The sequence below is a fragment of the Miniopterus natalensis genome, chromosome 9 (assembly GCF_054644295.1).
Source record: "Miniopterus natalensis isolate mMinNat1 chromosome 9, mMinNat1.hap1, whole genome shotgun sequence".
NCBI classification, from domain to species: domain Eukaryota; kingdom Metazoa; phylum Chordata; class Mammalia; order Chiroptera; family Miniopteridae; genus Miniopterus; species Miniopterus natalensis.
This window is the reverse complement of record NC_142089.1, coordinates 60,153,178-60,297,356: the sequence shown is the minus strand read 5'-3', so window position 1 is coordinate 60,297,356 and position 144,179 is coordinate 60,153,178. Positions and strand designations below refer to the sequence as shown.

The 144,179-nt window shown below is 39.6% G+C and overlaps 2 protein-coding genes, 1 long non-coding RNA gene and 1 pseudogene across 3 annotated transcripts; 2 read left to right on the top strand and 2 right to left on the bottom strand.

Moving 5' to 3' along the window:
• Positions 1 to 1,819: 1,819 nt before the first annotated feature.
• On the bottom strand, positions 1,820 to 29,462 carry LOC107534674 (uncharacterized). Its single transcript, XR_001602958.2, has 5 exons — positions 29,403 to 29,462; positions 27,722 to 27,756; positions 9,036 to 9,264; positions 8,790 to 8,873; positions 1,820 to 4,704 (listed from the first exon to the last, which is right to left on the bottom strand). It is a non-coding gene; the product is annotated as an uncharacterized LOC107534674 (long non-coding RNA).
• F3 (coagulation factor III, tissue factor) lies at positions 29,345 to 39,837 on the top strand. Its single transcript, XM_016209835.2, has 6 exons — positions 29,345 to 29,444; positions 30,569 to 30,671; positions 34,427 to 34,617; positions 36,531 to 36,709; positions 37,265 to 37,424; positions 38,677 to 39,837. The coding sequence occupies exons 1-6, from the start codon at positions 29,345 to 29,347 to the stop codon at positions 38,811 to 38,813; spliced, it is 870 nt and encodes a 289-aa protein (XP_016065321.2). The 3' UTR covers positions 38,814 to 39,837.
• A 13,739-nt stretch (positions 39,838 to 53,576) lies between these two features.
• ABCD3 (ATP binding cassette subfamily D member 3) lies at positions 53,577 to 121,730 on the bottom strand. The gene is made up of 23 exons (XM_087820612.1): positions 121,597 to 121,730; positions 99,786 to 99,822; positions 96,100 to 96,198; positions 92,277 to 92,365; positions 86,410 to 86,479; positions 85,036 to 85,133; positions 84,557 to 84,680; positions 81,681 to 81,737; positions 79,612 to 79,754; positions 76,912 to 76,981; positions 74,623 to 74,692; positions 74,441 to 74,538; positions 74,236 to 74,327; positions 72,405 to 72,496; positions 72,241 to 72,313; positions 72,048 to 72,111; positions 66,361 to 66,438; positions 66,193 to 66,258; positions 66,006 to 66,095; positions 65,145 to 65,264; positions 59,087 to 59,191; positions 57,554 to 57,610; positions 53,577 to 55,334 (listed from the first exon to the last, which is right to left on the bottom strand). The coding sequence occupies exons 1-23, from the start codon at positions 121,704 to 121,706 to the stop codon at positions 55,257 to 55,259; spliced, it is 1,980 nt and encodes a 659-aa protein (XP_087676738.1). The 5' UTR covers positions 121,707 to 121,730; the 3' UTR covers positions 53,577 to 55,256.
• A 19,009-nt stretch (positions 121,731 to 140,739) lies between these two features.
• LOC107534668 (homeobox protein NANOG-like) lies at positions 140,740 to 141,745 on the top strand (annotated as a pseudogene).
• Positions 141,746 to 144,179: the final 2,434 nt, after the last annotated feature.

Below are 144,179 nucleotides of genomic sequence, written 5' to 3'. Positions count from 1 at the left end.
AGAATAGTTTAGCTGACAGCGCACATGACCCCAGCAAGAGTACCTTGAAAAGTTTGTAGTAACTTGTCTGTCAAAAGTGTCCTACTGGGTGGCTCAGTAGGTTAGAGCACTGTCCCAATACACCAAGGTTGTCGATCCCTAGTCAAGGCATATACAAGAATCAACCAATGAATGCATTAAAAAATGGAACAACAAATCGATGTTTCTCTCTCTCTCCCTTCCTATCTCTCTAAAATCAATAAAGATAAAATTTAAAATAAAAGTATCCAAAATCTCTGATACAGAAAGCTGTAAATCATTAGGTTTCCAAGAATCACAAACACTGATGGTGTTTACCAGGGATGCCATCATGGAAAATTTTGAAAGGTCTTAAAAGGCTTTCTCCGGATCTAGGTTGTAAATGCAGAAAGGACCAAAACCTAAATGAGGGTGTCCAACTGAAATCAGAAAAGATTGTGACCAATGATTAAGATTGTTGCTTTTCATATACCATGTTTTTAAAAGAGGTTTTTTAATCAAATAAAATATACAGAGGGGCTACATATTATTACTAGTGTACAAGTTAATAAAATTTTACAAAGAACACAGCTGTGTAACCTTCACTCAAAACAAACAAATACCCAGAATATCACCAGAAGACCTTTTAATACCTCTTCTGCAAAGGGAACTACCTGACTAATTTGCTTGTTTCTTTGTTTTATATCAAAGGAAGCATATAGTGTGCATCCTCTAGCTCCCTTCACTCAACATCATGTTTATGAGAGTCACCATGGGGTTTCATTAGCAGTAGGCTGTTCCTTCGAACTGTTGCAATGCATTCCACTGTGTTGAATACAGCTCAGATTATTCATTCTATTCCTGATGGATCTGGTCCATATGTAGTTAACCAAAGGTTATTGTCTGGTTTGGGAAGTTGTTAAAAAAACACCACAATTGCATATTTGAGAAGGACACTCAGAGGATTTTTATGCTAACCTGGATGAAGGAAATAGAAGGGTCATTTCACTTGCTAAGATAGACTGCAAACTTTGTTCTGTTCTGGTTCGCAACCCTGCTCTTCAGACTCAGGGAAAATTGTGTTCTGCTTATGAGAGCTTAAGTGTCACAAGGACCGTGAGATTTGGAGACCCAGAACATGAGGGAGAACCTTCGGTCTGCCAGTGAAGACACAGGAATTTGCACGTGTGTGTAAACTTCAGAGACTCCTCTGGTCACTGGAACATCCTCTGTACATATCTCAGAGATGACTCACTCAATCCCAAGTTATTGTGACTTCAGTCTCTAGCAACTCAACAAGTGCAGCTATCCAGCCACTTCTCGAGAAAACTTCCTATTTTCAATATAACTATGGTTGAAACCTTCTCCAACACATAGCTCATAATGTTTCCCTCTCCAAGGACAGTGACTCTGCTTAACATCTCTTTTTGGGACTCTAAAACACCAGCTGCTCACTAGGTTTCCAATAACTGAGACAAAGCTAGCTTATTTCTAAACACTCTCTGTTTATCTGGGTGTAATGGTTTAAAATATTCCTAAATACTTTAGAGATTAAACTCTTGAAATTTTACTCTCTGATGACCAGTACATAAATTCAAAGTGCCTTTGGGATCTAAAGAAAACAAGAGTGCTCACTTGGAGGAGGGAGGCTGAGAAAAGAGCAGGAAGTGTTGTGTTTAGACTCATTGGTTTGGAAAGTCTTTTCAAATATTTATATCAGTATCAAGAACTTATTTATGTTTTATTTTTGGCGTGGCTTTGAAGAAATTACATGTATATCCTCAAAAACTTTGGGTATTGGTATTATTTTATAAAGAATATACTACTACTAATAAACACAAATACAAGATGAATATAAACTTTTTTTTAAAGAATTGAAGCTTTTAATTAAATTTTTTCTCTTTCCTGCCTCTTTTTTACTACAAATACCTTTTTGTTTTTACAAAAGCACACAAATGATGTAAGATGGTGGTTTCTAGAAGCACATCTGGAAGACTAGTTAATGACCTGTTTGGTGGTTCAAGAGCATTCCAGTCTCCTGATGAAGTTCATAAAGAGGCTCAAAACACAAAAATATGATAGTATTTACAATAATTATAATATTAAAATATTCTAAAAATATGATAATAATTATAGTGCATTATGTAGATCCTGGAGAAGAAAAAAAAGAAATAGAGAATTCTCCTTCCTGCCCATGACATTGGTTCTTCAAGCCAACATCTTCTTTGCTTTTAACTTTCATGCCAGTCTCTGTGTACCTTAACTAATGCATTTTCAAAATTAATCTTCACAGTGACTATGAGGTGGGCCACAGTATTCTCCCCATTTTACAGATAAGGAAACTGGGCTTAGAGAGGTTAGCACCTTGCCAAAGATAGAAGGTTGTGAGTGATGGAGCAGGAACTTGGACCCAGCTATGGCCTGCAGCCCGGGCCTTCCGGACATGCAAGCTGCCCATGACGACTGGCGCCAAGGCCGAGTTAGCCAGACACAGAGGCACCGCCAGGCCCAGGAGAGCCAGAGGCTTAAATTGCTAACTCCAAAGGCAAGGACAACTTCCACTGGATTTATTGAAAATAATGAAATCTAGTTCAACAATTTAGGGGACAATGTCATTCTTAAGATTTGGATTTGGCTTTGCCTCATTTTTTAGGCAGGTGACATGAAGGTGATTTCACTTCGAGAATAGGGACTGTTAGATCCATTGAGTGTCTGCTCTGTGCTTCTAGGTGCCAGGAAGAAGGAAGATAGCAAAATGTGGTTCCCACATCAGAGCTCAGAAACATGTGACTACTACATCCGTGACACTGGGCAGATGAGAGTTTTGCCCTTGAGTCTGCAGTTAAGGTGATCATGTGGTTGGTCTCCTTAGGGGTCCCCTCACAGTGGACCCCTCTTTGACTAAAATGCTAAAGTGAGTTTTTTCCTACCATATGTGAGGTACTCATGAATAACACCATCAGAGGACAGTGTAAGAATGCAAATATTTGGTCCCTTGAAAGGTTCATTTCCACTTTTTTCTGAGTGAACTGTAAGGTTAACTTTTCCTCCAAAACTTTTACCACTCCTCCCATCTTTCCAGCTAGAGCAGCCTATGTTGAAATCAAGCTCGAAAATACAGATTTGTTTTTAGGCAGGATCCACACTCCACTCCCAGTAAAATAGGATTCTAGAAGGTGAGAGCCAAAGTGGTAGAACTAACCAAATAGAACACCTGATTCATCTCTTCTTTTAAAAATGGAATAACTGAGACAGAGAAGCTAAGTGGCTTGACTATGGTCAAAAAGAAATAAACAATAAATCCAAGACTTAGACATTTTTCCACAACCCTATAGTTCATGAGAAGTCCAATCCAAGGGTCAGAAAAGCCCATGATGTGAGCTCTGGTCATCACAATGCTGAAACAAGGCAGATTCTCAGTGAAAGTTAATTAAGTAAACACTTGAGGGAACCCCCAGCTTCTGGTGTACCTCGAGTTACCTCCCCACTAGTCTTCTCCTACATTGCACCTTCCTTTTCTTCCTGGAGTCAATTACCCAGTCATGGTACACCACTCATGCCTGAGCAACAACAGCATCGCCAGAGATGCAGACATTACCTAGCAGAGCTGGAGACCACCCAGCTATTTCATTAGTGCGTTTACTGGGATGTATTTTACTAGTTGGCCCCTACACATGCCACGCAGAGGCTGAGGCGAGATTGTTTTAGTAGTAGGAGTTGGTGACAAATCCAGGGTCTAGAGCAGAGAGAAGTGAAAGAGAATTGGGTACAATCTGGAGACAACAGGTGAGTTAACTGGTTTGCTCAAGGTCACCCAGATGCTTGGTACCAGAGTGGGCATCTGAACTCCGGCGTCAAGGTCAGTCCGGCAGCTCCGCACAGTGATGCTCTCCCCATAGGCCAAGAGCCATAGTGCTGTTCTGGGAGGTGCTTACAGAGGGTAAATGCTGGAGCAGAGCATCAAGGGCAAGGGACAAGGAGGACGCTTATCCTCAACGTAAATGTTTATGATGAACCTACTCAGTGTGTGTTAGACTCACTGTGTGGGGCCCTAATACAAGAGAACTGGAGTTTTCATAATAGGAAGAAGCAATGGGAGCAGGTCTGCTCAGTGGAAAAGCCACGTGAGGACAGAAGAGGGTGGGCAGCTATCCACCAGCCAAGGAGAGAAGCCACAGGAGAAACCAAACCTGCTGGCGCCTTGATCTTGGACTTCAAACCTCCAAAACTGTTGAGAGAATACATTTTTTAAAATCCTCACCTGAGGATATTTTTTCATTGAATTTTAGAGAGAGTGGAAGGGAGAGGGGGAGAGAGAGAGAGAGAGAAACATCAATGTGAGAGAGACACATCGACTGTTTGCCTCCAGCATGTGGTGGCCCGAGCAGGGCCAGGATTGAACCTGAAACCCAAGTATGTGCCCTTGACTGGGAATCGAATCCACGACCTTTCAGTGTGTGGGCCAACACTCTAACCACTGAGGCGCACCATCCAGGGCAAGAAAATGTATTTCTTTGATTTAAGCCTCCCATTCTCTGGTGCTTCGTATGGCAGCCCGAGCCTACAGAGAGGCCGACAGTGAGGGGCTGCTGAGGACCTCTGTCTCCATCGCATTCGGCTGCAGGCTTGCTGGGCCCAGGGAGGAGACGGGGAGCTGAGGAGCAGAGTCGGGCCTTAAGCAGGCATTTTCAAGTCAATCAGGTTGTGCTGAAACAAACAAGCAAAAAGAGATAAATAGTGATGGGAGTTGCAGACAGACATGAACAATTTTTTTTGTGGCTTACCTGTTTTAATCGCCTTGTTTCCTTGGTGGTTGATTTTATATGAGCAAACTTTTGTCTCAGAAAACTCACTTCTTGAAAATGTATAACCTAAACTATTTGGGGCTTCAGATTGTCAATGTTTAGAAACTAATAGTTTATGTCAAGGAAAGGGGGGATGTCAGGAAAAACGGAACAGTCAGGACCTCTGAAAATCTCCATTAAAGCAGTGGGAATGCTGGCAAAACTAGTCAGAGTCCATTTTTTCAGAATCTGAAAACTGGTCAAAGGCTTGTAGCAATCTGAGGAGAGTTTGTTCAAGAAAAAAAGGCTGAATCTCAGCAAGAGCAGTAAGATGGGTGACATTTTAACTTGCTCCCTCTGTTTCCCTCCCCAGCTGAGCAGCAGCCTGATAACCACAAGCCCAGGGGAAACCAGCAGCCCGGCAGCCACTGGAGGTGAGGCCTGGGGTTGGCGTTCCTTCACAGACTGTTCCCAGAGGACTGTCATCATTGGCTGTCCCTGGTGGTTCTTGGAAGAGCCCACTCACAAAGCTGTCTTTATTTGAACTGACTTGGTGCTTAACCACTGCTAAGAGCCTCTTCCTGGGGCACGAGTTAAAAGCCTCACAGCTGCCTAACGTGGTGGTATTAGCTGGTCCAACAGTAGGCTAACCAAAAAGCTTAAACAAAAAGCTGGGGAATGAAGTGTCTATAGGGAGCTTTGAAAAGCTTTGACATATTTCTGGGAATCTAGAAGGCTGCGTGCATGCCCGGGGCTATACAAATGCTCAGGAAAGACCTGAAAAAGCCCCAGATGCTCACCTCTGGTTGACCTTGAGATTCTGCACAAGCAGGAAGTAAAGGCTAAGACAAAAGTGAAAGCTGCCCGCCAAATGCTGCAAGTGTGTCCAAAGACTCACGGAGTTCCTCAGCAAAGGCCGTGAGACTTACCGGTACCAAGTTTTAATGACATTTCTGCCCAATTATCAGCTGACCACTAAGCTAAATGAGCAGAGACTTCCATGACCCACAGCCAAAGTATACAGACTCTACAGAAAAATCACTAAATAAAAAGCAACAAATCCTGGCCGTGAAGATAATCCAATTCCCAGAGTTACCGCATTATATTTTTTTAAATGTCTGATTTTCAACAAAAGCTTATGAAACATGCAGAGAAACAAAAAGGTATGGCCCATACTCAGGGGAAGAAAATCAGTCACTAAAAATTGTCCCTGAGGAAGCCTATATGTGGGACTTGCTAGGCAAAGGCTTTAAATTGGCTGTTTTAAACAGGTTTAAAGAACTAAAGAAAATCATGTCTAAAGAACTAAAGGAAAGATGTCTTATCAAATAAATAGAAATTAATTTTTAAAAAGAACCAGCCATAGCTGGGGTGGCTCAGTTGGTTGGAGCATTGCCCCATGCACCAAAGGCTCACAGGTTTGATTCCCTGTCAGGGCACATACCTAGGCTGTGGGTTTGATCCCTGATTCAGGAGCATATGGGAGGCAACCGACTGATGTTTCTCTCTCCCTCCCTCTCTCCCTCTCTCTCCCGCTTCCTCCCTCTCTAAAATCAATTTAAAAATAAATAAACAATAAAAAGCACCAAATAGAAATTCTGGAGTTGAAAAGTATAATAACTGAAATGAAAAACTCACTAGAGGAGTCATTAAAATCTCTGAAGAAAGGAAATTCTTCGTTGAGGATGTTATTTTATTAATTTCTCAATGCACAGTAACCAGAAGAGCAAACAAGGTGTCTGTGTTTCCTAATGACATCGATCCCTCTGAGCAGTTCCAAGCAGTTCGCTTTAGATTCATGGAGGGCCTATTATGTGGCAGGCACTGTTTGATGCTACAAAATAGAGGAACAGAGGTTTGGCTGAATCTGTCTTCATGAAAAGCTGCCCTCAGTGGACCTGTAACTTCTAGCAACTTCTCTCTCCCTGTCATTTTAATTTCCTGATGACGCAGGTCTCTCTTGACAGTCTCTCTCACTAACCATCTTCACACCTAATCTAATCTATTTATTCATTCAGCAAACATGTGCTGTGCCATCCATTGGAGATACAGTGGTGAACAAAGCAGGTGCAGCTCCTGCCCTCCTGGCCTCAGGGGACTGGCGTGTGGTATAGATAATGCCACGTCGCAGGTGAGTGTCTAAGGAAGAAAAATGAAACCAGGCTGGAAGGCGGGGTGCTTTTAGATAATGTAGCCAGGAAAGAATTCTCTAAGAAGGTGACACATGAGCAGAAACCTAAATAAAATGCAAAGGTCGGAGGAAGGAGAGTCCCAGGAAGAGGGGACAAAGAACTACAAAAGCTTGGGTGGGAGTGAGCTGGGCCTGCGGGGATTCATCAGGAGGCCAGTGTGAGTGCAGACTCTTCTTTCAACATGTATCTTGGATTCGACCTGCTCTTCTGTGCTTTCCACCACAACTCATATCTTACCTATAGCACTCACATTTACCTTATTTCAGAAATAATCTTTGTTCTTCTTGCCCCAAGTCTGTGTCCCACACAATTCATCCTAAACCCCACCCCTGGGATAACTTGTCCAGAACCATTTCATCACGTCACCTCACAATCAAGATGTTCCAGTGGCTCCTTACTGCAGCTGAGCCCTTGGGGTCCTCCACAAGCATTTACTGGACTCCTGTTATGTCTCAGACACTTTTCTCAGAGCTGTGTATACACAAATGCATAGCAAAGACCAGGTTCCTGCTCTCACAGAACTTATGTTCTTGAGGAATCAGACAGGCACTAAACAAGTAAACAGCAATTGTCAACATAAGTTCATATAATGGTAAATGCCAAGGAGAAAACAAATAGAGAAAATGGTGACAGTGGTGGGAAGGCAACCTAAGGTGGTCTAGAAAATCTGGGACCAGGGTCTGTTCCAGGAATGGGACTAGCAGATGCCAAGGCCCTAACATGGGGCTCTTCAAAGGCTGGCTCCACAGCATCCCTTTGGGAAGTCTCCCCAGCACACCAGGGAAATAGGCCACCTTTCCTCTGAGTGACTAAAGCAGGATCCGTACTTTTATTTGAGTGCTTGCCAAATGGTCAAGTTTGTCTTCCTCCAACAGATTATGAGTCTGCTGAGTACAAGAACCCAATCTAATTCATATTAGGCTACCTGGAGTACCGTAAATCAGGGGTAACCATCTGAGGAACTGAACTGAGTGAAGCCTAGTGTCCTAATCTGGAAGGTAGAGTCACCCACTGTTAAGCTCTAATCCAACCTTGACTCGCATTCCTGGTTTTGTTAAGTCAGGGTCATTGCTGCTCCTGTCTTCTTTGGGTAAAATTTGGCAAAGTTTACAAACTTTAATAAATCAATATCACATGACTATAAAATTCTGGAACACAAATTATTGTTTGCCTAGTTAGAATAACTTTCAATAATTAACATGTTTTAACTTCTAGATTAAAATTGTCAATAGTTCAAAGTTTTGAAATCGATATTGAGATTACAGTGACTTGTGAAAAACTCTTTATCTTGATTTAGTAGTTTTATTTTAAAATGTTTGTTGAAAGATTGTCACTGATCTAGTCATTCAATTAATATTATTAATAATTAATATTTTAAGGACTTGTATGTACAGTACCTATTCCTGAGTATACAAGAGTAAATAAAATATACACATTCTTTTACCCTTGTGAAGTTTACAGTCTTGTCAGGATACAGGTAAGAAACAAGAAAACAAACAAATGTATAATTACTGATTACCATACTTAGGGCTGGAGAAACAAACAGCATACAGGATACAAAATAACAGAGAGAATTTTGCCTAATGTGGTCAGGGGACACATTCAAACCTTGACTCTGCTGTGCAAAAAAGGAACGGATCTCACAGCCTTTAATAAATCTAAATGATTTGCTTAATTCTGAAAGGTGGTTTCCAATGCCCTGCGGCCATTTTATTTTTCTATGTTTTTATGAAAAAGTCTTTAGCTTTGTTCTCCAATTAATCAGAGTTCACTGTGTTTATCGTATATCATGTCATTGTAAAGTAAACATACTTACCAAGGAGATGACACTCTGTTCTTTATCTCCCTGGAGCATATTCTTTTTTTGGTCAATCCTCACCTAAGGATATTTTTTCCATTACTTTTTCAGAGAGAGTGGAAGGGAAGGAGGGAGAAAAGGGGAGAGAGAGAGAGAAACATTGATGAGAGAGCCACACTGACTGGTTGCCTCCTGCACGTGCCATAATCAGCGGCAAAGAGCGAACCTACAACCCAGGTACTTGCCCTTGACCAGGAATCGAACCTGAGACTCTTCGATGCTCCAGCCAATGCTCTAACCACTGAGCAACACCAGCCAGGGCTGGAGCATATTCTTTATCGTTCCTTTAACTGGCTGAGTGACAGCATTTGCAGTTGTGTTTCCTGATGACATTGATCCTTTTGAGCAGTTCCAGGCATGCGGGTGGCTGCAGGCTCACAGTGGTCCAGTCCCACAGTCACACATCAGAAGCCCTTCAGGTCATGCAGTTCACCTGGTTAGAAGAACATGATGTCCATGGAATGTCTGGGGGATGTTCAGGGTGGAGCCTGGTGACCATGTCAGCCCCCCAGCCACAGGCCTCATTCTACCCCTGACCCACAGGCTTGTGCTGTAGGTCCTGTGGGAGACCACGGCAACATGTAGATTAATCAGGGCAGGTTCTTCACAACCTCACAGAGGTGATAAAGGAGGGTGCTACGAGTTCAGTGCAATGGTTCATTCTGAAGCAGCCACCCCAGTCCTCTCAGAAGAAAGACAGAGAAAACACAGGAGCGTAAGGATCACAAAGCAGTCACTAGTGGCTGTGTCTGTGCACACCCAACCCAGACAGGGAAATTACTGTGAATTCCAGTGACCTAAAAACAAATATGGGGCATCCCTCCCTGCGTTCCTGAGGGAATGTGTAAATACTAATAAAGAGCAGGACAATCAGATAGTCCCGGGTCAGGAGTTCTTTATAGAGACTGCTGATCTAGTTGTAAGCAATTTGAGGTGCTAGGAGCCACTAGCAAAGAAACACATCTAGGACTGGTGGACAACTATTAATTTGTGATTTATCAAATAAAAACAGTGTGCCTCATGTGAGCCTAGCAGGTGAGAAATGATAAGAAAAGTAATAAGGGAGTCAGGCAGAGAGACCCCAAGTGGGACTGAGTGTCTTGGATGAGTGGCCATTGCATTTCTGTTCAGACAAGTTATTTACCACTGGGAAAAACACCCACTCAGTTCTAAGAGTAAACTCAAAGTAGGCCTTAGACATAAATCTTTCATTGTTATGAGAGCCTGTAATTTCCATAAGCATTTCTCACCATGGTTGGATTTTTTCCCTTTATTTATTCACCAAAATTTGTTGAGCACCTACTATGGGCCAGCTACTATTGCTGGTGGAAGGAAATACAAGGTCACGCATTTACAAAGCACATATTGTGTGACTAACAGGGTACTGGGTCCAAAGGAAATAGAGAAAGTCCCTCATAGACCTCACATTCCATTGGTTGGGGAAGGAGGGTCTGGGAAAGAGAGAAAATAAACTAATAAACAAGCAAGTGCTATGAAAAACAATGAAGTAGGTAACAGGGGGTGAGGGTGCGGGGTGATGAGAAGGGAATCTTAAGAAAAACCATCTTTACCCGCTACTATATACAGTGACCAAGGAAGGCCCCTCTGATAAGTGACACTAGTGCAGAAAATGCAGGGAAGGTGTGGGAGAGAGGGTTACAGGCAGAAGGGGGAAAGCAAGTGCAAAGTCCCTGGGGCAGGCGTGTGCTTGGCACAGTCAAGGAATAGCAACAAGATCATGTGGCTGCACAAATGAGGGAGAGAATAGTAGGAAATGAGACCAGGCATGAAGGCAGAGGCCAGATCATGTGGGGTCTTGTAGGCTACAAAAGGACCATGATGGGAGCTGTGGAAAGGCTCCTAGCAGAGAAGTGATAGTATCTAACTTAGACTTTGAAGGGATCACTCTGGCTGTGTGTGCAGAGTGGAAGCAGGAATACCCCAGGGCAGAGACGAGGGGGGTAGACCATTAGTACGTTATTAACATGAGCCTCATTGTCCATACCAGGAAGCCCAGGCCAAGCTGACTTAATAAGGAGTTCCTTGAGTCAGATTTCAAACCATAGAATTTCAGTTAATCAGAAAGGTTGTGGGATGAAGCAGTCTTATGATTGCACTGTTCAATGGAGTAGCCATGAGCCACATGTGTCTCTTGAGAACTTGGAATGCAGCAAGTTGGAACTGAGATGTTCTATAAGCATAAATTACACTGAGTTTCAAAGACACGGTACTAAAAAAGAAGAAAAAAACACACAACAAAAACCAGAATGTGAAATATCTCATGAATAATTTTATACTGATTATATACTGAAATGATAATGCATTGATGCATTGCTCTGTTCTTTTTGTCTCCTTAGATCTTTTCTTACATATAGAGAGCTGTGTGCATTTTATTAGATATTGTGTTGTTTTCTAGCAAAAGCCTAACTTCAATAAAATGACCAGGGCTTGCATTTCTTTCTTTATATATTACAGGACCCAGTACCCTGTTAGTGACACAATATGTGCTTTGTAAATGCTTGACCTTGTATTGAAAAGAAGGTCTTGAATGCCAAGCTGTTGGCTAGCTGCTTGCAGAATTATCGAGATCCAGTTCGCCTTAACACGGTCATTCATGGAGAAACCAATAGACCAGTTGCTATAAAAAGAACATGGCCTCTCCTCTCAAAGGAATTCATTTGGCAAAGTAATGCTAAAGGAAAGTAATCTCACTTTTAAGATAGGATCACATTTTCCAAATGAAGTCAAAAGCTTTGGTCACAGGCTACCTCTGGACCCCGGCCTGCCCATCACATTCCTTGTGGCAGAGTTCAGTCCTGTCTGTGATGGATGGAAACAAGATTTGTCTGAGGCTCGTGGAATCCAGACATTGGGACAAAGGTCTACCTTCACAACAGGGAGGAGGCGAGTCCTCATCAGGACTGGACAAACATACACTTGAAATTAATGTCACCTGTTTCTTTTCACTTTTTTCCCTCACATTTCATATTTTACCAGAACATGAAAAAAGTGGAGAGTAAAATTTGCTTACTTTTTACTTTTTTAAATGTGGCTACTAGAAAATTTAAAATCACATATGCAGCTCACACTTGTGGTTCACACTGTATTTCTATTAAACAGCACTGGTATTATATAAATTGAATCACACAAAGAAATCCTTTGTCATTTCAAGACTTAATGAAAATTTTTCTAAAATGTATTGTCTATCCTCTGATTTGAGTAAACAAAGTTATGCAAAGCATAGCTAATGTAATTGAATTCGACTAATATGTGTCCGTGATTCTGCATCACTAAAGCTTCGTTCTAAACATTTCTCGGTAGCCCCGTGGTCGTGAAGATTGTAAGTGTGGCTCTTCCATGCTGGTTCTGTCCTTGGAGCGGCCCCTGGCCTGGGATCCTCAGCTTCACAGGTTCAGAACATGAACTTGATCGATCAATTTCCTGGCTGAGACCTTAGGGACACATCGCTCACGAGTTGGTGTGAGAGCAGTGAATTTCCAGAAGAACAGGCTTTTCTGGGTCATTCTGTCTGGCCTCTTGCTGATTCATATTTTCGCCTCCCAAAGGTGTACATGTCTTGGGTTGGGCCCCAAACCCAGGCAGGGCAATGAAAGCTGCAGGGTGGATCCAATGCACAGGGGCGCGGAGGTTCTAAAGGTGATGGATTTATGCAAGCAAGGCTGTCATGTGGAAATGCAGGGAGTTCCCACTGAGACCCTCCCTAAAGTGAATTTACCTCAGGCAGCACCTCTCCCAATCCTAAGGTAACTTTCCAACATCTTATTTCTCAGAAATGATCAAACTCTTTGGGAGCATATTGAATTGTTCAAGTTCACGAGAGGTGGCTGTACACATTTAACAACTTACCAATTTATAGGAGGAGACAAATGGTTATGGCTCGTATGTTTGGGTCATGGAGTCCCTTTGCTCTGCTCTCTGTGGGAGAGGCTGCTCAGGAGAGCAATCCTTCAGAAGCTGCAGGCTGCTCGACAGGCAAAGGCAGTGAATAAGGGGTTGGAGATGGAGAGAAATACCCTGGCTTCTCCCTTCCTCTTGCCCTCCAGTCTTGTACCAGTTCCTACCAATAACTGAATTTAGAGGCTGAAGGGCCAGGGAGCCTGGGAAATGTATTTCCCTACCATATAGGGCTGGACAAAGAAGGATCAGTCTTGAATCTAAGGGCAAATTCGCACTATGCAGAAGTCAACAATGCGGTGGTGATTAGGCTGCCCAGGTGGTGATGGGTGGGATGGGATGGGGAAAGGAGAGATGGAAAGTATTGCTGCAGGCCCCTGATTAAAGAGGGGTAAGTAGCATGCAAAGACTTTCTTCTGCTCATCTCTCAAAAAAGTGATTATCAAACATATTAAAGCACTGGAAGGTGAGGAAAGTGAGGAAGAAGCCATAAAAATGAGCTAAAATCCAGGAAGCATAAACTCCAAGGACGTATTAAAGAATAATGCATGCTTGGCTTGCAAAATAGAAGACTTAGAAGCAGCACAGAGCTAACTTCTTGTAGATACAAGTCATTGTAATAAAGCTGGTCTAGAAGGAAGCAGACTGAAAGCAGCAGCTGATGGAGAAGGAGCCGCCGAAGCAGGAGAGAGTGAGCCCCAGCTCTGGTGGAGGGAGGAAGGCTGTACATCTGGATCTCATGCGTCTAAGTCCAGGTTTGCGGAAGGCACTGCCCAGGCTGCAGCTATGCAAGGCCCTCCTGTCCCTGGAGTGAGTAGCCATCATGTATTCATTCATTTCACAGAAATTCATTGAACCCCCACAATGAACCAAGCACTATTCTAAACACTACAGATAAAAAACAGACAAATAATAGGAACACACAGCCCTTTGTGTGAGCCAAAGCAAACAGTCCATCCCATCTGGAGGAGAGGGAGAAAAGGAGTGTCCTGGCAAGGGTATTGGTACAGCGAATTCTCAACCTTATTCAAGCTATGGTAGACACATTGATGGCAGTTAAACATGCAATAGGAACATAACTGCTTCGTTAATAGAGATATTACTATAAAGAACATAGATATTTCCCCCTAGTTCAACTCAACAAATATTTATTGTGTGCTCATTCAATGCCTTGAACTGGAGCTACAGCAATAAACATTTTCCTTAAAAAGCGTTGCCCCTGCCCTCAGCATAGTAGAAATGGCCAATTCATGCAATATCTAATCTGGAAGTTGCTGCCAGAGACCTGCATCCTCCAGAGTTTGTGCAGAGGGTGGAGAATAGTTTCCTCTCCAGGGCAGAGTAGTGGTGATGCTGGTCAGGGCCAAGGAAGACAACCTGAGCCAGCTTTGCAGCCCTCCAGTGACAGGGCTCAGGGCTAACTTGCAACAGAGAAACGCCTTTTTGATTTTGCCTCATATAAAGAGGTTTAGTGTTCTCTTTGGCAGCACACATACTAGACCAATAGGAAGATTAGCGTGAAGTGTTGTCATATTTCTGTGAATAGGGCTCTGTATCATACCCTAATGATGGATATATGTCATTATACAGTGCCTAAACCCGCAGAATGTACAACACCAGGGGTGAACTGTAATGTAAACTATGGACTTTGGGTCATTGTTGAGACAGGCCAGCAAGCCAGGACAAGTGGAAGGGAAACTGAGACAGCTGAACAAACTGACAGAGCAATTTACAGCAGAGACAGAAGGTCCGCTCCCTAGAAATAACATCTAGGCCTCGGTTGTATTTCAGCTCCAGACCCAGAAAAGGAGCACCACCAGGACCAGCTGCAGTGACTGACGACCCCCTGCCCTAGCACCGACCCATCAGTGAAGACCATGGCCCTGGAGGAGCACACCTAAAAAACGGATTCATATTCTGCTGAAACCCTCCCCTAAGATTCCTGCCTGTGAGAAAGAGAAAGAGATAAAGCCTCAAAGGGCCCAGGGTGTCCTTTGGGGAGCACTTCCTGCCATTCCCTTTGCTCTCTTCTTTCCCCACAGGCGGCCATCTCCGAAACTCTAAAGGACCCCATGAGGCTGGCAACCAGGGGAGCAATGGGCAGCAGCAGCTCGTCCCAGGTTAACCCCTGAACCCGATGCCAAGGCCCCCTTTTCTCTGCTTCCCAGAGAGCTAGGGCAGCCCAGTTTAGGATCTCCTGCTGCTGCTTCTGTGCTAAGCCCTTTCTTGTTTTACGTGCCCAGCTTTAATAAATGTTCCTTCATAGTCATCTGGACTCGTGTTGTGAAATTTTTCATGCACAAAGTCAAGAGCCCTTACATTCCTGACTGGCGCTAGGCAGACCTGCCAAAGGCCAGGTCCCCTTTCCGGTAACAACGATGTGTCATTGCAGTTTCAACTATTGCACCCCTCAGGGGCAGGACGTTGATAACGGGAAGGCTGTGCATGTGTGGGGCAGGCAGCATATGGGAAATCTTTGTACCTTCCACTCTATTAAATAAAGTCTTAATTTTAAAAGAATGACTAAAAAAGAAGAAGATGTTTAGTCAGGATAGCAGCTGAGTAAACACCTTAGAAAAGACAGACAGACAGGAGACAGGCCCTTGAGCCACTCTGCAGGGGCTCAAGGCAATCCCACAGGGAAGCCTCACAGTCTATCTCTCCCCATCTGGCAGGGGCAGGATTGGACACCAGTATATTTTAGTCTAATTTTCTCCTTTATATTAAAGATTTGCAAAAATCACCTAAGTAATTTAACTAGTCCAGTACCATAATTTACCTTTTGACTTGTTAATAATTAGGGGGAAAGATACATCTGATCTGAACTAATTTCTTACATTGTAAACCTTGCATTTTTTCATGTTTCCCTCGGGCTCATAAGGAAAAATAAGATTTGTTTTTCAAGATATTCGCCCTCCTGCTGTTATGCCCAGAATTGCATTCCTGGGATGGTACTGCTGTGTCTTAAAAGTTAAGATACATTTCTGTTGCGCAACAGAAACTAAATCACATCCAAGCCTGGATATACTTCGTGCAGAATCTTTGCTCCCTTTGTTTGCTTTGGAAAAATTAATTTTTAAGCATCATGAGGGCCTTGGTTAGTCAAGGGTGCCTGTTTACTCAATCACAGGATGCTGGGTATCATGTAGCAATTTGTGCAGAGCTCTCAATCTGTTTGTGTTTTCCAGAAAAGATAAGTTTGCTGGAGTCCTACTGGGCTTTCCCACCCTCCACACCAGCCAGGTTTGCAGCCTGCAGCCCAGAGGGATTGCCCAGGAAGTAGCGCTGCTCATCCATTCTGGCCCACCTCACTCCCTGGCTTCCTGTTGCCTCATTTTAAGTGAATTTGTCTGGAAAAAAAAGTTCACCTACCCAGATTTGTTATAAATCAGCATTTTGATCATAACACTTGTCTAAGGATTTTCGTTGCTTTTGTTGAAAAGAAACAACAGGCCCAAAATGGAATCACTTATATTGCCCCGCATCAGCAAACCGAGATTTACTACCTACCCTAAGCACCGTTTCAGCTTCTCCCGGGAATGTAATGTTACCCAGTCCATCCGGAATTCCCTGGCCAGCAGTGGTGGGATAATCTGCCTAATTCCCAAAGACAGGTGACCTTGCCCCAAATGACCCTCTCCCTTGTTTATGACTTTCTTGTCCTACCCCATTTCTGCCTTAAAAACCCTTTTCTCTTCTGCAGCTCTTTGGAGTTCCTTTCTATTTCCTAGATGGGATGCAGCCTGATTCACGAATCATTGAATAAAGCGAATTAAATACTCAAATTTACTCAGTTGAATTTTGTCTCTTAACCGCTTCAGCACCTGGAGACATCAGTGAAGTTTTAGGCTTTTTCCACAAGATCAAAGCAGCATCGCTACTGTCATTGGCTAGGGCAACCAAGTCAGAACACTTCACAGAAATCCAGCAACCGCCCGGGGTTGAACTTGGTTGGGCAGGTTTTTGTTTTGTTTGCTTCTCTGGCTTGTTGATTAAAGCAAGTGGAGTAGTTTAACAGGTATGGGAGGCAGGACCTGCCCTCCTCAGCCTTAATTTAAAAAGATGTTAGATCAAGGTTAATGCCACAGGAGTTAATCAAGTTAGCTGTTAGAGCAAGTTGAATTCACCCTTGGAGAGAATAAGAGAATAGATGATACAAGAAAAAACAAAAATGGACAGGAGGGCATCCAAATATTCCTGCCTACCTCTTACCATGCAGCACAGACAAGAAATAGACTCTGGGAACAGACGGATAGTTGCGAGAGGGGAGGGGAGTTGTAGGACTGGGTGAAAAGGGTGAAGGGATTAAGAAGAACAAATTGGAAGCTGCAAAATAGTCACAGGGATGTAAAGTACAGCATAGAGAATATAGTTGATAATATTGTAATAATAATATTATTACATACGTATGGTGCCAGGGGGATACTTGAAATACCAGGGGAACACTTTGTAAAGTATATGATTAGACAACCCATTATGCTGTACACTTGGAACTAACGCAAAATAATATTGAATGTAAACTAATTGAAAAAAAATTTTTTTTTAATGAAAAGAAAGTAGGCTCTGGAATTTTATTTAAAGCCATACAACCATTTTATTGTTTTGTTTTGTTTTTTGTAAAGGCATTTTTCTAGTTTTTAAAGTCTGGGTTGTCATTTTAACATACAATAATTCAAGTTAGCCAGATGAGATTGAAAAGATAAAATAGCCCTGGCTGGGTAACTCAGCTGGGTAGGGCGTCGTCCCCATACACCAAGGTTTCAGGTTCGATCAACAGTCAGGGCCCACAAGAAACAACCAATGAATGTATCAATAAGTGGAACAACAAATCGATGTGTGTGTTTTCTCTCTCACTCTCCCCCGCTCTCCTTTCTTCTCTCTCTCTAAAATCAATAAATTTAGAAACAAAAAATTTTTTAAAGAAAAGATAAACAAGTTCCCCACCCAGAAATGATGACTCTTTTCTCTGGCCTCTGCAGCACTTTGTTCTACTTGAGTCACAGATTTAGCACAGTGTCTTCTATATTAGAGCACATACTTCCGCCTTCCCTGCCCTAACCCCCTTGAAGGCATCGGTGTTATCGGAAAGGGGACCTGGCCCTGAGCGGGGCTGCCTAGGGCTGGCCTACAGTGTGTAAGTTCTTGGCTTCATGCAGGACTGGTGATTTCATAACACCAGTCCAGGCGATTCTGAGAGGACATTTCCTAAAGCTGGGGACAGTGAAACAAGGATGGGCCTAGGATAGAAGAAGCTAGAGGAGAAAGCCTAGGTGGGGCTGCTGTCAGCTCACTGGAAAGTCAGAGAAATGGAGCCTTGGAGACAGGTTCAGAGGGTTAACCCAGGATGAGCTGCTGCTGCCCACTGCTTCGTTGGTTGCAAGTCTCATGGGGTCCCTTAGAGTTTAAGAGATGCATCCCTCAGGGGGAAGAAGAGGGGGAGAGGAAAGGCGCAGTGTACTCCCTGGAGGGAAAGACAAGCTGGGTCCTTTGTTTTGAGGGTTTTTAAAGGCTGGGAGTTTAGGGGAGGTGTTCAGGAAAAGATCTCAGTAGAATACTCACAAGCTTTTCTAGGTGTGCGCTTTTAGGGTCGTAATCTCCACTGATTGGTCAGCACCGGGGCAGGGGGTCATTAGTCATTACAGCAGGTCCTGGTGTCACCCACCTGGTTTTGCTGCTTTTCTGGGTCAGGAGCTGAACTACAACTGAGGCTTAGATGTTATCTCTAGGGAGGTGACTTTCTGTATCTGGCTGTAAATTGCTTGGCCCGTTTGTTCAGCTCTCTGTCTCAGTTTCCCCATTCCACTTGCCAAGGAATTTCCCTAGCTTCTTACTCTCCTGCCTCAGCAGGAACATCTTGATCTTTCTGGTGCCCTGCAGGACCTCACCCTGAGCTGACGCATATCGAGTGCTCAGGGTGAGGTGCTGGTCAGGTGTACATGCTCTGGAACCAAACAACCTACTTCGAGCCACAGCTCTGCCACATCCCAGTGTGTGATCTTGAGCAAGTTACTTTAGATGCTAAAATTGTTTTCTCAAGGGGCAAATTATAGCATTTGCTTCCCAGGAATTTCACGAGAAGTAAATTATATCATCTTAGTACATGGTAAGCACTCAAAACATGCGGGATGTTATTAGTGACCAAATCACAATGATCTAGGCAGAAATGTTTATCAATGCTGTTAAAACGATTACCATTGAAGTAGTATTGGCAAAGAGAAACCTACTCATTTAGGCTGGCACTTAGAGGAGATGCGAATGTTAGGAAGTGGGTACTGGGGGGAAACCATGGTAACTTGTTCAGTATCATCAAGAAGGCTTTGAAGAATTGAGGTTTCAGAATCTCTTGGTTGAAGGGAGAATCTGGTGAATTTACTTGGAAGAGTCTCATAGGCAAATAGGAGAGTCCCAGAAAATTGCTCTGTGCCTTACTCTCTGAGATGTCCCTCTCAAGTTCTCTCCTTCCCACGGCACTGCCCAGAATAGTACATCCCTGCTGAACTCGGAAAGGAATGGACACTGAGCAGCAGGTGCAGAGCCTGTCACACAACCAGCTGCCACCTTGCCTTCCCCTAGGACATCACCCGCCCTGTCCCCTCTGTGTGATGTGCCCTATAGGTGTACCTGCTTAAGTTCTTCTGCTCTGAGAGCAGTGCGTTCATTGTGTGCCGACTGCATGGCTGGGTCTCAGTAATCATGGGCAGTGTTATGGCTACAGTAACCATAATTATTGCATGTGCTAAGGCGGAAATAAAATAAACAGACTTACAAGCAAATGGCCCCTAATATCTGAGTTAATTCCAGTGACCAAGAAATGATAGGTCTGAATTTGGTCTCAAACTCTCATAACCAGTTTATATCTGGAAACATTTGATGCTTTGAACTAAGTCAATTTAGAAAGCATGTTCACAGAAACTAGGAACTATAATCCATAGAAGATAACTGTCAAGTAAAAAATTTCATAAGAAATTTGGAAATATTAACTATTCAATGTGAGTATATATCAACCATGAAAATAAGTTTTGGCCCCCATGTCCAAGTCTCTAAGATAGCAAAATCTAGAAGATGAGCTCTGGACCACTGTTTCATTGTGCCCATTTCATCCTCAGAGGAACTGAAACCCTGAGACATCAGATGGCTTACACACGTGTGCACACTGTACACACATACAACATATAAATGTGGAAGGAGAGCATACCACATTTCCATGACCACTCAGGATTTCAAGGCTTGGCTATTCATAAGGCCTCAAAACCCAGTGTGCTTTTCTCTGGGATTAACTGAACTATTTGAATTAAAGGCTTAACTTGTCCTTAATCCCCTTGAAATGCTGACTTAGAGAATAAGTGCCCTGCCCAACAGGTCACAGGCACAGAGGGAAGGAGAGAGCCAGCATGCACGCTGCCTTAGCAACAGAAAGTGCTCGGGTCAGAGATCCAGGGACCCGATCTTCTCGCCGGTGTCAGAGACAACATACCATGGTTAGAGATCAAAGCAGAGACAAGGGTAAGTGCAGGGGTGAGATAACTGTCAAGTGAAAAATTTCATAAGAAATTTGCAAATATTAACTATTCAATATGAGTATATATCAGCCATGAAAATAAGTTTTGGTTCCCGTGGGGAGATACCACATACTAGGAGAAAGAACACAATGGCCAGAGCTGAGGCTGCAATGTAGGGAGCATTTCTCTCGGGAAACTTAAAGTGGGTGGAACTCTCTGTGACAGAGGACCTCGGAGATGAGACCTTGTTATTGTTACCCATCACTGCACGAGGTTATGGTAAACATTCCTACCCCCGGGCTAAAAAGCAGCTGGGAATCAGAATCTCTAAGTACCGCCTGGTAGAACTGAGTTAGAGGGTGACCTTTCGGCCCTGTGTCGGTGGAGGCAATGTGACTTTCTCAGGCACGGGGACAAGGTGCTCCTTTCTCTCTTGGGATATTCAGAGGCAGCGGGTAAGAACTTGTAGTTCGTATCCATACAATCAGTTCCAAGCTCCTCTCCGTTATAAAAATAAAGCTCTCTGCATTTCCCCCCACAGCTCCCTAGCATCACACACACTAACTCAACTGCTGCCCCCATGGGATTCTTCTCTCATGGCCGCCCTAATGTTTATTGGAACCTGACTGCCAAGTGACAAAGATGTTTCTGATGGGAGGGAGGAAAAGTGCCCAGGTGATTTTCCCTGGGACCAACCTCAGTCATGAGTTCTCAGACACCAGCAACATTTTCCTAAGATGCTCTGAATGCGATGTGGCAATGGCTCCGCACTCTGTGCACAAAGGCAGTGACTGGCTGTTCAACAAGTTCCATCATGAGCCCAGACATTTGTATCATGGTAACAAGTGTGACACAACCTTTTAAGGGAGAAAAGGCATGTGGAAGACCGATGGATAGGTGGAGGTGATTATGGGTCAAACTGGCTCATCAGCTCAGTTGTGCCATGAACTGGAAGTGAAACAGAAAGACCCTTCTAACCTAACTCTGGTTTATTCATGGTAACCACGGCCCCTATTTCTTAGCGAATGATAGAAGTGCTGAGGAGGATCTATTTCATGTTGTCAGGGCGAAAAAAAAGCCATGTTCAGGTAGAATCTTCTTTTTTATTTTTTCTGCTCTCGAGAGGGAAAAATCTGGATGTGGAAAAACATTAAAGACTGCATGAGTTAGAAACAAAGCAAAAGAAGGAGCCCTTTATTCTCAAATAAGACTAGGTTTGGGCTTGGCTTTCTTTTGGAAAGTCCTCTTATTTTGAAGCCTCGAACTTCAGAGAGGGCCAGCTTCACAAGGCAAGGAACATTAGGGAAAAGGGACTTGAATCCAGGGGGTGGCTACCACTGGTAGTTAGGGAGGCGCACCTCGGAGCTCAACTGCCTGCTGTCAAATCCCAGCTCTGTCACTTCCCAGCTGTGTAACTTTGGGCAAGTTACTTAGCCTCTCTGGGCTTTGGGTTAAGTCATGTATATAAAATTCTACCTACCTCTCATATGGTTGTCCTGAGGATTAACTAAGTTACTACCTAGAGGATGCTAGAATAGTAGTTTATGGCCATTTTTACTGCTTGTAAATAATAGAAATAGGTTGCTCCTGAGGGCCACTGAATATTTCCAAAATATCATTTGCTTTTCTACTGGCATCATGACATCAGCTAAAAGGAAATAAAAGAGGCTAGTAGACAGGACAAAGCTACTCTGCAGATTTCTTGGATTCTCTCAAAGTTACATCATGTCAGGGCTATGCTTAGTTTACCACCCATTCTCTTGGAAAATATTTGATGGTAGCATCTAAGCATTAGAGGTACTGGTGTTCAGTGTAGGAACAAAGCAAACACATCCCCACCTGCATGATGCTTAGGCCAGAGTTGAAGAAAACGACATCAGAAGTAAACTCCATTCAGGAAAATGAATGTGATAAGAGGGTAAGTGCAGGCTTCTGGCTGTTGTTCAGTTGGAGGGTTGCACCTTCAACAGCCCTGTATCCCCCAGGTGCCCAGCACAGGTCAGGCACATAGTGGATGCTCAATAAACATTCATGGAATTAGGGATACAGCACTTACTGTGCTGTGTTGTATGTTTCATGTTCTTTATCCCATAACCTTCAGAGCAAGAAGGCCTTCATTTCTATGTTTCCTAGCACCTAACACCACGCCTAGCACATAGAGTAGGGGTCCATAATTATTTACTGAAATATCTGAATGACTGATAAAACCTAATGTATCTCTCCCCTATTCAACTGTAGAGGCCAATCTTGCTTTAACCCAAAGAAGTGAGAAACTTAACAAGATTAGTAACCCAGTTATTTTTAGGAATTAGGTCTTTTAGTACTCATTAAGATTATACATGTAACTGGTTTTCTGCTCAGTCTCAGCCTCAGCTCCCAAGACCTTGTCTTTTTTACTAAAAGTCTCCTCCTTTAGTGTTTGACCTTTAGGATCCCATCCTGTCCACCCCCATCTGTTTGGACATTCCTCCGTATTTTTCCGTGGGCTATCTTCGTCTTTTAGCAGCATAACATGGTCATGTCCCAGCCTCAGTCCTAGGCTTAGTGGTATCTATTGCTTTCTGTCAAGCCACTAACTTTATCAACCTGCTCCTTCCAGTAGCAAACCCACCCCCTGGCCCCAGAAGTGGACACACAACCAGGCCTAGACACATGAACCAGACCCAGGAGTGAGCATGTGCCCCAAGCAGGGACAATCAATGTCATTCTCTGGCACTGATGTCTGGACTCTGGTGCGATGAAGCTGAGAGCATGCGGCTCTGGGGCTGTTGGCAGCATCTGGCCCTACTACACGGAGTTCATCTGCAGAATAAAATGGAGATCAGCTGAAATAAGAGATGCGAGAGAGCAGGCAAGGGCGAGAGACCCGGTTTCAAAGGCCCTCACTTCGGAAGCCCTTTCATTGGGCTGTGAGCTTCCCAGGCTCATACCCTATGCATTCCCCTTGAATTTGAGGTAGGCTAAGCAGGTCGCTGTTGCTTGCTAAGGGATTTGTTGTCACTATAGACCCTCCCATGGAAACACTGTTCACATTTACATCTTTGAGCAAACCTCTAGGCAAAAGGTCCTCAATCCCTATCCTCAGCCTCAATTTCTTCCCAAGCCTTGGCACCCCACTGCGAACTCTCTGTGCTGGGCATTTTCCCTGGAAGTCCACTGCCCTTTGACTGCAACATGCCTAGAACTCATCATTATTGAGCTGCCAGCCTTCTCTTCCAGGCTCTAACGGGACCTGTGTGGCCACCTTTCTCTGTCCCAAGACCTCATTTCCTCTCTCCTTCTGCCTCACTCATGCTCAGACACTAAGTCCTACTGCTCCTTCCTTCACACTGCTCCCTACAGCTATCCTTCCTTTCTACGCCTCAGCCACCATGTGGGGCAGAGGCTTAGCTTCTTGATGTGTCCCCCTGACTCAATTCTTCTGATATACCTTGACCAGAAAAATAAGCTTCTTAAGGTACTGTCTGCTGAATCAAGTTCAGACCTCTTAGTGGAGCCCACGAAGCTGGCCACAAGCATCTTTCCAGCTTCTAGCCACAATTCTCACCTACAAGACCCCTACTCTCTAAACCCATTACACACGGCCGCTCTCTGCTCACCCCTCAGCCTTTGGCCCACCTCTTCCCCCTGTGTTCCCCTGCAATCCAGCTCAGACATTGCTTTCCTCAAGGGAACCTTCTTTCATCACCCTACTGAAAAGTAAACTCTCCCCTTGGAGGTCCCAAGTACCTTTTAGATCTTTAAACAAAGCTTTATGGATATAGAGGACCTACTATGTGCCAGGCACTGTGCCGGGCAGTCTCTGGGCAACATGTCCCACTTCATTTACACTGCCTTCTCCCCTGGAGCTGTCCCTGACTAGTTTCCAAGATGTTTTAGAAAAGGAACTCATAAAATAGTTCCTGGAGCATTGCTTTGCACATAGTAATCTCTCAATAAATATTTATTAACCTGTATAAGGCAGGATCTTGGTTAACAAATCCATAAAGGATAGGAGCTCTAAAACAAATATTATTCTTAAGATTAAGGTCTAGGCTTAAGACCAATCCTTTCTATTTGGTCATTTTAACAGCTGTCTATGAAGTTTACCAAATTCTGAAAATCCAGTCACTGTCACGGTAACACAAGCACTCTCTATAGTATATCTCCTTTTACTTCCCTTATGATAGAGAATATGAGTCATTTTATGATTTGTTTGTAGCTGATTTAGAACTTTGAGTTGCTATAATGTCATAGCTTAAAGGGTAATGGTTTAGGATGGCAATTACAACTAGCCAAACATTATTCACATGCTTCCAGTGTGGAAATAACTTCCTTTATCCAGGAATTACTTCCTGGCTTGAAAGTTCTGATAGAGGAGTTGGTGTAATAGGATGGAATATTGTCCATTAAAGGCAGCAAGTGACTGAATGGGTATAACACTTTGGAGCATCTGCAAATTATGCTATATTATGTCAACAAATAAATTATGTAAAAAAGATTGAAGCCTCACATACGAAGCTTTAAAATTGGTTATTTCACTAATGTTTTAATTCTTTATCTGAGGAATTCCATGCTTAGTTATATTTTTTGTTAGACTTGCCTTTTTATAGCATCATTTTTCTGTATTAGGATTTACTGTTTCTTTCCATGTGCAAAACTTTGCGAGTTCATCAATACATTCAAATTGATGAAGTCCATGTACTTCAAGCTCACAGATAATTTTCTGAGTTAAAGATACTTGTTTGATGGACTAACCAAGACACGCCTAAATCTTACTTTGTTTGTATGGAATAAAATTTATTAATAAATTTTATTGTTAAAATTGTTTTATATAGAACCCAGAATACTGACAGAAAATCATTCAAACCATTAAAGTTGAGACAGTAAATAGGAGTGATGATATGTCTCATAGGAAAAGGACTCTGTTTTATTCTGTATAGTCAGAATCTAGCAGAGAACTCAGCATCAAGTAGATATTCAAGTATTTATTGAGTGAACCAATTTCTGTTCATCAAATTAGTACATATGCCAAGTATAAGGAGTTTTGGAAATGGAGAATTAAGAGATGCTTACATAAAATGATACCATATAAAAACTTTCAAATCATATGTGTTATATTAATAAAAACATAAGTTAAATATTTTCATTTTAAATGACTTTTTGTTACTAAAACAATACACACAAATTATATTTATGTTTTTATTTATTTTGTCACTATTGTATGTAGGGAATAAAAATAATGCTCACTGTTAATCAAAGTGAAAGTGACAAGTAGTTTGAAAAGCCTTAGATTTATAAAGATAGTTGTATGCTGAAAATACTAATCCTTGCCTAACATTTCAACTGGAAGCCTTTTCTCTAAAATTATACTTTTCAGTATATGGGTGCTATGTGATCACTTATTTGTCAAAGCTTTCTTTAAACTTTAATAGAAGGATTTTGAATGACCAGGATAATAGATTACACTGTATGGGCTTTCAACTATTTAATCTTGGCCTTAATGTTAGCTGTTGGACTAGCTATAATTATTTTTACAAAATGCATAATCATGACTGCCAAATTTCTCATGACTAACTATACCCTGCCAGATGTGTTTTAGGTTCTGCTGAGTCACTTTTTTTCCCTCAGAACTCTGTGTTCCCACTCTTAATTCCCTCTGGTCTTTTCTCATATTTTCCCTTTTACCTGAATTTGGGATAGAATGGCTTCATAGCTCTTTTTGCTATTTCATATGCATGTAATAGTTTTACATGAACTACTCTCAATTGCACCTGCTATCACCCTTTCCTGAGGAGATATATATTTTGTACAATTCATTCTGAAAAGTCATTAAGCCTTGCTATTCAAGGAGAGCTCTCAATGGCTTCATCATGTGGCTGAAAATTCTCCTGACTCACCCTAGAGTCCAGTCTTTTGCAAAAATGCTAACCAGTTCCCAAATGTCTACATTTGTTTTCTGCTCTTCAGCTACCTCTCCTGCTGATTAGATTTTCTGGCTGTAGCAAGGATCAGTAATCACTAGTTAGACAGCTGGAGCTTGCTGTCAAGTGATGCCTTGAAACCCACAATGGATTTATATTTTCTAACCAATCTGAGCATTGGACACTCACTGACCAGCCCTGAGACAGAAACATTTCAATGACAAATTTCATCTCTAGAATACTAATGAAAATATTTGGCTGCATGCAAGGTTCCAAAAGTATTCTTTGATTCAAAGTGTACTAAAAGCTTACCATGCGCTGGTCATTGTGCAAAGGGTTGAGAAATATAAAGAAAAAAAAACACACCTCCTTATTTCCCCCAAGGAGCTGTAGGGGGGAAGACAGACAACAAATATAGTCAAGATCAAGTGAAGCACGCAATAAAATCAAGTCAGTGAAACCGGTGGGAAGTACTGTAAAAGCACAGAGGAAGGGCTGCAACATCGCCCCAGTCATCTTTCGGCTCCTCATCAACCACATTTCATCACTGGTTGTGCAAAGGCAACGAACGCAGCCTCTCCTACACGTCTCCCTGCATGCGTGTTTCAAGGAACCACCATCAGGATATTTCTGCTGGACAACAGCGAGTTCCCCAAACTGCAAGTTTGTTCCACGCCAACTGCACAGCACTGCTAAGTGCTTATAGATGACTAAATAAATACAATAAGCCTGGGCTTAGGGCCCAGTCGTACTTGCGTGCATTGGGAATAGAAGAAAGCATGGCAGTTGAAAGAAATCTCCTGAGGTCAGATAGACCTGACTCCAGGTTAGGCAAGCTGGTTCACTCAGGCCAGGTGGCCTCAGGATTCTCATCCGTAAAAGGATATCTGTGAGGTCCCCTCCAGCCCTCCGACATTCTAATATCTAATCATAAAGGGATTGGTCAGGCCAGCCTGGTTGTCATTATAGTTCAGGAATTTTTCAAACTCCTCAGAGTCTCCAAGATGTATCATATAGGAGGGAACATTGGTAACTGCTAAGCTTGACTTTACTGAAGGGGGTTAAAAAATTGTGTAAGGTCAGTGAAATTTTTTAACAATCAGTTTGTTCCTGTACAATCAATACCAACCATGAAATTTTAGAAATGTACTTTTAACAGTGCTGAGCATCTGGCCACAGTCTGATCAACCAGGAAAATACTTTGCTATGAGATGTTATTTATCATGGCAAATTTTCTTCCTCTTCTTCTTGAAGATAGTAATAATTTTTAGCGTTTTAGTAAATATTCTATATTTACTCCAAAATCCATGCAAACACCCAAGAAATTCCTCTCTTCTCTGCCCGATACTTTTAGTGAGTGTGCAAAATAAATATTTATCAACCTTTAAGGTACCTTTTGCATCACAATCTAATGTAAAACATTTTTCTTATCAAATTGCTGATCTTGACATGGTTTAAAGCCCTTTCTGATTTCAGGACAGTTGGTGGCTCCAGATGGAACCTGTAGACAGAGTGATAATTCCTTGGGTCTTCTGACACACTTGATTAAAATGTAACATTTTCTCCTACTTACCTTCAGCTCCAGAGGACAAAAAGATCATATTCCATCTGGATAAAGATCTGTTAAGGAAAAGGACTCAGGCAGATACTGCAACAAGGAGGATCACGTGCTTAGTTTGCAAATAAAAACTTTGTGGGTTTTAGAGCTGGAAGAGAGCTCAAAGAGGAAATCAGCAAGTGCAGCTTCCAGCTTCCAGCTTCCAGGACGGAAGGACTGCAAGAGCTAAACCTGGATGTGCTATTTCAGTTCAGGCAAAGGGAGAAACTAAAACTTTTTACAAAGTTTTGCTTCTTTTGAAAATGAGGGTAATGCTATGGCTCAGCAGGCTACATGGAAATGTGTGTGCAGCATGCACTAAAATGCAAGGCTGGTTTCCCTAGGGAAAAAAAGTGGGGGAGAAGGCGAGAAAGAAAAGACCACTGTCCCTGGGAAAACTCTCCAGTCTGTCTTGGAGGCAACTACAGAGTAATAACGAATGCTGGGAAGTACTTGGACAAGCCTGTGTACAACGCCACTCACTAGAATAAGGGGACATTCTCTTGCCTAACCGTGTCACAGCAGAGCCCAGAAGAAGAAGCCAGAAACTAATTCAGAAAACCCCAAATTTAGGACTAGCGGCACGACAATCTGATTGCATCATTTAATTTCATTTTTTGTTTCTCTGCACTTGAGCGGAACTCAGTTCCACAGATGTCTTCTTCAATGTGAGAACAATCCTTTCTGGAACCACAGGGCTGCAGATGTCACCCTGGAACTCTCCCACAGGCAAAATGCCAGGTCTGGGGCTGCTTTTCCAGGGTCACTACCCTGAGTCACTCAGGGGCTAACTGACCTTCGGACCTGTGGGCAGACACCTGCCCCTGCACCACCTTTATGGATCCACGCTAAGGGCCCTGTGGGGTAGCTCGGCCAGGCATCATTGCTTTCGGGGTGCAAGACCCTGCTCATCGCCGCGCGATTCCTGGGCTGCAGATTCCAAGGCTCAGCCCCAACGTGGGCCAAGGGCGGGGAGGGGAAATGCCCTCGATGACCGAGGGGAGCCTAGGCCCCTAGTTGCTATTAAACTAGGTAAACGCTGCCGCTCGCCCGGCCGGGACAACACAGTGTCCCCGAATGGAAGGAAGAAGCCCTCTCCTGCACCCCAAGAACTCCCTCCAACGCTCCTTCTCCGTCGTCCCCCCACAGACCTGCTGTCCACTCAGGCTGCGCGGCCGTGTCGCCGGCCTCGATGGCTTGGGGCCAGGGGGCTGGAGGGTCAGGGGACCTGGAGGGGCGGGAGCCCTGGTTCCCCTCGGCGCCTGGAGCCTCCTGCGACCGAGGGGCAACTTAGAGCTCGGCGGCGCGTTTGAATCACGGGTGAATCACTCCTTGCAGGGTCCCGGAGTTTCCTACCGGGCGGAGCCGGGGCAGGGGTGTGGATTCTTCGGGGCCGCCCACCGCGGCCGGAGGGGCGGGGAGTCGGGAGCGCCGAGGCGCGGGCGTCCGCGCGGCCCTTTATAGCGCCCCGCACGGGCTCCCCCAGACTCGCGCTCCCCGCGTCCCTTCCCGCGCTCTGGCCGAGCGCGCCTTCAGCCCATCCTCCCCAGCCTCCGGGGCGCAGCCGAATCCTCCCGACCTCACCACCCACTCTTGGTCATGGCGACCCTCACCGGACCCCGGGCGCCCTGGCCCGAGGCCACCGTCTCTAGGATACTCCTCCTCGGCTGGGTCCTCGTCCGGGCGGCCGGAGCGTCAGGTGAGTGGCATCCGCCTCCCTGAAGTCGTGGGGCGCTCTGCCTGAAGGAGAGGGGGAGAGTCCCGGCCGACAGGGGGCGCACTTTCTGCCTGGAGGTGCCCCCCGCGCCCGCGGAGCTCGGTCGCGCTCCCCGACCCGCGTTTGAATGAACCGGGGCCTGGGCGAGTTGGAGGGTAGGTGGCTCGCGCCGGGGGTTCCTCCCGCATCTGTAGGGATGCTCGCTGGGAGGCAGGTCGCTGCATAAGTGAATCTGTGGCTCCAGCTTTAAGTTTAGGGAAAGCGCTTCCCAGTGACCTTGAGGGTGGCGCGTGGGTCCGCGCCTGCAGCGGTTTGGACACCACCCTTAATGAAGCGCGCGCTTCACTTAATAAAGAGTGAAGTGCGCACTCCGTCTGGTCTTGACAGCCCTTGTTTTAGACTGTGAGAGACAATCCTACTGCAAAATGTCGCTTGGATGGAAATAGTACATTGTCCGTGCCCCAATATGCCTGTTTGTGTGCGAGGCAGGCCGGAGGCTGAGCTGCCGAGCATTGGCAAAGCAGACCTTAATAATGAAGCATCCTAACCAGTGCACATGCCCCCGCGTGACAGGAGCGCATGTGCCCGGGTGTCTGTGGAAGTTTCAGTATAGGGACATTTTAGAAAAAAATGGAAAAGGTCAGGATTGGGCTATTTCATTATATGGGCCCCAACTCCTCTCACACACTGGGGAGCTGCCCTTTTCCATAACTTATGCAAGACCCTTCCCGGCCGCCTTCCCGGCCAGAGTTCAGCCTTAGAATCCTGTGCTCCCCCAGCTGGGCCATGGAGGCCCGGGCACTGAGGACCCCTGAGCTGGGCTTCCAGGTCAGGTTATCACAAGGAGACCCCCATGAGTGATTCCAAACAATAACTTTAAGGCCCTTTCCTGAGATCCTACCACGAGGAAATTCCGGGTTAGGGGAAATTTTGAAGATTTTTTTTTTCTCTTGATAATTCAGGAATGAAGCTTTTGTAGTTGGAAAAAAATTACTGGGAGGTTTATCGTGATGTTTGGGGAGTAAGGTGTTTTATACCTTCAGCATGAAATCGTGTGCTAAGAAGTTGATGGAATAAGAGCTGTTTCTCTTTTGTTTACGCTACAGGTGTCATGGTAGCATATAATTTAACTTGGAAATCAACTAATTTCAAGACTATTTTGGAGTGGGAACCCAAACCTATCAATCACGTCTACACTGTTCAGATCAGGTAAGCTAGATATAAAGAAAGAAAAATATGGTTTTTGATGTTTCTTCTTTCCTATGCTGAATACAAATGTTTTTAAAGCTGATTGATGGGTGAGAATATTTAATAGAGGACGTGGTAATTTGCTGACCAGGGCCATACTCTGTTAAGCCTGCAACATTTCCGGACCTTAACCTGATAAAACATTTTAATTGTTTTTGGAGGTGATGGGAAATTCCTAAGTGGAGTGGGAGCTGTGGAGAGGTGAACCTTCCTGAGCAGGCCACGCTGGCACCGACAGATGTGCTGCTGGAGACACAGTCTCACCTAAGCGCATGCAACTTTTTGTGTAGCCTAGACTGTGAGCCTGCTCAAACACGCTAGGGAAGAGATGGGCAGGAGTGCGGATATGTACATCGCCCGAAGCAATGTTTGATGTGTTCATTCTTGGACTTATAATTCAAAATTCGGTTGCATACAGGATATCGTAGGAGGTCAATTTGGTGACTCACCCCTCGGGAAAGGGCTGCCCTGCTCATTTAACCTGGTCTCTGATTGACAGCTCTCCCCAAGGGTCCATAATTCAGTATATTCAGTCTTAATGTTGACGTGTCTTCCTTGATGGCTTTCACCATATTCTTGCGAGTTTCTGGTTTCTGAAAGGTTCTAGGAGGCTTGGTGGAGATCTTATTAATTAGAGGAGAGCAGCTGTGGAAATTATTTTAACACTAATTGTATAAAGACACAGAAGTTTCACTGTCTAAAATGAAAAGTGTTTTGCTTTCTGTTTTGTTTTGTTTAGCTTGTGTCGAGCCTTTTGTAGCATTAGGAATGCAACTCCTTCGTATGGAGGGGGTCTTTTAGGGGAATGTTCTTGCTTTTCAAAATGAACTTCACGACCAGCAAAGAAGAGGATTTGTGTGCGTGCGCACAAATGCGTGTATAGATAGAGGGAGGGAGGGAGAAAGAGAAAGGAATTTCATAACCTGAGGTCATAATTATGATTATGGTCAAATTTGTCAGTTCAGATTCCACTAGTCAAGAATACAGAGCTGACATTTACTTTAGTAGACACTTTTCTTCCAGAGACTGAAAATAGCATTCTAGGAGGGATGCTTACCTCCTAAATGAATTCAGCCTTATGTTTAGTGAACATGTGGAAACCTATTTATGATTTACCTGATTTTTAAACATAAGCCTTTGTTAACTCTCAGCTCTTGGATTTCCCAAGGCTGTTATTTAAAGTGAATGGGGCCCCTAATGTGCAGACATCTTAGTGCAGAGCTGCCGCTTAAGAGCGTCCACGGACACAGGGTTCTTGTTGCCCTGGGAAGGTGAGGGATTTCTTCATGAGTGCATTGATGGTGAACATCCAGCCAGGTCTGGAACCAAGGTCTCCCCAGGATGCCACCACCACCACCTTCTCTGGTGGGTCTGCCACAGTTGATGTGAGCCCCCATAGCTGGGAGAGGAAGGAGGGTTGGTGCCAAAGCACCGAGTGTCTCCTTACTCCTCAGGCTGCTCTGTGAGGCTCTGTCTCCTCAGTGGGCTGCCTCCCCTCCCAGTTTTTTTCTGTAGAAAAAACATCTTAGCCTGCCCTCCTCTTTATCTGCTGCTCCTCTGCACCCACTACGGGCCTGTCCCCAGCAGGGGGCGCCACTGCTGGGCCTGGAGCCCCTACTTGGAGCTCCAGTTGTATTTTTCCCATTTGGAAACAGTTTCAGTGAGGGGTGCACAGTGTTATTGGCTCGAACAGTGCAACATCACCTGTAACATGGATTCCATGGGAATGTTTGAATTCTAAAACAGATCTTCCAAAGCTTCTAGAAAACAACCTGCTCCTCCATTGATGAGTCTTGATTCTGTTAGAATTTTTAAGTAATGAAAGCAGGACTTTTATTATTTCCAAATCAGGAGATTTTGTAATAAATACCTAGAGAACCCTCAAAGGCTTTTAAAGTGTTAATGCTGGTGAGAGTGTTCAGAGGAACCTACTACAGAATTGCCCCTTCATTACCTCTTCACACAACTTCACCAACTTTACTAGTTTTGGTGATATGGTGCTTGTCCTAAATTTTGCCCTAGAGTACTAACCTGCTAAATGCATTTTGCTCACTCTGGAGTTAAGACAGCCTCTCTACTTCTATCACAGAAAATTAGAGGAATCAAAGAAATCAGAATCTTTCTGTATCAATGTTAGTTTGCGAATTTTAGGGCAAAGAGTGTGTTCACCCATACCTTAATCTGGTTATTTAGTTCAGATTTTTGAAAAATACGTATTTATGGATCTTATGCATAGATTTGGACTATTTAATTCAGCTTGTTTTCTCCCTGATTTAACCTGCTAATGCAAACCATCTAATACTCAACAAGGCCTGGCTGTGTGTAAGCCTTACAGCCTTGCTATTTAACAGCAAACACAGAGGCATGGACCCTTGGTACCAAGCAGACCGTGTTCAACATTAATTTCTTAATGAAGATATCAGTGTTAGGGGACAACAAGGAAGGGAGAGATCAAATCTGAGCAAGGAGATCTGGAAATTCCTGGGAAAAGTGTGATTGGAACATAGTCTTAAATGGTGGACGGGGCTGTGGCCGTCGATGATGCTGAAGAGAAGGGAAGAGCAGTGTGGCTGTCCACTTACAGGGGACAGAAGTGTGTGGGTCAAGTTGCAATGACATTTATTTATGAATTGTTTGGGTCCTTTAAAATAATTTTATATTTATAGAAGTTCTTTAAATCATTTCCTCTTCGATGAGGTCTTAAACAGAAAGCTCTTTTAGCCTCTTAGTCTTTCAGACTTTATTAGAGAGGTACTACCTGCATTGATATTCTATTATCTTTAATGGGATGTATTCACATCTTGTAAAAGTGAGGGAGGCATATAGTAGAATGAGAGGAAAAGACCCAGTTCTCACTTCGTTAGTTATGTGACCTTGTAGTTACTTAGCATATCTGAGCTTCAGTATCCTTGTGTGTAAAAAAGACCCAGTACCTCCTTGGAAGGATTGCATTAAATGAAGTAACATGGCCTGGCCCGGCGTGGCTCAGCGGTTGAGCATCGACGTAGGAGCCAGGAGATTGTGGTTTGATTCCCAGTCGGGGCACATGCCCGGGTTGCGGGCTTGATCCCCAGTCGGGGGCGTGCAGGAGGCAGCCGATCAATGACTCTCTCATCATTGATGTTTCTATCTCTCTCTTTCCCTCTCCCTTCCTCTCTCTGAAATCAATAAAAATATATATTTTTTAAATGAATAACATGTGCAAAGGGCCTAGTACAGTAGTTGGCATGTAGTTAATTCAATAATTGTTAAATAACCACACCAATAATTGTCATGATAAAATGTAACATATAGAACATACTATATAGGCTTCATTCTTACTGCATGGACTATATTCTACAGAGAATATAAAGTGTGATATAATAAATAGAATATATTAAGTAATAAATAATTGGGCCTTAATAAAAAACCATCTACATTTTAAGAAAGATATTTAATAAAATGGTTAAGAGCACAGACCCAACAAACTGCTGTCTCGCTTTAAGTCTAGGTGTGTGACTTTGAGCTGGTCACCTAATCTCATTTTGCCTGTTACCCTACCTATGAAAACAGAGATGATTACAGAGCCACTCGAGGTTACTGTGAGGACTCAAGTGCATAGGAGTGCCTGCTCACGAGTGGTTGTGGATGCTATTATTGTAACAGCACAACAGCCAGAAAGCCATCTGTCTTGTTGGATACAAATCACAATGTTCCATTTCTCTTCCTTCCTTCAGCCGTATATTAGGAAATTGGAAGAGCAAATGCTACTCCACAACAAACACGGAGTGTGACCTCACCGATGAGATTGTAAAAGACGTGAAGCAGACCTACACAGCACGGGTCCTTTCCACGGCTGCAAATGCCACCAGTTACACTGGGGAGCTGGTGTACAGGAACTCCCCAGAGTTCACACCTTACTTAGAGAGTAAGTAGTTAGGTTTCATTCTTGTTGCTATAAGCTCCTGAATCTTCTTGTGAGCTTATGACCCCTAGGTGCCATTAGATAAAAAAGTATTTCTCCATAACCACATCTATTTTCTTAGAAACCAGAAAGTGCCCCAGCCCTCTTCACTTATTTGGGTGTGGTAGGAGGTTCACAGAGCGTGAACTTTGGAGTTCATAAGTGTCAAGTAACTTTCTCCACTGGCCTATCCCCAGACCGTACCAGTAACAGTCTGGATGGGGCGGGGAGACTAGGAAATCCACCAAGGCTGGGTTTCAGTGTTTCTCCATATATATTTCAGAGATTATATTGACATCTGTATATATGAGATTTTATATATATAAATATATATTACATATATTATATACACACATAGTATCCTAAAAATTCTGTCCTATCATCAGACCAGAAGGCCTGGTTTATGGTTTTTCATAGTCACAAATGTAGAGGGAAAGTCCAGTTTCCCTCTGATCGCAGAATCAGGCTTGCTGGCCTTTTTCAACCAGTTGTCCATGCTTCAAGTCCCGTGCTGTGACCACGCTTGCCCAGCCAGCTCCCAGTCTGCCTCCGTTGTGCTGGTTTTTAAAAGTGCAGAGTGCTTTCCTCTTTAGTTTTTGCTCCAGTAAGCTGACCTTAGTATCTCCTAAGGGAATGCGCAGGACTCCTGCCAAGTTGGAGATTACATTTTTTTGTCATGACTGTGGTTCTGAACTAGGTGTTTTAAATAAACATGTAGCACAGTGGGAAGGGTGAAATCTTTTAAGGTCTTTTTAAGGTCTTTAAATTTTCAAAGATCTTTTAAGAAGACCTAGAACGAAAGGTCAAAATGAAAGTGTGATGCTATTGACGCTTTTATACCTCTCTCTCTGACCACCCAGTGAGAGAATAGTTTCTCCAGGCAGGGAGGGTGAGAAGGGACAGAGGGACAGTCAACCAATCTTTCCCCTCTAGTATCTACTCTGAGGGTCGAAATAGAAGGTAGCCTTAGCCCAGGTGAATCTGGCTGCCTTCCCTGAGCCCTTGTTTGCCAAAATCTGTCTTCAGACTCTTTTACTGCCTTTCACTTGTATGTCTGTCAGGGCCCCCAGGGGTTTAAACACCGCATCCATAGCTACCTCGGGGAACCCCGCTGGGTCATGGACTGCCCTTCTCCTTCCATTGACAGCATCCTCTGCATTTTCTGTTACAGTCTTTGAGTTTCTTGTAAGCCATTTCAAATCCATTTTTGGTACAAGATAGAATATATTTTACATACTTATTTTGCACATGTTCACGCATAACTTGGCTCTCGTTTGAATTAAATTATTGGGATTGGTTTTACTGTCATTCAACCAAAACACGTGAAATCACTGAACCCTCCAGAGTCCCAAGGATTAAATGGGTTCCTCGAGGTACCAAGGACATTTCCTGGGCTTTCCCACAGCCCCTAAGTCATTGTACCTAAAATATGGAATCTTGTGCAACTGTGTTGTTTAATACAATAGCCACTAATTGCATGTGGCTGTTGAGCACTAGAAATATGGCTAGTGATGTAAGAGTAAAAATACACACTAGATTTTGAAAAATATCTCCAAAAGTTTTTAGATTGATTACATGCTAAAATGATATTTTCCTATATTGGGTTAAATAAAATATATTATTGAAATTAGCTTCACCTGTTCCTTTTCACATTTTCTGATGTGACTACAAGGAAATGTAAAATGACATTGGGCAGCCCTGCTGTAGAAGGTCTCAGGGCCCAGTTCTGGTGCCTCCTCGCTCACTATCGCCGGGGAGCTGGTTTTCTGCAGGTGTTTTATGAGGGATGACCAAGGTGTTATGAACTGTGGTCGCTAAATGGGATTCTAGTTCATAGAGAGTTCTTTGGTTCCAACAATGTTTATCTTCTGTTTTAGCAAACCTTGGACGGCCAACAATTCAGAGTTTTGAGCAAGTTGGAACAAAACTGAATGTGACCGTACAGGATGCACAGACCTTAGTGAGAAGGAATGGCACATTCCTGAGCCTCCGGGATGTCTTTGGCAAGGACTTAAGTTACACGCTTTATTATTGGAAAGCTTCAAGTACAGGAAAGGTGAGGATTCTTTCATTTGTTTTTATGACTTGCTTTAAATCACGGGACCTTGATTTTACAACCCACTTCTTCCCCAATTCAAAAATAGCAGAACAGGGTGGTTGAGAGGGCAGTGTGGTGGAGTGGGAGGGGGTTCCTACTGTCCTGGTTCTACCTGTGACTTTCAGCGACCTTGTGACATTGGGCAGGGCCCCCTCGGATACTCAGGTTCCTCAGCCAAGAGGCTGGACCAGAAAATCCCTAAAGTTCCTGTCAGGTCTCACATTTCTTTCTCTGTTGAGGATCACAGAGGCAAAATTCATTTTCCATTCAATAATTAATATATCATGCGTTTTTTCCTTACTGCAAACATCTTCTGAAGGTGCTAAATTGGATAGCTCTAGTCTTGGAGAAACCATCTTCAGCAGTTATCACGGGGAACTGTTTAGCCGAGCCACTTCTAATCCTGTGCATGTCAGATGTGTCCATGTGGGCTTTTACCTCCACAGTGACTGAGTAAAGGAGAAAACTCACTTGAGGCCCAGATGAATTAAGAACTCTTTTATCTTTTAACAGAAAACAGCCAAGACAGACACTAACGAGTTTTTGATTGATGTGGAAAAAGGAGAAGACTATTGTTTCAATGTTCAAGCAGTGATTCCATCACGAAAAGCTAACCAGAAGAGCCCAGAAAGTGCCATTGAGTGCACTAGCCCTGAGAAAGGTGTGTTCAAAGGTGAGTGTCAGGGATGCACAGACGCCTTCCAGAGGACCAGCTGCACCCTCAGAACCAGGATGTACTTTTGTTCAGAGAGAAACTGTCTTGGTTTTTCTTGGTTTTGTGCTTTGGAAGTTACTCATAATTTTAGGCATTTAGAACTGTTTTTGTGTTGTTCCCTTATAGTAACAAGTATTTTCTTCAACACCTACTATGTCCTAAGCTCTCTGCTGAGCACTGGGCACACGGTCATGTTTGAGGTTTAGCATCAATCACAGATTTCTCTGGGCATGTTTTCATACTTAAATTCTAATCTTCGGGGTTTGAGGGGAGCATCTGCACCAGCTGTGAACACCCACAATGGGCTGTTCCCACCCACAGAGGATATAAGGTCTAACCCATGAAGGGCAGGGAGCAGTTCTCTCACATATGCTCATGTACATGTGTCCATGCATGTGCACACACCGGGGCCCACACATGGTGAGGAGTGGTTCCTAACTGGAACTTCTGTGAGTGTTCAGACATGTACATGAGGCTGAAAGCCTGTGAGTCTCCCTGAGTACTTTCAGGGATGAAAAGTCCAAGGATAGTAATGATGACCTAGCTCCTTGCTAAGAAGAGATGTGAAAATTTAAAAAATGCTTTAAAGTAAATTCTCTTCCATTTATTGACACTGACAGAAGGAAAGGATTCTCCTTCTCTCTGGTCCTGCACCCACAGCCCTCACATCCATCTTCCTAAAGCCAGCTCGAGTCCTGCTGCCCCTGTCTGCGTGCACATCCCGGGCACTGCTTCCCAGGTCTCTTCTCTGTCTGCTGACATGTGTCCTTTGAGAACCACCAGGAAGCCTTCTTATTGTCCCAGCCAGTTACCATCTCTCTTCACCTGAATTCTGGTAGCACTCTGGGTGTCTCTTGGCACTGAGTGTTCATGTTCTGTAATCATTGCCACGAAAGTCAGCATTATTTTTAGCCACTTGTTTCTGACAGCTGCTCTTACTTCAACCTCCGTGTACCTTCTCTAGACTATGAACTTTATTCAGTTTACTAAATGGCCCACTTAATGCTTTTGTCAATTGCCCTAAAACATCTAGGGTTTGGCAAATTCTTTCCTAACCCAAATGCATTGTGGTGGAAAGAGTGGAGGAAAGAAATTTCAAATTACGCAAAAGTGGGGTGGTGTAATTTGGAGTTAAGCCCTTAGTTCTGTCCACTGATAAATGGAATACGAGCTCTCTCCCCACAATGACTTGGTGCCTTTTATTTTTCAGACACGTTCTTCATCGTCGGAGCAGTGGTGTTGGTGGTCATCATCTTCGTCATCACCCTGGCCCTGTGTCTGTACAAGTGCAGGAAGGACAGAGCAAGGCGAGCTGGCAAGGAGAACTCCCCCCTCAGAGCTGCATAAAGCAAGCGGCGCTGGAGCTGCCAACTTCTGCAGAGTTTATATTGCACTGTGACCAAGAACTTTTAAGAGAACAGAATATATGAAAACAAAACTGAATATTTTGGAGCATGGAGACCCTTGGGCCCAAAGAAAGTTCTTTATCTGACTGTTCTCACGATAGGCATTCTGGTTTTGCCACCAGTGCTAGTCACTTTGGAGTGTAATGAACGGTACGACCAATTCCAAGTTTTTAAATTTCTTTTTTTTAACACTATGGCGCCTTTTGCACAGATCATGCTTTAAACTGTATGTTCTACACTCAAGACGAAACCAGGTCATCTAAGCAAAAACAAATGAACAAATGCCTTAAAAATCCTGGGTGGAATTTTTGAGAACTTTCCAGAGGCTGACTTCAAACCATGTGGGTGCATAAAGTGGAAATTGGGTGGGCTCTTCTATCATATGTCTATCCTTTTTAAATGTGGTGTTTAGGTTCTTTTTTTTAAGAGATTTTTGGGAGGTTTAAAACAATCAGCAAACTTTTACATGAATGTGTTATATGCAGAAGACGTCTCCTTTGGGCACGTTCCCAGTATGCATTACAGTTTAGCACTTTAACTGACTTAAATGCTGTTGATTAAACACTTGATAGCTAACTATATTTTTATAAGACTACTATACAAACCAACTACATAAAGTTTATGATTTAAGGTACTTCAAGTTATATGGTCAACATTGTGTATATTTATATAATTTTTTAAAGGTTTTATATATGGGGATTTTCTATTTATAGAGGTAATATTGTTCTGTTTGTATATGTTGAGATAATTTATTTAATATACTTTTATATAAATAAAGGGACTTGGAATTGTGACTGTTGCATTTATTATATCTTCCATTTATTGTTTTTGATTTGATCTTTGTATTCGTTGGCTTGGCTGCAGTAACAAAGGACCCTAAAATTTTCAATGGCTTATAACAGCATTATTTTTATATTATTTTTATTTCTCACTTACATTAGTTTGGTGGCTGTGGGTTGACTGCAGCTATTTTATTTTTATTATTATTACTACTATTATTATTTTAATCTTCACCCAAGGATATGTTTTTACTGATTTTAGAGAGAGAGGAAGGGACAGGGAGAGAGAGAAGCATTGATCAGTTGCCCTTCCTCCCTCATATGCGCCCCATCCAAGGATTGAACTCACAACTTAGTCATGTACCCTGACCGGGAATCACACCCATGACCCATGTGAGATAACGTTCCAACCAACTGAGCCACGCGGGCCAGGGCTCCAGGGCTGCAGCTCTTCTTAATGTCCTTTCATTCTAATACCCAAACTGAAACGAAGCCCATATTTGGATCAGGGCAGAAGAAAGGCAAGAAAAAGCTGGTAGAAATAGGCAGCCATGTCTTCAAGGTTTATGCCGCCTCTTAAAACTTGTGCTCCAAACTGGCCCACTGTCACTTCTGCTCCTGTGACACTGGCCCAAGTAAGACATATGACCAAGCCTGACAACACTGCCACAATGAGGCACCACAAGTCACACGACAGTGGCCATAGATGTGTACTGTTACAGGGGAGGTAGGACTTATGCAATCTACTGCGGACTTAGAGGTAGAGATTTCTTGCCATAGGCATTAGTTTGAATTGTAGATGAAGGTTGGAGAGGAGAAAGGAAAAAAAAAATCTCCAGGTTATTGTCTTGAAAGAAAATTGGATATAGGGAGAAAGAGAGAAGTAGAACGGAGCCTCCAGAATTAATTAAAACTCTTTGCGGGCAGGACTGGGTCTAGCTCATGTTTACTGCTCCTTTATGGTGACCATGCCAATGGGCCTCTTAGTCATAGTGGAGTCGGGTTCCTTGTCTCCCTCTAGAATGTAGAAACACCGAGTGAGTCCTCTATTCAAACACAAATAAAATATAGCAGAGCAGTCTTGTTTTCTCAACTGTATTGAAAGGATGCTAACTAGAGATGAAAATGAGGTCCTGGCACCTGCTTGGGCCACAATCACATTTGCTTCCTGCTGTGGGTGGCTGGGCCAGTAGAGTCCAGGAAAAGCATCCAGATGGCACACCTGCCTGGACGTGGTCCCATGCAAGACGCCGAGCAAGCATTGACATGAGCACAGACTCGGTTCACAGTCCAGCCATTCATAAGTTTTAAATCCATGTTGTTTCCTTGCTCAAAAGAACTAAGTAAGAATTGGCAACAAAACTCCAAACATGAAATGTTTGATATAACATTGTGTTCTAAGGAAGAATAGGCAAAGGAAAACATTCTTTGATGTTCCCTAAAAGTGGTAGCAGAAAAGAGAAGAGGAGAGGGGAGGGGAGGGGAGGGGAGGGGAGGGGAGGGGAGGGGAGGGGAGGGGAGGGGAGGGGAGGGGAGGGGAGGGGAGGGGAGGGGAGGGGAGGGGAGAAGAGAAGAGAAGAGAAGAGAAGAGAAGAGAAGAGAAGAGAAGAGAAGAGAAGAGAAGAGAAGAGAAGAGAAGAGAAGAGAAGAGAAGAGAAGAGAAGAAAGAGAAGAAGAAGAAAAAGGTAGACGTTTTGGAGAAGTTAAGGGAAGCAGACCAGCGGTTGTTTGATCGAGCTGGTTTTGTGGGCTGGTTTGCCGTACTCGATCCTTGTTGATGCTGGAGGGGATGAGTCGGTACACGGTGTGTTGTGTTGTGCCGGAAAAGGGGGGCTGCTTTTGCAGCAGAATCAATGGAAGAGAGGGTGTCTCCTGAAAGAAGTGTGCTTTGGCCGTTATCTTGAATTCCTGCTCACGTGGCAAAGAGCCGAGCGCCGCAGGAGGGCAGGACAAGCCCCCAGAGCTGGCGTCTGACCTGGCTTTTCCAGCGGGCTGCGTTTTCCCGGCCAGGAATCAGTGCAGCGTTATGCAACCCCGAGGCCTCATAATCTAAGGAATTTTAATGGTCCCACTAAAGAAAGTACTGGCAGAGTGAGAGCAGGTCTGAGGAGCAGTGAGCGGTGCCTGCTGTTCCTAGGGAAGGAGCCCTTTGCAGACGGGAATGAGGCCGCGCCGAGGGCGCAGGAGGCTCCCACACTCACGTCAAGTCTGCCTGGGCTGCCGCGCCCTCCACCCCAGGCGAGACGGCTCTGCCGACACCCACAGCGCACCTTCAATCGTTGGCTGCTACCCAGAAACCGCCGCCCTCTGGCCCTTGAATGATCCCACAGATCTAATTGTTACCAAACTGTCATGCTTTAAAGAGATTTTTTTTACCATCTTAAATTATTGGCCAAGTCTGACTTATGTATAAGAAACTAATACTTATGGAAACCAAAGACACTTTACCTTAGTTCAGCTCATGGCCTATAATCTAAGTACTTGTCTCTTCAATAAACAGAGGAGCAATGATCTCTATCCATCTAATAGTAAATAAACTCATTCCCAAATGCAGTTTTTACCTGTTTTAGGACATGTGCATTTAGCATGTGTTTTTCTTCCCCAGTAGTTGTCTGAGAAGGTTTACTGCTCTTACAACATGACCTTCATTTAGATGTAGAGTGGAGGCTAGTTCTCCTTTCGCATAGCCCATGCTTTTCAGCTGGGCGTCTGGCGTTGCCATTCAGCAGATTCCTTTCTTGAGGCTGCAGAAATTGGTTTAGGGGTGGGCACATGACCTAACCTGGTCTAGGAAGAGTGAATCTCAGGGCTTTTCTGGGAACATTGGAATACTCTCTTCATGAGCATAATGAAGAAATGTAGCCCCAAGAGCTTCTGGTAGTTATCTTGAGACCATAAAGGGAACAACCTTAACTGGAGCTGACACATTGGAGAGCAATGCAGAGCTATGGAAAGAAACTAAGTCACCAAGCTGCTGGATCAAGCCTTGCCTGATGTTATCACTACCCCTGGACTTTTCAGAGGATATAAGCCTATTAATTGTTTACACAAGCTTGACTCGGGCTTTCTTGACTTTTTTGACTTGCAGTCAAAAGCACCCTAAGGCTATGTAGGCATTGACCATGGAATATAAACATAGAGGAAGAAGGTGCCTGTAGTGTCAACTTATAACATAAAGAACTTTTAGTGTAAAATAAGATTCCATTCTCAACTACTAAAAGACTACACTGAAATTATCCCCTTTCCAGCACTACCAGATTCTTCTTTCCTATTTGATCACTCCTACAGAGCACAAACATAATGTATTATTTTCCCTCTTTAAAAAGTAATCTTCCTTTGACCTTATAAAAGCCCTCATCCAGATTTCCCCCTCACTCTCTACTCCTTGGATACCAGCCTCTTCTTTCTGACTTCTAAATGCTGGATTACCTTAGTGCTCCAACCTATTCTCTATCAATAATCACTCTCTAGGTGACATATCCAAGCGCAGCTCTATCATCCAGCTTTATTATGCTACATGTCCATACCATCTATATTCTAATGACTCCCAAATGTGTATCTCAGCCCCCAGCCTCTTTCCTACACTCCAGAATTGCACTGTAGATCCAATGATTTACACAACATTTTATGAGGATGTCTAAGAGGCATCTCAATTTTAATATGGCCAAAGAGAATCTATTCCTCCCATTCCCAAAACCTGTTTCTCCCCCAATCTTTCCCATTTCAAGAAATGTTACCACCATTGGCTTAGGCCAGAATGCTTGGTGTCATCACTGACCTCTTTTCTTCTCCCGTGCCACATTCAGCCTATCAGCACAGCCTGTCAGTTCTACTTTTAAAACATACCCTAGTTCCAAAGGTCACCCCCTTCTCTGCCATTCCTCTCATCCAAGCCACTCTCATCTCCTACTGAATTATTGCAGTAGCGTCCCATATTTGTTTCGGGTGTAAGCACCGTGGTTAGAAAATTACATAATTTATAAAGTGATCCCCTGATAATTCTAGCACCCGCCTGGCCTCCTACATAGTTATTAAAATATTATTGATTGTATTTCCTATGCTGTACTTTACATCCCATGACTATTTTCTAACTACCAATTTGTGTTTCTTAATCCCTTTACCTCTTTCACCCAGCTCACCAACCCTCCTTCCCTCTGGCAACCTTCAATTTTAGCCCTGTATCCATGAGTTTGTTTCTGTTTTGTCTGTTCATTTATTTTGTTCTTTAGATTCCACATTTAAGTGAAATTATACGGTATTTGTTTTTCTCTATCTGACTTATTTCACTTAGCATAATACCTTCTAGGTAAACCTGCTACATTCCGCAGTCTTGGTAAGGTGGCCTTACGTAGTAGGTGTCCTGTGGGACCCAGTGGCACAGTCTCCCTGATCACCTGACTCAGTGCTCCAGGAGTGTCCCCTGTGTGGGTTATGTGTGCCCTCTTGTTGTAGTTGAGCCTTGATTGTTGTTTGCATGTCAGTGGATGAGATTAACCCTCAGGCTGACTTACTGTGGCCACAATCACAGTGTATGTGCTGCTATGGAGGAGCTGACACCGGGACTGGCCCCAGTGTCATCTGTTGCCTGCTGAGATCTCCCTTTGGGTGTGCCACTGGTGGAGTTAATTGGGTGGTGTTCTGTTGTGGTCTGAAGCTGGCCATTGAGTGTATTGTTTCCGGGGCCTCTTGAGAGGAACTCTGATTCAGATCAATGTCAGGCACTGCCTGTGACCAGCCCGGGGCTACCAGTTAGAGGCTGTCAGTGACCAGTGGCTGGTAGCTGCCTGTGCCGGGCCTTGGTGTGTGTGGAAGGGGCCATACTGTAAACTGAGGTCAGCTGCCACCAGCACCCAGCCTAGGGCAGGTCAGTAAAAGGCCCAAGACACCTGAGACCTGCCACCACCTGCCAGCTGCTCAGAAGGCTCAGTCACTAAACAATCCTTTCGGGAAATGCAAGCTGTGTAAGGCAGGGTGTCAGGGAACCCCCAGGGTAGAGCTAATGGAGTTCACCAGGGTAATACAGGATTTGGTTTGGCTGTGCGAGGAGATGGCTCAACGCAGAGACAATGGTGGCTGTCCTTCCAGCCCTCATCCTGAAGCCACACAATTCAGTTTTTCCCTTTATGTTTCTGGCACCCCCCAAAGTTTGATCAGAGTTTTTAAAGAAACTGTAATGCAGCCCCAGGCTGGTTGCCCCCAAAAGAGCCTTGAGCTATGAACGAGCCGGGTGGGGTGGGGTCTCAGGGGTTCATTAGGGTGGAGCTAGTGAAATTCACCAGGCTGATGCTGGTTCAAATTTGGCCCCTGAGGGGGAGGCCTCAACACAGGAAAAATGGTGCCCTTCAGCCACGCTGAGAGAGGGTTCAACACAGGGACAGCAGCAGCCAGCCCTCCAGCCCCTACCCATAGTCGCACAACTCAGCCATTCCCTGCAGGTCTCCAGCACTCTCAAGAATGTCTCCAGTTTTTTAAGAAAGACTGCAATATGAGCCCAGGCTGATTGCCACCACCGGTAAGTCGGGTGGGGCAGTGTCTCAGGGAGTCATCAAGGCGGAGAAAGCAGAGTTCAGCAGGTTACTGTACATTCAGATTTGGCCGGGGGGGGCATGACACACATACGGAAGATGGCACCTGTCGGCCGAAGGGGAGGACGGGTCGACACAGGCACAGTGGCAGCCATGGCTTCAGCCCTTGCACTGAAGCCGCATAACTCAGTCTCTCCCTGTGTGTCTCTGGTGCTCCCCTCCCACCCGAGCCACTGTCCCTCCTCCAGAGCCCAAGGTAAGTAAGTACGTGTGAGGGAGAGTTTGTGCACTGGCCTTTTAAGAAGATGCCTGGGTTTCCAGCAGCCTCCTGTCTCACAGGGACAGACAGAGAAATCCCTGTTGATTTTCACAGCCAGATGTTACGCGAGCTTCTTCTCCTGGGACTGGTGTTCCAGGCCGGGGAGCCTCGTGGGGGGCTGAGACCTCTCCCTTCTCACCGGGGCCTCTGCAGCTGAGATATCCCTCTGGATTTTCAACCTCACAAGTGGGCGTGGGGCCAGCCCATTTCCTATCTCTGCCCCTCTTACCAGTCTCAACATGACTTCTTCTTTATATCCTTAGTTATAGGACTTCTGTTCAGCTAGTCTCCAGGTAAGTTATCCAGGTTGATTGTTCCATAATTTAGTTGTAATTTTGGTGGGGGGTGGGGGGAAGGTGAGTACAGCATCCACCTATTCTAACATCTTGACTGGAACCTCCATAAATATTTTTTCACCATGTTCTCTCTCTTCTTTTTTTATCCTTACCTGAGGATATTCTTTCCATTGCTTTTCAGAGAGAGTGGAAGGGAGAGAGAGAGAAAGAAACATTGATTGGTTGCCTCCCACAAGTGCCCTGACTAGGGGCTGGGGATCGAGCCTGCATACGCCCTTTTCTGGAATCAAACCCAGGACCCTTCGGTCTGCAGGCTGGTGCTCCAACTGCTGAGCCAAACCAGAGCACCGTGCTTTCTTTTAAGTCTGTTAAGCACTTTTCTCTGCTTTCACCTGCCGTATCTCTTCCTGAAACAATGATCACAGAACTGCCACTGACTAAATTAGATGGGTCAAGTGTAAAAGAACGTAACAGGTAAAAAAGCATAGATTGATATTATAAAGGACATCATTCCACCATTTCAACTAAAGAAAGGATTTAAAAATCACTCACATTAAAATGTCAATGGCTCATAATAGTATTTTACCAAGAGACATGATCTTCAAATAGAAAGAGTGAGAGAGTGGTGGTGGAATTTCACTTGTCGGCTGTTGTGAGGGGGTTTGGTGGGAAGGCAGAAAGGAGCCTTCTCTTTCCTAAATCTGCCCACATGCCCCAGGCCTTCCTGACATCCCCCACCTCTCCCGATTAAACTTCCTGCCAAGCTTGGGTTCCCACTTGTCCACATTTTTTTATATCCTCTTATATTCCCTCTATGAACAGCTAAGCAATGCTATTTTCTTTTAAAGGGAAGCTGTCTACGTGGTGGCAGAGACTAAATCTTGTGTGCATATCCGATCCCTGAAGAAATGTGCTCCTTGCCCTGGACACTTCCACACCATTGCTTTGTTACATTATTAGCTTAATCCAAGGTGAAGGGATTAATAAATACAAATTGGTAGTTACAGAATAGTCACAGAGATGTAAAGCATAGCGTAGGAAGTATAGTCAATAATATCATAGTAACTGTGTATGGTGCCAGGTGGGTACTAGAAATATTGGGGGGATCACTTTGTAAAGTATGATTGTCTAACCACTATGCTGTACACCTGAAATCAATACAAAATAATATTGAATGTAAACTGTAATTAAAAACTAAAATTTGAAGTTCTTTTTTAAAAAATAGGATCTAAAAAAGCTTTTAAAAATGTTTCTTGACATAACAATCTTTTTCCAGTCTGATTTTCAAAAACCACCAAATAAACATGCTCCACCTGCAAAGTAACGTGTCTCCTCTGAGCACACATGAGGCCAGAGAAAGGAGGTGTAACATTCAGCAGGGCAGGACAGTGGCTTTCCCTTGCTGCTTAACTTCTGGGCCGCCAAGTGTTCTTTATAACTAAGACTGGGGTGCCATCTTCAGTTCCTGCTGAGGATCAGCAACTTGACCAGAATGCTTAGCCTGGATTACAAAAGTGGAAGAATCGTATTAAACAAACAACCAAAAAACCTGTAAATGATTAAGAATCGAGGAACATGGGTGTGTGTGTGGGGGGGAGTGGCCCGAATCACTGAACCGCAGAACCTTCTCCAGGCTGCTGCAACTCAACCAGTGACCGTGTCTTTAGTCCCCAGCTAGAACCCCCACCCCGGATCCTGCTCCCTAAGAAGTGTGGTCTGGGGACAGCAGCTTTGGCATGACGGGAGCTAGTTAGAGATGGAAATTCTCCGGCCCTGCCAAGACCCTTTGGAGAAGAATCTGCCTTTGCCAGCGGCTGTGTGCGCTGCTCTCGGTGCTTTCCCAGGCCCGGAGCCCAATGTTCCTGCTTCACAAGAGCCGGGTAGGCATGCGGAGGGAGAAGGAACGGACACCGATGGGTAGGACTACACAGCCTTGACGAGAAGGTGCCGTTTATTAGACTGACTCTCAGCAGGTTAATAATCCATGACAAAGCTAAAGCGGAGCCAAGACCATTTTGTAAATACTACACATTTCCCAAAAACATACTTTGAGAGCTTCTCCCTCAATCCACAGCTTTCTAAAGACCCCAGGCTTTGCTGCCTCAGTTCTGCTGATCCGTGCGCCCTGCTTCCACCTACCCATCCTTCAAGACTGTTCACATGCCGCCTGGGCCTCACCCAGAAGCATTGTGCTCCCGGGCTCCCGATGCCTCTTCCTGCATCCTCACAGCTCCTTCTTGCGACCCTAAATATTGTGCAGAATAGTTCTTTACCCGTCGTGGTCCCTTTACTGGATCATAATTTCCTTGGCACAAACAGTGCTTATGCATTTGGATTCACTCACTTATTAATTCTAATACTAAGCACGTAGTATGTGCCGGACAACATGGGTTTGATTAAAATACAACAGGCATAGTCCTCGCTCTCTATATGAGCTCATGTGTCTGCAGGGTAAAATGGTAAACAAGTAATGATAATAGAAGATAAATGCGATGCCAGAGAAAGTATCGGGTGTTTCGGGGAACTCGCGTAGGGCCATCTAGCTTGGACTTGGGAGGGCGATCTAAAATCCCAGCGAATGGACACAGAGTTCATCGGGCAGAGGGCGAAGGAAGAGAAAGTACGGGAAGTGCTCAGGAAGCGGGAATGCTCGCATCACTGAACTCACATCCTGGCCACGGGAGAACGGCGAGAGCACGTGCTTGACTAAGTCTGGCGTTTTGTGCTGTCTCAGGCATCCAAAAGGCCAAGCTATTTGGCAAAATGTCTTTGGCTAGAGAGACAGCTGGGCCAATTAATTTATCTAATGTGAAATTTTACACACACACACACACACACACATATATATATGTATATATATGAACTTCAAATAGCCTATATGGGGGGAAAAAGCCTATATGGACTTCCAGTCAAAGATGAAGCACGTGTTTCTCCTCTCCTTCCCAAGACCCCACTCATATAACACTAAATAAACCTAAAAGGTTTCAGTCCATAGAGACAAAAAGGAAGGAGGAAATTAATGAACCAGAGATTTCAGTAAGTGATGGATGAAGAAATAGAAATTTGTACATGGAAAAGGAAGCCATAGTCTGTGTGCAGAGGAGGAGAGGAGAGGAGGAAAGTTAATTTGGCTTCCTGGAGATCAAGGAGCAGCCCGATATGACAGAGGAGATACTGAGAGAGGCTGGAGAAAGCGGCAGTCCTGTGCAGAGGAACAGGAAACATTACTGAACTCACAACAGCAAACTGGATGTAAGAAAGCAAATAGAACAGGCAAAGGACAATAAAGAAATTAAAGGGATAATGACCTTCAGCTTAAATTCAGCATTCCAGCTGACCTCCCCACCAAGTATAACAGAACAAGGATATTTTCAGACATAAAGAACTTCCCTGCCATGCACCCTTCCCCAGGAAGCTACTGTAGGACATGTTCCACTGAATAAAGGAGTGAGCCCGAGCAGAGGAAGCCGTGGGATCCGACGCAGCTCAGCGTCAGGCCGACAGCGCACCTACAGAACCAGAGTGGAGGAGGGCAGAAGGCCCAGGAAGGACATCTCTGGAAAGAAATGGAACATGGATATGACGCCAAAATGGGAAATTAAGGACTGTTATCTGTTATGAGAATTATGGCAGATAGAGTAACGTTTAAAAAAGGCAGGCAATCAGAGACTAAAGGTTTTGAAAAGACATTAAGAACGGAACACACTTCTCTACTTGGCTGTGTCGTCAACAATATTATATAAGAGCCCCCTCTTATCTGCAGGGGACACCTTCCAGGATCCCCCAGTGGATGCCTGAAACTATGGATAGTACCAAATCCTGTGCAGTACACGCTGGCTTTCCCTACACATAATACCTTTTCACTTAAAGGACGCACTTGATGGCTTCCCATTGTTACACCTGAATTGCCAGCATCACTGCTCTTGAGCTGTGGGGCCATTATTAAGTAAAATAAGGGTGACTTGAACACAAGCACTGTGGTGCCTCCACAATCGATCTGATAACTCAGATGGCTGCTCAGTGACTAAAGGTCGTGTAGAGTTTAGAGTGTAAAGATGCCGGACAAAGGGATGATTCAGTCCTGGGTGGGATGGAGCAGGATGGTGCAAAGTTTTATCACCATACTCAGAATGACACACAACTCAAAACTTACAAATTATTTATTTCTGGAACGTTCCATTTAATATTTTTGGACTGCAGGTGACAGCAGTAACTGATACAGGGATAAGGGGGAGCTAGTGTACATTCATCAAAAAGCAAACAGTGATTATTAATTTAAAATGATCTAACTAGAACTTCCGCTATTGGTTGCAGAAGTATCCTACAGATGGCCCAGAGAGGGCCTCTCTGCATTAGCCTGTAATGGCCCATGACCATCAGCCCAAAGCCTGCCAGTGTCAAACCCAAATCCTCACACACCCACTGCTTTATGGTCCAAAAATCATATTTTTAGTCAGTTACAATCTTCCTGCTTTACATACCTCACAAAACTGAATTGAACTTCTGCTAACGGCAGACGGCCGCAGCTGCCCTCCGGAACAACTGCAGCTGAGTGACGTTACCTAGACACATGAGCCCCTGGATTTCTCTTCCTCCTGGGAGTCCCCTTGTCCTATTCCCCTATGGGTAGTGTCCCACTCCGTCATCTCTGAAGCTGTTTCCTTAGTTCTGTCTGTTTTTGTGTTCTGAGCCGATGTTACTGGGAGGCACTTCCCCTCTCATGCAATCCTGTCCAAATACCACCCAAATAAAGTTTGTGTGTTACTACCTCTCATGATCCCATCTCATCCTTGATCAACCCCCAGATCTCTGAACTAACAAGAAATTACAGGGGTTGCAGGTTCAAGGGGAGGAAACGCAGGCCTCCCCTCCCCAAGGAGGATGTTGATATCGCACCGTAAAGAGCATGTGGGATGGGCTATCTATTCATGGGACTGTCCTTGGCAAACACTGTCACAAAGGTCAACATAAAAAATTAACTGCATTTCTGTTCAGTAGCAACCATTAGAAAATGAAATGTTAGATACAGTTTACCCTAGAATCAACATCAAATGCCTAGCAATAAAGCTAATGAAAGATGTGTAAGACCTCTACACAGAACACTACAAAATGTTGACAAATTAAAGTCTTAACTAAATGGAGGGACCTATCACGTTCAGGGATTGAAGTCTGCAGTTGCAGGGCACTTGTTAATTAAGTCAAGTTGGTTACTGTGAAAGTATTTTATGTGGGTTTTTGCTTTTGTGTAATTGTTGGATAGGTCTTTTTTATCACTGCCTTAAAGTCTACCTTGTCTGACTTTAGAACATTTATATAATAAAGCATTTGTATGCAGAATATATAAAAATGTTGGTGACATCATGGGTCAATTTATAAAAGGGGGCCCAGAGATTTAAATGGTCACTTCAAAAAAGAGGGTATGCAAATGACCAATAAACATGAAATAAGTTCAAGCTCATTACTGATCAGGGAATGCAAAATAAAACCAAATGATTTACTGTTGATGGTTAAAAATACATAAGTAAAAATAAAATTTTAAAAAACACACACTCACAATACTAAGTATTGGAAAGGACTGGGAAAACAAATTCTCATACATTCATGGTAGGAGTATAAAAATGGTACTACTCGGAGAACAATTGGGCAATATGTAACGAAGCTGAGCACGCATTCCAAAAATGCGTATGTGCCCACCAGGAGACATGCACATGAATGTTTACATGGGCTACTTATAATAGCTCCGAACAGAAACCCAATGCCAGTCCAATGAATCAAGTATGGCCTACCCATATAATTATATCTGATACAGCAATAAAAGTGAAGGAACTCTTGCCACATCTACCATGGTCAGTCTCAATAAATTAAGAGAAAGAAACTGTACACAAAAGGATGTCTAATACACATGAAGTTCAAAAACAGGCAAACTAATTTACGTGATAAAAGTCAGAATGATGCCTTTAGGGGCTAATAATTGGGAGACGGCAAAAAGGGGGCTTTTGAGGTGTGTTTGATTTCTTGATTTGGGGGATGGTAATAAGCATGCACACTTTCTAAAAACTTATAGTGCAATAGTGTTTGCAGATTTAAAAAATGATTTAACTGTATGTGGGGGATAAGGCAGAAATACGGGCAGTAGGAATATCTAAACTGATAAATCAAGAAATAGCTATATAGCATATTGTTTAAAAGTAAAAATTACCACAAAACAAAAGTTAAGAATGGTGGGGAGAGGGACTCGGGAGGGGGAGGGGATAGGTGGAACAGGTCATTGGGGAGAAAAAGGGACATCTGTAGTATTTTAAACAAAAATAAAATTAAAAAATTAAAAAAAAAAAATGATTGTCCCTAAGAAATTTTGGTACTAGATATTTTTTAAGTGACATCCATATAATATGTTTATAGGTCAAAACATTTTAATTATTTACATAGGGAAAATTACTGATGTAGGTAAAAATGTCAAGTTTCCTACAACTAATGATGCTAAAGTTTGTCTGATAGAAGAAAAATTACTGCTTTTAGGTAAATTACAGGTTTAAAAACCAAGTTTAAAAGTTAAAAAATTATATAAGAAAATGATAGGTGCTATAATAACAGTTTGAAGCCAAATGCTAATCATTAAGAAAGGGGGAAAGAGGTGATGGGTGGCAGAATATGTCACCCCAAAATATGCCATTTTGGCATAAGGACTATTTTGAGCTAAAGGCACTCAAAATAAAATTTTAAAAATAGCAGGCAAAAGAACGGCACTCTGACTCTCCTATTTCTCTTCCTGAAAACAGGAGATAAAACCCCATATGGAAGATGTCCTCCCTGAACCAGAAGGAAAGTAACGTTCTTAACATCAAGGACAGGATGGTGACACTCGAGAATTCTACACAAACTGGATTAAAAGAATTCTTACCTTCCTTGAGCCTCCTCACATAGTTTACTTTTCCACAATTGCCTCTCTTTGTTCAACCTAGTATAAAAGCCTTTAGGTTCTGCCACTGCTTTGGGTCTTCATAAGGATGAGGGCTCCAGTGTCACATAAAACTTAAACTTTTATGATTTTCTCCTGTTAATCTGTCTTACGTCAACTTAATTCTCAGGCCCAGCCAAAAACCCTACAAGGAGAAGTAAACTTTTACCTCCCCTGCAGAGGCAAACCCTAGGTACATTTTATTCATGTTTGCTAATGTATAGCAAACAACCTTAGTTGTTTACATCCCTATTTTCTCAGTATATAAAACGTAGAAGCTTGGTATGCAACAGAATGATACACTTCATATGCAAGTGTGTTGCTCATGGAAATTCTTATTCTTTAGTTTATTCTTCAGATTAAACTTCCAGTTCCCAGTGCAATGTATACCAGATGCTCATAGGAATTATGGAGATGTTCTGTGGTCAATCGTGTTTTAGAAACTCGCGGGCCTTCTCAGAAACACCCATCTGTTATGTGCACTGTGACTCTCCAGGAGGCTCCTCCTCCGTGACTCAGGTGTGAGGTACTTTAATATTTGTTAAATTTAAAAAGAAAACAATTCTAATGGTAAGAATCCATTATAGAAGGAATTGGGAAGCAGCTATTAGAAAGGTTAGGGTAATCCAGAAATCTGACAATCTCAAACTTTCCCCAGGCCTTAAAATCTTTCCCAGGACCAGTAATATATTTTAAGGTTTCCTGGCTATTTGGTAGCATCTATGAGGTACAATAAAGTTTTAACTGGCTTTTCTAAAAGAGAAATTCATTTCATTAAATCCACATTTGTCACAACTTTTCAAAAAAGAGACATTGGGTACAAAAAGAGCTTTCTGAATGTTAATTTATTTTTGTGTTTTTCAAGTCAAGACCGTATGAATTGCCCATTGTTTAGATACCAGAATAAAAAGAACAAGCAAAGGGTGTACAGAATATCTGGTTTTAAAAAAAATCTGAACAGAAATTAAGTATACAGGTTTGTTAAAGAGAGTGGTAAAAACTGAATGTTATGTATTATGGAATCAGTACATCAAGTTTTGCTTTAGTAGCTGATAATTCTTATAACTAATTCTGTAACAAAACAAAACCAGTTTTGCAGAAACAAGAATAAAGAATGTCCCTTTCTGAACCCCCATTTGATAAGACTGATTTCACATCGAGGTTATTGATAATATTCCGTTTCAGTTCTCACTGTGCAAATAATACATGTGGTCATTAATGGTGGTATGGTGAGGTGAAATCGATTTCTTAGGATAGTTCAACATAATAACCCAAATATTAAAAAGTTATTAAAGATTCATGGAGATGAACCAGTACCTAGGGAACATAATTCACCCATGTGCATAATAGTTTTGTAAAATTTTTAAACATGAAATCACAAAGACAGTGATAATGTTGCATACTCAGTGCATTCGTTCATACAGTGCATTCCTATGGCTCATTGGGAGTTTACACCATGTAACCACCACACTTCTATGAATGGGCTCTTATGTACACAAACCCATCCAGTTCTTTAAAAACATCTAAACATCTTTTCAGACCTTGAACTTGACATTTAAGGACTTTGTGTTTCAATATCCCAAACATTGGGAAGATTAGGTGTGAAACATAGTAACTGCCCCATGAGCAGGACTGGGTATACTTTTGTAAGAACCCTCAAAACAACTCAATACTGCAGGCTGAGAGGGACACATTTATTATTTGGCCACAGAAAATTCAAATGGCTTTCCTGGAGTCAAATGTACCCCAAGACATATACAAGGAATGAGCATAATTGTGGCAGCTAAAGAAATCTGCCGCTGTGTAATAAACGCTATTATGCAAAGATGCTGTACGCTTTGATAACACACTATGATTTGTTTGCTTCCCACCATCATGGGGCACAAGAAAATGAAACTCAAGACTATCTTGTTAGAACAGGACACATGATGACCCGTTTTAAACAGGGTTCTTCATTTAAGGCAGGGGTGGGGAACCTTTTTTCTGCCAAGGGCCATTTGGATATTTATAACATCATTCACAGGTCATACAAAATTATCAACTTAAAAATTAGCTATGAAAAAAGCTCCTAATTTTATTAAATTTCGAGTTCCACCTGCAGTTGACTTGGCAGGGCCACATCAAATGATTTTGTGGGCCAGATGTTCCCCACCCCTGATTTAAGGAAAAGACAGATCCACAGGAGTCAGATTAGCTGACTCCCAATGGTTTACATCCCAGGATGAATCAGGTTACACCGATGTAAGCCCAATTTAATTTAGGCAGTTTTTCAACCACAAGAATAACATCATTCTTAGTACATATTAATAATTAAACCAACATATACACAATTAGCAATATTCTATATAATATTAAATGTTTTAACAACTTGTTCTCGATTATTTTATATTTAGTTAGTTTGTTGCTTGGTTTAAAAAAAAAAAGCCCAACTTTATTTTACAATGTACTTTGCATTTCTAAGTGTATCCTGTAATTATTTCATCGAAGCAGGTACCGTTCTCCAGATTCTAAGAGCCAAACTCAACTGTATCTTCTGTTATCTGTTTAAATTCATAATTGCCTCTGCCATCCATATGCAGGTAGAACTATAGGAAAGAAGGGGGGAAAGTCAATGACTAAGAGAATTTCCTTCTTGTCAGGAATTTCTGTAGAAATTATTATACAAGAAAATGATTAGAAATTATTACTTTAAGACACTAAAACTTTTAAAAAAGTTTGTACACAGAAATGCATACAGCTCTCCAAGGTAAAACTAACTAAAGAAGTCTGTTCTTTTTAAAAAGAGCAACAATGCAACTCTGGAATTAAAACACTAGACTCCCTTGCTATTTTAAAGGAACCAAATCTATAAGCATCCCACAAATTAAGAGTGTTTCTGTAATTCCACAACCAAGGACCTGAGCTACCACAAGTGAAATTGCACCAAGTGCAAGTCTGTTCAGTCAGGCAGTCTTTAATGCTTCTGTGATGTTTCCTAGGTCAGCTTGGAACCTCTAACTAAAGACTTTCTGTTTGTTTGTTTTTGGATTTGGCAGAGGAGGAAAGGAGCTATATAGTGTGCCTATATTTCCCATCTGATGAACACACTCAGGACAGTGGTTAATAAAGCTTTCTGTTCAGTGGCTTTCTCTCTGCAGAAAAAACTTGTTTTCCCATTTTCCATATTGTTATTTCTTAGCTATTCTGGCCTCTAACTTTGTTGTTCTTCCTGTTACCCTCTTTCACATGATCACTGGCCTGATGGTTATTTTGCTACTTGTCTACATGTATCTCCAGAAGAAGAGAAGAGGTAGAATCCAAGACCTCTCACTGTCCTGTGGCTGCTAAGTTTACAAACTTCTAAGAAAACACAAAGGCTTGCCCTGGCAGGGTGGCTCATTTGATTGGAGCATCTCCCGTACACCAGAAGGTTGTGGGTTCAGTTCCTGATCAGGGCACAGACCTAGGCTTCCGGTTTGATCCCCAGGTGGGGTGAGCAAGAGAGGCAACTGATTGATGCTTCTCTCTCACATCTCTCTCTCTTCCTCGCTCTCTCGAATCAATAAACAAATGCTCAGGTGAGGATAAAAACAAAACAAAACACACAAAGGCTTGGATATATTTTAAATTGCTCTGACTTCTAGTTATTCAGTCTCTCAATCAATTCATGAAAATATTGGGAAATTATAATGTCATAAGATAATAAAAACTATCTTTTTTGTTGTTGTTAATCCTCACATGAGGATTTTTTTCCCATTGATTTTTTAGAGAGTGGGAAAGGTTGGGGGGGAGAGAGCAGGAGGGGGAGGGAGATAGAGAAAGAGAGAAGGGAACATCAGTGCGAGAGAGTCACATTGATTGGTTGACTCCTGCATGACCCCAACCTGGGCCAGGGATCGAACCTGCAACCCAGGTGTGTGCCCTTGATCAGGAATCAAACCCAGGACCCTTCAGAGTGCGGGCTGACGCTCTAACCACTGAATTACACCAACCAGGGTAAAATAGCCTTTAAAAGCCACAGCATAAACCTCACTAGAATGTCTTTGTAAATTACAGTGACTACCTAAAGAATTCTACTTTATCATGGTGTAATGATCAACAGAGCTGACCTCACTCAGTTTCCTTGTCCCCCTGATCGACACTAAAAATGTCCCTAGACTTTTTGGGATCTAATCCTTCCTAAGACTCTTTTCCCTTCTGTCAATAGTGGATGGTAAGAAAAAGTTTACTTAGCCACAGTTGTGATAAAATTATGCAAATTTTAGTCAGTTATTATATAACAGTGATTTATAAAACTGGAGAACCACTAACTGGTTCTCTAATATTTATCATATATAACAAGTGATTGTTTATATATAATATAGCTTTCAAAACCGTCAACTACAAAAATATTTAAGAAAATCATTTTTCACTTTATATAAAACTGAAACAGAATCACCCTTTTCCCTTAAGGTATATGTATAAAAGGGAACACACACCAGGAAATCACAAACCTCCCTAACCGGTGTGGCTCAGTGTTAGAGCGTCGGCCCTCACACTGAAGGATCTCGGGTTCGATTCCTGGTCAAAGGCACGTACCTGGCTTGCAGGTTCAATCCCTGGCCTGGGTCCAGGAGTGTGTGGAGGCAACCAACTGACGTGTCTCTCTCACATCGGTGTTTCTTTCTCTCTGTCTCTCCCCCTCCCTCCCTTCCACTCTCTCTAAAAATCAATGAAAAAATATAGCGTGATAAAAAAAAAAGAAATCTCAAACCATAATCACTCGAATTCACATATTTAAATGAAATACACTTCCACTGTATCCTTCAATGTAAGAAATACAAACCTCATGGTGTTTCCAAAGAGACTTCCTATGGGACACAGTGAAGAGAGTAATGCCAACCTAATACAAAAACAACGATTTAGGTTTATATCAATAACACAGAGTACAATTTAAACTACTCTAGATATTTTAAACTATTAAGATGACAAGCTTCAGTAGCTATAGTTAAAAAATCAATGTCAAAGAGAAAAAATTACAACTAACGCCAAATGTTCAAGGTGATACAAAGCACAGGCCATCAACTACATAATGAAGACTAACAGGTATCAAGAAAGTTGTTTAAGGGAAAAAAAACCTGAACTAATAGGTACTAGCATTGTGTATTATTTTGTTTTCATGATTCTACAATAATTGGATTAGATCTTGACTTAGTGAGGCATTCTTTATAAGAGAATTACTAAAGTCAAGATACATAACAGGAGAACTACAGCTTACCTGGGGACTTAGAGCCTATAGCTAGACATAAAAGGAAATCACATGACCAAAATTATGAGCAAAGAGTCTCTACGTCACTGATCAAATGCAGACTACCTGGTTTTACGTGTAAGAGAATACTGCAAACACCTCTAATATCTATGAACCTGAAAATCTGTATGGACAAATGCATAAAAAATTATAAACAGCCCAAACTGATTCAAGAATAGAAATCATTAAAGAAACAATACCAGCACAACAGTTAAAATCTTCCCACGAAGATGAATGTACCAAATTTACTTTTCATCAGTGATGTCAACGCTTCTCAAACTTTAATGTACATTTGAATCATCTGGACATTTTGTTAAAATGCAGACTCTGATTTAGAACAGTGTGAAATTCTCCATTTCTAACAGGCCCACGCCCACAGGTGATGTTGATGCTGCTGACCCCTGACCACTCCTGGAGCAGCAGGAATTCATAGTTTATGTGCTACATGGCCTTTTATATTTATTGCAAGCTCCCAAAGAACAGTTACAAAATGTTAAAAGACTCCTGTACTTCATTTACTTTCATACATTGTTATTGGATTTTGCTCAACATTTTGTAGATGGTAGTGACAATCACACACACACACACTGAGACTACTGAATAATTACTTAAAGAATGGAACCAATATAGACAGCCCCCGAAAAGGTTACTAAAAGCAGCTTTGGTAAAATATTGCCCAGGCCAGAGGAAAAATGGATAAATTGAAGCTGCCAAATGATTACTGTTGCGTTTTCTTGATTAAAAAATCAAGTTATATTTAGATAAAGTTAATGGACCAAATTAAGAAAATACCAGTTTATTAACTCTGAGGTAAAAGGCAAATAAATTTAAATATATTATTTATTTCACATCTAAGATGTGGCTAAAGAGAATTATATAGAGAATTCATTTACTTTTTCTTTCGCTCACATCTATTATCAGTTTAAAATCTTTGCTAAAGCAAGATATCATCCTTTGATAGTAATTTTGTTACTATAACTCAGAATCTTCTCTTTGGATAGCTATCTGGTTGGACACAGAGTAAACCAGGAGGGGTACATGGACCCTCACACTGCGAACCTGCACACTTACCTCTCGACAGTGACTGTAGATGAAGCCTTCCACATCCACACTCACTGCGCTTGTGCACTCATCCAAAATAGCAAACTGGGGTTTATGATAAAATAATCTTGCCATCTGAAGCACAAAAAAGAAATATTTTGTATAATCACATGCAGAAGTTAATAAGCTAAAATAGATTTACTTTAAACTAAGTATGCATTTACAGTCTTGTAAATCAATTATGAAAATCATTCTAACTCAAGAAATCTATTTCCCAGAAATAAAAATAATATAAATAAACCTATTTTTTTTTGTCTTCCTGAACAAAGAGAGAAATGTAATTCATGGGAAATATTGTTCAGAGTAAAACAAAACTTTTAGGATTGATATGAGGTGAAGTTGAGTTTTAAACTAATAGTAAAGCAAGTTCTCTACACAAGGTTAAAAGGTACTTATTTTAACCAAATCTTAGAATTCAGACTTATAAATAGCTCAGGTGCAAAAATGTGTCTACCTTTAAATATTTTGTTGCTTAAGTAATGCCCATTAACATTAAGCTACCAATTAATATTCCCACCAATAATTTTTGAGTGCACCTGTTTTATCCGCTTGCTCATTTTTTAAAGCCTCTGCTAATTTATAAGTAACAATTAACATCAAGATTGTGATGGCTTATATTTCTTTGATTAGCAGGAATGATGAACATTTTCTCACGTTTACTTTCCATATGTGTTTTATTTTCTGGGAATTATTTATTCAGATCCTTTATCTAACAAATATTCCAATTTGTCATCTGCCCCTAACAATGATCTCCAGGTTGAAAGACCAATGGATACTTTTCCATCCTTCCCCAATTTATCTTCTCTCTTCTCTGCAAAGGTCAACTCATGTGACCACACCCTCCTTCTGGAGAAAGTGACAGTGAAAACATGGTCTTAAGCTTCTTCCCCCTTCTTAGGCTGCTTTCTCAGTTTCTTTTCCAGCATTTCCTCTCCCACTTAACCATTAAATGTCAGGGGTCCTCAGAGCTAACTCTCTTTTTCCTATATTGTATCTCTCCAAGTGATCTCATCAAATATATTTATATTCAAATATTATTTACATTTGTAGACTCCCAATACATATCTCTCATTCACACTTCATCTTCTAATTTCCAGATTGATATATAAAAATTCCTATTTGATCTTTCTACTTGGATATCTCACAGGACTCTCAGATTTTAAAAATCTAAAACTCATATGGATTTTCTAGATTTTCCCATTAAAATCCATTCATCCATCACTCCCAATCTTAAACATTTCAGAAAATGACACTATCAAATAGTTGCTCAAGCCAGAAAGCCCTGAGTCCTTGATCTTTCTCTGTGCCTCCTCTCTTTCACGCCCCATGCCCCTCATTTTTAGTCTATTTGAGTAAGTCCTGTTGCATAGAGCCCACTCACTCTTCCCACCTCCACAATCATGCCTTTAGTCCAGAACACAATCATCTACCCGGATGACCACCAATAGCCTCCTATGTCCTCTTTTGCTCTTCTCCAATCCATTCTCCATGTCACCCAGAGAGGGTCTCAGACATGTAAACTGCAGACTTTCACTCTTCCAATTAAAACCCCTGAACAACTTCCCGTTTCACTTAAAACGCAACTCAAATTCCTTACCGTGGCCCACAAGGCCCTGCACAATCTTATACCTACTCACTCTGGAACCTCCACATTCTAGCCAGCATCAACTCCTCTTGACTATCAGGACACAAGGTCTAGTCTTAGGCATTAGAGGCTCAGCACATTTTCCTTATGTCTCAAACAACTTACTCTGCTCTTTGCATCCTTCAAATTTCTGCTAATGTCACCTCCTCTGACAACGTACCTTGACACCTCTGTCAATCCAAATGGGTCCCTCTATAGCATCTCTGCAGCACTTCATATGCTGTGCCTTGTATTTGTCTGTGTCTTTGTCTACTTCCCTAGGCTACAATATTCACATAAGCAGAGACCCCATTTTAATCAGTACTGTACAACCAATACTTTACATGTAAGAAACTGATAAATAAATGACTAAAACATACAAAACAGATTTCTTGGGGTTTATACCTATTTGTATGAGGTGAGGAAGGGGAAGCAGCCAGTATATACCATCAAAAAGTACAGCTGTGCAGAGAAAGAAAGGTATGGGCTACTTGGTTAAGGCCAAGTTTACTCTTTAGATCAGAAAGATCTGAAAATTTCTTTTTGAAAGAGAAAGACTAGAAGAGATTAAATATAGAGTGTGTGTGTGTGTGTGTGTATACATGCCAGTATAACTAAAGGAAAGGGATGTGATAAAGTCAGAGAAGAAAGGGTCCAAAAACAAAGATAAAGGCATTTTGCTTTTTTCAAGACAAAGGATGGCATACCCTTCATAGACAGTGGAAGTAGGGAGGTCAGGACAGCCAGTGAAAAGCTAATTAAGAGGAGTGATTATCTGAAGACATTCCACAAATGCCCCTCCTCTGTGTTCCCACGGAACTCTTTGCATTCTTTCACCACCACATTGTGTGGAAATTTTCTCATGTGTGTCTCTCTCTACTATGCTGTCAGCTACTTGATACCACAATATAAGATTGCAAAGTGAATACGTACAGGGTGGACCAAAAGTTTACAGTTGCGAGCACGTAAAACACAGAGTTTATTCTTGTATTATTTATTATTTTCCAAACTGCAAACCTACTTTTGCCCCACCCTTACAAACACTGCAGTCACGCTGCTACCTGATCTTGACAAGCCACCCTCCGCCCACCCACACAACTTTAATTTTTATTAGCTGTCTTTGCTTGACAAGCTACATAATTACACTATAGTTCAATTTCTTCTGTAAAATGGGACACTCAGAGTTGTTACCTTACAGGACTTGATGTGGAAATTAAATGAGATAACCTGTGTAAAGTGCTTAGCATGCCGCCTCCCATCTATTAAGCACTCAATAAAAGTCAGCTGTCATTTCACCGAGCAGCTTCTCTTTTCTTCTTTAAGCAGGAAGCAAGTTATTTTGCTGAGAGTGATGGAGTAAGGTAATGGGGTAGAAAGCCTTTGGTAGTTTTTAAACAATTATCATGAAAAATGAAAGGAGGGGGCAAAAATAAGTAAAATGATGCTGAGCCACGCTGTGAGCCTCTGGAAGCCTGGAAACCATGGAAGTGTGGCAGCACCAACTCATATTCTAATTTTCAGCTGGGCTCAGAAGCCTGTGCACAGAAATGCCAAGGGAGCCAACTGCTCTTGGATTGGGGTTCAGGTAACATGAGAAAACAAAAAGTGAGGAAGGAAGTTAAGGGGAAGAGATCACTTGTGTATTCCTTTAAGAAACACCTCCTGAATACCTATGTGCCAGGACCCATGCTAGGCCCTGGATTATTAGGTCTGTACTAGACAGAAAAAGAGGCAGAGTCAGAAGAGAACAGATCAACTGTAAGGGAGTGGTCAATATTCAAGAAATAGCAGAGAGTTTGAAGGAGGATAGTTTACAATTAGGTAAAAGAAAATTTTTTGTAATTAAATGGATTGAAAACCACTAAAACTTTTATGGCAGTGGTACTGCTAGTAAGGGGGTTTTGGCCCCTCTATAATTTTATAAATATTCCAAGTTTTCTATCATATATATTTTTTCATAATTCACAAGAAAACCTATTACTAAATTGAAAGAGCAAAAACAGTGGAGTGGGAAAGATAGCTATCAATCAGAGAAATAAGATCTACCAACTTATGATATTAGGTGGAGCAACCCTGGCTGATGATGGGTGGGCCCAAATGGGTGCAATGAAAGGAAATGTCACTTGAGACATCAAGGGACAATGAGAGTAGAGAACTGGACAGGCGGCCCACCTGCACATTGAAGGCTATAACGTTCTGGTTAAGAGCAAGTGTGCTGATGTCAGAGTCACCTGGCCCTGAATCTCAGTTCTGCCGCTCTGGAGCTGTACGGCTGCTTAAGCTGGCCAAGTCTTACCCTTGCCTGGACCTTACTTCACAGGGCTGCCAGGAGAATTAAACAGGACCTGCCATTCAAAATCAATTTCTCCTCATCATTATCCCGGTGCACTTTTTTGGTAGCTATAGGACTGTCTTGTATTACAGTTAATTGAGAATATCTGGATCTAGATTATTAAGGGCAGACACCTGGCTAATACTGAACTCTGTGGAAACTACACCACAATTAAATTATGCTGTATACTGTTATAATAATGGAATAATAATTTTATTTCCCCACATTTATACTAAAGGAAGTTTAAGAATTTGTCACCAGACCTCCCTTTATTCAATAGTATTATTCCATTCCCTCAAATTCAAATCCTGACTCTTCTCACCCAAAAGTTCCTTTGGTTCATTTGTTTTACACAAACCTTAACTCTTATAAATTCACTATTTTGGGTGGTTAAACCTTTCAAGTCTGTTTTTCCTAAAAATTATAATTTTCATAATTTATAAACATAAATTTTTATAACTTATAAAAACTGTCTTGTCTTCCCTCAACGTTTTACTTTGAAAATTTTTAAGCCTACCAAAAAAAATGAAAGACTAGTAAAATGAATACACACATTGTTCACCTGACTTCATCCATGTTAATATTTGTCACATTTGCCTTTCCTCTCTCCCCAGAAACCCTCTGAAAACAGTAAAACAATGTGCTGTCTTACAAACTTCCTGTTCGATTCTCCAGACACTGGCCCACACAGAACACAACGTCAATGGCCTGGTGACGCAGCAGTGTCACGGGTAAGCTTTGTCCCTTTTCCAGACAACTCTATCACCGTCCATCTTTTCTCACAGGATTACTTCCCCACTCCCTTACTCTTCAAGGTATCTTCTCACTCCTGTAGGCCTTGACTTTCTCATCTTCAAATAAAAACTGCCCCTTCTGTACCTTTAGACCGCACACAGAGTTTATTAATTATGCATTCATCTTTCTTTCCCTGAGTTTCCATTGCGTCCATTTTATGAATCTTGACTATCCTTCCATTTTTTTTGCATAGCACAGAAATTTAAATTTGTTCTTTTGACTTGCAGCTATTCCTACAGCCATCCTCTAAACTGATTCAAGGAATGCCCAAACACCTCAAATTCTCACTCCTTCAGCCTTTATTTTGAGTATGGTTGGCATCTCTCCTTTCTTTTGTTTATGGTTCATTCTTCACTCTAAATTAATCTCATATTACAGCACTCGCCAAACAAATCACAATATTAGGTTGATATTAAATTCCACAGGATGGGCATGATTTTGGAAATAACAACATGCAAAGTCAGGAAGTAGGAGGCAACAATAAGGTAGAATATAACCTGAAGATAATGAATAAGAATTTCTGCAATAAGCCATTTCTTTTGCTGTCTTTCCTTAGCTGCAGTTTTTCCTAATTTCCACAAGATTAACATTCTGGAAAGAAAAATTTCTCTGGATCTGCTCACACTATGGTATGTACAGTTAGAAAAAGACTCTTTAAAAAGTTATCACTCTTAACAGAGTACTCAAAGTATCACTCTTAATATGTAGTGTTCTATAGTCATGTTTGACTAAGTTTAGTTAAACATAAAATTAAAACAGTTCCTCTCCAATGTTTTTCTATAGTAAGAAAATTTTAAAAATCTAAATAACTTTAGGTACCAGATACTGAGCCCTGAAACAAGGATACATATAATGGCAGAGGAAGGGGCAAGAACAGAATAAAGAATAAAATGATAAAATTAGTGCTGATCATCTACTTCAGAGAGAACAGCCTGAGTAAGACAAAGAGATGTCTATAGGGAAAAGATATTGCACGAGATCTCATAACCCAACCAGAATTACCATATGTCCCAGGATCAATGTGGTACTAAATTTCCTCAATTTTTATAAAAATGGATTAGTGGTATATAATTGGACCTGCAGCCTTTCCTTTCATAGGAAAATTCAAAAATTTTTCAGAATTCCAAATTTACATGCAAGTTACTTTCAAGCACCTTTTATTATCATTTAAATGAAACTACACTAAAATAATTGCTCATTGAAAAGTCTAAAGTAAAACTGTGCCTTGATTAATCAACCAGTTGCATTGTTGTGCAATGTCTTCAGAGTATACTTACTGCCATTCTTTGCTTCTCTCCACCACTGAGTACATCCATCCAATCCTGAACACTGTCCCAGCCTCCTTCACGTTCAAGGATATGACCCAACTGGACATTATCTAAGTAATCCTTCAGTACCTTTCAGCAAAATGATTAAAGATGAAATCAAGCTTATTATGAACCAACATTCTCTATCTTGCTTTATTTTTTAAACAAAAATCACTAAAATTCTATTGCATCATTTAAAGAGGCACATTTCACACAAAACTGTGGCACAAAGGTTGCCCTGAACCCTTGACTTCCTATCTATACTAATTATGACAAAATAGATCTAACAGCTTAAGGAGAAACTACTGTACATAATTAAAGGGCAAGGGTAGTGAGAAAGCAAACAATATTGTAAACAAGGTTAAACATTCAAGAAGTCATATTTAAGCAAAGTGGTGAACATCTTACCACAATTTGGAAATTATAACTACTGTCAAGGCTTTAGAAGGCTTTACCATTTAGGATAAACTAACTGGCATTAAAAATATTTAACTGCCCTGGCCACCATGGTTCAGTGGTTAGAGCACCGGCTTTCGCACCAGACGGTTTCAGGCTCAATTCCTAATCAAGCGCACGTATCTAGGTTGCAGGTTCAATCTCTGCCCCCAGCTGGGCGCATACAGGAGGCAACCAATCAATGTCTCTCTCACATCAATGTTTCTCTCTCTCCCTCCATTCCTTCCACTCTCTCTCTAAAAAAATTAAAATAAATTAAAAATATCCTCACTCCTTGGGTGAGGATTTTAAAAAAACACAGAAACTTAACTGATTAAGGAAAAGAATCTGAAAGAGTATTTTCAGCGGGTTTGGGATAGGTAAGCCTTTACTTACGAGGTCAGATATCCCCTTCCTTTTCTGGTCTTCTCTTCCATCTGGATATATCACTTGGTCTCGAAGTGTTCCAAGGGTCATATAAGGCCTCTGATAATAGTAGAGCAAATATCATTAGAAGCCAATTTTTAAACAATAAATAAAAGTATCTTTAAATCAAAGATTATAGAATAACTCAAGGGCTTACCTGAGGAACATAAAATAACTTTCCCCTCTCAGGTTTAGTCAGACGTCCTCCAAAGAGAGGCCATAACTATAAAAGGAAAGAAGTGGGGAGGAGCAGTTGTAAATTTCACAATGTGATAGATCATATGGCAAAATAAAACGGAAAATTTTGAGGCCACCTTGTACTTACTTCACCAAGAACACGGAAAAGTGAACTCTTCCCACAGCCATTTGGGCCACAAATTAGAACATTGGCCCCAGATCGAACCTGAAAGAAAATTATGAATTAATAAATAATTTAAATAGATTTAATCAAATGAATTAAACAGATTAGAGTGACTCTATAAACAATGAACATTTCCTCAGAGTCCAACTGTTCTTCGTTAATGATAAGCTTTCTGTTTTGTCTATAAATGTGATATTAAATAGACACAGTGGAGGGTATGGTTGAAGGGACCCTTCATTTTTGTTTACTTTTAAAATTTACTCACGCTTTTTAATTTAAAAATCATTAGTAATATTATCAAATTAATCTCAGAGTACAAAGGGCTAAAGCTTAAAAATTTGAGAATTCTTGAAAACAACCAATATGTATGTATATGAATATTTTTTAATTTTTCTTTTTCAATTACAGTTCACATTCAATATTATTTTGTATTTGTGTCAGGTATACAGCATAGTAGTCAGATAATCATGTACTTTTTACAATGTGATTCCCCCAATATTTCCAGTACTCACCTAGCACCATACATAGTTATTACAATATTACTGACTATATTTCCCATGCTATCCAATTTCTTTTTAATAATAGAATCATACTTTATATATGTTCCACATTTGTTATTATTTAACAATATATTATATATATTCTGCTAGGTGAGTATATTCAGAGTCCTCCCATTCTTTTTTTTAATGCTCGCAGTATATTCCATAGTAAGAATGCGCCATAATTTATTTAAATATTTAGGTTGTCTGCACTTTGTTTTGCTCTTTTAGATAATAGTACAATGAACCTCCAAAACAGTAAGCAAATTAATGCACTAGTGAGAAATGTTTCTATATATCAGATTCTTAGAAATAAGTGTTGGATCAAAGTACATACGCATTATAAATATTTATAAGTGCCACCAAATTGCTCTCCAACAACATAAAGTTAAATGAGAAAATGTACAAAATACTGGTTAAGTTCTAAGCGTACAGTCTTGTAAATGTTAATCAACCCTATGAAGATTCAGAAAACCTGGGTTATAACATTCCATAGCAACGTATACAGCAGGAAGGAAGACAACGAAAAGATATCTGTTACTGGAGCTGTGGAATTTACCTTAGACAATCTTTTTTAACTGTTGAGCTTCAGGTTCCTATTATTTAATTCAATAAATGTTTACTAAATTCTCAGTGTCAGGCTCTGTTCTAGGCAAAGGAGCTACATTTTTTTAAAAAAAGAGAAAGACCAAAAACTACCCCCAAAACCCCAAAAAAGCTCCAAACCCTCTAGTGAGAGAGACATACAATAAGTATGCCTAATAAATGAGCTAATTAAATAATATATATGTTAGAAAATAAGTGCTAGGAAGAAAAAAAAGATCATAAGGAAACTTGGGAGTGGTGAGGAAGGTTGCATGTTTAAGAGGGTCAGGCCAGGCAACTGGGCAAAAACTGAAAGAAGGGATGAATTAGGAATTTATCTGGAGGAAGACTATTCCAGGCCCAGTCCTACTACAAAAAGCTGATGCAAAGTCACTAAGGCAGGAATGTAGCTGTTCTACTCAAAAAGCAGAAGGAAGGCTGATGTGACTGAAGAAAAATGAGCATCAGGGAAGAGTAGTAGGAAATGAGCTCAGAGAGGTAAGAAGGTGGTAGGGGCAGGAGAATGGCAGGCAAATCCTACAGGGCACTGTAAGCCACTGAAGGATTTGGAGGCTTTGCGCTGATGAAACGGAGAGCCATTTGCATTATTCACAAGAGCAAAAAAAGTGAAAGTGACCTAAGAGAACGAAAGAACAAAATGTGGCACATACATAACAATAAAATATTATTCAGCCTTAAAAAGGAATGGGATTCTCAAACATGCTTACAACTTGGATGAACCCTGAAAACATTATGCTACGTGAAATAAATCAGACACAAAAGGATCAATATTGAATGATTCCACTTATATTAAGTACCTAGAGTAGTCTTATCCAGAGACAGAAAGTAGAGCAAAGGCTACCAGGAGCTGGGGGAAGGAGGAAAATGAGGAGCTAGTGTTTAATGGGTACACAGTTTCTGTTTGTCATGATGAAAAAGTTCAGGAGATAGTGGTAATGGTTTAGTCCAACATTAGATGTACTGACTTATATACTGAAATATGGTTTAAAAATATGGTTAAAATAGTTAAATTTTATGTTATGTATATTTTACCACAATAAAAACAGAGAAAGAATGAGCTTCTAAAAAAAGGTTGAGAATTACTGGCCTACCACATGGCTGACCACATCTTATGCAATCAGTGTTAGAGAATAAACTATTCTGAATGACTTTTCCAGAGGAATGAACTGAGAAATTATTTTAAAGTATCATTTTTATGGACTTCTTTATGTGCAATTACTATTTTCCTTTCCTGTAAAATGGAATATAATGAATATTCCTGATAGTACAAGGTTATTATATATAATAATTTTATTCTACTAGAACAGTGATGTCCTTAGAGTTCCCACAGTTCAGAGAGCTGTCACTTAAATGGTTCCCTACACTACGCTTTGAGTAATGTCATATCTTTTTTCTGCTACTCACTGTTCATTATGACCTTCACTGGTATCTAATACTTCTCTATACTATTTGCTTCAATATGCTAGGAAACCCTAAAACCACATTTGTAATGTTTACAAATAATAACTAGACTTACAGACATTCTTCCACACAGTCTTATGCTCAAATGTCTCAGATTCAGCATTAACTTTTCTTTATTCCATGGCTTTTGGTAAGGCTGGACAAAACTTCCCATTATGACATTAGTCATGGTTAGCCAGTGGTCATTTTTCCATATTAAAGATTTATGAAAATATCATCAGTCATGGTAAGCCAGTGGTCATTTTTCCATATTAAAGCTTTATAAAAATATATTTTTTTCTTGGGTTGAATTACGACAAAAAGCCACCCTGGCTGGTGTGGCTCAGTGGTGAGGATGCTGGCCTGGACCCCAAAGGGTAGAGGGTTCGATTCCCATTCAAGGGCACATATGTGGGTTGCTGGTTCGATCCCAGCCCCGCTCTGGGTGGGTGTGGGAGGCAACCAATCGATGCGTCTGTCTCACATAGATGTTTCTCTTTCTTTCTCTCTCTCTCTCTCTCAAAATCAATGGAAAAAATATATATCTTCGGGTGAAGATTAACAACAACAAAAAACGACTAAAAGCCAAGGATACTTTTCACTGAAAACTGAATTCATAATAACACTTTATTATTGAGGGTACTGGATTGATTTAATGGAGCAACAAATGCTTTGAATATTTTATTAAATATTCCCTGAGAAATAATGCTTGTTCATAAATCCTATTTTCTATTAATTTACCATAATAAATCATGAAAAAAATCTACCCATAAATACGATTTAGGTAAAAGAGAGATTATGTAAAAGTATGCTGTTTATGAGGATTTATAGGCTTCTTATACATTAGAAATGTGCCTTACTAAAAGGTAAAAATTTGAATAAGTTACAAAGTACTGCTTTAACGCCCACATTATAATTTACAAGTTATCTCTTAGGATCTCTTCAATCTATATCTAGATAGATAAATATGCCTGTGCTGGGGAGTTTATATAGGAAAAAGATATAAAATCTCTTATATCAAAGAAGCTTGTATTATTTGCTTTATTATTAGACAAACTAATCCTAAAGTATAAAACATTTGTTTTTGGTGGCCAAGTCTGTTTTATTATACCTCTAACCAGGAAAAAACAATCCTTAGTTTCAAGTAAGCCAGACAGGTAGACAATAATTGGAAGTAACAAAGAACTGAAGAATGTTTGTTGAATAAAGGAAGACTATGTTAAGAATAACAATGGAAAGGGTAAATTGAACAGACTGACAGATCTCAGAGGGGAGAAGCGTGAGGAGGATGGCAGGAGATCAACCAAAGAATATATACGCACATATGCCTAACCCATGAACACAGACAATAAAGTAGTGAAGGCTGGGGGGGGGGAGGGCAGGGTGGAAGGAGGTAGTGGGGGGAAAATGGGGGCATATGTAACAGAGTCAACAATAAAAAAACACAAATAAATAAACAAACAAAAAGAATTACAATGAAAAGACAAAATAAATGAGAAAAGCAAAGTCTAACTTAAAATTCCTTAAGTCAGAGACAGAAGAGGAATTCATTTCAGTAGCCCAAAAGGACGCAAGTCAAAGAAAACAGTGGAGGAGAAAACAAAAGAATCACAGGATAGGGGCGTAGCTGGGTACTCACATCAGACTTTACAAATGAAACCAATGTATGCGCAAGAAAGTAAGGGCCTTTCTAAGACTATAAAGGTGAAGTTTAAGAACTGGCTAGAAGTATATTACATACAAACATAAGGGCTTTAAAGGGAAGGGCATCTGCCTGGACAGCGCGGCTCAGCAGTTGAGCATCGACCTATGATCCAGGAGATGGAGGTTCAATTCCTGGTGAGGGGACATACCCGGGTTACAGGCTCGATTCCCAATGGAGGGCTCTCTCATCATTGATGTTTCTCTCCCTCCCTCTCCCTTCCTCTCTCTGAAATAAAGACATATTTAAAATAAATAAAAATAAAGGGAAGCTCATTCGGACCGAAAGGCGAGAGCTTTAGTGTGGTAACTAATGACAAAAGTAATATTACAGATCATAATCATAATCTTACCTACTCTATGCATCTGTGCATACAGGTCCCAAAATCCCTTCTCACTATGATTAAGCCATGTGTCCATCTGTATTGTTGGATTAACTATTTCTCAATAAAGACAGAGTGAGGGAAAGTAGGAGAAAGGACCAAGAGGGTTCTTTAATGAAGAAATCTGATGACCCTTTTAATCCTTGGGTTGTGGCAATAATGGGGCTACTGGAAATCTAACAAAGATAGGGTTCTGATCTCTGTTTTATCTCTGAAATCAAGCCTGATAGATACACACCAAACTGATTGAAGTACCTACAGCTAAATGAGAAAACACTTCTGTAATACTTGTAGGCATTCAATATTTAACAACTGTATTTACATTTTCTCTACTTCCTCTTGTATTTCCTAGCTTTTAAAAATATAATATACAATACTCAGTTAAGTAAGTTCAAAGTACTTTGCATAACTAACATTTTTCATTTATAGTTCCTTAAAAAGAAAGTGGAGATGAATTTAATAAATATATATTGCTAAGCATAGGAAAATTGAAGACTTATATAAGATTATAACAATTTAAAAACAAATCCAATAATTGTACTCCTTATTTTAAACTATCAGACATTCCTTCAATGAAAGCAACTGAAAAGAACCCCTACACATAACACAAATTACAGAAGGCCACATACATAGGTGTAAAGAGAGTAATTCTAGAGCTATGCTGTCTACTAGCCATGTGGCTATTTAAGATCAAATTTATTAAGATTAAATAAAATTTGAAATTCAGTTCCTCAGTCGCATTAGCCATGGACTTTATTTGCAAAAGATAAATAAAAGATATTTTGATAGTAATATTTGAAACTCTAAAGTTGTCAATTAAGAAAATTAGATTTCTAAGTATTTCAAACACTTTTTAAAGCACTTTTGTGGATTCAGAGTTTAAGTCAAGCCTTAAAATTATTTTAAATATTCAGACAACCATTATTCATTTCACATTCTGAAGATGAGTTAAAAGCTTTTATACAATCATTTAAAAACTTACTTCAAAATTAAGGTCTCGGATCAAGATATCTCCATTCGGCGTTGCTAAAGGAACATGATCAAATCTACAGAAGAAATAAATTTAAAAAATGGATAATTTTACATTAAACACTAAGCAAGTGTAGCTGAAAGAAAAGGGTACTATATAGTTTGACAAATGTTTATGCTGCTAAAGAACCTTTTGCTGTACGTACTTTATAATATTATCAGCATTGATGATTTCTCCAGCTCCAGGTATCAACGGAATGCTTTGTGCTCCTTCAATACCTTAAATAGAAAATAAGTATTAAAGTATCATAATCACATTATGTATTAAACCAAAAACTTAAACTGTAAGACCTAGTTCATTCATATATACCTCTTTCTTGTTGTGAGATCATTGTGCGTTCGTATCTTCCATTATTTAAATCCTTTAGTACTTGCATTAATTCTGAAATCCGAGCAGTAAAACTGAAATTTAAAAAAAGCTATGATCAAATTTCCATAGGCTATCACATCTTTTACATTATTTATTTACTTTTATGAGATAAAATTGACATATAACATTGTGTACATTCAGATCTTTTTTTTTCTTACCTGAGGATATGTTTTTATTGATTTTTTTTTTAGAGAGAAAGGGAAAGAGAGAAACATCTATCAGTTATCTATCAGTTGCCTGCCATACGCATCCCAACCAGGGATCAAACCCACAACCTAGTGCTTGGACTGGGAACCTAACCTGCCACCTTTTGATGTACAGGACGATGCTCCAACCAACTGAGCCCCCCAGCCAGGGCCACATTTTTTAATTTATACAAACTCAACTAAAGTTTCTAAAATTATAATTTAGTTTAAATAAAATAACCTAAAAGAAGTCTCATCAGCATAAAGTATTAGTGGTAGTATGCATGTTTTACTATTATCTTTCAGCAGAAGAGCAGAAACATGGGGATAAGGGGAGAGGTTTCATAAGAGTCTTACCTCAACAGATACTTCTTTAGTAGGTAAGAAGGTTGTTTACTGCTAGAATTTTAAGGAAGGTTCTAGTAGATACTACAAAAGGACTAGTACTAGTATATTCCATAGGCCCTGAGTTCCCGCTGGAGTGAGCTATAAAGCCTGGTATAAAGATGGCCTATCTGATGAAGGTGTTTCTTATCTATATGCCAAATGACTGCTACTGCCCTGCAAACATAGAAGATTTGGAAGATTCCTCTCTTATTCTAAAGAGGGGAAAAGATAAAGTGTTCTTAATAGTAGATAGAAATCACTGTGGCAATAGAAGGAAATCGAAACTAATGACAAGAGGTTGAGGCATGTAAGAATGACATAATGGTCGAAGAGAAAGCGTTCGACATCAGACACACAAAACAGGATTTTCCTGTGAATAGCAAGCAACGATCTTCTCAAGGAACAGAAGTACCCATGTGCGATGAACTGGAAGGGCGAGAGAAAGTTATTAACTAGTAGGAAGAATGTCGGCATTCTCAAGTGAGAGACTCTGCACAGAAGTCTACAACTTCTATCTTGCAGTGAAGACCTTAACTGCCACAGGAGGAGAGTAGAGCAATAAAGAGGAGGAAATATGCAGATGAATCTCAGGCCTTAAGCCATCCAATTTCTCCAGATGACCTGAAATTTATAGTCTTTTTTGTGTTTTTATACCACACCAATCCTTTATATTAGAGCTTGAAATACTGAAATACTTAATTCCATTTTATGGTCTAAGAGCAATTTTACTAAAAAATATGGCCATATTTACAACTGTACGTACAGATGCCACAAGACAACTTTTCATTTTTTTCCATTAATATCAACTTCATCTTTGTTCATCTTTTGCTAGGTTACCAGTATCAAAGATTTAAGAAAAAAAAGTATAGTGGGTGACAGAAAGTTCAAATGAGAAGATTCTATTCGTTAACCTAATTTTCTGTGAATTAATGAGACTGTCATGATTCATCATTTCCCAGCTTACTGAATACCAGTGTCCATGAAACAGTCTGAGAACCCCTAGCCTAGTTTAAGACTCGAAACAACTATCTAAAGGAAACATAAAGGGTTCACCATCAGAGAAAAATCTTCCATAATTTTTTATCTAAACAGCTTCCAGGAGTAGCAGCTTCAGTAATCAACTGGGCACAATCATTAAGGACAACATAATTTTAAAAAATAATTCTCTGCAACTGCTTTTTAGTACTAATCCTACTTACCCAGCCAATCTAGTCATTTCACGGCCAGCCAAAACTATTCGCCCCAGAGCTTGAGACATTCGTAAAAGCATCCTTCCACTTTGGTAGTAATCCTTAAATAAAAATAAATATTAGTTTTCACCTACATTTCTAAGATTAAAAACTAGGTTTTCTTTATTTTTATATTTAAATTTTCAATTTATCATTATTATTACCACTACTTTACCTCCAGAAGTTCTGAATGCGTACTCTTGATATGTCGAGGATGAGATAAATCTAGGAAAGGGCGGCTAACAACTAGGTAACCAACTACAGTGGCAAGATCTGAAACAAAACAATTAAGATTTAAAATATTAGCATATCCGCTTTTTCCACAAATCTCATTCCACCATTTTAAAGCATACTTACACTTGGCAATTATGCTATCAATGAAGCCCATAGAAAATCGAAACAAAATGAAATTATGTAGGTGTTCCACCTGGCAGAAAGCAAAAACAAAAAAATAATTATTTTCTATGTATATAAAAAAAATGAATCTACCATGAGGATAAAAGGAACTGTATATATTTATTTAACAAATATTTACTGAATGCATATGATTTCTGATTACACTGTATATCACATCCCATTGAGCACAATGTTGATCACAGAGCAGGTGCCAAACAAACACTTCATGAAACCATTTTTATACAAACAGAATGGATATTACATAAAGAATGTTAATGTGGAGTCCCTTGTATATAATAGAAGAATGATATTTATTCACAATACTGTCAGGTATATATATGCTTTGTTTTGTTTTGATTATTGTTTGATTATCAATAATCAAAACAAAAAGAACAAAAGATGAGCGCATTTAGGTGAAATACTAGCAGTCCAGATTGGCACTCGATGCTCTGCTTTAGTTGGAAACATCTGGTCTATGATGACTGATAATACACTCAATCTAAACCAAATATTCATGTAAATTAACACCACACAGCCCAACTCTGTAGTTTTAATCTGAGCATGCATTATCTCAAAATTACAATTACAAAAATGTCTTTTATCCTGCATTTTCAGTGTTCTCACATTATCCACCTGTCGGATTATTCAAGGTCCTGCATGACTGGGCACTGGGCTCTATCTTAAACCTCATCTGCCTCTACTTTGCTCCTTCGCACTGAGTTCCAGAAATGCGGCATCCATCCACAAACAGGATCCTGCCTTACGGCTTTCCTCTTGCTGTGCTTTCTGCCAGGAATACTGTCTTCCCAAATATTGATATTTGGCCACTAACACCCCCACTTCAAGTGGGGTTTCTGATGAATTGCCACCTTCTCAAGAAAGACCTTCTTGCCATCCTAGCTAAAATATACAAGAAACAGCCTCCATCATATTCTACCACTTTACCTGTTACATTTTTGGTCACAGAATTTACTACCACCTGAAATCATATAAAATGTCCAGTTGTTTATATGTTTATTGTCTCCTCCACTCAAATGTGGGTTTCCTAAGTATAAGGTAGCTTGCTCTTACTATCTTGTGCAAAAGAACAATGGCTGGAACATTTATTCAATGAATGCTGTGTGCTACATACTGTGCTCAATACTGAAGATACAATGATGAACAGAGCAGACAAAGTCCCTGAGTTCATGGATTTACATTCTAATGAAAGAGACAAACTAATAAACAAATAAGCAGACAATTATAAATTGCAATATATGCTTTTAAGGAAACAGATCATTAAAATGGAAAGTAACTGGTGGAGGCCATTTCAGATAGACCAACCAGAGAAGGCAAGGCCTCAATAAGGTGTAAACTTCTGGGCTGAAATCTAAAGGATATGTATAAACAAGTCATGTGAAGACTGCATTTTGCTGACTCTATCAGAGTTAAATCATGTTAAATATAAATAAGGCAAAAATTCAATTTATGAAATAATTTTAAATGACAATCACTTTAATCTTTTTAAATCACTTCAAACACATATTTAATTTCACCAGCCTGCACTAAAATGTAAGCTCCCTAAAGGCAGGGTTTTGCCATCACATTCACCATTGTTAACACACTAGCACCTGGAACAGCACAGGCACCTAGATGGCACTCTTTATCTTTTGATTGAATAATATCTATTACGTGAATTCAAATTTTCCAAGTGGCAAATAAATAAAAACGGAAATATAGTTTCCATAAGAAACAATGTTTATATTCTAAATCGAGGACCAACAAACTATGGTCCACAGTCTAAAGCAAGCCTGCTACTTATTTTTGTTAATAAAGTTTTATTAGAACAGCCACACTCATTCATTTACATATAGTATATGGCTACATTTGAGTGGCAGAGTTGAATACCTTCAATAGAGACCATCAGGCCTGAAAAGCCTAAACTATATATGTATTATTATCTTGTTCTTTACAGAAAAAGTTTGCTAACTCTTGCTCTAAATAATAATCTTAAAAGTATTTTCATGAATGTTACTGGAACAAATTTTCACAAAATTTATCACTAAGTAAGACTCCTATGCAATCTCTGTAAAATATACTGACAATTATTTTAATAAATCTACCATTTTATAACTAGTCAACAATACATTGATATGATAGTTTTTATCCTCATACTTTTTAATGAAAACAATATATTTGTCACTTGGCATTAGCCAAAAAGAAAAATAAAATCTTTCCATAAATACGTAAGCCTCAAGCATATTATCTTACCAGTTTTTGGAAGACCGAGTGAATTGTCTGCTTTTCTCTTTTATTCCCATCATAAAAGGCAATTTCTTCACTATTAAAAAAAATAATTTGGCAATTAATTTTAATGTTACCAAAGCCTGAAAAAATAATTGCAAGACAGTATTTTAATGACTGAATATTTTTAGTTAAATGGATATTTTGTGACTAAGAGCTTACCAGGTAAGTCTCAAGCCATGGTCTGCATGCACTTGAAACCCTGCTCCCAGCTCAGCTCATGAGAGCATAGGATCACATACCGACTGGATCATAGACTGGACTGCAACTATACATTGCTTATGCAATATGTAGCCGGCTGGAAAAAGTGTGCTGGGCTAATACTCAGAAATCGGAATAAAGAAATAAGAAATAAGAAGGAAGCGGCCATGATATATAGAAGGCAAGGCAGGGACAGCCATCACAGACTACAAGTTGAGTACAGACCCAGCTAGGAAGGAGAGGAGAAAACAGCTAGAAAAAGACGGGTAGTAATGCCATGACACAGTGTTTGAAAGACAGCAAAGCAAACTAAGTCCTCTCGGCCTCCCAGTGCCAGTTCCCAGGAGCCTAGCTGCACAATCGTTCTTATTCTTGGAATCCCACTACATCTCACAACTTCTGTTTTCTTGAACAGGTCTGAATGGGCCCACAAGGACCTTGACTAGAAATTAAAGGATGTGTTTATAGATGAAGAAAGTTTCAGTGCAGTTAAGTAAATTTGCTAAAGTCATACAGCTAGCAAGTCAAGCAGTTGAGATTAAAATGGACTATATCTGACCCTAGTCCAGTCTTTCCATTTTATTCAGTATGATGTAAACTTCCCCAGCAAAGCACCTCTTACAGCAGAGGAAAGTAAAGATTTACAGAACAGTCCTGAAGTCACAGTTTAAACAGCCTTCAATAAGCACCTAGTAATTCTTTAAGGTCTCTTTTCTTCCTTAGTAATTTATGAGAATTACCTATTCTACTCCAAAATATGCCTATATTTTCTCCATTAGAAAAACAAGGTAGCTCCTATTTCAAGTAAAATCCCTTCAAGTAACTTTCCATAAAGATGCATCCATCATGTTTGACCTGTTTTATGGTTCCCTTGACACAGTGATACAGAGCCCTGAGGAATCAGAATCCAGTTTAAGAAACAATTCTGTACCTATAAGTGGGTTTCTTACTCCCTTCGATCTCCTCTGCACATTTAAGCAGGAGGAGGAAGATGAAATGAGAATTCTACCTCTCCCAAACTGAGTCTCATTTTAGCCCCACTGTAAAACCTGAAGGGGCAGGACACCCTAGAGTACTGACGGCTGCCTATCCAACATCTATTCTCTTCCGCATCCTTTTTCCTAAGAGAGCCCCAAGTTTCTTAAAGTTATCTGTCCTTTTCTGTGAGTCCAAAAGGTCTGGTAGTGGCCTCCACCCCATCTACAGGGGACGGGTTGCACACGGTCTAATCCAATCACTTTGCTGTAACTGCCTGAGGCCCGAGTGAGCAAACGACAGTTCCGGCCAACAAGATGTGAGAGAAGGTCTGCTGTGGGGCTTCTGGGGAATTTCCTTGCTCTCTTACAGCAGAAGAGATGGCTCCATTTTTATTTCTGAACCTTTTGCAAGGGAAGAAGGTTAATGAGATCTGGACCTGTTTCTGACATCTTGTTACCACAGGAAGAACTAGGCTGAAGAAAGGGGCAACATACCAGGAGGGCAGAGCAAAGAGAACATAAGAAAGGAGCCAGAGTCCTGATGATGCTGTGCCTGGGACTGCTCTACCTTAGGAATTCTTATGTGAAGCAGTAAATGTCCTTATTGTTGGGGCCCTCTGAGTCAGGGTTTTCTGTTTCTTACAAGAGAAAGAATCTCAGCGATAGCATCTTTCAGTCACTTGGCAAATCACCTATCTATTCAATCATCTATTTTCTGCCTCCCTAGAGCATAAAATCCTATTTTAAACTGGTACCATTTTAGCAATCCAAGGAAATAAAGGAAGAGGGAACTATTAAAAGAATAATTTTGTAAATGCCTACAGGGTAATAAATATTAACACCCTAAAAATAGCATAGTTGACAGATCAATATATGAGAAAATTTACTGAGCACCTGCTACATATCAAAAACTATCTTGTAAGCTGTATATATATTTCATATTTAATCTTCAAAATAACCCTATGTTATCTACCAATTATAAAGAAGAAAAGTGAAGCTATAAATAACTTGCTGAAAGTCAGTGAATATATAATAGATAAGTGGAAGAGATAGATTTTGAAACTAGGCAGGCTGGCTCCAAAGCCCAATACTTTTTCTTCCTATTTTTGGATTTTTGTGGATAATAGGTAGAGGCACATGCAGTAAGACTGAATTACTAAGTATTACAAACACAGTCTTAAATAAAAATATTTTGGGATAAACTGAGACAAAAGTTTTTGAAGTATTGTAAGTAAATTTGAATTGTATTTTGACTACATTTAAAGTGAAATTAATAGAAAATTAGTCAATAAACATGAAGAGGCAAATTATATATACTACATAGTTAATTAGAAAAGGGTTATAAAACTGATATCCTTCAAAATGTATATTTATACACACACATAATTTCAGTGACAGTGTTTAGATTTTTGAGTCAACTTACATGATAACAATATCCGTAGAAATAAATTTTTAGTAATCTAAATACGTTTAATATATTTCTCCTTACCTGTTTGTGATGAGCCGGGAATTAACAAATCTATACTCTCCTTCATACTTCTGCTCAGTTATTGTCATCTTACCAATGGGTCTTCTAAGACGAGTTAGGAATAGCCCAGAAACAAGCAAGTAGGCCATCATGCTTGCTGGGCCCTATTATTATTGCAAGAGAAAGATACAAAGTTCAAGGATACCTAATAAATTTACTGAACGCAATATACACAATTTCTATAGTTAACTCGTGACTTTGAGAGAAATTCATCTTTCGACTAATTTTTCCCTCCTTCTTTTCTGAAAAAATACACACTGGACCTCTAAGCTTTTACTATTCATCTACTCCTCCTCCCACCACTGCAGCTCATCCCCAGCTCTCCACAATATGCTCACCTAAAAATTCCTAATTGCAGTCATCACTCTTTCTATGGCATCTAAAACTCTTCTAATGGAACACTTCTTGACATTTTCTCAAGATTCCACAACTCAGACCTCCTTTTTACCTTCTCTTTGAATGTTAATATTCTCTGAGGTTTCTTCCTTAGCTTTCTTCTCCCAATTTGTATCTCTAGTCCCATCACTCCTAAGAATCCAAGACATTATTTCTAAGTAAGTACTATTCATCTTCACCTCACTGCTCTGTAAAGCCTCAAGCTCAGTTCCCCTCAACAAGCTCCATCTGTCTTCCTATTCTCATGCATCTTGCTTCCATCCCTACACTTTCTAACTCGGTAAGCGACCTCATCGCCCATTGACCATTCCAAGACTGGTGAAGCTGACCTTTCCAAGCTCATCACAGGCACTTCCCTCATTCCCATATATATTTTATGTTCTGCCATATTGAAATAACTGTTTCCTGAACATGGCATTCCATGAAGTTGTTCTTATGTCTGGCAAGCCTGGCCTATCTAACAGATGTCTACTCATCCTCCTCAAAGCAGCTCAAATATCACCTCCAATTCTTCTAACAGTAAATACTTTATTCAAACTTCTGTTATTAGACTTATCACTCTTCATTGTAACTACTTGACTATCTATCTCTTTTACCAGATCATAATCCCTCCTCAGTAGTACTGTCTTACTCATCTTTTTATTCTTACTACCTAGCACAATATGTCTGGAACACAGTGTGTACGTACTCAAGATTTTTAAATTAAATTATGATTGATTCGATGTATTTCAACAATTACTACAAGTATGGGCAAAAATATAACTAAAACATAGTTTCTACCTTCAAGAAATGTAGAGGTGGATAACAGAATTATTAAAATGTAGTAACTACCATAAAAAATATTACAGCATAGAGACAAGAGGGATTAGACCTGTTCATTTCTTATAACAAAAAACATGCTATAAGAATCATTAAATCTGGATCATGAAATAATAGCAAAAAGTTACAAAGGTAGACAATAAAATTCAAATAAAAAACTGCTTTTCCCAGCTTTCTGGAAACGGACAAAAACCACTATATAAAGTATTCACTAATCAACTACAAAATGTATATATATACACGTACACATATTTATATGTGAAACCACCACACTGTCACATGGTTATAAATCTATAACAATATCACATATTAAATGACTACAGTTAAACTTAATAAGAATACTCAGAGAAAATTTAAAGGTCATTCTTACCAACACAAATATCAGAGACACAGTAATTAGGCTCATGGGATAGTCAACCATTTATATTATTATAAAATATCCTTAAAACTGGTATAGCCATTCTAAAGATATTTCTGATATTTTAATATTCAAATTTCATTTTTAAATAACTGTCTCCAAATCTCCTTTTAGACATTTCTTTGCAGCAATTAGTACATGTATGTTCAATGTTAAACACTGCACTTATGGTTATCAGTACCACAAAAGTTTTCCAAGTATCTGACTTAAGGAAAATTAAAAAGCCAACTTACAATAATTTTTAAATTTCTAGTACAGTATTATTTTATAACCAGATTTTATTAGGTACATCTTGTAAAAATACGTTCTCGATATATAAAAATATTTTTACAAACTATCCAGCTATTCACAATACAGCATGATAGTAACTTAAAAGACAGAATGAAAATAAACTCACCTGAGCTCCTATTGCACTCGTTAACTTGAAGATATACAAAGCTATGTCTAAAAATGGCTGTAAAATAAATACCAGGAGGTACATAATTAAAAAGAACTAGGTTACCTAGACTGATAGCTAATACAACATGTTAAATACAAAAATACTACTTAAACATCTAACACATAATTGTTAACATGTAGAGTTCCCTCTGTGTATAATATGCTGTAACAGCATGTAGATTAATGGTTACATAAAACACAGTTCTTATTGTCAAACAAAAAGTGAAGACAGCCTGACCCATGCCTACTGACAAGTGGGAAAAACACTTACTGCTTTTCATCAACTAAGGTAGCTCTACTGTGATAACTGACCATTAGTAACTAAGTAATTTCTCAACATAGTACAAGAACACGAAATAAAATGGCCCGAGTTGTAACACCAAATGTGCTACTAGCTTTTCTGGTTTCTATATATCTTCGCCTGTAAAAATGAGGCTCTTCCAGTTCTTAATACTGTTTGATTCTATTATTTTATCATATCTATATGTTGAAATAATTGAGTAAGCCTATCTATGAATATAATTTTCTGATATAAAACTCAAATTTCTGAACTAAAACAATACATTAAGATCCTCACACAGAGACAGCTCAACTGACATGCTAAAAGTGTGTGTGTATGTGCGTGTTTTGTAAATCCTCACCCAAGGATATTTTTTCCATCGCTTTCAGAGAGAGTGGGAGGGTTGGAGAGACGGGGAAGGAGAAACATCAATGTGGGAGAGACACATCAATGAGCGCCTTCCACACACACCACGACTAGGGGCAGGGAGTGAACCCACAACCCTTAGATGCACAGGCCAACGCTCTAACCACTGCACTACACCCGCCAGGGCGCTAAAAGTGTTTCTTGAAGTGTTTTTCAAGAAACTCAAATTGTGCACATTCACTTAAGTCTATAGCCTCCCCTTTCTGACTAGTATCTAAATTACTCGGATAGGTGGCTTGGTTTATTAATCGGCATGTACTAAGATGAACCTTTTCTTTTTGCCTTATAAATTATCAAGAAGCTGGACATACTTGTGAAATTTAAATACATTTAAAAGTTGATTAAATGACTCATAATTTAAGTCAGAGTTCAAACAATTAGATAATGGTAAAAGTAAATATATTGTAGTGCACAGCAATTAACTTAATATTTCACCCTACTGAAGATGTAGCCATACCTGAGCTATAGACTTGCTCAAGTGCCAAGATGTAAAGACTAGAAGTCTACAGAATTACATAAGAAACTTTATATATAACCCCCACACACATACTCACATGCATATAGAACAAACTTTAAAATGTGGTAATGGACTGACAAATCTCAGACAGGAGAGGGAAGGGGGGAGGGAGAGGGGGGCGGGAAAAGGTTAACCAAAGAACTTGTATGCATAACCCATGGACACAGACAATAGTGCAGTAGGCCTAGGGGAGGGGCAGGAGTGAGGGGGCGAGGCAGAAGAAAGGGAGACATCTGTAATACTTTCAAAAATAAAGATAAATTAAATAAATAAATACATAAATGTGGTAATAGGAGCAGAAAAGAAAGCTAAATTACTGAACACTTTGTAGTTGTCAGAGTTTCTAGAGTTTGGAATCAGTTAGCAAAGGCTTCTAGAGAGCAAAATAAAGAACAAGGTTTGGCATGAAGTAAAAAGGTATTTTAGTACTGGGCTTATCATGAGGGGTAAAGCTCCTGTGGATACATTTCACCTTTCTAAGAATTGCCTATCCTCCCTCCATCCGTGTGGTTGAAGCGGAGCATTCCCATTCTTACAATGTGACCAAGCCCCTTGTATATGGATATCTAGATCAATTGTGGCCAGAGGCAAAGATACTATAAATGGTCCAGTCTGAGAGAAGCTCCCACACCAGACCAACAGCAACCCTGTGCACTGAAGTGGGAAATGGAGCATCATCTAAAATGAAGAGCGGTTTCGGCTACATGTCCTAGTCAATGCAGGAGGTAATGGCAAAGAAGATGGCTTAAGGAGACTAGAGCAAAAGATCTAAGGGTGGTGAGATGAGATGAGTGAGATAAGAAAGAAGTGAGGAGCCTGGCACGGCGGGATTCAGCAGTTGAGCATCGACCTAGGATCCAGGAGATCGAGCTTCGATTTCCCCCGTCAGGGCACATGCCCGGGTTGCGGCTCGATCCCCCGTAGGGGGCGTGCAGGAGGCAGCCTATCAGTGATGACTCTCTCATCACTGATGCTTCTATCTTTCTCTCTCTTTCTCTCTCTCCTTTCTTCTCTTTGAAATCAATAAAGATCTATTTAAAAAAGAAAGAACTGAGGAAATTAGCATGAAAAACTGGTTAAGGTCCATCATCTGAATGAAGAGCTTTGGCCATATTCTGAAAAGGGGGAGGAACAGTAATTAGAAAACAGAAATAAATTAATATCTTATGAAAAAAATTTTACTATTATTTAAATGATCTAATAGAATTAGAGATAGTAAAGGGGAGAAATGAGCAGAAAGAAGTGCTAGCCTAATGTTAATGGACATAGAACTGGAAATATAAATTGACAGCAGAGCTCTTAACAATTGCTAAAAGTACACAGATCAAAAGAGAAAAATGTAAATTTCTGTTGTTTTACTGAAATCTGCCTGCACTTATTCTTATGAAATCTTTATAAGACACTAAGTTCTCAGTTCTTGGCTAAAGCACCTCATAAAAATAATATAAAAAATTAAATAATTGTAGTTAAAACTATTATAACTTTAATTTTCTTATAAAAGCATTAAATATTTACATGATGCTATTATATCCATCAAAACAATTCTACATAAATTTGCTTAGATTCAAAATTCAACAAATTAACAAATAATTAAAAAAATTGAGAAACTTACCTTACTAAGATTTGAATACAGATCAACTACACTGTTACAAAACTTTTCTACATCTTGTGTAAGGAGCTGGTCTGGATTAGCTATTCTGTTGTCCAGATTTCCCATTTTATAATATGTGAAAGCTCTAAAATAGCAATAAGAAAATGACTTTAAAACAAATGACATTTTTTAAAAACTCACATTATACTACATAGTTCAAATTAATAGAAACAGAAAAGTTTGGAGCTGGAAGAGGTCCCAGAGATTGTCCTACTTTACTTTAAAAATGAGGAAGCAAGTCTACAGAAAGATGACTTGCCAATTAACGGAAGAGCCAGAATTATAGACTCTAAATACTGAGTCTTTCCTATATATTTCTGGGTCTAAGAGCAATTTTCTTGAAAACATAGCCAACAAAAAAGAAAATCTTCTACATCTCAATATCATAAGTATTACTGTTCAATTTAAGTATTTTAATATAAAAATGAGTTATTACTTACTGGAGATACTCCTCATAGAGGTATTTAGTTAGCCTTACTCGGAAGCACAGTTTGAGCTCATTTAACCCAAACTTCAAGAAGTTATTAACCAGAGAGATCTAAAACAAACAAACACATATTATTGATTTTGCTTCATTTCTACTTACTAAATCATACTTTATTTCTCTGTCATTGGCTATGTCCCCAAATCCTATGGTTTTTATAATAGTCCAGATTTATATAATTCGGTTCTGTTTTACTTAAAACTTATAGATACAAGAGAACATGCTAAACGAAAGGCTCTATTATCCTGATATGTTAAACTTTACTTGGAACTTAATTTTAGAACATGTTAATATCATTAATTATGAGACATCTCTTGCTATCTTTTTTTTGGTAGGGAAAAAAAAGCCAAATCTGTCACCTTTCTATCTAATGTAAAGGATTTCTTTTAGAAGTTCTGACACTTATGTTTATACTTTCTGCTTCTGACTACCAGCGTTCCAACCCCAGACAATGGAATTCTATACACATTGCATCTGCATTTGTTTAAAAAGGTAGTATGAGTCTTATACCTACTACGTCATTTTCCAGATTATATCTAGAGTCATATTTACCACTCTTTTCCATCATTATATTGAAATTAATTCTTCCATAGTTCCAAGTCATATTTACATAAAATTTTTATTAAGAAAACACTGACTTTCTGCTGAATCTCAAGTTTTGACTGATAGCTAAGCTACTTATCTCCATTTTTTATATTAAAAGGTCTAAAAAAAGGTCTAAAAACCATGTATGTCCATCCTCAAGTTTTATTTAATCTAACATATATTAATTGGATTTTACAATCAAGCTCCTCCTTTTAACTCCCACATTTAAAATACTAAAATTCCTATAGTGTCAATAAAATAGAATAAAAACCCAAGCTAGAAAATCACTTATAATTTAGATCAAATACCCACCTTTATTTTTAATAAATTCAAATAATAAATTCCAGTTTAACTTAAACTACATCAGTGGTTGTGACCTAAAGCAATAAATCTAAATCACGGTGATTTTGCCCTCCCCACCATCCCCCCAACTTCAGCCTCATGGGGACATTTTTGGTTCTCACACTAGGGGAAGGGGGGGTACTACTGCCATTTAGTGGGATGCTACTAAACATTCGAGAAACCCTGGCTTAAAAAATAAAAAATCCACATATGTATACCTCCTTTTAATTTTTCTATCTAGTGTAAAGATCTACACTGAAATATTCTACTACAAGTTACAAAACTAAATTTGAAATAGGAACTTAGTATCATAAATCTTTAAAGAACTTAATAAGTAAATATCCTTAAAGATTTGCAGAAGATGCAATTTTTTCCCTGTGTAAATTTAAAGAATTCCACTTACGAGAGGCATGGCAGCGATGAAGTTGAATAAGTATCTCTTGAAATCTTTTCTGCTACGACCAATGATACCACTGCAAACCACCACATGCAATGCATTAGTTGCAAAGAAGCAATATTTTACACTAAGAAAACTTCTGAAAAGCTGTAAAATTACTCTTGGAAGTTTTTATTGAATCAAAAGAATCAATAAGAAAAAAAGATGTTAAATATTTTCTTACAAAAACATGTTTCCAACTTTTGAAATTTTATCATTTTAAACAGCTTGCTTGAAAATCACTCTATATAAATAGCAAAATTAAATAATAGTAACTAGTTCTTTCCTTAGTAAAAATGGTAATTTTTAAAAAGGCTTAGGCTGCCACGAAAGGGGGTTAGATGGCAAAACAATTAACTTTACAGACCCCAGAATGGGTTACTATGGATAAAACAAACTAGTATTTCTTTGTTTTTAAAATGTTTTAACATTCTGATTTTCACTTGTATGAACACATTTGTAGAATTAATCTCTAGAGACCTAGACTAATGAGAGATCAGCAAACTCTTACTATAAAAGGTCAAGAGCAAATAGTTTAAACTTTGTGGGTCACAGGGTCTCTGTTGCAAACACTCAATCCTGCTATTGCAGAGCAAAAACAGCCAGGAATGAAACTGGCTCTGTCCTAACAAAATTTTACCAAAACAGATGGTATTGGGATTTGACCTACAGGTCCACTTTGCTGACCCTGGGACTAAGTAACTCAGAAAGTAGATCAGTAGGGGTCCCCAGAGCCTCGAGGTCTGTTAACACACTTCAACTAAACCAGCTCCGCTTTTTTAAATGTTTTTGATCAATCTTACATATTTATTTGTTTTTAAAATATCGTTAAGAACTTTTAAAGGGTTCTACTACTTTTAAAAAAAAAGTCTGAAAGCCATTAATATCATATAAATAAATAATCTTTGAGTACCATACATCTATGATCCAGTAAAAAGATAATTTATTTGATCACACTCTTTCATCAAATAACATTTATTAATACTCCCAAGTATAAATAAAATATATTTTGAAAAATACTACACACAATTATTTAAACCTAACTCCACACACACACAAAAATGATGGGTATATGACAGAGAAATAATTTGCTTTTTATGAAAGAGTAAGTGAATAAATGCCAAATAATGTTGGCTGGTCTTTTAGAGAAAATAAAATAAAATAATTCCATGGCCAAATAAATTCGGGAAAACATGGGTTAAACAAATCTAACAAATGTCTTTACCGAAGACCTTCTCAAAGCACTTAATGTATACTGTATGCATTGTAACTCTCTGGGAGGGCTTTGTAGCATGTAGCATTTCCTCTGTCATAACTAGCATTCCACAGGACATACTTTGGGAAATAATACTTTAGACTGATAGAAGAATTAATAGTCCAATTTTGATACAACTGCTAAAAAGTCTGAAAAAATTTACCTTGAGCTAGAAAAAAGTCAAAATAGAACCACACAAAAATGTTGTTTATAGCAATAAGAATATTAGAGAAACAAAGCAATTAAGACAGAACAAAAAGTTTAGAGATTTAAAATTGTTTGAAACAAACTTTACATAAAACCAAGTGCTTTAGTGCTGCCCAAGCTGCAGAACACACAAAATTATAAAACTTTGTTAAAACCCATGCCATCATTCAGCAATTGTTTACCACTGGAATAGCAGCTATAAATTTAAAAAATGGTTCCTTGAATAAAGCCTTATTTCTGCTTATTATTCCACTGCAAAAAAAATAATAATGAAGAAGAATTTTATAGTAGCCCGTCATTATTACTTTCAATACATACAAGAATCTTATAAAAAAAAAAGATGCTGCTTATAGCCAAATGGATGAAAGTAAAATATATATATTGGTGATTACATATAACAGCAACAAGACAGAAGGGTTCTCCTCTGTATTATGTTTCTCCATACCACAGTTTCTTAAAGAAAAGGTCGGACCTATTAAAGTGTGTCCACATTCCAAAATCATTAGCCACTGCTAACAAATAAGCCTAAAAGGTGTAAAGGATATTAAAATGAAGTACACTAAGGACCACAGCAGAAACAGATGAATCTAAACCTACTTTGGAAAAGGGAAATGACAGATAAATCCATTTACAATGTAGCTTTAGTAGCAAGTTAGAGAAGTGTATAAATTTTTCAAATAATGTTCCCTATTATGAATTCACATATTTTAAAACTTATAATTTGACCAATTATCAAATATTTCACATTTCTGCTATACCAGAAGCTCAAAAATATTTTTTAAGGAGAAAGTTAGTTAACTTTAAAATGACCATTTCACTATTGATAAATCTGAGTTAAGAGTGTAAGGAAGTTCCTTGTACTATTCTTGCAACTTTTCTGTAAGTTTAAATTGTATCAAAGTAAGTTTTTTAGAGACTCTTTTTTGTTGTTTTTCAATTTTTCCCCATCTCATAACTAAAGTTGAAAACTTAGTACCCGAGAAGATGATTAATCTAGAATTATAGGCTGCTCATGCTACATAATAACTTTTCTGTTGCACTACATACTCTTAGCAATGCATTTTCTACAGGATAGTAAGAATTTGAGAAAATATTTATTGGCATCTATTCACTTAAAGTTGGAAATCTCTAGTTTAGAAGAGGTAAATAATATTTGGATTACAAAAACATAAAATCACAAAATCTGAATAAAAGGGAAAACTTTTAAAAATAAGCTAATCTTCTGTACTATACCATGATTGTGCAGGGTTTTTATATGTAATATGTGATGAATTCTACACAGATATTTAATATGATGTTACTCATATGGATGTAACCTATATATTTTTGCCACACGTAATAGTTGGGGAGTCTGTATTTTTATTAACAGATATGGCATTTAAATAATAAAGCCACCACCTGGCCAGTGTAGCTCGGTAGTTGAGCATCAACCTATGAACCAAGAGGTCATGGTTCGATTCCCCATCAGGGCATGTGCCTGGGTTGCAGGCTTGATCGAGGGTGGTGGGGGAGGGTGCAGGAGGCAGCCGAAACAAAGATTCTCTCTCATCAGTACTGTTTCTGTCTCTCTCCCCATTTCCCTTCCTCTCTCTGAAATCAATAAAAACATCTTTTTAAAAAATAAATAAATAATAAAGCCACCAAAGAAAAAAGCATAAAATTCTATAATAACGTAAAGGAGCATCACTGTTTTCTCTACATTAAATATATAAAGGACTCAAATTACTTGCACACACAGCTTGTAAAACCAGAACTTAGCAATAAAATCAATCCTCCGAAAGCTGATATGCTAGCAACAATGAACTCTGAACTATGTTTATGCTGAAATTCTTAGAATTTGTTAGAGGCTCACAGACATAAAATGGATCAGACTCTACCCACAAACACCTACAAACCTGGGAGACCATCAACAAGTCCTCAAACTTGACTTCTAGCAAGATTTCTAGGCCTTCACTTTGAAATATGAATATGCCACCAAGAGTGGCAAACTGCTTGAGGAAAGCCTCTAACAAGAAGGGCAAAGGTCAGAACAGACAAAGAAAGGATCATGAAGGAAACAAACGAACAAAGTCACAGACCTGAAAGAATGCTATAAAAATTAACGTCTATACAAAAAGATTACTCTTAGAAATAAAAATATAATAAAAATAAAAGTTCTCTGGATGACAAAGTTAAAAGAAACTTCCTAGAATATAGAATGAATATCAGTAATAAAACCAGTAGAGAAATTATAACATAATCAGATGATCAATCCAGCGGGGCCCAATACTCAACTAATAAGGATTCCAGGAAAAGTACAGAAAAAAATGGAGAGGAAGAATGACTGTCTAGATTGAAAAGAACCCACCTCATGCCCAGCACAATGAAAACAAAATTTTAAAATTACACCAACCTTCAATAAAGTTCCCAAACACCAGCAATCCAACACCAATAAAATGATCATAAAAACTTCCAAAGGTTGAGAACTAGTCAGTTCTATAAAAGACAATAGGGTGATGCTTTCCAAATTCTGACAAAAAGTAATTTCCAGCTTGGAATGTATAAATATAGCTATATTTTACCAACAAGTGTTAGAGTAAAAGATTTTATCATATCTAAAAGGTCTCAAAAATTTCTTTCCTTATACCCTTTCTAAGAAAAAGACTGCATCTGCCAAAATGAGAATGTAAACTGAGGAAGAGGAAAACAAAAGATCCAGAAAACAGATTATTTAATGCAGGAGAGAAACATGAAAGACACTCCCAAAATCATGATAAAAGCATATTCAAACATGATTGCTATTTAGTGGGCCTAAAATGCAATCAATCCTGATTAGAGCAGGAAGGCAGGAAATTAACAAGAAGCACAGGGTGGGTAGTAATAGAGAAATAAAATCAATAGATTATTTGGTGTGTTTGACCATATTACAATACTGAGAAGATTTTACAGTGTTGTCAATAAGCTTGAGTTGAATTAGTAAGAAGCAGGCAAAAACCTAAAGCACACAAAACTTTGCAATTTCTAAATGCCAGGAAAAACAAAAAATTGTATATAAAAGAAACTACCGAAAATATGACATGTGGCTTGGCCCATAAACAATAGTTAAAATCATGTAAACAATAAATTGATTTAATAAAATATTGCAATATAACAACATTGAGAAGATGAGCATGGGCATGGGTAACAATGTGAAGAGCTAATTCTCATCTTCCAAAGTAGGAAATAAATACATACTCTCTAAAACTGAAAGATCTAGAAACAGTAACACAAGTATGTCACACTGAAGTCCAGAGATAAAATAAGGGATGAAACATAAAAAAGAACAGAAAATGACTGGCTCTAGGAATGACAGTTATGAGTGGGAGGAATGGTGCACAGGATTGATACATTTGTGACTAACTCCTGCAAGGCTATCTGATGTTAAGCTATGTTCACATAGCATTTTAAGCTGTTCATATATTACTTGATTAAAACTAAGAAGCCCAGGACTGACCACAGATTTCAGGGAGACCTGTGTTGAATATAGGAGCCTACACAATTTACCCATATTCAGAGGCATGTGGTTAGGGCTTTAAGCCCATGCGGATAACCTTTATTCTCCTAGACAGATGAGTCAGAAAACATAGGCATGAAGAAAGCATTCTTCCTCTTCCTACTAATCCTCTAAGAAGCAAATCAAGGATATGAGGGGGAGAAAAATCTTTATTTCAAAATTTGGGAGCATTTAAAAATTTTAAGTACTATCATTCCAAAAGTTATCTTAGATTAAGTACTTAACATTTTCTGATAAAATATTGCATACCAGTAAACAGATTTCCAAAAAAAATTTTACTCTGTCATTCAAATTGGTGTCATGAAGAATAAATTCTTTATCGATAGATAAATGTTATTTTTGTGTTTAGATCCAAAATTATCAATTGCAGTAATTAATAATTAATATGTAAAATGACTATAATAAAAAATCTATAAACACTAACTTCGGAGAATGAAGGAAATGTCTAAGAATTTTTTTTTCCTTTTAATCAACATTCCCAATGTGATTCCCTAAAATGCTTTGATATTTTCCTCTAAATAATCTCATTAATTTTAGCCCTCCAACTTAGTGACTTTTCAAAACCCCCAATAAAGCATTTTAATTCTCCTCTTGTCTCTAACCCTCTATAAAACTGTCAGGGCTCGATACAGGGAGGGTCTCTCCAGTTCACAAGTACATCTCTATCATGGAGTTCCTGGCACATGAGAGACACTCAATAAATATCAAAGTAAATGAAGAGACACATAATTTAAGTAATGATACCTAATTTACAATCTATTTCTTGCTCATTAAGATATTGTTTAATTTGAGACAGATCAGTAGTTCATACATATGGGAGGAAGGTGAATAGAAAAGTACCTTTCAATGAGTGTCCCATTTTGAATCATCCAAACATCACAATATGTTCGAGACACCAGCATAACAGCAATAAGTATCAAGTAACCTGTCTAAAATAAACCAGGTATAGTAAATTAAATAAATGCATTTTAGAAAGTTAAAAAAAAAACATTACCTTGGTAAAGATTTTTGATTTCTAAATTCATGGCTTTATTCTAGCTTTAATACAGTTGGCTGATATTTTACCTATACGTAATCTTAAAATATAATTTTAAAAGAATTTTAAAATATAAATGGAAAAGGCCTTCTAGACCATTTAATCTTTCTTATCCAGAATTCAAAAGTGAATCTCAGGCAGGTTAAATGACTTGCCTTCATACAACTGGTCAATGACAGAAATTAGCAGTATAACTTAGATTACCTGAGTCATCATGTATTGTGATTGTCTTATATTTTTAATATATGACTAATAAAGAAAAATGACAATAACTGTCAATATATAATTAAACAACAAATATGGAAGCATTAAATTTTACTTAAGTAGAATAAGTCTGATTCAGTTTGTTAGGAAAATCTCTAAGAGTGCCCCTGCCTTCACAGGACTTTCCATTTAGTTATTAAGGCAAGATTTACACTAAAAAAAAAAAAAAAAAAAAAAAAGAACAGACCAATGTAGGTGTATTTGCATCACTTCATGTGCTAAGTAACAGGACGGGAAGGTCTAGGGTAGCAAAAGAGGGTTATGACATTAGAAATACATTAACCACACCAAGAAAAACAAAGGAAAGAATGATTATGAGTAAAAAAAAAAAAAGATGAGTTCATGAAAAATAAATGGATTAAAACTGTATGAATTATGGTATAGCATATCCAGCAGAGTTTAGACAATATAAAACTATTCAAAGCTTCTAGGTAGAACAAAATGTTGAAAGTGTTGTTTAGAAAACATTACTGAAGCAATGCTGGATTATCAAGGGGGAAGAGATGAGACACTAAGTGGCTGGCTAGGAATCCAATATCTCTGTGTAAGATAAGAATCTACTCTCCAACCTCCAACACACATTCAAAGTTGGCCTTAAACCTAAATTGGAAGAATATGACAGTAACACAGCTCAAGTCAGGGGCGCAGGTGTGTGGCAAGGGGGACATTTGTTGGATAATGTGCTTAATTTCAAAGTTATGGAATTGAGGGGCAATTGCACCTAACACTTATGTAAATTTTGCAAAATAAATACTTTTTTTAAAAAGGGGAAGGTACTGAAAATATAGCCCTTTAAGCGAAAGACAAAGCAGGGAGTCATAAACACAGAAAAAATGAATGAAGCCACAAGAAAAAAGACAGTGTGAAAAAACGTGTGTGATTGAGCTGTGACAGCTGCTACCCCAGTGTTTGCTGGAAAGAAACATACCATCTTTCTACCCTATGAAACCATCTCAAAGTTAGGTATTCCACTGACAAGAGAAGAACTTATTGATTTTAATAAATGTTGTCTGTATGTCACTTTAACTGTAATGCTAACTTTTAATTCAGACCTTACATACAGTCTTAATCCTAAATTAATCATTTGAGGTATAAAAGGTAACATCAGACCAAGATAGTGTATTTTTTCATTTATGTTCTTGGCTTAATTCATCCTTAAACACAAGTATCAAGTTTACTTGTCTCACTTTAGCAAAATCTGGCAAACTTTAATTATGGACAGCCCTGAAATACCTTTATACAAAGGATGTTGTTAGAATCACCACTATTCCCATTATTAATGGGTTCGTAGGCTGTGACAGAAATTGAAGATGTGCACTGATTTAGGCTCTCCCTCACCGTCTGATATACAGGAACTTCCATATCTTTGTATATAGTATTTTCATTTCTCTATTTCATAAATCAGTTAATCTTTCTCTACCTCCAATCTTTTGTGATTTCTACAGGAGTTTATTTCATTTTCTTGAACTGGGGTTAAACTTGAATTTTCATATCCCTCAAAAATGGTTCATAAAATAACTCTGTGGCATGGCTACACCTAGACAAAACTGGGAGGTTGGCCAAGTTAGGCCCTTCTACCTCCTTACTAACTCCCAGAGAGCTATCCAATGTCTCACATTAATTTTATAGTCAGCAAACCCCTGCTAAGCAGTTAAATAAGTATATGCTGTTAACTCATAGGGGGGCAATATACAAATCTTTCCAGAGAAGCTGTATTTTAAATAAGGACTCTCCAAAGTCAGGTAAGTTGTGGAATGAGAAAATGATTAATTATGCCTGAAGAGTCATGGGAAACCTTCACAAAGAAGATAATGAGCATTATGCTATTTTTTAAACATATTTATTTTTGTTGGGGTGGGGGCCCGGGTTGTCACAGACATGAGGCCATGACAGCACACAGCCTGACTAAAACACAGCAAAGAATCTTCTAAGCAGATGATAGTGAAAAGGAAGATCAAAGTCAGGTTGTGATTTAACCTACAAGGAAAAAAAAAAAGCCAAATATTTTTATTAGGGTTTTAGAAAGAAGACTAGTTAGGAAAAGGAGAAAAAGCAAAAAGACCAATTAGATTATAATAATCCTGTAGAAATGGAAAGAGACTAATTTAAGAGAAACTCAGGGATACTTGGAAAAACATTTAAACTATAAGGGAGGGAGCAGATTTAAAAGTTTCAGTGTGATCTCATTTTTATTATGTGCTCACACACAAGACTGTACACCAAAATAATGATAGAAATTCTCTGAGTGGGAGGCTTACAGGCACCAAGAAGAAAAATAATCTGCATTTTCCAATTTTTCTTCAAAGAACATATCTCTATCTAATCAGAAATAAACAAATGTTATTATTTTTAGAGCTTCTTAAGGATAGAACCACCACGACATGAAGCGGAAATGAGGGAGGCGGAGAGCAAGTCCAGTGTGATGGAGGAATGTTCCTTCTCAGGAATCACAATGTTTTTGGAGCATCTGATTCTTTTGTTGAGGTTAATAGATTACAAGGCAAATGCTTTTTAAAATCTGAACAATGGGAAACATTATAAGAGATAAATTTGGCAGAAAAGATTAAAAGGGGAGATTACTTGGAGTGAGACTAATTAAACAACACTGTGACATCCAGGCAAGAATGTTTAGGGGAAAAACTGTTAGATCCCAGTGACTGAAAGGCTGAGGTATGCGGAGAAGAGTCAAAGGTGATGATATTTTTAATTGTAAAAAAGGAAAATATTGACGTGATCAAAGATGGAAAACAGCATTATTTTATTTTTAATCATTAAAAATACTTATCAAATAAAGATAATCTTGATAAAAGGGCAAAGGAAAGGATAATAAAACTTTATTCCTATAGCCTGCTCACTTACCGAAAATACCTGAAAATTCAGATATCATTCTGGTATCTTAAAAACATATTTAATAATTTTATTGACCAATGTCATGCCAATAAATTCAATAACTTAAAAGTAAATAAAACATATTTAGTCAAATATAAAAAAGTAACCCTCAAACATATTCCATATCAATGTGACTTAACATCTTAATAAAATGATTTGTCTTTCTAAGTTTAATCTTGTTTTCATTACATTATAATAGAGCAACAAGACTTAGGGTAGCTGTACTAAAGTACTCTAGAATGTTACATAAAATATAATAATATTTCATAAACAAGAGAAAACTATTTTAAAACTGGCATTGAACAAGGACACTTGCGTCACAGACAATGATTTAAAGACAAAAATTTAGTAGTCTTCATTACCCATATAGAAAACATTTGACTATAGTATAACAAAAGCTTTATAATTTTATTGTTCCAATTTCATGTAACCTTTAAAGTTGAACACTTAATATTACAATTTCATAAGACTTACCTCTTTACAAAATGTTCTAGGGACCATGATTTTCAGAATCCGTGAGAGCCTTGAAAAAAACATCTTGTCCACCACAGCTCGCTCTTTTTTTCCTTCTTTCTACATTTTAAAAAGAAAAAGCTTTTAATATAGCTATAACAAATCTTCAAGAAGACTAAAGAACCATGTATCATCTCAGTCAATGTAAACAGCTATCAAGATGACATTACATTTAGAGAATACAGGTTTGTACTGCTCTTCATATTCAAACATGCTTTCAAGAAAATAAGATGTTGCCAAAAACAGTAAGCTTTTATTTTATTTTATCTTGAACATGAATTTCCCTGGTATCAATTACAGAGAACCTGTAGATTCCGAAATTTATCATTTAGCATTTCCAATATGCAATCTGCCAATTCACTCTCTCTTCCTCATAAATTCAATGACAGACAAGGTTTATTCACTCATACAGCTCACAGGGCAGGAGAAGCAGATAAAAATAAACTAATAAATAAATTGTTACAGACCAAGTAGGCAGGGTCATGAGAAAATAAATGATTCAGATAGGAAGATGAGAAAGGTCCTTTTGGGGAGGTGACATTTTGGCTGAGACATACAGTGAAGCTATGTGATAGCCTTGGAGGGAGGAGGGTAGTGAAGCACAGGGGATACCAAGCAGAAAAACCCAGTGGAGGAAATAAAAGTGGAGCAAGATGATAGCAGTGCCAGAGCAAAGGGGACAAAAATGAGAAAGCTGAAAGCAGGAAAGGGCTTGTAAAGGACAGAGGGTGAAAGCCACAGAAAGGATTTAGGCTTTATTGTCAGTGTGGAGGAAAAGCACTAAAGATATTTAACCCTTTGTAGTCGTTTGTCTACTCTCAGCCACCAAAGTTTTACCGTTCCGGTCGTATGTCTGCTCTCAGCCACCACAGCAAGGAACCGTACGATATAAGCTCCACAAGGATAGGGACTCACTTTTATAACTGCTATACACCCAGAGCCAAGAACAATGCCAGGCGTATATAAGAGACTCAGTATTTGTTGAAAGATTAATAAGTGAATTAAAAAGTAATCAAGGAATTTGATGTTCTTATAAAATTATTGTGGCCTTAATGGAGAAATAAGGACCAGATTTTGCTACAGTTGAATATAGTCATAGCTGAATAAAACATAACCATAAAAAAAAAAAAAAAAAAGATTAAAAGATGCCACAGAGTAATCTCATTGGTCCTTCCTTACCTAGTCAATACTATCAGCAATTTTAACAAAGAAAGAGGCGGCTCAATTACATTTGTAGATAATACCGGCTATCTAACAGACTAGAGGTTAGAATTACATTCAAAATTATACTAACGGTATAGACAGATTATAGTATAACATGTATAATATATATAATAGCAATACTGTACAATATGTATAATAGTAGAGACATCGTAAAGTACAAACTAATAGTAAAGACCCAATAACCTGACATTTACAGGGAAAATTAATGTTTATTTCAAATAAATCAACTGAGTTACCATATGACCTGGCAATTCTACTCCTAGGTATATACCCAAGAAAAATGAAAACATATGTCCACACAAAAACTTGCACATGAATGTTCACGGGAGCATTATCCATAACAGCCCCAAAATGGAAACAACCTAAGTTTCCCTCAACTGATAAATAAAATGTGGTATGTCTCCACAATGGAATACTATTATTCATCAATAAAAAGGAATGAAGTACTGATCTGTGCAATAACACAGATGAAACTTGAAAACATCATGCTAAGTGAAAGAAGCCAGTCACAGAACACCACATTTATATGAAATGTCCAAAATAGGAAAATCAGTAGAGACAACAGGGTAGTGGTAGACAGGGCCCAGAAAGAGAGGATAATGAGGAATGACTCCTAATGAGTACAGTATTTCTTTTGGGGGAGATGAAAATTTTCTAAAATTAGTGGTGATAGTCTCACAACTAAAACTACTGGACTGTACATTTAAATGGATGGATTTTATGGCATATAAATTATACCTCAATAAAAACTGTTATTTAAAAAAAGAAATGAAGAATTGAATTGCCGAATATAGCTGTTGGGGATCTGTCAAGTGACTGGTTCATCAGAATGATACCTGAAAGTTATAATTTACCATAAACCTGTAGTATTATGCCCATCGAGTATGTTGTTGGCTGTGGGTTTGTCATATATGGCCTTTATTACATTGAGGCATGTTCCCTCTATTCCCACTTGGCTGAGTTTTATCATAAATGGGTGCTGGATTTTATCATATGTATTTTTCTGCATCTCTTGATGTGATCATGTGGTTTTTATCCTTCATTTTGCTTATGTGATGTACCACGTTTGTTGTTTTATGGATATTGTACCAACCTGGCATCCCCGGAATAAATCTCACTTAATCATGGTGTATGATCTTTTTAATGTAATGTCCAGTTCCCTAATATTTTGTTGAGGACTTTAGCATCTACGTTCATCAGCGATACTGAACTATAACTTTTTTGTAGTGTCTTTACCGGGTCTTGGGATTAGGATAATAATGGCCTAGTAAAATGAGCTTGGTAGTCTTCCCTCCTCTATTTTTTGGAATAGTTTGAGGGTAGGTGTTAGTTCTTCTTTGAATGTTTGGTAAAATTTACCTGTGAAGCCATCCATCCAGGGCTTCTGTTTGTTGGGAGTTTTTTGATTACTGCTTCAATTTCACTAGTTGTAATCTGTCTATTTAGCTCTGATTCCTCCTGATTTAGGTTTGGAAGATTGTATGTTTCTAGAAATTAACCCATTTCTTTCAGATTGTCCAATTTACTAGCATACAGTTGTTTGTAATATTTTCTTATAATCCTTTGTATTTCTTTGGTGTCAGTTGTTATTTCTCCTCTTTCATTTCTCATTTTATTATTTGGGTCCTCTCTCTATTTTTCTTGATGAGTCCGGTTAAAGGTTTGTCAATCTTGTTTATCTTTTCAAAGAATCTGCTGTTGGTTTCACTGATCTTTTGTATTGTTCTTTTTTGACTCTCATTTATTTCTGCTCTGATCTTCATTATTTACTTCCTTCTACTCATTTTCCACTTAATGTAAACAGCAGTTACGGTTAAAGGAGTAAAAGCAATTTTTGCCTGCCTTTTAGCAATATGGTGCTCATATTAAGAGATGAAAGAGTGCTGATATATTCCATGCTAGTCGGACCATGTCTGGTCAACTGCATTATATTCTAAGTATAATGTCTAGAGAAACTAATAAGTATAGGTCCAGAGGAATGAATAGAGAATTGAAAAAGAATCAGAAACCATGTCAGAAACACTTAAAAAAAAAAAGAGAGAGTTGCTGAGCACGGAGTGTTTTCAAACAACATGAGAGTCTATCAGAGAAAACAATGTAGACTTGCCCTGCATTGCTGCAAAAGGCATAGTCCATCAGTAAGTACCCAGAGGGGAAAGATTAATCTCATCATGGGCTAGAACTAATATAGCTATGTTTGCACCCTAGGTACTCTCCAACAAATGAACAGATTCAAGTAAATACCAGAAGTCATTTATCAAGGATTCCTATTTCAGGAAGAATTCCTATAATATGTAGTGGCATGGACATGATATTTAAATTCTCCAATTCTAAAATTCTATGATTTTTATCCTAATTCAAAATTATATAACAAAATAAATAAATGCATAAAATTCCAAAGAGTTGGTAATTTAAAAATTTACCTCATTTTTCTGTAATGGTGGTTTTCCATTTTTCTTGCTGCAAAGGAAAAAAAGAGAGTGCTTTATTTGCAAACTGTTCCCATCATAAAAATTGTTTTAAGATATCAAAAGAATATACCAAATTCCCCAAATGTTTCTTCTTTCACAGATCGTACATACAATATATTAAATATAATAGTACAACTGTATCTTATTAAGTATCATTTACTAAAAATGTTCAATAAATGTGAACTACTACTACCAAGCAATATACTGGTAAATTTTACACACATACACATATACTCTTATTCTTATTTTTCTAATTCTCTAATGGGGAAGTGAAGTCTATTTCTCCATCCTTGAATCAAGACTTGGCCACGTGAACTGCTTTGGCCATGGGTGAGACCATGTGTCATTCCCATATTACAAATGAAGACACTGGCTTGGAAAGGAGGACATAGTATGTCCAAGTTTCATGCTACTCAAAGTAGTTAGTCTAGCACTAACCTAGGTCTTGACTACTGATTCAGGCCACCACCCTAAACAATATAATGACCAGGATTAGGTTCTTTTTAATACACACTATCATAGCACCCTATGCTATGATCATATTTTAAATCTCTTGTTTAATATGTATTTCCTCCCAATAAATTAGTTCCATGAGATCAGGAGCTATAGCAGGCTGGCTTCTCCAAAGTACAGGTGAGGTGGTGTTTGGGGTACAATATGTTTACTGGGGATCAATACCTATGAAAGGAAGTTGAAGAAAGCAAGTTTGGGCAGAATTTAAACTGTGATGCAGGCCGAACAAAATTTCACCCAACCAGGTGGGAAGCTGTGATACCAAGTACTGCGGATCAGAGTGCTCTGTGATTGGCTGAAATGGTCAGGTCTTTATACCTCTTCCTTGCTCAGTGTACAAATGCATGCTGCTCCAGGGAGGTCATGGCCTTAGGAAGGTGGCTCTGCAGCTAAGGTAGATCCTAAATGTGGGCAGAAGGGGTTACCTGGTCTGCACTCCTCACAGCTGGACTAGACCTTCTCGAAGGGAAATCTGCATATCTCCATGCCTATTATAGGGGTCATATATTACTCAGCCCTCTATTCAACATCTAGTTGAGCTCCAAGAATCTGTAGAATAAACATTTTCAGTAATAAGACACCTGGTCACTGAACAAAGCTAGAAAGCCAAACTTAACTGCAATTCAGTAAGAGTAGATGCTCTTATTTTAAGTGTTTAGGTTTATTATTGTTTCTAATCTGTTCTCAAATTTTTATGAAATTGCAAAACTGTTTCAGAAAATGCTGCTCATATATGTGTGTGTATATATATACACGTGTGTGTGTGTATATATATTTTCACGAATGCCCAGTTAATTATGAGCCCATTTATAAGACTTTCTAAAGTCCTCTTTTTAAGGAATTTTTTCAGTGTTTTTCCACAGACATTCTCAATTTTGAAGATACTAGATATATAAACATAGAGAGATTGCCTAGGATAAATTAAGCAGTATACTAGAATCCCATTTAATGGGTTATATTTTTTTCACTTGAAATGCTATGCTAAAGACTGGAGAGAAGTTAATTTAATTCCAGAACATGATCTACTTACTGGTAGGCAGATTCAAGTCTAACAAAAATTCCGCCTTTTCCTTTTCTTGATTTTTATCCTACAAAACTAAAATGGCTACAACAAATAGACATGTCTTCTACTTTTGTGTATTCCCTTTGGCTAACCAAAAATATCAATTTATCAGCTAAACAGATTAAAATAAAGGTATTCAACACGGTCAAAATATATTACTGACATGCATACTAGTGGCAAGGTATCCAGGACATCTGTAACAATCACTAAATATCAGCTGTCTTGTTACATTTCATGGTACAATCAACTGAAACTATTTAAAAATCTAATTTTGTGACTATGTAAATCATGACCATTTATATAACCAGTCTATACCAGTAGTGACGTCATGTTCAGTCAGAGTCAGGAGCTGCTAATCTATTTTCTTCTTATTCAGTAAATCACTAGACTTTCCAAAACAGAATGGCAGTCCCTGAAGCAATCCTTCTCACCCTTTGCCCAACAGCCCTGCCTGAGCAGCGGCAAGGAAAAGAGAATCACTGTGCCAAGATAAGATACGGAAAAACTTGGTTGCTAAAGTATAAAAGAAAGGTACATAGAAAAGATATACATCAATTATATATAAACCTGAAAAGACAAGTTAATTTTAAAAGTGACATGACCAAGAATCATTAAAATGTTTACTAATTACTATATGCTAGGCACTATACTAGATCAGCATCTTTCAAACCTTGTGGTCTCAGGGTCCCCAAAAGCTTTTACTTATTTGGATTATATCTAGGGATATTTGTCAGATGAAAATTCAACCTCAATAATTTTAAAAAATATTTATATTTACTCATTTAAAGGAAATAGACACCTTACATACTAAATAAAATTTTATAAAAATAGCTATATTTTCACAAAGGAAACAGTTTGGGGAAAAAGGCAGAATTGCTTTATATTTTGACAAATCTCATTAATGTCTGACTTAATAGAAGACAACTGGATTCTCATATCTAATTCTGCAATCTGTCTAGCGACTGCAATACAGATAGATATTATAAAACAGGAATATTTTAATAATTATGGATATTCTTCTGTGATACTAAAATGTTGCAAAATGAACTTTTGTGCTCTGATACAATTAAATCCATTAGTCTATGCTACACTTTCAACAGACCTTTTACCCTTGAAAAATTTTGTAACATCATTTAGTCATTTGCAAAATACTGGTTCAATAAGCTATGCAGCAGACTTTCCCAATGTAATACATTTTATCATACAATATTTTGTAAAATTATATTTGTTAATATTGCCACCAATCTCATCAGAAAAGTCTTAAGCACTGTGAAGTTTTATCAAGCTCACAGTAGCAGAGACAAGTTTTCCAAATTCTAAATTTCACCTGAAAGCTTAAATTGTAATATCAGTGACAAACACTGTCAGTTGTTTTTCCTTGACGGTCTTTCAAGAAAATGTCTAAAATATTCAAGGCTGAATAACCACAGTTATTCAGTCATTCTTTCAAGTAAAAATGATGTTCCACAAAAAGAGTGGGCAAGCTCAGTTCACGGCTCAAACAATTGCACAAGTGCTTTCCAAACTCCAGACAACCTCTGTACTTTGGTATGCTGCAAGAACTGCTTTGTGAAAACTTCTCATTTTTCTTTGGCAAAAACATTACAAAAAGAGAAAAAAACCTATAACCAACTATTTATAAGACACCACTGCACTCGGACCAGCCAAACCAACTATTTATAAAATGTATAGGAGGGTTTTATCCAAGAAATGGAAAGTCCAATTAACATTTTTTTTTAAAATCAATGTAATTCATATTAACAGTCTAAAAAGAAAAAAACGTATGATCACATCAATTGATACACAAAAGGCCTTTGACAAAAATCCAATACCTATTCATCATAAAAACTCTCATCAAATTAGGAATAAAAAGGAATTTCCTCAATCAACAACAAAAACCTTTATCATATTAATGAAAGACGAGACTGTAACATCTGGAACATGACAAAGATGCCAACTCCCAACACTTCTATTCAATATTGTTACTGTAGGACACATACAGTGCAATAAGGTAAGTAAAAGAAATAAAAGGCATATAGAGTAGAAAGGAAGAAGTAAAACTATCTTTTTCCCCCCTCACCTTAGGATATGTTTATCGATTTTAGCGGGAGAGGAGAAGGAGAAGAAAAGAGAGAGGAAGGAGGGGAGAGAGAAAGAGAGGGAGAGAGACATTGATGTGAGAGAGCAATATCAATCGGTTGCCTCCCCCATGGGCTCTGACTGGGGATCAAACCACAAGCTAGGTTATGTGCCCTGACTGGAAATTGAACCTACAACCTTTTAGTGACAGGACAACACTCCAACCAACTGAGTCACCTGGCCTGGGCATAAGTCAAACTATCTTTATTGCAGACTTTATAAACATCTACATAGAAAATCCTAAGGAATATACAAAAAGGCTGAGTTCAATCAGGTTCCAGGATACAACATCTATACATAAATATCAACTGCATTTCTACATATGAGCAAAAAAAAATTGGAAATGGAAATTTTAAACATACCCTTTCCAAAAGCATCAAAAATAGTAAGTATTTAGGGGTAAATTTGGAGGAAAAAAAGATGTGCAAGTTCTGCACGCTGAAAACTAAAACACACTGGAGAGAAATTAAAGATTAGACAGACATTTCATGTTCATAGTTCAGAAGACTCAATATTGTTAAGATGTCAATTCTCCCCAAGTTTATTTAGAAATTCAATGCAATCCAATCAAAAGCCTATCAGGCTTTTTTTGTAGAAAATAACAAGCCGATTCTAAAATCCATATGTAAACGCACAGGACCCAGAATAACCAATAAATTTTGAAAAGAATCTGGAGGAATTGAATCTGATTTCACGGCTTACCATAAAGCTATAGTAATGAAGACTTTGATATTGGAGTGTACGTACAGATCAAAGAAACAAAAAAGTCCAGAAGCAGACCCACATGTGTAGGGCCAACTGATTTAAGACAAAGGTGCCAAAGTAATTCAACGGGGAAAGGACAATCTTTTAAACAAATGGTACTGGATCAACTATAGCCATAAGCAAAAAAAAAACAAAACACCTCAACCCTTATTGCTCACCATATACAAAAATTAATCTGAAAAGCAACACAGATCTAAATGCAAGAACTAAAACTGAAATTTCTAGAACAGGAGAAAATCTTAATAATCCTGAGTTAAATATTTGTTAAATAGGACACGTAAACTAGAAAAAGTAATCAATAAACTGGACTTCATCAAAATTTAAAATATTTGCTTCTGAAAAGACACTATCCAGAAAATTAAAAGACAAGCCACCAAATAGAAAAAAATATTTGCAAAATGCATATCCAAGAAAAAACATATTTAGAATACATAAATTCTTACAGTCGAATAAGACAATTCACTTAAATATTTAAACACTTTGCCAAAGAAAATGTATGGATGGAAAATAAACAGATAAAACGTGCTCAAAATCATTAGTTCTTAGGAAACTGCAAATTAAAACCACAATTAGAAACCACTAAGCATATCCACTAGAAGAGCTAACATCATACCAAGTGTTATCAAGGATGTGAAGCAACAGGAATTTCCTTACACTGCTGATGGGAATATATTAAATAACATCGTCAATAGTACAGAAGTTGTTTGGATGACCCAGATGTGTATATATTAATTTATTTATATATTTTTTAAAATTTTATTTATTGATTGGAGAGAGGGAGGGAGGAAAAGGGGGGGAAAGAGAGGGGTGGGGAGAAGAGAGAGAGAGAGAAACATCGATTTGTTGTTTCACTTATTTATGTGTTCATTGGTTGCTTCTTGTATGTGCCCTGTCTGGACACTGAACCTACAACCTTGGCATATCCAGACGAAACTCTCTCTAACCAACTGAGATACCTATCACCAAAATGAAAACACAAAATAAGAAAATTCTCTAAAAACTTTAGGGCCCTAGAGAATTCATCTTTAGGTCTATTATCTCTAGGCCCTACATGACTTAGGGCCCACATTAAATATAAGAAGTTGGAAAAACAGATTTGGGAATGGAAAGGTAAATTCAGACAAAGCCATGTCGAGTTTAAAATGGTTTCAGTAGTACAGAAATTAAATATGGTGGCAGACTGAGTGGAAGCTACAGATACTCTCCCAGGACCAAACCGGAATTACAACTAAAACACAGAAAAACCATCCTAAATAATCAACTGCAACTAAAGACAAGCTGGAGAGTACCCTCATAGCCAAGGAGGAAAAATAGAGACCTCACAGAGACTGGCAGGCAGTAGCTGAAGGTCTGGAGGGGGGTTTCCACTGAGGACGCCGGGGTCTAAACCCCAGGCTGGGCTTCCCAGCCAAGAGCACCAGAAAGATGCCCACATAACATCTGGCTATGAAAAGCAGCAGGGTTTCTGTCTGCCAGGGAGAAACCACTGGAAAGGCAGGCACACTCTTAAAGAGCTAACATACAAAGTTTCAAATGCAGCCACTAACCTTGGGCTCCAGCACAGGAAGGGCAGAGTGGAATGGAGCTGTCTGAGGAGAATCTAAGGTTGTGGGCTCTGGAGATAGAGCTCAGAGGGCATCCCTCTGGATTCCTGTGCCCAGTCATTCCTCCATACTGCAGAGGCAGACATTTACCTTCCAAGAAGCTTTTGCCTGAGGGGGAAGCCATTGCCTCACCCTGCTGGAAAACCTCTCACCCTATCCCCTGGAGTTTCTACAGCATGAGGCTCATAAAGAGAATCAGATTAATCAGCCTACAGGCAGAGGCAGACTTCAGAGTGCTTTGAGTCTTTGACTGGTCTGCTTCTGGACCCAGACCTTGGAAAAGCAGACTCTGGTGTGCATCTTGGTCCTGTCCAAACCCACCCAGCCCCAAGAGAAGGGACCTCAAGCCACGGGTTGTTGATAGCTCCAAACAGGGTACTTAAGGCCAGTCACAAACAGCATCTGACATTGGCCTGCACTAGAGACCTTTCAAAAAGACAGAGTCCTAGCAGGCCTACCTAATACATAGACACAAACCCAAGTAGGCAGCCAAAATGGGGAAACAAAAACACAAGCCTCAAATGAAAAAACAAAAGAAGTCTCCAGAAAAAGAGCTAAAGGAAACAGAGATAACCAAGCTATCAGAATACTGACTGTAAGGATGCTCAACAGCATGAAAAAAGATAGGGAAACTATGAAGGAAATGAAGAATGATGGAGCAGAAATAAAGAATACATTGGAAGGAATAAACAGCAGATTAGAGGAAGCTGAGGATCGGATCAGCAAATTAGAAGACAGGGTAGAAAAAAATCACTCAGAGATCCAAAAAGAAAAAGCAATAAAAAAAACAGAAGGACAGTCTAAGGGAGTATGGGACAACATTAAACGTAACAATATTCACATCATAGGTGTGCCAGAAGAGGTCAACAGTAAGCAAGGGTTAGAGAACCTATTTGAAGAAATAATGGCAAAAAACTTCCCTAACTTGGTCAAGGAAAAAGTCACCCAAGTTCAGGAGGCATGAAAAATTCCAAGCAAGAAGAATCCAAAGAGCCCACACCCAGACACATCATAATTAAAATGCCAAAAATTCAAGACAAAGAGAGACTATTAGGGGCAGCAAGAGAAAAGCAATGTTACCTACAAAGGAGCTCCCATAAGGCTGTCAGCTGACTTCTCATCAGAAACTCTACAGGCCAGAAGGGAATTCCATGAAGTATTCAAGGCAATGCAAAACAAGGATCTGAAACCAAGGCTACTCTATCCAGCAAGGCTAATATTCAAAATAGATGGTGAAATAAAGAGCTTCCCAGACAAAAAAAAAAAAAAAAGGCTAAAGGAGTTTATCACCACCAAATCAGCATTGCAGGAAATGTTAAAAGGACTGCTGTAATAATAAGATGAAACAGAGAAACATAGGCATAAAGAATTAAAATAATAACCTTAAAAACTTTAAGGGAGAGCCCAGCCGGGCGTGGCTCAGCGGTTGAGCATCGGCCTAGGATCCAGGCGATCAGGGTTCGATTCCGGGTCAGGGCACATGCCCTGGTTGCGGGCTGCAGCAGATCAATGACTCTCTCATCACTGATGTTTCTATCTCTCTCTCTCCCTCTCCCTTCCTCTCTCTGAAATCAATAAAGATATATTTAAAAAAAAAAAAAAAAACTTTAAGGGAGAGATCAACAGCAATACAGTCATAGTCGTGGACTTGAACATCCCACTGACTTCACTGGGTAGATCTTCGAGACAAAAAGTCAACACAGAAACAGTGACTAAATGGCACACTAGATCAGATGGATTTAATTGATATTTACAGAACATTTCACCCCAAAGCTGCAGAATATACATTCCTCTCAAGTGCATATGGGTCATTCTCAAAGACAGACCACATGTTAGGACACAAAACCAGTCTACAAGTTCAAGAAGAGTGAAATCATATCAAGCATCTCAGATCACAAGGGCATGAAATTAGAAATCAGTTACAGTAAAAACACTCAAAAACATGCAAACACATGGAGGCTAAATAGCATGTTATTAAACAATGAATGGGTTACCAAGAAGATCAAAAAAGAAATAAAAAACTTCCTGGAAACAAATGAAAATAAACACACCACAACCCAAAATCTATGGGACACAGTGAAAGCAGTCCTAAGAGGGAAGCTCACAGCACTACAGGCCTACCTCAAAAAGCAAGAAAAACTTTTAGTAAACTATCTAACCCTACAACTTAAAGAATTAGAAAGCTCCCCTGTGAAGTCATCTGGACCAGGGCTTTTGTTTGCTGGGAGTTTTTTTTATTACTGCTTGGATTTCACCAGTTTGTATGAGCCTATTCAGATTTTCTGATTCTTCCTGATTCAGTTTTACATGATCTCACTCATACGTGGAACTAATAAACAAAATAGACTGAGAAACAAAATAGATCCAGAGACACAGAAGCATGGAACAGACTGAGAAATCTCAGTGGGAAGGTGGGGGTTGGGGAGTGAGTGGGGAGAGATTGATCAAAGAACTTATATGCATATATGCATTACCCATAGACACAGACAATAGTGTAGTGAAGGCCTGGGGTGGGGGTGGGGGAGCGGATTCAGGGTGGAGGGGACCAAAGGGGGGGAAAAGGTGGGATATCTGTAATACTTTTGACAATAAAGATAAATTTTAAAAAATTAAAATTAAAATAAGATGGTTTCAGTAGATCCAGGTACTGATACCTTATTTTTTTAAAACAGGTATTTAAGTCAGGAGCTCAGAAAAGAAGAGGGTGTTAGAGATTTGGGGAGTCATTAGGGTATGGGTAATAGCTGTTTTCACGGTTTTGATGGAGTTGGCCTAGAGTGCACACAACCAAGGTCAATCAGGGCCCAGAGATGATGAAAACCTGCACAAAGGCACTGGCTATGAGAATGGAAAGAAAGATACAGAAAAATTGCTAGAAATGACAGGGTGAGGACACAGATAAGAGCTGGAACTAACTGAATATGGAAACGAGAGGAGAAGAGGAGCAGAGACCTAAAAACTATGTAAAGGTGGAGAAGGTATTAGAAACCTTCAGCTCCCAACAGATGCCCTGAAAGGCACAGATCATTTTCCTAAAGTCTCACAAACAGTAAGCACCCTGAGTGACCGGAGAACAGTGATTCCATTAACCTTAATAAAGAATAACAGTAGCCCTGGCCAGTGTAGCTCAGTTGGTTGGAGAGCTGTCCTGGTCAGGGCACATGCCCAGATTGGGGGTTCGATCCCCGGTCAGGTGAGTGTGGAAGCAACCAATCAATGTTTCTCTCTCTCTCCCTTCCTCTCTCTAAAATCAATTAATAATAATTTTTTAAAAAGAATAACAGTAGAAGCATTCAAGGAAATAATGCTTTTTTTAACAATGGATTCATTGTAAACGTGTTCAATTTCAAGTCCCAGTAAGGCAAATTTCAAGTGCCAGAAGACAGTTTTGAATATGTTTAGATTTAAAGTTCAAGAGTAGACATGTTGATTTGAAAGACATTAACATGACAATAACATGGACATACAATGATATAACTCCTTTGAGAAACAAAACTATGAAATCTGAAATGTGAGTCTTACATCTGTTTATTAAGATGCTATACTGAAAATTTTAGAATGTGCTCCTTAGGAACTTGGTTTAAATTGTTTCCTGGCTGATATGGCTTCCAGGAACCTTAAGAAAAACTTCCCTCTTATATGGAACGTATGTGCACATACTTTTAAATAAAATGTAAAGTAATTTTAAATAAAATGTCCAAACCATAATCAAGTCTAGGAAACTAAACTCCACTACCACACAAAAAGGAAACAATACAAGAAAAATTTCCAAACTTTTGGAAATTGTGGTAAATTAGGTACAGAGACAAATTTTTCATGTTCCTCCTAAAAAAGGAGGGATCTATTTTCCCACTCTTGAATCTGGGCCAGCTTGTGACTTGTTCTAATCAACAAAACGTAATGAAAGCATTTCTGCTTTCACCTTCACCTCTTAGAATGCTGACATGAGACTTCCATGTGAGTGACTGGGCCAGCCTGCGATGATAAAAAGTCACTTAGATAAGAACCAAGGCACCCACATCACCAGCCAGCAGGAACTGCCAGGTATGAACCTTCCAGGGCAGCCAATCCTCTAGCTGAATGCAGCCTCACAGGTAACCCAAACAAAACCAGCAGAGAAACTGCCCAGCCACCCGTAGAATCAAAGGGGGAAATAGCTGTTTTATGTCACTAAGTCTTGGAGTGATTTGTTATGCAACTATAGATAGCAAGAGATATGCTTGTAAAAACTCATATTAAAGAAATCAAAATCTATTTTTGAATAAATGATATACATATAAAATGATACGTTTGCAAAATGATATGGTACACATATCAAAAAACCTGTGGGATATAACCAAAGTAGTGTTTAGAGAGAACTTTATAACTTTTAATGCATACATTAGAAAAGAAGTCGGAAAATTTGTAATCTATCTCAGAATTGTTGGAAAAACAACATTAAAGAAAGTATAAATAATAAAAGAATGGAGATAAAAGCAAATAATAAAAACAGACACTCAATAGAGATACAGCCAAAACTAAAAGCTGGATTTTTGAAAAAAATTAACACATTTTACAAACTCGGGGCAAAATTGATCAAAATAAAAAAAGAGAGGGCAATATAAGCAATATTAGAAAATGATCCACAGATTAGAAGCAATCTTCATCAAAATCTTAACATGCTGATTCTAAAATTTATAAAGAAGTAATACCAATGCAAGAGTTGATAACTGAGGTACTTTTCATAGTTTTTTTATGAGTCACTGCCTTCATAAAACAGGGTTCCTCCAAAGCATCTAAAAAATAGTGAGCATTAAATGTTTATTTACTTAGACTAAATAAACAGGTTCATAATGACACTTAAGAAGAACTCATCAGTCACCGCCAGAGGATAACAGGAAACTAATGTATTGTTTTAAAAACTGGTAGAGGCAAATGTCTACCCTGCCTTTCCCAACTGAACTGTACCACTGGGTAATCAAACAGTAGATGAAGAAAAGTATCTTTTTATGGAAGCACTCCATCTCACAAATGAAGAAATAACAGAATTCAAGTATCTCCATTTTGGAATCCCTAATAAATTCACTGATCAGGCATCAAACAGCAGTGGCTGCTAAAATCACAAAAAAAGAAAGAACCAGACACTATGTACCTCCTGATGGAGGTTAGACCACATCAACACCTAGGAAACATTCTTGTCCAAAAAAAAAAACAAAAAAAAATCTGAACTTGATCAAGTTTTTAGATCCAACTCCAATGTAGAGGAAATACAGAGAATGAGTGAAAATTATGCAAATAGCATAATACAGATTATGGAATCTGGTTGCTTCTACAAAATATAAAAAGTGTATGTAGGGGAGAAATGACAGCAGCACATGAAGATTGAAACTTCAAACAAACAAAAGACACAGGCACAACTAAATTACAGTGTTTAAGAATGCACATTTGGGTGATAAAGTTATAAAACACTGCAAAGATGCAATTACTGTAGAAGTCAGGATAGCAGTCACTAGTAGGGGAGAGGGAAGGGGCAGTGATTGGGAAGGGGCATGTGGAAGGCTTCTAGGGTAGGTAGCAAAGATTTATTTCTTGACCTGGGCAATATTTACAAGGGTATTTGTTTTGTTTTTTTAAAAAAGTCATTAAGTTCGATATGTATTTTACACAGTTTTCTGTATTTGTGGTATAATATACAAAGTTTAAAAAATCTTAGAGTATAACACCATGACTGTATGTTTTAATATTTACTACAATAAAATTTTAATAATTAACTTCATTTTGAATTTAACATAAGACTTTTTTAACCCCTGAATAATTCTTGACTGTTCTTTTGAATCAAAGTCCATCTGAAGGATGAGATAGAACATTGTTAATTTTCTCTAATACTTTACTTTCTCTTTTACCTTCCATATGGTTATTTCAAAATTTAAAAGTCTTAGAATCAGGTACCATTTTTACCTCTCTGATTCCTCACTGGTAAAATGAAAACAGTAAAAAAAACTGCCTCAAAAAACTGTTGTGAGGATAAATGTAAACTCTTTAGAACAATGCTTAAAAGACAGAAAGTGCTCAATAAGTGGTTAACAGTATTGTCTACAGCTTCCAGTCCTTGCAGTCCCTTGTTGTTAAATAGCAACTCCACACCTTTGCTCATGCTATTTTCCCTACCTAGAATGCCTTTTAGCCCTTAGCAAAATACTATATAAATCTCTTAAGATCAGGTGCAAATGTGAAACCTCCCCATGTAACAAACGGAAGAATTAAACATTCCCAATTCAGTGCTCCCTCCCACAGATTTTTGTTCCCTACCACACAGATCTAGTAATACTGAGTTGTACAAATTTTCTATGTATTTCCATAAGACTTGAGTTAGAAATAATGTTCATTCAATTTGGTATCTCAATGCCTAGCCTATTGATATACAACAAACATTCAGTACAATGTACTAGATGTTATGTTTCCTCCCACATTGTTATTTTCTCCAATGGAGGGAGGGAAAGTAGCTATTTTATTGAACCAGTGGTAAAATACATACAGAAGTGTATTCAACCATCAATTGTTAAACTGGAAATTATCTGATACTTATATAAAAAATAAGATCATACTATGTATTCTGTCCTACACTTGCCCCCGCCCCTTCTTTACTAAGCAACACATATTGGGCATTGGGGGGAGCAAATTAATACTATAGTTGAAAACAACTTAAATCTAATTTCCTGATGTAACAAAACTATACTCATAGATCAATGGAGAATAATACTGTAAATAAAATATTACCAGGAGATTTAATTAAACCAGAAATTTGGTGTGAAATGTTAAAACAGAGGATTTTTTCTTTGAAGAGCCTGTGAGTTTCTCAACCGCAAAAATCTTGTCTAGTTTAATTTGTAATCTTCCCAAGTTTCAATACAAAACTAGCATGAAATAGGTCCTGTCTTCTCCCACTATACACATGATCCACCTAGGAAGAGACCTAGCTTATTCATCACTACATCCTCAGCACCTAGCACGAAATGCTGACGTAAGGTACAAACTTGTGTCATACCCCCCAATTCTTGAGACTAGGCTCCCTTATTCATCTCTGTACTGCACATTGGAAAACCCATCACCTGACACTCGGAGGGAACTCAATGTCTTCTGAGTTAGAGCATGATCCTTGGGTTCCTTTCTTTGAGTGGTTCATTGATTCCCAGGCCAACCTACTCCCACCCCCCCCCACCCCCCGTCCTTGTTCTGGAATGAGGAAAATATCTGACTCCACCTCAATTTCTTCCTTCCCAGTAACTTAAGTTCACCTCCAAGATGTACTGAAGAATGACAATAACACTGAACTGGAGTCAGAAGACTGAGTTTGATGCAAACTGACATGTATTTTTACAAGCAAGTTAAAAACGTGCAGTAAAGAAGAAATGCAAACAATATGCTAATGCCATATCAATCAAAGTTAAGCTGCATCAGCTGTAAATTACATCCTAATTTCTGAGAAGCTGAAATGTGAAAAAGGACATTTAAATGAGAAAAAAGTACATCTCAGAATCAATGAAATATGACAATAATCACAACATAGCTGTTTTGTCCATTTCTTCTAGTATTCAAATATTTCATAGGGTGTATTTATTTTGATAACGCAAAAATATTTAATTTTTAAAACTATGAAGCACGAAACTAATTTTAAAACAAATTTTTAAGTCTAGTCCTACTCACTAACGTAAATTAACCTTATAGGACCATACTTTTTCCTTCTGAGAAGGCACCATGTCATGTTGCTTACTTCATAGGTTTATGAAGTAAATGTTTTAAACAGTGACATACAGACACAACATGCTGATTAAATGACTAAATTATGATTTACCAAAAGATATTGCCTCACATCTCACAGCATATTTATCTTCAATGGCAACAGACAACTTAAGCATAGAGTAAGTCATATAATGACTTACGCATGTGTATGTGTAGTATTGTGGTACCATTATAGTGGTATGTATGAGTGCTACATCTAGTCACAGATACCAAATTAGCTGATTATGCTTTGATGTGCTTTATTTTCAATTTTATAGTTTATTATTTAATTGAATTAATTCTGGACTGCTAATCCAGTAAGAGGATAACAAATGCATGTTTTTAAAAAACACCTTTTAGCATACTCACTACAGTTTACCTAACAAGGCTTCAAATCATCTTAATAAAAAAAAATCATCCCACGAAAGAGCACAACCATCAGTTATCCAAAGCATTTTATCCTTATGCTTATGGAAGATTATGTTCTTGACAGATATGCCTAAAACAAAAGTGATTTCTTTATACAAAGAATTTTATGATGAAAGCCATGGTCTTAAGCAAAGGCCCAATGCCTAATTTTTTTGTAGAAATGACTACAAATGTCATTTTTAAACAACTCTAATACTCCATAAAAATAATAACAATAGAGAAATACAGTGACCAGTTTGCATAAAACTTAATTTGACATATATAATTCTAAAGAAGATTAGACAGCCTGTCTTTCTTCTTCATAATTCCAGTTAATACTTCATTGCAACAGCTTATATTTTATTCATCAGGTCATGGATGAGTTTGATGTTAATCCTAGAAAAAAATTACAATGTATTTATCTAAATTGATAGCATGATATAGGTACTCAGAAGAAAGTGGTAAACTCTAGAAGCAAGAATGAGTTCGCCAAAAAGTCATGTCAGATCAAACTCATTCTCTTCTCTGAAGGAAATCATGAAAATTCTGTAAACATAGTTTATTATGCTACAAAGCATTTGATGGTGAACCAATCAGGGATCCTCCACCTTTCCCACGTAAAAGAGACCAAAGCCACATTCAGCTCTAGGGTCTCATCTTCACAGCTCCATGACAAAAAAAAAAAAAAAGACCCTTCCTTCCCTACTGACTCCAGCAGAAACATCCCAAAGGAGGACTCTGACTAGCCCAATATGAATCAGATGCGTTGCCCTAAGGTCAGAGTGCCAGGTCATTAACAAAAGGAACCAATACAACACCCAGAGGGTGTCAATTAACAGACAAGTGATAGTGGTGTAAATACTACTCAGTTCTATACTTAATTTATTGGGAAAACAGACAGAAGGAATACCAATTAATGTGCAGGATAAAAAAATTAGAGGGAAGAAGTGATATGTTCAAAGATAAGTATAAACACCTACACCCAGGTTTAAATAAATAAGTAAATAAAGAAAGAAATAGTTGATCACAACAAGCTGAAGAGGGGAAAGGAAGGGAAAACAATTGTGTAAACTAAATATGAGTGAAGAATACTGTTTGTCATAAAAATGAATGTAACCTCTCCTATTCTAACAAGAGCTTAGGATCTACAAAGCAGGTTCCACTCCGTGCCAGTCAGACCACACTGAAAACAATGAATTCAGTTTCTGACCTCCTCTTTAAGAGGTGAAGAAATAGAGTATCATATTCAGGAAGCAGCAACTGAAAAAACACAGAGGCCTGAAACCATGTCACATAAAAGTAACTTAAATACTATCCAGTTAAAAAATAATGATACCATTTTTATAAATTTCTAAGACTTGCTTTGCACATGCATAGAAGAGGGGCCCAAGCTCCTAAAGAGCTCATATATATTTAAGGAGACAACACTTAAGAAAAATTTGTTATTTAATACAACAGTAACCATAGCCCTAAGAAATGAACTTTTATAGTTAAAAGTCATTCAGCAAACATTTTTTGAGAGCCTAGTATATGCCAGTCACAGTTCTAGCAAATAGGGCTATAACAGCAAGCAAGACAAGACAAAAATTCCTGCCCTCATTAAACTTACATTCTAGCAGAGAATAGACAAGATAAATATGTAAAATAAATAGCCCATTTGATAGTGAGAAGTGCTAAGGAGAAAAGTTAATCCAGGAAAGTGGGCAGAGTACTTGTGAGGAGGATGCTCTTTTAAAGTGAGTGGCAATGGAAGGTCTCACTGTGAGATGTCTAATAAAAGACTGAAAAGGGGCAAAGAGCATTCCAGGCAGGGGAATGGTAAGTGCAAAAGCCCTGAAACAGAATGCCTGGCCAATGATGCTAATGTGCCCAAAACTGAGAAGTGTGATTAATTAAACAGTCTATACCCACTCCCCCCACCAGCAGACCACACAGTTCTGAGAACCCTGCTTTTGGACAGGACCTGCCATTAGCTGGTTTCAGTACACAGTTGCTTTTCCTGGCAAATCCCTGAAGGCCTTCCTCACCTATGGTTGCTTAAGCATCTCCTTTTTATTCTGGGGATCCAACTGGGGCCAGGGCCTGCCCCTGTAAGACCTCCTCTCAGTTCATCGTAAGGGTCTCATGCAGCTACAGCACCTCACTTGACTCATGCCTGTACTTTGCAAAACATTCAGTGGGCCTGTAAAACAGAAAAGTGAAACCAGCCCCTCCCAGGGCTTGATTTGAAAGGGGCAGATCTCAGGAAGGAAAGTATGCAGGAAAGTTGGAGAGAGGTTAGTGGAAAGAAAGTGCAAGGGGTAGAAGCTACAAATATGAGAACATCCAAGGAGTACAGAAAAGACCCAGCAATAGGCCACAGGGCTGATGGTCAGGGAAAAATAGTGAACAGATTCCCAACAGTGGGAATGTCTAAAGAATTTGTAAATAAACAAAGGTCTCTATTTTAAGCTGTTCACTATGCTGATAAAATCACTGCCACTAACTCCCAAATTTTAAATAAAACTCGACTACAAACACCTGCTTTGTGGCTGATGCTTTAAAGGAATGAAGGCAGATACCAAAAAGACAGGCTCAAGAGACAAGATGTAAGTGGGATCTAAATTAGATCAGAAGCAAAGAAGTGGAGTAGGTGTGTCTAAGAGAAACACAAGCTCCCTGAAACTCCTGAGAGACCTGGGGGAGGAGACTGTGTTCCCATCACCTGTAGACTGGAGCTCTGTAAAGGATGAAGAATCACCCCATGAGCTGGCAGACCTGGCTACACCCTGGTAACTGACCACTAAATCACACCCAGTCAAGCGATTAATAGATAAAACAAGAAAGGTACTTAAATTCATGCTTCAGAAGGTTAAAAAGGGGGTGATCATCATTTAGATCATCAAGAGTTGTTAAATAAAACTTCATGGAAGGGGTGACCCTGAGCTAACCCTTAAGGGATAAGAGTTGAGAGCAGGGGATACAGAGAGAGAGAGATTCCAGGTATGGCTAACATCATGAATTCCAAACAGTCAGGAATGAGTGTGGCCTGGTCAGAGAACACTGCAGAAACTGGCCTATTTGGAACAGACACTACCCATTGGCAGGCAGTGGCATAGAAGATTAGCCAGGTAAGGTGAGATCAGGTGGAGGAAGGCTCTGAAATACAGGATGAGAAATCTGAACTTTGACAAGCATTCATAAGAAGGAAAAGAACTGCTTTGTTCTGTTTCGGTGTCTTGTTTTCTTTTCTAAGATCATAAAATACTCTGGCAATGTAGACTGGTCCTTTTCCCTACCTTCTAAAATTAGTCCACTGATTTCCCACTACCCAGCTCATGTTACATTCCCCCAGGTACACAACTACTAGTCACTTCTGTGAAGATAATGTCTCTACTCCTGTTTGTACTGGTCCCACGTCTCCAACTGCCTATCAAACAATCACCCTCACAAGTTCTTCAACTATCCTACATCATTGGCCCATCCTATAAATACTTACTGTCCATCCCGTGACATGTGCAAACTAGGAATTTAAAGGTGACTCAGTCCATGCCCTTAAGAAATTCAGAGTCTGATGTAGGCAGAAGCCAAGAAAACGAACTAATACAATACAGGGTGGTAACTACTAGAATATAGTAGAGGAATGCTTAAAGTATCCTGAGAGCTGAGGCCAATAACATCAGTTTGGAGATCAGAAAAAAATAGAAAATGCCGGAGAAAAAGTGTTGACTGCACTGAGTCTTAAAGGAAAAGAAACATCAAAGGGTGAGGAGGAGACCTGGGATGACTGTGATTACCATCAGACTGCAAGGCTGGGCAGAGGGCCATGCTCAGAGATTGTTAATCCCATATGGATGGATGAGTAGAAGTAGTAAAGTACAACACCATGAACACCTCTCTCTCATGCTAAAAATTTTGTATTTCTCAAATAGCTGAAAGATTTCAATTAAAAAAAACCCACATGATCATATTTGTGTTTCTTAAAAAGTGGAAGATGGCTTGAAAGGGCACCACAAAGCTTTTTCTCACCCTATCAAAAACTGCAACAAAAATCTGATAAAGGCTGCTATAACATTCAATTTATCTCGTTACCCACAGCTACCCCCTTTCTAGGTTTAGCTCACATCCTTCATAAAGCCTTCCCTAACTCTTCCCAAACACATTAATCTTTCCTTTCTCAGAACTTCTAAGGAATACCTGTCTGCACTGCATTGTCAACGCTTTACATTTTAACCTAATTTACAATTAAATTTCTTCTCCCTGACGAGTACATAAGCTCCCTGAGAAAAAAATGTCTAATGTTTTTTGAATGTTTGTATAAAATACACACATCCCCCTCTTCACCCAGTAGCACCTAGCATAGTAATACAACATTCTGAAACAGATAATGCCTTTGAACTGAATACATGGTCTTCTTTATCCATGGGTAAAAATACTCTACTATTCCCGATAAATGAGGAACAAAATAAGATGTACAATTAGGCAAAACTAAGGTGAAGAAAGTTAGTACACTGACAGCAGGAAATGAATACAAGGGAACTTTCTGGGAAGATGAAAGTGTTCTATTTAGGATAGGTGTGTGCTACACTGTTGTACCCATTTATTTAAAATACATATAACTAAGATTTGTACAGTTCAGTATATACAACTTTTACCTAAAAACCTGTAAAAATAAGGGATGGGGAGCAAGGAGCTACAGATGAAACAAAACTTGAAGAATATTGATGATACTTCTCAGGTAAAGTGTACAGGGGTTCATTATATTATTATTCCGCATCTACTTTTTAAAAAAGTAATGTGTGAAAATTTCCATAATAAGAAGTCATATATGTTTATATATAATTTAACTGGGTGAAAAAATTGCATTAACAAAACTAAAAAGTAACTCAGAACATTAAATTACTAGTTCTCTTAATGTCTGAAATAATGTGACATTGTAACTTTTATAGTGGTTTTACTGGCTCTGTTGCCTATCTGATTCTAAGAAATACCTTCTAAGGTAAACCTACTGTTGACAGCATACACCAAAAAAAAAAAAAAAAGGCTGAGAAGCCACAGGTTCCTTAATTAAGCACCAGATAGTAAAATCAATTAGCCCTGTTACCAAATATACCCAAAAAGCCAGTACAATTTAAAGTTAAAATTTTCTAATCTTCAAACTGTGATGCCAAAAATAGGGACTAAAAAGATGTTCGTAAGATTCTGGGAGTACAATATCTACAAAGACAGATTCAACACCATTCTTAATAGTTTTAAAATAATTCAATCATTTTATCTCAGTAACTTAAACTTCAAGTCTGTAAGCTCATACTTTGCAGTCTTCTCCCACAACATAGTTTCTGAAAAAGAGATTTTAAAGAATTTTACATAATGAATAAACACTTAAAATTATTTAGTAGGACAAATTCTGTGATACTGTTTTGCTACTGTTTCTATTATTTCCCAGTAGATTATGTTGAAAACTTCTCCTACTCAATAATCTATGGTCTCATAAATCAGTAGTTACCTTAGCTGTGACTAGAAGGGACATGAAGAGTTTCTGGGATGCTGATAATATTCTTATGTGGGTGCTGATCTAAGTGCTTATTAGACAAGTGAGTTCTCTTTGTGAAACTACTTCGAGCTCTACACTTATGATATGTGTGCTTTTCTTTTTTTTTTTTTCTTTTTTTTAATATAGCTTTATTGAGTTCCGAGAGAGGAAAGGAGAGGGAGAGAGAGAGATAGAAACATTAATGATGAGAGAGTCATTGATCGAGCCTGCAACCTGGGCATGTGCCCTGACCGGGAATCGAACCCCGATCGCCTGGATCCCAGGTGGATGCTCAACCGCTGAGCCACACCCAGCCGGGCTGTGTGCTTTTCTATATGTAGTACTCCAATAAAGCAAAAAAACTTTTTAATCATAAAAGCAAGCCAGAGCTTTAAGGGTTGTCCTCAAATCCCTGCACCCATACAAAAACACCTGTTCTAGGCACTGAAACACTTCTCTGCAAAAATGTAATTCAAAGTTATTTTACAGCATTTAACATTTTCTATAGGCATATTCTCAGACAAGAAAGAACTTCTACTTGCAGTTGGGGCTTTGAAAGCACACAACAGAAAAATTGCTTACATTTCTCAGAATTAATCCTTTCAAAAGCAAATTAAATAGAAGTGAAAAGGTACAATACTCTTTTGTCCAAAGAAGAAAATCATTTTCAATTTTGTTAAGCAGATTTAGGAAGGAAGAGCAAGTCCATCACTTCAGACTTTAGTAAGATAAAAAATACAGGTTAGTAAGAGCTTCATGGAAAGGAAGGCGACTTGTCAGTGTTTTAGTCCAAAGTCTACTACTAATCAGATATTTTAGGCGAACCAATAACAGAAGGCAACAAAACCTGCCCAGAGAGATGAATGAAATACAATGCATGAAAGCAGTATGCCAAGTTAATATGAAATATCCAATCACTGGCAAGAATGCTTGGAAGTAACCTCATTCATCTGCTGAAAGAGTCTCCCAGCAAATAAAATACTGTGTCTGTAACCCCCCAACAGTGACTCAATTCTCTGCCTTCCTCTAATTTTATTATCTCCCAAAGTTAAATCTAAACATTAAAATTCAATCGAGGGAGTGTAGTGGAGTATAATCAAAAAGGATCTTGCTCTGGCCGGGCGGCTCAGGTGTTTGGTGCGTCGTCTATACACCAAAAGGTTGCGTGTTCCATCCGGATCGGGTGTGGGAAGCAACCGATCGATGTTTCTCTCTCACATTATATTTTTCTCTCTCCCTCTCCGTCTCCCGCACCCCCACCCCTTCTCTCCCAAAATCAATGTAAACATATCCTCGGGTGAGGATTTTTTTTTAAAAGGCGGGGGGGGGGGGGGGGAGGGCTCACCTAAAACACGTTTACACCTGCAGAGCCAGGGGAGGGAACCTTGCTTTTCAGATGAAACGCCAGGGCACTCACTCCCTGACCAACTCTAAGGTGGCACCACTTTAGAAAGCAATTCTGCCAAGTGGGTCCAGATCGTTCACGGGAACCATCCTCGAGACTTTCAACAGCAACTACTAGGGAATCGAACCACACCTCGTCCGAGCGACTTAAGCAACAGCGTCCAGCCTGGCAAGTCCAATCCCACCCTCAAACACACATACACTCCACAAAGCAAATCCACCGTGTGGCAGGAGATGAGATGGCAAAACCAGAACACACGCAGAAAGTTGTGGCGGTGGTCTGGGGACGCAGCGAGGGGCGCGAGCCTCGGGACTGAGCCTCTGCTTCGCTGGCGGGCGCAGGTTCTACACCCTCCCGGGGGCAGAGGAAGGGGCGGGGGAAGCCGGCTGGCGCGCGGGGAGCGCGGCGGCCGCCCGCGCCGCGGTCACACGCGGACACCCTGACATCGGAGCCTGGCAGCAGTCGCAGCCGGCGCTCTCTCCGCTTGACCCCGCAGGGCAAAGGGACCGGTCCGCCCGCCGCCGGGCGGGGCGGGGAAGCGCGCGAGGAGCGCGCGCTCAGGCCCGGGAAAGCGGCGCGGCTACGGGCCTTCTTACCCGCGCAGGCCGAGGGCGCGGCGCCGCCTGTGGAGCAGGCAGAGCAGCAGGAACGCGGCCCCCGCCAGCGAGGAGTTTCGCGCCGTCAGGTACTTGCTGAAGGCCGCCATGGCACCGCGGGAGCGAGCGAGCCGGCCTCCGGGACGGAGCGGTGATTGCCTGAGTGCAGGAAGCGCGGGGCAGACTGGGAGGGGAGGAGCGCGGGGGGCGGGGCGAGGGGAGGGCGGGCGGCGCAGGACCGCCCCCTGACGCGCGCCGCCCCGCCGGCCGCCGCCGCGGAGCCCACCACACGCTGTGGGTCGGCGGGAGCGCGGCGGGCGCCGCGGCGACCGGAACTGTCCCGGGCGCGCTCTGCGCACGCGCGGAGCCCGCACCGCCGCCGGGACGTAGGCGCGGAGAAACCGCGGGTCTTCGCTCGGTGCCTCCGTACTCCTCCGAGGCCGGGTCGTTGTCCCGGCCTCACCCCTTCTCCCACGTCCGCGCGCACACGCCCAGGCTTTCGCAAGAACTGGAAAAGCGGGCGAGGCCTGCGCGGGGGATTTCATGGGACCTGCCTCTCCACCCCCGGCGATGGGCCGTTGCCGCCGTCTTAAAGGAGCTCTGGAAGAAGGGACTGGCCGCGTCACAGGGCAGTGACCTAAAACCGAGGGCTCGGTTATCCTTGAGACGAAAGCAGCAGTCGGGAACTCCGAAGAAGTGTGGGGAAATGTGGGAAGAATGACTACCTATCGAAACCCTTCTTTCCAAGGCTGTGTTTTCCAAACCCTGGGTTGTAATTTCTAGGGGACTGTGAAACCAGTTTGGGAAATCGAGATCACCACTTTTTGTTTTTTTAATGAAAGCGGGAGGAATAGAACACGATATAAAATCTCAGAATGCATCACGTGTAAAGGAGTTGTTTTGAAATTTTTATGCCGGTCTTTTGTAACTACGTGTCCCGAGTAGTGATATAAAATGCATTTTTTTTTTTTTTAATGTGAGCCTGATCAAGCAGAAAGTTTGAGAAACACTGTTCTTTGCAAAGAAACATTCAGAAATAACAACCGTGCATTGTGCTGGGCTGGCGTTTTCCCAGGACCTGGAGAGCGTTGCAGATCACAGCATTCTCCTGCCTGGCCCTGAGGATGCAGAAATCGTCTTTCCCGGCGTTTAGACTCGGGTATGGACAGTAACTTAGTGAGTTCCTGTCTTCAGTTAAGGAAACTGGAGAAAATCAAAGTGTGTCCATCAGGAAATGAATACAATATATACATGCATATTAAAATAGCCTATGAGTTAAAGCAGCCCTCATTAAAATAGCCCACAAAACCGGTGCTTTCAATATACAGTAAGTTGGTAAGTTGTCTAATACGGATGACAAGAATCACAAGGACCAGATATACTAATGGTGTATTAGTGTGTGTGTGTGTGTGTGTGTGTGTAGGGGTTTTCAACAGTCTCAATTTCGCTAAACTAGAGCTTCTACTAAATCTTCATTTGCCGTGGGTACATTTTATTACCTCGTTTAAAAATTAGGTAAATTGGTAAGCCTGGCACAAAGGATACAAGAGTGAACTGATTATAATCCTTATTCTCCAAAGGCTGGTGGAGATGAAAAACACCAAGGGCGGGGGGCGATTATCAAAGGCACGATGATGGCATAAGAAGAGAAAATGCTTAGTTTTCTAAATCTAGAGCTTTCGATTAAGGCTTGAGACAGAAGATGATTTTGTAGCTGAATCCTAAAAACCAGAGAAGTTGCTTAGGACAAGAGGGAAAATTACTAATTCACTAATTGCTTAGTAATATGAAAGTCTTAGGAACCTTGGGAGAAAGTTGACTGAATGAATCACTTTGGAGTTTATAGCAGTGACGGACAGCATGCAAAATTAGTTGAAAATGTAGTCTGTTTAGGAAATAGATTATATTTCAGAAGCAGGATATATTTAGGAAGTAGACTAGAGGAAAGATAAGAATGATTCATTGGGCAAGATATTCTAAAAGGTACCCTTGTTCAAGAAGCAGGGGTGATTCTTTAAAAAAAGAAAAGAAATTAGCCTGGCCGGCATGGCTCAGTGGTTGAGCATTGACCTGTGATCCAGGAGATCAGGGTTCAATTCCCAGTCAGGGCACATGCCCAGGGTTTGGGCTCTATCCTGGGTGGGGGGTATGCAGGAGGCAGCCAATCAATGACTCTCATCATTGATGTTTCTATCTCTCCCTCTCCCTTACTCTCTCTGAAATCAATAAAAACACATTTTTTAAAAATGAAATTAGTTAATATGAATTCAAATAATTTTAGCTGTTCATAAAGCACATCAGATAAATATCACCAGGGACAGACCTGTGACCCAACAAAGTTAGGTTTATTAGCTTGCTGCAGCAAAGGACGCCTTGCAGCCGAGGAATTGTGGGCATGTCTCCAAAAAGGGAGGAAATGGGGGTCATTATAATATTAGGGGAAGGGAAGAGTTTAGGTAGAATCTAAATAAAACAGTGCATAATAGACTCAGAGCAAATCAGATCTGTATGTAAATGGTTTTATATCAGACCTTAGTTAACAAGCAGACTCAGGGTTCTGTTGCCTTGGACATATAAATTTAAGATTGATGTAGAACATTGTGTTCCAGAGTCCCTTATCTGAACCCATGCAGTGTAAATTGAGGCTGCTTCTCTAAGTCAAAGTGACTTGGATAGTTTATATCCCCCACGCAAGAAAGGAATGCTCTGTTCTCACTAATATGAGTTCCAAACAACCAAGTTCTGACAACCTAGGATTTTAGAGAACAAGGTTCCTCACCATTAGCTCCTTTGAAAATTAACCGAAGCAATTTTTCTGGTTCACACTTTATAATACTGAATAATTAAGAAAAATATTATTTTATTGGGAGATCTCCGGGAGCTCTGATTTTTATAGTTTCACCTATTGAGAATAGGGAGGAGAGGGCCATATGGAATTAGAGAGTCTAGAAAGTCTCCTGGAGAGATGTTGTGTTAGCCTCCAACACTGTCCCAATAATCCTTGCTTCCCTGCATTCATGCTATTGGGTAATCTCTCTCACATCAGAGCTGGCCTGTGAGACCCAGAGAACAGTGTGTGACTTCTGAGACCAGATTATAAAAAGCCTTGTGGCTCCCACGTTGGTCTCTTGGGTTGCTTGTTCTTGGGGAAACCAGCTGCTGCAGAAAACACTCAAACAGCCTGGAGTAGAATTGTGGACTCCCCCGCAAGAGCCAGCACCAGCTTGCCAGCCTTGGAAGCAGCTCTCCCATCCCCAGGCAAGCCTCAGACTGCAGCCTCAGGAGCAGCCCTGAGCCGGCTCAGCCAAGATGCTCCTAAATTCCTGACTCACAGAAACTGTGGGAGATAATAAATGTTGATTATTGTTTTAAGCCACTAAATTTGGGGGTAATTTTTTTATGCAGCTGATGTGATTTGGGCCATGCCTTGGAAGATAGGGGCTTTAGATATAATAAGAGCAAAGATATGGCATGGATGGTGGTTCAAGGAAGGGAGTGAAATGGGAGAAAAGGTTGAAATGTTTAACAGAGGTCAATATTGATGTTACATTACTGAAATTGATAACTCTACTCTGATTATATTAGAGGATATCCATATTCTAAGAAATACACACTGAATTTTTAGGAGTAAAGTGCCATAATTTGGGAGTAAAAGGCCTTTAAATGGTTCAGGGAAAAACACACATATATACAAAAAGAGATAACACACACACAAATGATAAAGCAAAGGTTAAATATCTACAATAGATAAATCTGGATAAAGGGTGTGAGTGTTTGTGCTATTTCAATTTTTGCAACTTTCTGCAAGTTTGAAATTCTTTCAAAATAGTTTTTTAAGAAGAGAAAAATTAAAGATTAATTCAGTAATATCCATGGCAACCTTTTTCGTAGCAGCCCCAAACTGGATACCCCATTGTCCACCAAGAGAGTGAGTAAACAGGTTGTGGTATATCCGTACAATGAAATACTACTCAGCAACAAAAAGGAAGAACTATTGATAATTACAGCAATATGGATGAATCTCAAAAACATTGAGTGAAAGATATGTGTGTGCATGCACACACATGCATACACACACAAACATACTTGATTAGATGAAGGACAAGAACAGGCAAAATAAATTTATAATAGAAATCAAGAAGTGATTGCATTTGAAAGTGAGGTAACATTGGCTGGAAGATTGCATGAGGTAACTTTAGGGGGTGACAAAAATATTCTATATTTTGTTTGGGTGTTGGTTTCATAAGTATGTACTAATGTCAAAACTCATCAGACTGAACACTTAAGGTCTGTGCTTCTTATTTTTTTTTAGGGAATGAACATTATAAATCCAACCTGATGATTGAATGAATGAATAAACAAACAGGCTAATTATTTGTTTAAAAGAGAAATTTCTTAAGGTAAATTCAGGTTGAAAGAGAAGTTGCACCACTTAAACATTCCTATAATTTGTTCCATTGTTAATACTATTGAGGAAGACCCAGGTGAAAGGGAAATCATTTATTTTAAGAAGACCTAAAATATCTGAAAACATGGAAGGGAATTCATTTATCTTAACCTTCCCCCAAACAACCTTTAGAATATTTAGAATGCCTGTGAGATGTACAGTTAATTTCAAATCATAACTAACCAGTTTGTAATCCAGAAAGATGCATATTTTGCTGCACTGCCTGGAAGGACTTCTAAATTTTGTTGCTCTGGGTTTTGCTTCATACATGTAAGGAGTGGCACATCTTCATAGAATTGGGGCCTGTTTGGGTACCATTCTTGCTGGGCATGTTGTCCTGGTCTGCCCGTGCTGGGCACCAACCAGAGCTGTGACTATGCACCTTAGCAAGTTCCACCCAGTTCAGGCATTTACCTTTAACAATACATGGGCTTCATTTTATTTAAATGATGAAAGGATTAGTTCAGAAAAAACTAAATTCCACTATGGAAATCATGTAAGTTTAAATATCTGCGCAATATTGCAAATACTCGTGGCTATAATCATAGTGTAGTTTTAGAGCTACAACAGCTACTCTAAATACTGGCAAAGCTTCAGCCAGGAGGTAGGAGGGTGATGTCCTGTCCCGGTCCTGTGGCAGCTGTGTCTTTGGTCAGGCTGGCACTGTGAGTTCTTTCCCCGCCTCTTTGGCTTCAGAATGCCACACAGGTCCAGTCCTGGGGTCACTTCATGGCTAGTATATAAATTCTAGAATTTCTTATTCTTTTCTGTTCTTCTAAGTTCTGTTTCAAGGGCACAGATCTTAGCAATGATTATTTTATTGGTCTAGAATGTTGTGCTTCTAATTGCTACTCCGCAACTCTTTGCAAAGCAGGGATATCTCATCATTGATGTTTCTATCTCTCTCTCTCCCTTCCTGTCTCTGAAACCAATAAAGATATATTTTAAAAAAGAAAGAAGGAAAGAAAGGAAGGGAGGAAGGGAGGGAAGGAAGGAAGGAAGGAAGGAAGGAAGGAAGGAAGGAAGGAAGGAAGGAAGGAAGGAAGGAAGGAAGGAAGGAAGGAAGGAAGGAAGGAAAGAGAAAGAAAGAAAGAAAGAAAGAAAGAAAGAAAGAAAGAAAGAAAGAAAGAAAGAAAGAAAGAAAGAAAGAAAGAAAGAAAGAAAGAAAGAAAGAAAGAAAGAAAGAAAGAAAGAAAGAAAGAAAGAAAGAAAGAAAGAAAGAAAGAAAGAAAGAAAGAAAGAAAGAAAGAAAGAAAGAAAGAAAGAAAGAAAGAAAGAAAGAAAAAATCCTTGCTAATACCTTGTGTCTGAGCTTCTCTACAAATCCCTACTAAACCCTGCTGCAGCCAGAGGGGGAAGAAATAAAAGTCCTCTGCATTGAGACCCTCCCTCAACACACAAATGCCTCTTGATCTACAGTTATAGCAGCTGAGGTCAAAGCAGACTTACTACCTCATGGGTGTTTTATAAGGTTTTCATCTCACATGCACCCATATTTGGGTTGCAGGTTGATCTGAGTACATACCTTTGGGGAAAAAAACACACCAGGAATTAGAAAGAACAGTGGACTGGGAGTCTTGAGTCTGAGCTCCACCTCAAGTTGTGTCATAAATAACTGTGTGACCTCGATATCTGATTCTCCACATTCTTATATGTGAAATAAAAGGTCAATACTGGTTACTTATGAGAATGCGGCTTGGAACCATTAGCTGTGGGGGGAGACATTCAGATTTAAAGATCTGACACTGGGACAGACAAAGACATATCAATGGAGGTCAAAAGAATCACAGAGGGAGATAAGCTCTTTCATACTGACACATGCAAACAAGTGAGAGAGAACTGTTTTTCATATTATACCTTTTTTACCATTAAACAAAACTGTATATATGTATTACTTTAACACATTTTTAAAATACCAAAAATTTCCAAATAGAAAAGTTTTGGACAAGTTGGTTACTAAACCCCTTAATACTTAAAAATATTTATTATTGAAAATGTTGCCTTATGTGTTGGGCAGGGGGAAGGAGTTCACTGCAAAGGGGCTGTGGTGGTGAACACATGACCCTATGCATTTAATAAAACCCGCTAGACTGTATACCACAGAGAGCAAACTTGACTGCAGGCAACTTTAAAGAAAGAAATCAGGGAATCCCAAGTTGGAACGTAGCCTGCCTATGACAAATGCATCTAACTGTATGAAAAATGCCTCACAAAACTGCACGGGAATAGGGGAAAGAGCTGGCCTAGGCAGTCTGGGAAAACAGTGCTTTACTGTAAACTGTAACACCAAAGACAAAAAGACCTGAGAAAAACACTGCACTCTACTAGGTAATTGTTTCACACAAGAGTACAGGTTAGCAAGTCTGATACTGCTTTATAAATATACTGGGGTTGAACAAATAAGTACATAAATTGTAGATAACAGAAGTAATGTTTCTCACTGTCAGAGACAGTAAGTTAACAAATAAGCAAATGAATCCTGTGCAGTTGGAATAGTCAAAGATATCAGTATGAACTCATGTAGGCAGAGAGCTAGATAGGCAGACAGGCAGGCACAGAGACAGATAAATGATACAGAAATTTAAAAAGCTCTTATTGGACAAACTTGGAACAATTTGAGCAACAAAATTAATGACAACAGCATTCGATTATAACCCAAAGAATAAAATAAGTATCTATTAGTTCATATTGATATAAATAAATGATCGAGTAAATAAATGGGGCAGAAGGAAAAACTCCTCCTTACAGAAAAATTGCAAAACTTCAAATAATAAATGTAGATGGAATAAGGGCAATAGAAAAACCACCGTTTGAACTCCACAGTAATAACTACTGTGGGCAAGATTTGAGGATGAATGCTGAAACTAGTGGTGAAACTTTAAAGAGAAACAGAATAGATACATAACCTCAAACTATCTCTCCCAAAATATTTGTTAAATGCTTTGGTGGTTTAAAAAAAAAAAAAAAAAAGTCCGCAAATTCTTTATTACTGCTCACTTCAGGAGGTGTAATTTATTTCCCTAGCCCTTGAGTGCTATTAACTGAATTTAGTAACTGCTTCTAGTGAATAGAGTATAAAAGGAGAAAAAAATACTAATTTTACAGTTGAGAAAGCTGACAGCGCCTTAATCAAGTGATCAAGTTCACCATCTCCAGTAATAAGTCCACTGGTACATGTTGATCCCGTGTTTCCCTGATTTGATGCAATGAGAAGGGCACTTTATCTCTGTGGTATTCTAAAAAATCCATATCCCCATTCTCATTGTGAGAAAACATCAGACAAACCCAAACTGAGGGACATTCTGCAGAATGTCTGGCAGTGCTCTTCAAAAGTGTCCAGTTAATGAAAAACAAGGGAAGACAGAGTGCATTGCAGGTTGGAGGAGACTAAGAACATGTGATGACTAGATGCAGTGTGGCGTCTTACTAAACCCCGAAGCAGAAAAAGAGCTTAAGTGGAAAATCTGGTGAAATTAAAATAAAGTCTGTCATTTAGTTAATAATGCTGTAGCAATATCCATTGTTTAGGTCTGATGAATGTAGTAGATAATGTAATAACATTAGGGGAAGCTGGGTGAAGGGTATACAAGAATTCTGTACTATCTTTGTAACTTTGTAATATCTTTGTAACTGATCTATAAATCTAAATTGTTTCAAAATAAAAAGTTTAGAAAAATGTTATAATGAAATGCATTTGGTGTCACAACAAAAATATACTTGTCCAATCAGTAGCCTTATTGTTGAATCCAGAAATCAACTAAGAAACTAGCATAAATAAATAAATCCTAAAAAAGATTTAAATATAAAGAAATATGGACAACTCCAGTCTTTTTTCTTGAAATACCAGCCAACAACGTCTCGGACCTATCAACAAGCCTGGGCCCATGTCTTGCACACCATGTAAGACTAGAACTCATTATTTTATCATTAGCTTGCTTTTCATACCTCTAAAGGAATCGCAGATCATCTCGTCCAAGGCTGGGGAACCACTGTGTTCCCATCCAGGCCCATAGACCATAAACACACACACATTAGCATTAGTACAAAGCAGCTTAATGCCAGTTCAGTTGTTAGTTTTTTGATAGAAATGTGTGACATTTTATTCATGTGATTTTAAAATTAAGAAGAGTTTACTTAAGCCCTGGCTGGGTGTCTCAGTTAGTTAAGGCATCATTCCATATACCAAAAGGTTTCGGGTTGGATTCCGGTCAGGGCACATACCTGGGTTGTGGGTTCGACTCCCCGTCGCGGTGTGTATAGGAGGCAACTGTTGATCCATGTTTCTCTCCCTTCTCTCTCTAAAAATCGTTTGTTTTTTTGTTGTTTTTCTTTTTTTAAAAAAACACCATATTCTTAGGTGAGGATTTAAAAAAACAAGAAGAGTTTACTTAACATTGTTTCATAAATATGAAAGACAACAACTATCCAATTAGGAAGTTTATGGAATGAAAGAACATGGAGCGAGGAAGGGAGCCGAGGAGGAGCCAGCTGACCCCCCAGGCGGGCTGGCGGCGTGGCTGACCCCCTCCCAGGGACCTGGGGAAGGAGGCCGAGTGGGGTGTTCAGGCGAGGCCGCGCTGAGTGACAAGCACCGGAGAGCACCTGCGGCCTGTGTCCTGGTGGAGTGCGAGCGTTCAAGTTCAGTAGCAAGATGTTGCTGTCGGGTCCCAGGGCTGAGAGTGGAAAAACAATCCCCTACCTACAGCCTGCATGTGCAGTGGCCTCTCTCACTTTATGCTCACACTAGCCCATCATTACCCTCCTTCTGTAACCGGGGAAACTAAAGCTAAGGGACGTTAAGGAACTAGCCTAAGTCACACAGCTGGTGACTGGGGAAGCCAGAATTGGAACCTCGGCCTCCATGACCTCCGAGCCTGAGCTGTTAACGACGACACAGAAAGAGTCCGAAGTTGAGCAGACACAGGAACCAAGGAGAGAAGGAAGGGATAGGCAGGGATCACGTGAGAGAGTTTAGCATTTGCAAGTCCCCGAGGTTCGCTTTTAATGGGCTGGGGTTGGCTTCCTGATTGAAAGAACATTGGCGCAAACGTGGGAATAACCTGGAGACAAAAATAAAGTGTTTTCTCTCTCTCCCTTTGTGTGTGTGTGTGTGTGTGAGAGAGAGAGAGAGAGAGAGAGATCTTAGACGACAGAGAAAGTGGAACTGGAGCCACCACACACAACCACGCACACCTACAGCAGCAGCTCTGTGTTCTCCAGACGCTTCCAGGGCCAACCCTCTGTCTGGGTGTCTCCCGTGCAGGCTGGAACCTGGCACAGGCAGGCCCAGTAAGATAGTGACTGGGAGCTTTTTCACTGCAAAGGAAATGGTTTATTGCCCTCACATCTACAAGCTGGTGATCCTGCGGTAAATTTGTCTCCTGAGAAGTCTTCCCTGACTCTCTATATTAGGTAGGGCCCCCTGTGTTGTGATAGCGCCCCACAGTTCTCCACAGCATGTTTTACCGTAAAGATTAACCATTTGAATGAATTTATCTCAATTCTGCCTTCCTCACTTCTACTTAAGGTCCCTAAATACCTGGATTTTTTTTCTTTTCTTTTTTAACATCTAACTCCAGTTTTCAAGACAATACTTAGCACATAATAATGCTCAATGTTTGTTGGATATCAGAGTGCCACACAAGCACGGGGCTGCTCCTTGTCTACCTGATCACTGCTGGAAGAGGCTAATCTGCTTGAACTTTGGTAATGTTACCGGGCAGAATTAGAGCCCAGCCCTGAACACCAGCCTAACAGGTTGGAGTTCCAACCACCCCCTCACCCTACTTTTTGCTAGGTCCCTTCTCTGGATCTCGACCCTATTTTCCTCTGAAAATGGGCTGGAGCATGCTGATCAGGACTGATGTCTCTGAAACTGGATCTTCATCTTGAAGACCACCCAGCTCAGAGTTTCTGGTTTGTCCTATGCCCCTGGTGTATAATTCATTCTGGGCCTTATCTCCACCTGATACCCATTTCCTTTGAGGGAGCTCCAGTTGCCTCACAGTCAGAGCACACTGATTATGAGTCACCTAGATGCCAACGAGCCAAAGGATTACACTACTCTGCTGGATATTGTCCATTTTAAACACTAGCAACAATGTTTTAGTTAATGGATTCTCTCTCCTTTTTTTGATAGATCTACAGTCTTCTATGAAGAGCATGGATTGTAGCTGATGTCTTAGGTTTCAGGTGAGATGATGGTGGAATCAGTATCATCCAAGGATGCTTGTACTAGCTGATGGGAACTTTTGTGTGTGTATCCTTTTTGCGAGAAATTAGCTTTTCATCTGAAAAAGAAAAAAGAATTGTAGTGGATACTAATGGGGGAAAAGGAAGGTTGACTGGAAGACAGAGTCAGATCCATTTACCATCTTTCCCCACTCTGCTCTGTGCCCCAAGATCCTGACCTGATCACCAGCATTAACGAGGTTGCCAGCTGGGCCTGGCCAGTGGGAAGCACTGGCAGGAGACTGGGAAATGGGGGACAGGGAAAGGCTGATGGATTTATTACCTTGATTGTCTCCTTGCTAGGTGACAGGCTGTGTGTTTCTATGCCAAAGGCCACAGTTCCTGCTGGAAAACTCTCTCCCCCTGGCTTAGGTAGGCTACAGCTCTCACTACAGCTCTCAGCAGTTTCAGCAATCCCGCCCACTGCCTCCCCTTCCCAGTTTAGAGATGTTAATGGCTTCCTGCCATAGTGGCCTTCTGCTACTCCACTGTCTCTTTTGGTTTCCCTATATCTTCTCACACCTTTGTAAATAGTAATTTTATTAAACTTTCTTTAAAACCCGTTTTTGAAGGTTCTATCCCTTTCCTGCCAGGCCTCTGCCTGGATTAAAAGGGGAGTGGGACAGCTTCAGGAAACAAAACAAATGGGTAATCTTGCTAGGGAGAATATTGGGACACAGATTACTCAAGGCATGGGATGGAAAAATTAAAAGCCATGTGCTGGAAGATCAAGCGGCCATGGCATTCAGTGGCTATGACGACGAAGGTGGGTACAAAAATTATGCTGTGTGGGATGGCCATGCCTCCTGACCCTGGAGAGCACATACAGAAAAAGGGGCAAATATTAAACATCGAATACCCAACTCAGGGCATGGGTGGATAATCAGAAAATAACTGTCACATTTTTAAAAGAATCCCTTGGATCCTATAGGCACAGAGCAGACCTGACTGAGAATTAAACACAGAGCCTGACTACAAAGGTTGCAGAGTTGCTGTGTCGGTTACATGCACAATACCGTTGAGTCTTTCGTGCTAAGTTAAGACATCAATAAGAAGGGAGTAAGAACCTAAGGTATGTGGTAAGAACGTTTCAGCAGAACAGAAGGTGCTGAGTACTTTGAGTCCCAAATCCTCCGAGCCTTCCTTGCCAGCAGGAGCATTACCGCCCCCTGTTCTGAGGATACCAGACTCTCCCTGAATAAAAACCTACCCATGGCTTCACTCTCCTGTTTAACTTTTCTGGCTGGTGGCAAAAACCAGTGAGATCTTAGAAGATGAGTGTGGATTTTTGCTTAATGAGGTGATTATGTCATTTGCAGCCTGGCATCTGGCATGCAGATACTGACTTAGAAAATGCTTTTATTCAGTTCTTGTTAGCAAAAGTAATTTAAAGTAGTTTAACTTTACAGGGAGAGGAGCACAGTATTTTTTATATTTTTTTTATTAAATTTTTTTTTCAATTACAGTTTACATTTAATATTATTTTGTATTAGTTTCAGGTGTACAGCATAGTGGTTGGACAACATATACTTTACAAAGCGTTCCCCTGTATACCATCATTTTTGTATTTCAGGGCTACGTTACTCTCCTGTTTCCTGTCGTATTAGAATCCACCAGGAAATTTTTTATCTTAGTATCTCATAGATTATCACACTGGTCCGTTATATTGAGAACATTAGGCTAATTGTACCCGGTGAGCAGGAAGAAGCAGTACCCTGGATTAATTAGAAAAACACATATATGCCAAAGGGCCAAAGATAAATTCTGAGAAAGTTCAGAGGTCTGGCACACTGTGGGTCCAGTGGTCTGAGGCATGTTAAGGCGTCGTCTGTAAAAGTTACAAACAAGTTACTATACCTAGCATCTGCCATCACAAAGAAAAGGCCTTTGGATTTGTAGGCAACCTATACCATGTATGAGCATGCTTCTCTAACCCTTTCAGCAAGTCACACCGAACACATGCAGGTTTGAATGGTGTCCTTTTGAGCAAGAAAAGAATCTGTCTTAAGCTCAGGCTTCAGGGCAAGTTGTCCTGCTTCTTGGGCCTTATGATTTTATAGGCCCAATGGTACTGGAAATATCTCTTCTTTGTTGATTAAGGTAATGCCAACCTGGATATACCCCTCTTTCTGAAAAGTAAATTATCCCCAAAATAATGTATACACGCTTTGAATAATTATTAATTCCAATGGGTTAAATCTGAAAAGAAAGAAACATCAATGGAGCTAGCAGAAAAAAAATGTGTATACATTTTGGGGGGACACCCTGTATATTCAACCACTATCTATATTTTCGAGTCATTATTACAGTATTTGATGACTGAGAAATGTTGTACGCTGACACACCTAACACACACATATGTCTCTTCACCCTCCTGCTCAGCACCCTCTCCCCGTCCCTGTCTATCTTTTCTTCCCCCTCCTCTTTCTCTTCCATGTTACTGTTCCTCTTTCTGAATAAGCATATATTTAACATCCCTCGTGTGCCAGAGATTGTGCTAAGCATTCTATTTTCTGAGTTCTTTAGACAAGAATTACTATAACAAATCTATAACAATTTTCCCAGACAGACTTCTCAGAAAAGGGCACAAATCTCTATAAAAACCAGGCTTGCTTTGTTTTCAGGTTTTGGGAGAGAGTGCAGTTATTTTTATCACGTTGATTGAAAAAAGGTCCTCTTCTCTCTGAGATTACCCTCTTCCACTGAACTCTCATTTTTTTGGAAAGAATATACATGGAATTCGAACAGAGTGAAGGTACAATCACATGGCTTCTGAGGCCTAAAGGGGTGGCAGATGTCAAGTCAGATCATCCTATAACCAGGAGTCATTTCAGTGCAAGATAGGTAGAATGCTTCAAAAATTAAAGCAAAACATCCGACAGGATAGCCTAGGATTTTGCTGCAGTGATAAACTACTCCCCTAAATCACTGGCTTAAAACAACTAATACAATTTCTTGCTTGTGTCATATATTTTTGTTGACCTGCTGTGGACACCTCTCTGCATCATCCTTACACAGAGACTCAGGCTGATGGAAATTCCACCATCTGGAACTTTGCAGGCCACCATGGCAGGAGGAAGGAAACTGCAAATTGTGCACTGGCCTGCAAGTGCTTCCATCTGGAACTAACACGTTATGTCCATGCATATCCCACTGGTTAAAGCCATGGTTGACTTCAAGGGGATGGACAAGTACAATTCTGACATATGCTTTGAAGGAGAAGCAGAAATATTGCTGAGCAGCACTAATCACCATCATAGACTAATCAATCATTCTACCAACCCATCCAATCCATAACTCCCTCCAGAAATCTCAATCACCTAAATCTGTTGCAATGAAAAATATATTTCTGTCCATATTAAAAATGTAATCATTAAATACTACATAATATTCTAAAATACAGATGGCAATTGAATTTATATGTGGTAAAACTATAGATGCTTTATTTTCCTCTAAAATTTTTGACTTTTCTGAATTATAAATTTTCTAGAGTGAACAAGTAACATCTTGTATAATGGAAAACACCAATAAACTTAATTGAAACTGTGGGAATAGAAAAAATAATAAAAAAGGAACGCAGATAATTAAATTTGGAAATATAGATTGAGTAATACTTGAAATCAAATTTTGGTTTGTACATAGTACTTTCAAAAGAACATGGTAAGCTATAAGAGGAGTTAGTCATTCCACAGACTCTTTTCTTATAAAAATCTGAGAAAGATTTAGTAAAAAATATCTATATATACATACACATATATGCATAGACTTCACAAATAAGATACCTTTTTAGTAATAAGTTCTTCCTAAAAAAAATAGATTCAAGTAATCTGCAAAGCACTTTTGGTCAAAAAAAAATCCCAGTGCATTTGTTGTATTTCTTAATAAAAATTCAGATATTTAATCTTGCATGCAGAAAAAAACCCAGCAATTGTATTAACAGTTATCTAAAAATATGTATACATTAAATAAAGTGGACAGTCTGTGAAATATGAAAAAAGTTATTTTTAAATGGGGAACATTTTTAGAAAAATTTAGACTATATCTAGAATAAATTGCTTACAGATTATTTTGTGGATACCCTATAGGAACATAGATTATCTACAAAAAGTCAGTATTGCGTATGTCCACCCGACACCTTCATCCATGCAGAGTCCCAGTTGCTGGTTTTCTCCTACAACAGTGCTTTATGACTGCCTAATCCTATATCGAGTGTCTTCCCCCTGCGAGTTAAGTATCTTAAATGGAATTTGGTTTTGCAAAGATAAACCAAAAGCTGAGTTTGTGTAAGGGTTCAAGAAATGGAATTGCTCTTCAAAACCGAAGAGTTTGGAATTCTTCAGGCCACACAGAAGGGAAGGGGTAGGGAGGGGAGGAAGAGTCAGAGGAGTAGGGGAGAGATAGCAAGAGAATTAGCAGGGCGGTGCTGTGTAGTGTGGAGGGGGGACTCCAAGGACCTGTGGGAACAGAAGTGCCTAACTTCCATTATCTTTAAAAAAGTGATTTTTACTCCCCCAGTGGAGCCACCAGCACCGTTTCTATTCTCCACCAAAGCAGCAGATGGTGAGAGATAAATGATACGCACTATCTCAAATCATTCAAGACCTATTGCTAACTAGAGGCTCTGAAAATGCAGTGACCCACCCAACAGGGCAGAGAGGTGAGTAGTGGTTTCAGTGAGAAGCCCAGGATGTCTTTCCCTAGGACTTGACAGAAACAGTGGGGAGGGCATCAGACTTGCCTTAAATTGTGAAATGGAGGTTTAAACATATCTTAGTAGGGTAAGTGTCACATAGGAAAAAGTTTGCAAATATAGAACCCAAGGCAAATAATTTATCTGAGCACAACTACTGAAAAAAAAAAGTTAGCAAATCAAAGAACTAGTTAAACTTCTTATGGCAGCTCAAAACAATCATTATAGTTTCTCTGGGGTACTTAACTCTAAAAATTAAATTGAATAAAAGAAATATTGTTCATTGAAAATCTTAATTGTTCCAGTGAATTTCTTTCATGATCAAATATCCAACTGACTGCTCAGAAAACCCGAATAGTTATATTTATAATCCTCATGATGACCCCAAAGGATTCAGAAGATGTAAAAAAATTATGGCATTGCATAGAATTTTGACTGCCTTTGCTGAATTGATATTGTTATTATTAATATTAATTTATTAATATTGTTACTTATGTACTTATATTTTTTATACCACTGGATAAAGTGCAGCTTTGCATTCCTTAAAACCGCCTTGTACATAGTAAATGAGAATATGTGCTGAATTGAACTGACAGTCTTCCCAATGTGAATCACATGTAATAGAAGGGACTAAAACCTAAGTTGTCTTAGTAATCTAACATTTGCTTTGAAAAAGGTAAGAATGTGTTTATGAGGCTTTTAGACTTATTGTTTCTATTATAAAATTAAAATATAACTTAGGATCACCTGAATTGGTATCACTCCTTTCTTCTAAGAAGCTCATTGGTCACCATGGCTTTCAAGGTCAATTTTTAAGTAATAGATGACCATTGCCTATTCCATAAGGACTTCTGTCCACCCCTGGCCCAGGGACAGGTGTATTGCTTAGAAGAGAGAAATGGCTCTGAGGGAGAGAGAGAGAGAGAGAGAGGGAGGGAGAGAAAAGTAACCTATTTACTTCTAAAAATTTGAAAATGAATATAACCTCTGTAAACATTTCATAAATACTTTTTCAGTCTTTTTCCCCCCTGAACTTTTTCTTTCATAGTTATGATTATACACTATACATTCTGTTGGTATTTGTGTGTGTGTGTGCACACGTGTGTGTGTTTCCTCACTGTTCATGCAAATTTCAAGACAAGTGCTTAGTGACCTAGATAAACATCTTTTGACATTTCTCAAGTTGTGGGTAAGGATTGATGGAAGATTCATAACTTAGAGGTAGGGGCTCTGCAATGTAAAGTTCTTTGGAAGACTAGCTACAAATATTTTCCATGGTCAGGAAGATAGAATTTGTCCATGTTTGAGGTAGTGACTGATGCATACAGAGTACCTTTGTATCGTCAAGTGCATGACAAAGGAATGCTGACAGGTGGCAGGGAGTGGGTGAGTGTGACTACCCATCCCATGGTGAGTGCTTTGTGTAAGAGCTTGTTTACAGTTGTCTGGCCCTCTTTCCTCTTAATTGCTCCACTGCAAGTGTGGTCTCTTGACATGTTTGTCTCCTACGCTCCTTGGCTCTCTCGCTTCCTCTCTCTCTCTGTCTCTCTCTCTCTCTCTCTCTCTCTCTCTCTCTCTCGGAGTCACCTCGGGTTGTAAACCCAAAGGTCTTATTCTAGGTCATGATTATGTTTCATTTGCTCAAGACTCCTTCTAGACTTCCTGGAATGCTAATTCCAAGAGAATCTCCTTTGTTCTCCAACACTCACCTTTAAGTGTGACCATTGGACCTTTTCCTGGGCAAAGAGCACGCTCCAGTGCTCTGCTCTGGGGGAAACTCCCGAGATGTTTCATGCAGAGCAAGATCCAATCTGCCCAGATCGGGTTCCTGCTGCATAAAAAACAGCTCTCAGGGGTTCGCCCCTGTGGCTACCACTCTGCTTCCTGCTCCTGGCTGCCTTCCAAGTCATTTACAATGACTGCCATTTTCTTTTCACTAACTTTAGCCTCCAAGCCATGTACCTGGTCCTCACGTGGTCACTGCCTTTTGAGGCCAATAGCTCCTCCGCTCCTATCTCTCCATCCACTGTGGACTTTGGAGACTGGCCCAGTTTTTTGACTCGAATTTTGTTCAGCATTGCTTCCCCTAAGGCTCTGAGCAGCCACTCACACCTAAGAGTGGTTGTCTGCATTGAGCGGGAAATACTCTGAGTTGAGGAATCCTCTTCTCTCACTGTGCTGGGCTTCTAGAATCTTCCTGGTACATCTGAGACTGCTGGGCCTGGAGCAGAGTAAATCCCTCAGTACTCCTGAGCTGTCCTCAGCTATTGTCCTTCATCGCAGAAACACCCACAGTAGTGCAGGGATTGGCATCTGCTTTAAGTGAAAGGTAAGTTTCATAAACTGACTCAGAACGATGGCATTAAGACAGCATTATTGCTTAGGAGAAAAAAATGTTTGTGTTAACCACCACTTATTGAGTCTCCAGAATGGGTCATGTTCTCGACATATGTTATTTCATTTTATTATCACAAAAAATATGGGAAAATAGATATTGTTATCCTAATCACAGGTGAGCAGAAGCTGAGAAGACTGAGAGATGTACCCAAAGGTACATGGCTACTTAATGGCAAAACTGACATCCAAACGAGGCCTGACTGACTCCAGATTCCTGGCTCTCAGCCACCATGTTAACCGCCTCCCACAGAGGAAACACTGAGATCCCCCCTTCACTGGCGTAAAAGTACGGGCCACATTATAGGGTATTTGGAATCTGTCCTAACCAGTCAATGATTTACAGGGTCCAACTATATGCAAGGTACCTTGGCAGGTACAGCGAAGGACGAGCCAAAGGACAACGCAATCCTTGCCCTGAAGTTGGAGAGAGAACATCAAACTGAGTGCTGGATAAAAATGCAAGTTAATGGACAATAGGTGCAACGCAAGAGGTACCGCAAGTAACACGAGAGAATTTACCATATACCAGACCCTGTTCTTTACAAAAAAATGTTTCATTGTGGCATAATATGCTTTTTAACCTTTTTGTGATATAATATACATCACAAAATGGGACACAGTGAAAGCAGTCCTAAGAGGGAAGCTCACAGCACTACAGGCCTACCTCAAAAAGCAAGAAAATTTTTTAGTAAACCTATCTAACCCTACACCTTAAAGAATTAGAAAGCTCCCCTGTGAAGTCATCTGGACCAGGGCTTTTGATTGCTGGGAGTTTCTTTAATTACTGCTTTGATTTCATCAGTTGTTATTGGCCTCTTCAGATTTTCTGATTCTTTTTGATTCAGTTTTACATGATCTCACTCATATGTGGAATCTCATAAACAAAATAGACTGAGAACAAAATAGATCCAGAGACAAAGAAGCATGGAACAGACTGAGGAATCACAGTGGGAAGGTGAGGGTTGGGGAGTGGGTGGGAAGAGATTAACCGAAGAATTTATATGCATATGGGCATAACCCATGGACACAGACAGTGTAGTGAAGGCCTGTGGGGGTGGTGGGGCGGATGCGGGGTGGAGGGGATCAATGGGGAAAAAAGGGGATATCTGTAATTCTTTCAACAATAAATATAAATTTAAATAAATAAATCAATCAATAAAATAAAATAAAAGCTTTAGGATGCCCATAATAACAGTATATTTTCTAAATTCTTTGGGGTCATAATCAGGATTACAAATACATTTTGGGTTTTTAAGCTTTATCAAGGATGGCTATTTTATGGGATGATTGGCAGCTTATGACATGACAGCTCAAAAAGATTGAAATGGGAGCTTTTATAAAATTGACTGTTTGGCACCTGTTACTACTGCAAAGCAACATGAGTGTGGATTCGGCTTGTCCCCAAAGCCTGCCCTGCCACAAAGCATCCGATTCTAGGGAACCTTCACCAGTGTCTAAGATTTATGAGACTGAAGAAAACTATGCATCCTTGCAAATGTCATCTGCTGACACACTCCACATGGAGACTGCCTCTTTTCTTCCTTCCTCCATGGATCTGCTTATTCAGAACAGCCCTGATTCTTCCACCAGTCCCAGTGTAATACTACCCACTTCTGTAGAGAACAGGACAGTGAAGGAGGAGAAGAGAGTCCAGGTCAAGACACAGAAGATCAGAACTGTCTTCTCACAGACCCAGCTCTATGTGCTCAATGAGAGATTTCAGAGACAGAAATTTCTCAGCCTCCAGCAGATGCAAGAGCTTTCCAACACCCTGAACCTTAGCTACAAACAGATTAATACCTGATTCCAGAACCAGAGAACAAAATGTAAGAGGTGGCAGAAATACAACTGGCCAAAGAATAGCAACCTTGTGACTCAGACCAGCTCAACAGCTACAGAGTACCTGGACCTCTCTTCCTGTCACCAGGAATGCCTGGTGAACACGTCTGGAAACCTTTTAAGGTGGAAGAACTAGACCTGCAGTAACCTAATGTGGAGCATCCATTCCTGAAACATCCCATCTTGGAACTACCATTCCTAGAAGAGTCAGACCTGGTGGCCGACACCTAGAATAACATGCTTGGAACAACCAGGCCTGGAACAACCAGTTCTACGGTTATGGAGAGGAATCCCTGCAGCCCCAGACCCAGTTCCAGCCAAACCCTGTCAGTAATTTGGAGGCCACCTTGGAAACAGCTGGGGAAAGCTACGATGCAATACTACAGACCCCTAAGTATTCTAGTACCCAACAAACCATGGATTTATTCCCAGATTGCTCCATGAACATAGGGCCTGACTCCATGATTTTTCTATGTGTCTCTGCCTTGATATGTTGCTCCTTGTGCCTAGTGTGCCAACTTGGAGGGGGTGGGGGTGGGGTATGACTGGAGTCTAATCGAAGAGGTTTCTGTAGCCTTGCTGCTATAGACAATGATAAAAGATGTCTCTGGCTATAGATAATTAGATATAATACTATTTTGGATAACTCTGTGATCTAGAACCTTAACCTCAAGAACAGAAAGTAAAAGTACAAAGATGTGTGATAGAGGGTTATTTGTATTTTCTGGGATTAGGAGGCTTGTTGAAAACCTCGCTTCAGGTGAACGGTTGAGCTATGAGATGCTTCTCTGATTTCTTCTGCCCCTGTCGCTGTTTTACTACAAACACTAATTTATTACTCAAGTATTTGTAAAAGATGTTTTGCATTTTGTTGTATCATGATAATTATACCAGTTTGTCTGGTTGGTTTATAAGTTTAAATGCAAATAAATAAAACATCTATCTTACCACTTAAAAAAATGAAAGATGAAATGGGACTTTTTCTCTCTCTGTCTCCCTCCCTCCCCTCTCCCTTCCATCCTCTCTCCCCCTGGCCCCTCCAATTTGATTGGGAAATAGTGAAATAAGGTTTTTAGCACAGCAGAAGTGGACCCTGACAGGAAGCATTCAGAGCAGCCATGATGCAGTAATTGCCAGGCCGACAAAGGCTTGTGTGCAGTTAGCTGATGTAGGAATGTGATACCTGAGAGCACGGAGTGAGGGGTGATCGTAAAAAGAGGAGAGAAAACCAATACAAGAATGCATCCCCCCTATGGGTTGATAACCCCTAAAGGTGTTCAGTTACTTTTGAGGATCTTTTGAGAATCATGAAATATGCCTCAAAATTATCCACTCAAAGGAAAAAGAGGGAAGCATTTATCCCTAGGTTCCAGTCCTCTTTTGGACAAAGGTTGTCACTTGGAGAGTTAACTCCTGTTGGGGGCGCTGGTCCGCAGGGGCGTCCCTTGTGTCAGAGTCAAAGAAACCCTGGCAAAGCTGGTTGAAATGAGAAGCTTTGATCACTGCAGCACACCTGGAATAGGCAGTCCAGAGGTCCCAAATATGATTATAAGAGGTGTCTGATACAATATTGTCTGCACTTCTTACTCCAGGCAGTCCCCTGGACCACAGTAAGCCCAGAAAGCAGGGTTATTCTAAGGGGGCCTAGGGAGAGAGACCTCACTGAGGTAGACACCAAAGGCTTTCAACTCCTATTATCCAGAACTTTCTTCTTCAGTACTCTGTCCACAGTTTAAATTCATTTCTTAAAGAATATCATAATAAATGAGAAAGCAAAAAAAAATCCAAGGACGGCACACTGTACATACACATTTGTATTAAAAACATTTCTTTTGTTATTATTGTGAAAAGGAAGGAAATCCACCCTTTTGAAAGGTGTTTGCACCTTTGGGGTTACACCTTTTTCAATGTAAGTGACAATATCTTTATGTAGAAGAGGGTAGGGGTAGTCTGGAAAAGTTATATATATATATATATAATATGTAATGTTACTTTTATTAGTTCCTGTTTGTTTTTTTAAATAATAAGAGTTAAGTAAATCAGATCGCATTTAAAAACTCATTTTTAAAGGCCCCTATTAAGAACCTTGGCATTGACTTCATTTCAAGGTAATCGTTACAATAAATGACATTTGAGAACTCGAAGGCCTGTATCATAGGAGAGTCACTTCAGAGATTTCAATCAGAAAATAATATCGAGGGTTCGTCAGGTGAGGGACGATTTGTCTAGTGAGGTAAGCAATTGCCCTTTGTACCTTCAATGCTTGTCCTTCCCAGGGACCTGACAGAGTCACATCAGCTATCATTTCATGAAACAAAGTTCATGTCCTTATTTTAACTAAGCCTCTCTTCACAGTTTGTGTATTGAAAGAAACATGCACAAACAACACAGCTACAAAAATATGTGAAGCAAACACTGATAAACTGCAAGGAGAAATAGACACATCTACAATTGCAGTTAGAGACTTCAACAGCCCTCTCTCAACAACTGATAGAACAATTAGACAGGAAATCAGGAAGGATATAGAGGAAACGCAACAAGACCATCATCCAACAAGACCCAATAGACATTTATAGAACACCCCGCTCAGCAACAGTAGAACACATATTCTTTTCAAGTACCTATGAAACATATAACAATATAACTATATCCTTGGCTATAAAATAAACCTAAATGAATATTTAAAAATTGAAATTATACAAAAACAATGGAGTCAAACTAGAAATCAATAACAGAAAGTTAACAAGAAAATCTTCAAACACTTGAAAACGAAACAACACAGCTCTATGTAATTCATAGGTCAAAGAAGAAGTCAATGTCATTGAAAACAGAAAAGCAAAAGAGAAAGATCAATGAAACAAAGAGCTGGTTCTTCAAAAAGATCAATAAAATTAGCAAATATCTGGAAACACTGACAAAGAAAAAAAAAGGCACAAATTACCAATATCAAGAATGAAACAGGAGATGTTGTTACAGACG

Coding starts and splice junctions, on each gene's coding strand:
- F3 (XM_016209835.2), top strand. CDS start 29,345: ATGGCGACCCTCACCGGACCCCGGGCGCCCTGGCCCGAGGCCACCGTC. Junction 34,618..36,530: donor GTTCACACCTTACTTAGAGA/GTAAGTAGTTAG, acceptor CTTCTGTTTTAG/CAAACCTTGGACGGCCAACA. Junction 37,425..38,676: donor TGAGAAAGGTGTGTTCAAAG/GTGAGTGTCAGG, acceptor TTTATTTTTCAG/ACACGTTCTTCATCGTCGGA.
- ABCD3 (XM_087820612.1), bottom strand. CDS start 121,706: ATGGCGGCCTTCAGCAAGTACCTGACGGCGCGAAACTCCTCGCTGGCG. Junction 84,681..85,035: donor CTCTATGAGGAGTATCTCCA/GTAAGTAATAAC, acceptor TTGCTATTTTAG/AGCTTTCACATATTATAAAA. Junction 57,611..59,086: donor TCTACAGTCACTGTCGAGAG/GTAAGTGTGCAG, acceptor TTTTTGTATTAG/GTTGGCATTACTCTCTTCAC.